The sequence below is a fragment of the Euphorbia lathyris genome, chromosome 4 (genome assembly GCF_963576675.1).
Source record: "Euphorbia lathyris chromosome 4, ddEupLath1.1, whole genome shotgun sequence".
Classification (NCBI taxonomy): domain Eukaryota; kingdom Viridiplantae; phylum Streptophyta; class Magnoliopsida; order Malpighiales; family Euphorbiaceae; genus Euphorbia; species Euphorbia lathyris.
Genome location: NC_088913.1, coordinates 36749149 through 36893327, shown reverse-complemented (window position 1 = coordinate 36893327; position 144179 = coordinate 36749149). Strand labels below are relative to the sequence as shown.

The window sequence follows — 144179 nt, the reverse complement described above, 5'->3', positions numbered from 1 at the left end:
TCTTCTGCTTCTTTCCTCCTTGCTCTCTATTTTCTGCCACGCTTTGTTCTAACTGGGGATGGGGGTTCAGTGGGAATCCTTGAATCTGCTTCTGGCCATATGTCCATGCCATTAGTTGGCTCAATTATAAAGCTATACACTTGTAAATACGAATTAAAACACATTGTCAAATAAGGCTGTTGTAAACATACACACGTATAACAATCTAAGGTTGTACATATACCTTCAAATATGTCTCAACTGAGTAGCACTCTGCTAAAAAGTTCTCTGCATCATCATTTTGAGCAATTATGGCAGCACATCCATGGCAACAAGGTATACCTGTTAACTGCCACCTTCTGCAGCTGCATTCACGATCATCCAAGTTCACAACATATTGCTCACCTAATCCATTTATCTGTACTCTAGGACCACCAGAGAAGGTTGCCTTAAAATGTCTAGCCCAATCCTTGTTTGCCTCTAGTTTTTTCAGAATCTTAAGACAAAATCTTCTGTTACTCCTCCTCATCAACTCAGCCTTACTCTTTATTCTTTTCATAATCTTTACTTTAATCATCTCGAACATCGTAATGATGCCCTTGTCTCTTGCATCAAGAATATACTTATTGAAGCATTCACACAAATTGTTCAATAACATATCACATTGCGCCCTGTTAATACACAATTACACAATTACATAGTGACACAACGTCAAGTATTACACAAAACAGTAACAATTTATACGTGTGCATCCAGATACCTTGATGAGAAGCAAGCCCTTGCCCAATGCTCACTGGGCCTCTGTCTTAACCATTCTCTTGCTTCGGGTGAAATTCCTGCTATCTTATTCGCCACTCCACATGTTTGGCCAAATATGGTGCCTTTGCAGCATTCTACAGGAGATCTTTTAGCTCTTTCCCCTTGAATCTCGTTCTGAAATTGGTGTACATATGACGTACACATAACCTATGCTCTGCTTCTAGGAATAGCATCTCCACTGCTCCAATCAACCCCTGACCAATGCATACCAATGTAAGTATGGACCATCATCAAATGAATGAAACCAAAAACAATGTGCCAAATGTTAATTACCTTTTGTCTGTCCGACATGAATGTCCCCTGGCTACTGTTATTGATTTCCAAATCCTCAGCTAGTAATTCTAGAAACCACATCCATGTCTCCTTACTCTCTGTCTCCACCATTGCATATGCTATGGGGAATATACAATCATTGGGATCTATGCCCACAGCAGATAACAACTGGCCTCCATACAAGCCCTTCAACCAACATCCATCTAGTGATATGAGCTTTCTACACCCTGCCTTGAATGCTGATTTGAGTGCACCCAGACATACATACATTCCAACAAATTTGGTGTCCTTCCATCTGCCCTTAACATTACTGCCGGGATTTGATCTTAGTATCTCAGCTCTATATCTGTTTAGTGTTAAACAAAAACAATAGCAATAGTTAGTGCATATTAAACATTTGATAATATCTTGCTCTATATGATTTGAGTACACAATACCTGTAAATGTTGTCGTATTGGCTCCTTTCATCACCATGGATTATCTTCAAGGCATAACATTTTGCTCTATACGCTGTCATCCTGCCAACTGTGAGTGACATCACTCTTGATATGTCATCCATCATAGCCTGATACTTCCAATCAGCATCACTCCTAAAACTCTCCAAGTATTTCTTCCCTATCCACTTGTAGGTCATATGGAAGTTTTTATGGACTTTGCTGCATTGGTGATTGAAAGTCCCACTCTTTAGCTGCATTGTGTGATTGGATTTATCCTTCCTGTCTACTCTAGAGGCATATGCTCTCCATGGACACTTCTCTTTCCTACCCACCATTCCCTTACAAACAGCCTCAATCTTGATTGGTGTGTTCAAGGGGAACCAAAGCTGAAACCTATTCTTAATTCCGTGCTGCCTGCAGGCTTCCTTGAACTCTTCGCCATTGTTAAAAAGCATCCCAATCACAAAAGTGGGGTCTGCCATATCTCTCTCTGAATTAAACTCTGGGTACCTAGGCCTCCTCCCTTCATCTTCAGATTCTTGCTCAGAGTATAATGCATCAGAGTTTGCATATTCTGATGAATTATCATGCACCTCGAAGTTGGTGCTTGGATCAACACCACTGCTCCTAACATCCGATGTAGTCCTCGGCCTTCTAGTACGAGCATTCTCAGCACAACTGCTCCTAGCCTCATCTCTAGTCCTTGGTCTTCTAGTACGGGCATTCTCAACACCCTCGACCAAATCTGCATCATCATCTTCGAGTACATAGTCTGGATCAACAAACTCTGGCTCTGCATCGGGGATTGGTGCTTGTGAAGTACTTGCTTCATGTGCCTCTTCTCTATTGCCAACAATCTCTTCATGGACATCTTCTGCTTCACCATCAGCTCTATACCCAGCATTAACTTCATCATCAAAAGTAACATTATGATGAACATCAACTTCATAATCAGCAGCATTCATGTTATCCAGTCCTGCTTGATCCTCTGCCACCATGCTATCAAACCAATCATAATCACCTCCTCCAATATTTTGAACCCTAACATTCTCACCCCCAATACCCTCATCTCCTCCAACATTCTCACCCCCATTATCCTCCTCTTCTACCATATCCTTACCCCCAATATCATCCACCTCATTCCCAAAATCATCCTCTTGACCCCTAATACCCTCATCTCCTCCAACATTCTCACCCCCAAAATCCTCCTCTTGACTCCCAATACCCTCATCTTCTACCACATTCTCACCCTCAATACCATCATCTCCTCCAACATTATCAACCCCATTATCCTCCTCTTCTACCACGTTCTCACCCCCATTATCCTCCTCTTCTACCATATCATTATCCCCTATATCATCCACTGCATTCCCAAAATCCTCCTCTTGACTCCCAATGCCCTCATCTTCTACCACGTTCTCAAGTGCAGCAAAACCACCTCCCACATTAGTACTTGCACTAGCTTCTCCATTATAATCAAGACACAATAAACCACTTGACACTTTCCTTTTTTCCTTTACCCTCCTTCCTAACAGCAGTAGTTTCATTTCTTTCGTCTATCTCTTCTAACACAACTCCCCTTGCCACATAATTGTCTTCAATGACTATGTCCTCTGTAGTCAATGGCTTCACAAAGATCTGTATCTCACCACATTCTACACCAGCCAGTGCCATACGATAAACGTCATCATCTGATCCTAGATGCTTCAGACTCGTAGAAATCTCTTCATCATATCGCATCCAGTAATATTGGAAATGGCCAATACATCCCAAACTGACCACTTTAGATACTATCCCGAAAAGAGACAGTGTATCCCAATGTGCATCAGGCCATATGTATACCTCTCCCCCAACATAACCATCTCTATTCAAATGGCCATCGTAAAATAAGATGATATAGAAATATCCATCTTCAGGATCTGCAAATCAGTAAACGAATACTCACATACATGATTTAAATAATACAACATAGACAATGGCATACACCTTTATATATATTAACTACACTAAAGTGTACATTATAATACATTATATACACTTAAATGCTTTCCTAGAATAAACAATGACATCCCTTACAACTTTTACCAAACAAACAAAAGACATAAATAAACCCAATCATACAATGTGTGAATGTCCATTATTAAACAATAAACAAATCCAACTTTTAACCTAAATATCCTACCACATATATATTAATTACAAAAAAGACTAAATTAAAATACTCACATGGTCTGTCTACGGCAGACACTGTTCTTCCTTTATGTCTACTTGTCCCCGTAGAAGCCGTGGTTTTCTTACATCGAGTCATAATACTCAAATGGAACTGCGCATATAAAGAAGACAACTTTGGTGTTATCATCTGTCACAATCTTCTTTCAATGCCAAGTTCTAACTTTTTTACTCAATTTGTAAGTTTCATGATGTCTCATTACGCTTGATATTCTACTAAAAAACAGAACCAAAAGTAAGACACAAAAATCAAAATCTCAGAAATGAAGGTGAAACAATCGTCAAACCCAAGAGAAAAAAAGTTGGAAAGTCCTTTATAAAAGCAGCTATGTAAGACCGAACTAACGATTACTTACAACAAACAAGATAAACCTTAAAGACAAAAATCCTTTAAGAAAGCTTATGCGTTAACCCAATAAAACATTGTTTGCAAACCGATAAACCTTACAAGTTCGGAAAATCCTTTTCAAATAAAGCTGACGTAAACCCAAGACACCATTAACGATGAGTTCACTTACATGCACGATATCTGGATTCGAGTGTCCCACGGGTAACGACGAATCACCGAAGGCTTTCCAGTTTCTGCGTTTTTCCTGCCTCTTTGTTCTAGGGTTTTCAAATCGCAGTGGAAAAGAGAGGAGAAGAGGAATTTATGCCGAAGACGATGAGTTGATAGGTAGAGAGAGTGTGTGGTAAGGAAGTCTGTTCGTTTTTTGGGAGAAGTGAATAATGTTACCAAGATTAATTTGGAGGGAAATAAGAAAGGGGTATTAGGGTCTTTTCGCATTTTAGGGGACACGTTTTTTATTAGCAGGAAATGAACTTAGATGACGTGGCAGCGTTGACCGTCGTTGACCGGTCATAATAACCGGGTGTACACTTTAGTGTGAGGTCACCTGAAGTTTGTACACTTTAGTGTGCAAAATTAAAGGTTGTACACCACATATGTAATTTACCCTTGAAAACTTCTTTTCTAAGTTCAGCATAAAGACATTATCAATACGAGGGGCAGTTAAAATTAACTCATTTGTTTTACCCTCGAATATTTTACATCCAGAGTCATCAAATATAACTTTTCTCCCATTGTCACATAGCTGAGCTACGTTGAGTAAGTTATATTTGAGTCTGCTGACTAGGGAGACTGACTCAATAGTAGGATTACCACCAATGGTTCCTGACCCTACTATCTTACCCTTCTTGTTGTCTCCAAAACTTACACTTCCTCCTCGTTTACGCACAAATGTGATGAACTGAGTTTCATAACCAGTCATATGCCTCGAGCATGCGCTGTCAATGTACCACATCTTTGACTTCTCAGCACACCTCAGGCTCACCTGCAATATAGCTAGTTGCTTTTAGGTACCCAATTCTTTTTGGGTCCTTGCTTGTTAGGTTCAACATGTAAAGCATCATATTTCATTTTATGACGACATACTTGGACAGTGTGTCCATTCTTTCCACAGAAGTCACAGCTGACCTTCTGTTTAGTATGTCTTACTGACTGGTCAGCACCCCAGTGCTGAGCATGCCAGCACACCTTTGTGGTGTGTCCTTTCTTCCCACAGAAGTCACATTGGACATTCCGCTGAGGATTCCATCTCTGCTGACTAGTACTTCGGTACTCAGTTTTCAGAGGAATGTTTCTTTTATTCGGAACCTTAAGTTGGTTCTGAATTGATGTGACATCCTTTCTCAGTTTCTTAGAATCTGATTGGACCTCAGAGACACACTTTTGCATAATTTCTACATTACTATGCAAAGTTGAGTTGTCCTGGAGAAGATATCGAAGGTCACTCAGTTTGACCTCCTCAACCTCGTCACATCGCCTGCTGAGTGCTCTAACCTTTTTATTACACTTTTTGACAAGTGTATAGAGGTCACTCAGGGCATTAACCATTTCATCTCTGAGCAAAGGTAGTGATATTACCTCAGTTGAGTGTTCCTCATCGTTGGATGCAATGGAGGGGTCAGCATGCTCAGAAACACATGGCTCAGCAAGTTCGTCAGCCATGAAACAAATCTTTGCTGACTCAGTGGCATCAGCTTCTGATGATGAAGACTCATCACTGTCGCTCCAAGTTGCCACCATTGCCTTCTTGCTGTTCTTTCTTTCTTTCCTCAGCGTGGGACAGCTTGGCTTGATATGGCCAGTTTAATGACATTCAAAGCATGTAATGGGCTTTGAGTTGTCCTTCTTGTACTTGATATCGCTGGACTCAGCTTTGTACTTATCAAACTTCTTGTAAGGCTTCTTAGAATATTTGTCATTCTTTTTGAACAGCCTCTTCATCTTTCTGGTGAACATAGCCATTTCTTCATCGTCTGTTGAGATCCCATCAGTGGAGTCAGCTTTCATGACAAGAGACTTTTGCTTCTTGTCTTCAGACTTTTCCTTCACCTCGAAATTCTTCATTGAAATCTCATGGGTCAGCAGTGAGCCAATGAGTTCATCATACTTGTAAGTGGTTAAGTCTTGAGCTTCCTTTACAGCAGTTTTCTTTGCTTGCCAGCTTTTAGGAAGACTCCTAAGAATCTTCTTGACTTGCTCTTCCTCAGTGAAGATCTTTCCAAGTCTCTTGAGCTCGTTGATGATATTTGTGAACCTTGCGTTCATGTCAGAGATTCCTTCATCATCATTCATTTCAAACAGCTCGTACAACCTCATGTGCTGGTTGACCTTGGATTCCTTCACCTTATTGGTTCCTTCATAGGTGACCTCAAGCTTCTTCCAAATCTCCTGCGCTGACTCACAACCTGAAATCTTGTTGTATTCTGCAGCATCTAAAGCACAGTGAAGCATGTTTATAGCTGAAGCATGATTTTGTAGCTTCTTGAGATCATCCTCTGTCCATTTAGTTTCAGCTTTGACAACCGTTTGGCCATCAACAGTTTCAACAGGAACAAATGGGCCTTGAACTATAGATAGCCATGCACTCATATTTGTTGCCTGAATGAAATTTTTCATTCTATTCTTCCAAAAGGTATAGTTAGACCCGAAGAATAGAGGAGGCCGAGTTATGGACAGACCCTCAGGCAAAATCTGAGTTGTCAGATTTCCTGGGAGAAAACGAGTGCTGTTCTCAGCCATAGTGGGGATCAGCTAAAGGTAGTTAAACCTTGCACAGTGAGCTTTTAGGCTCTGATACCACTTGTTGGTCCCTTATAACGTGACAAGTTAGTTCCAAGGGGGGGGGGGATAGGAACTATTTAAAATTTTGTCCGTTGAGGCTGACTTCTTTACTTATGGAAAGGATTACACAGCGTCACTAAGTAGATTCAAGACACAAGCTTAGTCAACTTGTGACTAAGTCTGCTTCTTTACTTGAGTCAGGAAATAGCACTTAGAGTCTATTCCTGAACTCAGCTTCTTAGTAAACTTAACTCAGCATGAGCTCTTTACTTAGTCAGTTTTTCACAGCAAGCAATATATATTAAAGGAGTTTAAGGGTTAGAAAGATATTACTCAGCAGACTTATCCTGGTTCGACCTCTCCGCCTACGTCCAGTCCCCGGAACTCATTCCGAGCTTTTTGAATTCTCTACTGAGCTCTTTAAAGGTAGAGCACGAAACCTTTTACAAATAGAAGCTGAGTATAACAAGAGTACCTTCCTCTATACCTCTACTCACTCCTATATCTATGCTGAGTACTATAACCAAGTACTCAGCCTCTCCTTTCTATTCTTGTAGAAATGATAAAGTGTTTGTCCTAAACAACGATTGCTAAGACACTTTAGATGATTGGAAATCACTCTAGACTTTTACACAATAATATGGAAATTGGTGTAAGGTATTTCCTTTGCTTTTCTCACAGAATCTTCGAGTATAGATTTGGTCAGCGTTTCGACTACTTGAAGTTCTGTGTTGATTGAAGCAAATGGATGGCCTTTATATAGTGACACTTGAGGCACCTGGTCATTTCAAATTTTGAAATAACCATTGGAGGGAAACGGCTTCCTGTCGTTGTCACTCTAAGCATGCTCAGCGTCGTTGGCCAATAGAAATCTTGCATCTTCTATCTTCGTCAGTCTTCGGCAGAATGTTTCGCCATTTAAGGAAAAGTCCACGAGACAGCTTTCTGCGCCTTCTGAAATTTTCCCAAAGTAGAAATACTTTGTCTAGAAGTTGAACATTGCCTGCCGCTGTCCAGACTGCTTTGTCGTGCAACTCAGCAACTTCTCCTTGAAGCTTTTGCCACGAAGGCTTCTCAATCCTTCTCTTGCTGAGTCGTCATTTTAGTTGATACGGCTTCGTTTTGAACTCTTAAGCCGAATGGTGTTGATGTGTTGACTTGGGCTTGACTTCCACTTTATGGGCCTTTGGGCTTTTTTAATCTCAATGTCTTATACACAATTAAACTCAACATTGAACAAACACATTAGTGTAAATAAATCAAAGCATTTTAAATTTAATGTGTTAGAATATTTTTTATCATTACTTAAATAATTTTGTCAAATCAAAATCATGTGGAAAGGTGTTTCAACAATGAGCTCACCATTATCATGCCTTGTAGCTTTCATTTATTAGCATTACTCCGATGTATACTTTGTATGTAGGGAGAGGGGTAAATAGAAGTATAGGCTTTTTATGTGAAAGAGATAGGAAATGTATAACTCATGATTCATAATACAATGCATTCAGTCGATTATAACGATTCCAATAATTCTCTTCAAATATATTCATGCCTTTATTTATTTACAAATAACAGAAATGCTTAGCCAATTATACATTATTTTTGTAATTGCTCAAGATATAACTACTGTTACCAGGACCCGCCTTTTTCGATTTTCAGATCCCAGCGATTTTTCAACTCTCCTTTTATTATCCCGGAATTTTCAAATGAGCGCCCTCTCGGGTTTTCACCCATTGGGATGTCCCTTATTGTTGCATAGATCGCCCTTTGCGGGTTTTCAATCTATCGGGAATTTTTTTTCTTTTTTTTTTTTACGAAAAGTATTTCTTAAGCCTATCCAGATTGGTAGGTTCGGAGAACTCCATGCCGTCCATAGTAGTTAGCTTCACCGCCCCTTTACTAAGGATCTTCTTCACGAAAAAGGGTCCTTCCCAGTTTGGCCTAAACTTGACCCTAGGGTCAGTGTGCGTCATCCGGATCTGTTTCAGCACCATGTCTCCCTCTCTGATAGGACTAACCTTAACCTTTTTGTTGAAGGCTCGGGCCATCCTCCTTTGATACAACTGCACATGGTAAAGGGCATCCATCCTCTTCTCATCGACCAATGCCAACTGTTCATACCGCTTCTTCACCCATTCTGCTTCGAGAATCTTTGCTTCTACCGTGATTCTCAACAATCGCTTCTCAATCTCGATTGGCAGAACTGCTTCTGCTCCATATACTAAGGAGAACGGCGTTGCCCCAGTAAATGTTCTAACAGTCGTGCGATAGGCCCACAAAGCAAGTGGAAGCTGCTCGTGCCAATTCCGGTGCGACTCCACGGTCTTTACCAGAATCCTCTTGAGATTTTTATTTGCCGCTTCTACTGCCCCATTAGCTTGTGGGCGGTAGGGAGAAGATCTATGATGCTCAATACCTTACTCTTGGAAGAGACTTCTCACCTCACCTTGGAATTGGACTCCGTTGTCCGTGATGATGTGGTGAGGCACTTCGAATCTGGTGATTAGGTGTTTTCCAATGAACTTCCTCATCTGCTTAGATCCCAACTTGCTAAATGATTCTGCCTCTACCCACTTGGTGAAGTAATCAATGGCAACCGCGATGAATTTGTGCCCATTTGATGCATTAGGCCTTACCTCTCCAATGATATTAATGCCCCAAGCTGCGAACGGCCAAACAGGTGCCAACACGTGCAGTTCCATAGCTGACAAGTGATTATAATCTCCGTGGATTTGACAATCATGGCATTTCTTCGCATATTCGTTACAATCTCTTTCCATGGTGAGCCAGTAGAAGCCTTGCCTTACGATTTTCTTTGCCAACACTGCTCCTCCTATATGGGCTCCGCAAATTCCCGAGTGTACCGACTCCATTGCCTCACGGGCTTCACCCTCGTCCAAGCATCTCAGTTGTAATCCATCGGTGTGCCTTTTGTAAAGCAAATCATTGTGGATGACGAACTGCTGAGCTAACCTCCTGATTACGGCCTGATCCCTAAGTTCTGATTCTGCTGGATAAGTCCCACTTTTCATGAAATTCACGATGTCGAAGTACCAAGGCTTCTCATCAACTCCTAACAACATTACATCTTCATAGCACGGCTTATGGGACCTCCTTAACACCAGAGGTTTCGAGGCGAGGTTCCGAGGATTATCCCAAACTGACACCAACGTGGCCAAAGCATCCGCTGCTTGGTTCTGCGCTCGAGGGATATGATAAAAACGACACTCACTGAACCTCTGTGCTAACCCCCCTAGCTGATCTAGGTACGGACGCAATCTCTCATCTCTTACTTCCCAATTTCCTTGGGCTTGCTCGATAATTAACTTTGAGTCGCCCCAGACTTCGACATACGACGCTCCCAGTGCCGCTAGTGACTCTAATCCATAGATGCATGCTTCGTACTCAGCCATATTATTGGTGAGAGGGAACGACAACTTCTTTGCCATAGGGATCCTCTCCCCTTCGGTTGAGATAAGTAACACTCCTACCCCTGCTCCACTTGAATTAACCGCGCCGTCGAAGAACACTTTCCACGGTATAACTTCTATAGCGCTTAAATGCTCATCGGGGAAATCATAGTTTATCTCCTCTTCCTCCACGCTTAGGGGTTGATTGGCCAGAAATTCTGCTACAACCCTTCCTTTGATAACCTTCTTCGTTACATATTCAATGTCGAATTCGGACAACAGCAACAACCATCGGGCCAGCTTCCCGGTTAAGGACGGAGTTTGATACAGATATTTCACGGGATCCATTCGGGAAATGATGATCACCTTGTAGGACTGAAAGTAGTGCCGCATTTTCTTTGTTAGCCATACCACTGCCACGCATGTCTTTTCGATCATATTATACTTGAGCTTGTATTCCAGGAATTTCTTGCTTAAATAATACACTGCGTGTTCCACCCCGGTGTCCCCTTCTTGGGCCAAAATCGCTCCAATGGATCGCTCCTCGATCGCCACATATAGGAGAAGTGGTTTTCCGAGTTTGGGTGGTCTCAAAACCAGAGGATTAGTCAAATAAGTTCGAATGCTCTCCAATGCTTGCTGGCATTTGTCGTTCTAAACCGTGGGTTGATCTTTCCGCAGCAGTTTAAAAATTGGCTCGCAGATCGCGGTGAGTCGTGCTATGAACCGACTGATATACTCAACCTGCCCCAGAAATCCTCTCACTTCTTTCTCATTCTTTGGTGCCGGCATTTCCTGTATGGCCTTTACCTTGTTACTGATCATGTAGCCTAAGATTTTCCCCGATGAAACACCAAAGAAGCACTTCTTTGGGTTCAACCTTAGCTTGAATTCTGCAATTCAGGCCAAAAACTTTTCAAGTGCGGCGAAATGCCCCTCTCTCGTCTCCGATTTGACCATCATGTCGTCCACATAGACTTCCACCTCTTTGTGTATCATGTCGTGGAACAGTTTCGTAGCCATCCATTGATAAGTTGCCCCAGCATTTTTCAATCCGAATGGCATTACTCGGTAGCAGTATGTCCCCCATTCAGTGGTAAACGAAGTTTTCGCTTTGTGTTTTTCGGCCATCTGAACTTGCATGTAGCCCATAAAGCCATCCACATTTGTGTGTAAGACGCTTGATGTTGCACTGTCGATCAATACGTCAATGTGAGGTAATGCGAATTCATCTTTGGGGCAAGCCTTGTTGAGATCTCTGTAATCGACGCACATTCGCACCTTACCGTCCTTTTTTGCGATTGGCACTACATTTGCCACCCATGGCTGATATTCTATTACTTCGATGAACCCTGCTTCTAACTGTTTCTTCACTTCCTCTCTGATCTTATCTGCCCATTCCGGCCTCATGCGTCGGAGTTTCTGTTTCACGGGTTTAGCATCGGGGTATATTGGAATACGGTGAGTTACGATTGATTGATCGATTCCTAGCATATCTTCGTACGTCCAAGCAAACACTATTTCGTATTTTTTAATTATTCTCTCAAATTCTTTCCTCTCTTCAATAGTTAATTCTTGAGCAATTTGTATAAGTTTAGGATTTTCATCCGTGCCAAGATTGAAAGTTGACATTTCTATTGTATTGATTTCAAATGTAGGCATGTTATATGAATGAGAATGCATGGAATGATCAGAATCAACATCAAGCAAGTAAGCAAAATCAGAATTCATTTCATTGATAGCATTGGCGAGTACATCATCAGATTCAAACAAAGCAGTAATACAATTGTCATCAACAGGGTTCTTGGGTTTCTCATAGGCCTTGGAGGTATCGGACTCGTCCACCACTCCCACAGTGGCTTCCATTATGATGACATACTCCTCGGCATTCAGATCTAACATCATGATCTCCTCGACGAAGCAGTTTGCCTCTCCTTTGCCCCAGCTGGTGACATCGTTGAAAATCTCAAAGCCGGGCAGAACCCTTCCTTCGGTGCTAGTCCACGACTCGGGAGTTCCAGAATAAACCTTCCCGTGGCCCTCATTCACAAAATACTTCTTTAGGCCCACTTTTCCCTCACTACTTGTGTTGGACGGACGTCCCAGCTCATATCCCAAACCCCTCCGGGTTTTCTGACTCTTGAAGTCCGGAGATTCTAGCAACCCTTGATGGTGTGCTCCCAAGCCCATACCGGGGATGAAACCCCCTTTCATCATCTTTATCACATCGGCGGTCATACTGGACTCGTAGATCCCGGAAACCTAAAATCCAGAGAAAAGCTGAGGCTCAATTCCCAATGCAGCCACTGAACTCAGTTTCTCGGCTCAGATAGTCACTATCTCTTCCCCGTAGGGGAACTTGATCATTTGATGGAGCGTGGAGGGCACACCTCCCTACTTGTGGAACCATGGACGTCCCAACAATACAGCAAAAGTCACCAATATATCCAACACAGTGAATTTAGTCTCCTCCTCATGCGGCCCCACTTTCAGCTTAGCCTTGAAAACTCCCTCGATGTGGCGACGACTATCAACGTAAGCTCGAATTATAGTCTCCTAGGCCATCAAATCTCCCTTCTCTATCCCCAACTTGGATAACAGCTTCAACGGACACACGTTAATGGCCGATCCATCATCAACCATCACACAGCTTGTTCTCTTCCCATTTATCTCAGCTCAGATGTACAAAGGCTTGTTGTGAGCCTTCCCCTCTTCCGAGAGATCTTCATCAGTGAAGGTGATTTCAGTTCTCTTCCGGGCCATGATTGCCCCTACTAATGCCGCCGGCTCAGTATCGGTAGAAATGACCAAATTCTGCAACTCTTTCATCAAATTCTCACGGTGGTACTTAGAATGGCACAAGACTTCCCACATTGTAGACTTAGCTTGTGTTTTCTTCAAATGCTCGAGGACTTGATCATCCGGCTTGGGAGCCGATCCTTCTCCCACCTCAGTTTCCACCATCGACGCCTTTCCCTCGGCCACTCGACCTGATCTTGTCATAACGACAATTTCCGGCTCGTCATCAGATTCATCCCAAATATTGATAGGAATTCTCTGATCGGCATCCTCCTCCTCCGAGGAACTTTCCTAAATGTCTACGACCATCAGATCCATTACGTGAGGGACGTTCGGATTCAAATAGAAAGGATCTGCCGATCCATACATAGCCCAGCCAACCAATTCGTTATAATTTCTAAGAAATACTCTATTCATCCTTCTTGCCGCTATCGGAGTAGCGCCTCTTTGTATGCACATGAGCTGCACCTTTTCACTCATCGTTTCTTGACACTTCTTGTAGTGGTACCTCCACCTCCTAGCGTAATCCATGAATGCTTCCTCGGGAAATTGCTTGATCCTTTCTAAATCCTCTAATGACCTTGTCCACGGAATGTACATCTCATACCTTTGCACAAAGGCCTCCATGAGGGATCCCCAGTCCCCTTTTGTCTTTGCCGAGAGCATTCGGTGCCACATCAAAGCTTCTCCTATGAGCGTCTTTGGAAAATGCTGGACCAACTCACTTCGGTAGAGTCCCGCATCAAACATGTAGGCACGGAAACGATTTATGTGATCGATGGGGTTCTCATCTCCCTTGTACTTAGACATGGTTACTACCGCCTCAGGTGTCTCCTCTTCGGGTAACGCAGGCACTTCCTCTAGACATTCCCATGCGGCGTACTTCTTGATGAATCTCTTAGTCATTTCATCCCAATTCACCTTAACGTTCATCGAAAGAGACATGTACCATACCAGTGACTCTCCTACTAATGAGTTGCAAAACAAGCTCGTAATCTCCTCCTCTTTGAAGCCTAGAGGACCCATAACCGATAGATAGAAATGCAGGTGCTCCATGGGGTCCTTCCCTTCATTATACTTACTAATAGCAGGTAGCGGGTGCCTGATAGGCCCAATTTGCATCGCGCTATGTTTCGCCACCCGTGCTTTGGCTCTTCTATACTCCATTAAAAACAAGCTTGACATCAGTGACCAATCATTCTTAGTCGAGTCAGGTAGCGATTGAAACCACTCCAAAGGTTCGCCCACCAGTGAAAGATAGAACCATGGAGCGACTTCTTCTACTTTGTATGGCTCCCCAAACATAGCACATACGTATCCATACAAATGAGCTTTGGGGTCCTCTACCCCACTAAACAATTTCAACACAGGCATGATCCTCCGAGACGATACTTCCTCGGTTTCCTCAGTTTTATTTCTATCGTCCATCACTTCTTCCGTTGGCTCTTCCTCCAAAACAGACACATACAAACCATTTCCCACATTCCTCTTCTCATTGGAGTCCAACAACTCCTCCTCGTCCTCCCCGAAGGATTCCGCAACCATACTCTCTTTCAGCCCAAATCCGATCATGCTCACCCTATGATTAGGCAATGGATTGCGCCTAGTGGAAGGGTTTGCTGACGATGGATCAGCTATCTTCTTCTCCTCAATCAAATCCTGAATTTCATGCTTCAACCTCTCACAGTTCTCAATAGTGTGCCCATGATTGCTGTGGAACTCGCAATACCCCCTAGTTTGCATCTGAGGAGTGGGCGGTGCTTTTTTATAAGGAGTGAGGGCTTTCAACAATCCCTTTTTCTACAATCGTTCGAAAACTTTTGCGTAAATTTGATCAAACTTGGCGAACTGCCTCTTCTCGATAGCATTAAGTTCAAGCATTTTCACTGCGGTAGGTTCTGCACTTGCGCTTGGCCCTCCGACACTATACCCAGACTTCGTCCACTTAGTATAAGCTTTCTTCGGCTCCCCGTCTCCCTCAACTGTCAATGCGCAACTATACATCTGATTGAAATCGAAAAAAGGCATATACCGTAGCTCATTCTTAATATATGGTAAAGTGTTGCCAATTACCATTCGGATCTGGTCCTGCTCAAGCGGCTTCTGCTTCATGACTGCCGCTTTGGCTCTCCACCTCCTTACAAAATCAGACAGAGACTCTCCAGCTTGCTTCTTAGTGCTCTCTAGTTCTTTCAACGTAACCTCAAGCATAGTGTTGAAACTATACTGAGCGATAAATGACTTTGCCAACTCCTTCCAATCTCTCTTTGTTACCAACGGCAACGTATGAAACCACACGAGGGCAGCACCCTCCAGATAAGTATTGAACAGTCTAAGAACTTGTTCCTCGGTCAAGATCGTGTGTTTCATCACAGCAACATATTGATTCATGTGGGCAGTGGGATCCCCAGTTCCATCAAACTTCTTCATGTCCGGGAGCCGAAATTTCAAAGGCAGAGCAGTTGCTGATAAACAGTTCTTCAAGTTATAAAAGTCCTGACTCCCGGAGCTTCCCCCACGTAGATCCTGCACCTCCTGAGTGATGTGCTGTTTCCACTCCTCTTCCTTAGCTTTCTCCTTCTCAAGCTGTTTTTGGATGTAATCCTGATAGTCATCCTCATTCCCAAAGCGGGGACTAGTGTTCACATCATTCTCAGCGCGCTTATTACCGCTCTTATTATCCTTCAATGCCAGCTCGGCTAGCTGGGCCAGAATCGCAGCTAACTGATCGTTAATGTTGTTCATAGAATTCTCTAATTCGGCCACCTTTTCGTTGGTCGCAGACATACTGACCGAAGACTGAGTAGACTCGGACGAAGATGATTCAGAAGCCACAACTGCTGACTGTGATGGTTCGGAACTGACAATCTGCAACTGGTCGAACTGTCTGACTAGCCGACTACTCTCACGGAACCACAACCGCTTAATGATGAAGTCTGCGTGAACGGTATCCATTAGTATGTATGCATGATTTTATATGCATGATTCGTGGTGTGTGCGTTTATTTATTTACGGGTATATAAGATAAGAAGAACAAACGTTAGTCTAAATACACGTATCACAACATCTCTCTTCCACCCTTATTCCTCCACACACTCGATGGTCCAAGTCTCTTTCCTAGGATTTTGGTTTGGGGCTCACATTGCGGTCCAAGGGACGCGTGATGCCGTCGATTATTGCGGAAAAATAAATCATCCATCAAATAATACAATTCATTTTGACGTATCAACATTCAGTGACTAAGATATCGACCAAATTGGATTGTCCTTTCGGAATAACTCGTCTTTCGTTATTTCGCGAGACGCATCAGTTCAGGTTTTGACACCCTTTGAGCGCATCTCGTGGCGTGAGTTACTCTTTCGGTTCAATCGTTCGTTATTGACAATGACTCGTTCTCCCTTTATTCGCGTGGGTTCGTGTCTCGATTTTTGGATTACGACGGGATCTTTTGGATCTATCAAGAGACGTAACCACGTGTTTATTTAGTGATGATATCACTTTTGGATTTTATTTTAGGGAACGGACTCATCGCGTAACGTGTTTGTTTTTAGCGTCAAGAATCCGCTTGCTCGTTTTGGCTACGTGAAAAGACGGTGAGTCTTATTTTGAGCGCACGGTAATCCTTCGGCTAGCAATAAATTTCCAATTCACGGGATATATCATCCTAGCGTGGTTATAGAAAATCAACGTTTCGTTTAATCGCATCCTTATTCGAAGCAGGGATATTACCGTTCTTTTCATTCAGGCACGAGTTAAGCAAACATGCAGATCGGGCCATATTTCTTGTAGTTTGGGTAACGGTCGAAATGATCGAGCCATTAGTCAAACCCACAGTCTCGTCCATATGGTGCAATCGTGCGGTTTAGCTTAATTCGGCTTCGTGATTTTTAAACGGCGTATATACCAGTTCGAGGCACGTATTTAACGACATTGGTTCATTTTCTTTAACTACTCTCGGGATTGACATATATCGTAGATACGGAACGATTTTGGTCGTTTTTATTTTTATTTTCTTAGTCACTTTTGCAGATACGTCCATTTCTCCTTAGAACAACGCAAGGTATAACGTAAGAGCTCATTTTTTTTCCGGAAGGGACAGGCCAAGTTTATGAAACTCTTTACGCTACGACAGGGTCGTTCAAAACAGAAATGTTCTTCGTTTTCGTTTTGTCATAATCTCGCTTTATCCTAACGTATTTAAAGAATGTGAATAACAAATATCGTTAATATAGTCTTTTGAATCGAGATATAACTATCCTTACTACCAAACCGACTTGTACTAATACGTGCTTAGGTCACAACGTATTTCCTGAACATGTGCCTTCTTCGGGACACTGAAAGGGACCAGGCGGGTCGCACAAGTTCATTCATACGAGATGACTAAGTCGTCTTTAGTTCGAATCGTTTCGATGCTTTGGGGTAGTTTATATATCGGTTTAAGAGTATATATTAACGCATCGTTTCATTTCCTTTATATACTTTAGGATTAGACACGTATCATGGCAATTTGAAAACATGAATTGATTTATTTATCACATCAAAAATAGTAACGGGTAATCTTATGGCAACTTCTAAGGCTACTATATGCTGACATGGCTGATCGCGGGACCTCACAGGACCGCACAAATTCGCCCCTAACGAATGGATGGGGACCTTTTGGCGCCTTACTGTAAGGGGGAACTTACACTAGCCTCTTTCGAGCGACGAGTGGACTCTCGCTAGAGGTTTTGCGGAAATTACCCAAAAGGTTTGCAATAATGCTTATGAATGCATACGAAAAGAAATAATATGATCCGTCCCAATTAAGGGCTTAATACACGCCTTCCGGAATCAAATTTCTCGCTTCCCTAGCAGAGTCGCCACTTGTAGGTGCCACGGCCTCGCCCGGGCGGATCGGGGGGTGGACACCGTTGACGACAGATGCTGTGATTGGCACCGAAAGCAACCAATCGCGGAATCAAGCTGCTCGGCAGGACCAGAGCCTGGAGTATGGAAGAGTCGCCACCCATGAATGGGAAATGAACACCGATCCCTTGCGGGAGACCGGTGAGGGTTCGGGAAACTTAGGTACGAGCCGAGAAGGCTAGCTCCTTTCCGAAGAAAGGCTACTAGGCACCCCGACATCGCCCGGTTATGAACCACCGGCCTCCTACTTAGCGTGTTAGGCGATAACGGACTAATCGCATATTTCTTTAAGTTTAAAATTCATTTGAAACCTTTTCTTTCTCGCTTTGAAAACCGTTTTGAGCATGTTATTGAAAGCCATTTTAGTAAAGAATCACCCATTTTGCATAAATTTAAAGTATATAGGAGAGAGAGGGAGAAGAAAGAATTGATTTATTCATAGTGTGATTTTATGCTTTAAACTATACACTAACTCGAAGCTAATCTCATTCCCCAAAAACGAGTTTATTTACATGGTTCGTACCTTAATCGTCGTTGGAACGATTTAGGTACATTTCGAAACCCCGTCAGTTTACATGATATCGACTCGAATCGCCGTTGGAACGACTCGAGCGTTTGAAAACGTGAGATGAGAAGCTTTAAAAAACGTGATTAAGCATACAAGTCCATTAATTTTTGTACAAAACCGCTTAGTTGGGAAAACGATTCAAAAATCTATTAATTACAATTAAAAAACGATTTTAATTACAAGGTTCGCTTAATCCGTCGTTGGAACGAATTAAGGTTTTAAAACATGATATTTGAGAAATCGTTAGAAAACGATAAAGAATTAAGGAGAAACCTTTTAATTACATGAGGAACCTCTAGAAACCATTAGTTTAAATAATCAAGTTAAAATCTCTTTTGTGGTTTATTTTTCCCTTTTTCACTCAATTTACTCCTTACTTAAACACAATTACAATAATAAACAAATTAAATCCAAACCCCACCCTAAATACATTTGAAATATATATATATACATAAAAATGAGTAATAATACCCATTAAAACTAAAGAGAGAAAATAATACATATTAATAGGTGAAAATAATGATGAAAATACTATTAGATGTGATATACTTTTATTCAAATTAAAATTATGTAAAACAATGGACAAAGTTCATAGAAAAACAACCTTTAATCCAAAATAGTTTTTACCTAATAAACTCTAAGCCAAGGTTTAATACCTCCCAACATCATCTACTAATTGATTATCCCAAAAACCCCAAAAAACTATACATATATACATATACTTTACCAAAGCTAATTTAGTATAAATGGTATCAAAATAGCGAATGAATAGATGTATAATTAGTATTTAATAGTTATATACCCCAAAAATAATTTTGATAAACATATTACATAGTTACATATATACATATATAAGAATCAATTCCAAAAAGGCAAGAAAAATGTTCAAAAATGGCCTTTTTAAAGTTCCAGCAGGTTTACCGACGGAAAATCCGTCGGTAAACAGCCTTTAAAGACAGAAAATGGCAGAATTACAGAAACAGCACCTAATTTTCCAGATTTATTCAAACACTTTAAATTTAAGCTATTCTATCGTTTTGAGTCTCCGAACTACCAAAATTGGATCACAGTCAATAACGGAGACTCCTAAAACGATGTTTTATTTCAAAACGTTATTTGGAAATATTTTTTAAAATTTATAATTACAACGTTTTGATCCCGAACTACCCTCAAATTGGGTCACGGTTCGTGTTGGGATGTCAAAACGAGGGTTTTTTATTTAAAACAAAAATATTTGTTTAATACGAGACGGGAATTTAATAAACGCGGAAAAGTAAATAAACGTGATAAATAAATAATTAAATAAATAAATAAAGCTATGTCCTAAAAATAAATAAATGAATAGAATAAATAAAATAAATAAAATGAATAAATAAAACGAGTCTAGTCCTCGGATAATACCTCAAGATCGGTATTGATAGCTGAAGTCGGTTGATCCCACGAATTATGATTTTTCGGTGTTTTTGATGTTTTGGTAAAATATTTAACTTTTAGAAAATTTGGATTCTTTTAGGAAAAAAAATATTTTTTCCCAAAAAATTGACTTTCTCTCTCTAAAAATGTCTAGAGTGAGAAAGCTCCAAAAAATCCCTCCCCCCCTAAAATGCATAGGGATCCGTGCCTTTTATAGGCACGGATCCCAAAAAAAATTAGGCGTCGCCCGACGAGAGTTGGGCGAACGCCCAACCAACGTTGGACGCGCGCCCAATAGACGTTGGGCGTTGCGCTACTAGGCGCGCGCCCAACTGCCGTCGGACGCGCGCCGGTTGCCGCTGGGCGCTCGCCCAACGCCACTGAGCACTCGCGAGCCGTCTACATGACGACACGCAATCCTTCCGGATCCTTTCGTGATTTTTATTGTTTAAGTTATTGGAATCAACCGCTTCAACCGTCTTGTTATGGGTTTTCATCACAGGTCCTCCGACTCGGTGTCTACACCTATCTTTTGTCACCGATCTGACACAAGGTGTCCGATCGGGAACAGGGTCTCCGATTGGGGACCTGTTACACGCAACAGATTTCCTTCTCTGACAGAAAACCTGAAAAAGACATAAAATGAATATAAACATATTGCAAATTAAGGGAAAGGGTTTTTAAAACCCTTCAGAAGTTACTTTTCGAGTGTTTTTCCAGTTTGTTGTACGTGGTAGGCCGACGAATATAGAACAGGAACTTGAATCAATAATATGAACCCAAAAATTAGTGACTCCGAAAGATCAGAATCAAGGGCTCCAAATAAGTTTAGAACCGTGAAAGGTTTGGACCCGAAATAACAATTCTTGGAAGTTTAGTGACTTCAAGAACCAAAATATAGTGAAATGGATTGTGGGAAACCCGATTTTTCCTATATAAACTAAAAATAGTGTTTGATTTTGGTGTTCATACCTTCAAAATGCGATTGAATTGGCAAAACACTTGTGTTTTCACTCTTTTTCACTCACTTTCACTTAGTTTCTACTTGATTTTCAATATGTTTCACTAATTTTCACCTTCTTTTCACTCAAAAGACTCTTTCTTTTTAATAAAAATGTCTTCTCAAATCTTTTCCTCTTTCTGTCTCGTTTTTTGGCAGTTTATGCCAAATAAATACATATTTGGGCAAAAAATACCCAAATTTAAATTAAAAGCTGCATGAAAACCGTCCATAGTCATCGATCAGAGACGGTGGTTCCCGATCGGGGACGCTGTACCCGATCGGATACTGATGTGGCAGGGACAAAATTTTTATATCCAGAAATACATCGAACTTGACAGTTTTTTATAAAGAAATAAGCTTAAAACAAGAAGATGGGGTCCGAGTCTTAGCTCATGTTTCCGTATAACGTGACGTGAAGCCCACCTATACAAAACCGCAAGCAAGTAATATAGACTCATCATTAGGGTCGGGAAAGGTCCGTACTCACAGGAACTCATATAATGTTCATAAATGTAACTAAAATCAACAAGATAGCCATTAAGAATAAGAATGCATATATATATTGATTAGTATGAATATAAGAGTTTGAGGTTAAAAAAAAGAATAGGATCGGTTTTGTTAGTAGGAATAGTCTCAATTGTAGATTGTTCTTGAGAACGAAGGAGAATGACCCTTCTAAAAAGGGAAGATGATTTCATAAAAAAAACATCATGAGATTGTGCATGTCACACACCTTGCACCATTCCCTCCCTCCCCCCCGACCACCACCACCAAAGAACTACCAAAATAATTGTCGATTGTTGACCTCTTACCATAGTTCAAAGAGTAGCCAAAGAAATATAACTTAAGAATTGAACAAGACCCAATATTTGGAGCGGTGAGCATGGATCCCACTCTGTGGGGAAATTATTTAAAGCACTCGGTTCTTTATGTCAAATGGATGATCTATCATACATATTCTGTCATGTATAACATGAACTCATACATATTATAAGAAGTCTCACTATTTTATTTATTAAGTGGGGTCACAATACACATGTCCAAATGTAAATTGGAAGTCCTCCAAGTGACATAGAAAACCAGGTGCTTAATATAAGAACTCCACTCCGTGACCTCTAGATCTTTAGTTCAAAAAAACTCGAGATATTTTTCAAAATCATGGACAAACAACTTTCGAGAGATAGTACTTAAAATAAATCCACTCCTCAATCCGAGGACTTGAAAAATGTAGTTGATGCCACATTACGGGGGAGAAGAAAGAATCTCAAATAATAACGAGCAAGACCTCGAAATCCATAATCTCAAGGATGATATGATTGAGGAGCCCGATACAAATGGAACTTCGCAATAGATCCAAATAATTATAAACTATGTTATGATTATTAATTACTTTTAATGGACTCTTTATTTTAAGGGATAAGGTGTAAAAGTACCCCTAAACGTTTACAAACAATAGCAATTTTACCATTAACGTCTAAAATGATGCAATTTTACCTCTAATGCAGTCAAAAGCAATTTTACCCCTAACGTTGGCAAGGTGGGTTAATTTCAGACATTATTATAAAACATGGTTGTTTTGTTTCTTTTTCTGCACCATTTTATGTAAGATGGTTCTAAAAAAAGATTTCATATTTTTTGTGATTTATTAAGAGAATTGAAGATTAATATTTTTAAATTCGGTGAAATATTTGAATTTTTTTGTCCAACAAAATGCAGTGTATTTTTAATTTTTTTTAAAAATCACGTCTAATTATATGTTTGTATCTTGTTACTAATGAATGATAAAATGATGCAATATGAAGTGTAGATGACAAGACTTAAGACCGAGAAGACAATTTGATGAATAATTTCTCCAATTGACTCACGTTGTGAATCTTAGAAGTAAAATTGCTCTTGTCTGCCAACGTTAAGAGTAAAATTGCACAATTTTAGATGTTAAGGATAAAATTGTTTTTAGGTATAAACGTTAGGGGTATTTTTACACCTTATTTCTTATTTTATTAACACTTTTGAACTTATTTTATTATATCTCTTTTCTTAATAAAAAATCAATTTCTTAATTTGAATACTCAAAAAGATTAATTTTTGAAAATTATAAATGATGTTCAAGATTGTTTATCTTAAGACTTATTGTGTTACGGAAAGGGAATTAATGTTGGAGCTATCACGGAGGGAGTTGGAGAGAAAAAACTACGGTATGGTGCCGACGGCCAAGGAGTCGATCGAGAGAATAGTGAATTCCGGGAAAGTGGTGACGGAGAAGGAGAAGGAGAATGGCGGGATATGTTTGGAGGAGATTAGTGAGGATGGTGTTGGAATGCCGTGTGATCATGTTTTTCATAAAGGTTGCATTTTGAAATGGTTGAACAGAAGCCATTACTGCCCTTTCTGTCGATTTGAGTTGCCTGTTGAGCCTTAGGACCCGTTTGTTTTACTTAGTATTTGCTGTTGCTGTTTGCTGTTTACTGTTATGGTTTGCTGTTTGTTGTTACGATTTACTGTTGCTGTTACGATTTGCTGTTTGCTGTTGGAAAAAGCTACTTTTCCAAAAAGCAGAGATTCTCTGCTTTTGTAAAAAGTTGCTTTTCGGGTGTGAAAGGCAAACAGGAGATCACTAACCAAACACTTAATACTGCTTTTCAGATGTAAAAGGCAAATAAGAGGTCACTAACCAAACACCTAAAACTCTCCATTTTGAAGTGAAAATGCAAAAAGGAGCATGAAAAGGAGCAACCAAACCCCCCCTTAGTTTATTCTTTTTTATTTTGGATTTGAAATTCACAAATTTTTTTATTCAATTTATCAGTCTAATTAGAAGAAATTGCAAGAATAATACGATTCTTCAGTTATAATTCTATTTTAGGATTAATGAAGGTACAAAAAAGGAATTATAAGAATAATTATACCATTAAATAATGTAGCTATCTTTTCAAAATAATAAAATTAGATTATTATAGTTTTCTTTTATTTGAATTCTGTTATGAGTAATACACCCGACTAATGAAAATCGTTTTGCCTACCACTGCATCGAAGATGATTGGTATAATGAAAAAAATATATGTATGTGGCATGAATTAATTGGTAGGGACTATCACTCCGAGAATACTTTAAAATTTTCCTGAAAGAAATGACATTTTCTTGATTAAAAAAACCTAGGTTTCAATATATTGGAAAACATTAGTCCATATAAGATGAATTAACATGAAGTGTTGGTTTAAACAACAATACAAATTTATAGAAACAACTTAACTAACACGATAAATAAGTCGTTATTATCATTGTTGTTGCATGTGGAATTTATAGATAACATGTCAAGATTATGACACTACGACTCATTTTAAGTATAATAGTATAACTCAATACCATTCGAATAATTTTGATCCAAATCCAATACTTTACATTTCACGAGTTTAAAACACGTCTATATATATAGAAATGCATGTTACTAATAAGTCTTAGTCGGTCTTCATTTATAATGTGAGATTCAATTCATTTTTACCTTATCTCCATCTCTCAATATCACATCTTTGTTCAAACTTTTTACTCTGGCCCCACACATTCCGAACCGAGTTGCATTGATGCTCCTACTTCTATTAGGTTCTACTTCAATTCAATATAACAGTTATATTGCTATTTTAAAAATCCCCATAATCGTAATAGTGGTAAAGCCATAACAAAATACTCAGAAGGTTATAAAATACGTTAAAAAGTATAACCTTTTGGGATTAGGCTATTGCATATTCCGTTTTTAATATCAAATCTATTATAATTACTAATTAGAAATTAATTTAGGAAGCATTGATACTCAGGGTCGGTCCTAGGCTATGAAATGAGGGGCGCCCGCCCAGGGCCGATAATAGCAAGGAGCCCAAAAAATATTTTTATATTGTACATATAAAAAGGAGATGAACATATAACATTAGAATTGATTAGTATAGTTTGTACGAGGAATTGCCTGTTGGTGCAATTTTCAAAAAATATATGCTTAGTGTTAAAGGAAGAAAATTCCTGGCTATAGCACAGGAGACTTGGTCATGTAAGCATGGCAATATAACATTCCTACCGCTATCACAGAGCTGAGCTACGCTCAGTAGGTTATATTCAAGTCCTCTGACTAGGAAGACTGACTCAATAGTAGGATTACCACCAACGGTTCCTGACCCTACTATCTTACTCTTTTTGTTGTCTCCAAAACTTACGCTTCCTCCTCGTTTAAGTTCAAGTGTGATGAACTGAGTTTCATCACCCGTCATATGCCTCGAGCATGCGCTGTCAATATACCACAACTTTGACTTCTCTGCACATCTCAGGCCGACCTGCATTATAACTAGTTATCTTTAGGTACCCAAGTCCTTTTGGGTCCTCGCTTGTTAGGCACAGCAGGTGATACATCATCTTTCATTTTATGACGGCACACATTGGTGGTGTGGCCAGTCTTACCACAGAAGTCCCAATGGACCTTTCTTTATGGACGCCTTATTGGCGGGTCAGCACCATTGTGCTGAGCATGCCAACACACCTTGGTAGTGTGGCCTTTCTTCCCACAAAAGTCACATTGGAATTTTCATTGGGGAGTCCATCTCTACTGACTAGTACCTGAGTACTCAGCATAATGATGGACATTTTTCTTATTCGGAACCTTTAGCTGGTTCTGAATAGATGTGATGTCCTTCCTCAGCTTCTTAGAGTCTGATTTGACCTCAGTGACATACTTATGCATGATTTGTAAGTTCTCATCTTGCCTAGTATTTTCCTGGAGAAGATGGCGGAGATCACTGAGTTTGATCTCTTCAATCTCATCACATCGCCTGCTGAGTGCTCGCACTTTCTTGTTACACTTTTTGATAAGTGTGTAAAGATCACTCAGGGCGTTAATCATTTAATTTCTGAGCAAAGGTAGAGTTGTTACCTCAGTTGGTTGTTCCTCAGGTCAGATGCACATGATGAGTCAGCTTGCTCAGAAAGACAGGGGTCACTAACATCATCTGCCATGAAACAGATGTTTGCTGACTCAATTGCTTCAGCTTCTGATGAAGATGTTTCATCACTATCGCTCCAAGTGTCCACCATTGCTTTTCTTCCACTTTTCTTATCCTTTTTCAAAGTAGGACAGCTTGACTTGATATGGCCAGTTTGATACATTCAAAGCATGTGATAGGCTTTGAGCTTTCTTTCCTGTATTTTGCTGTCGCTTGACTCAGCTTTGTTGTTATCATATTTCTTGAATGGCTTTCTGCTGTACTTGTCATTCTTGAGGAACAGCTTCTTCATCTTCCTAGTGAACATGGCCATTTCTTCATCATCAGATGAGTCACCATCAGTGGAGTCAACTTTCATGACAAGATACTTTTGCTTCTTGTCCTCAGCTTTTTCTTTCACCTCAAAGTTCTTCATTGATATCTCATGGGTCAGCAAGGATCTGATGAGTTCATCATACTTGTAGGTGGTTAGATCTTGGGCTTCCTCAACGGCCATCTTCTTTGCTTGCCAGCTTTGTGGAAGGCTCCTCAGTATATTCTTCACTTGCTCTTCCTCAGTGAAGATCTTGTCGAGTCTCTTGAGTTCGTTAATAATGTTGGTGGACCTTGAGTTCATGTCAGATATTCCTTCACCATCATTCATCTCGAACAGCTCGTACAACCTCATATGTTGGTTCACCTTGGATTCTTTGACCTTACTAGTTCCTTCATAGGTGACCTCCAGCTTCTTCCATATCTCCTGTGCTGACTCACAACCTGAGATTTTATTGTACTCTGCAGCATCTAATGCACAGTGAAGCATATTTATGGCAGCGGCATAATTTTGCAGTTTCTTGAGGTCATCCTCTGACCACTTAGCCTCAGCTTTGACAGACGTTTGTCCGTCAACAGTTTCAACAGGAAGAAACGGGCCTTGGACTATTGAGAGCCATGCACTCATGTTTGTTGCCTGAATGAAGTTTTTCATTCTATTCTTCCAAAAGGTATAGTTAGACCCGAAGAATAGAGGAGGCCAAGTAATAGATAGTCCCTCAAGAAGAATCTGAGTTGTCTGATTTCCTGGGAGGAAACGAGTGCTGTTCTCAGGCATTGTGGGGATCAGCTCAAGATAGTTATATCTTGTTCAGCGAGCTATTTCAGCTCTGATACCACTTGTTGGTCCCGTGTAACGCGACAATATTAGTTCCAGGGGGGGTTAGGAACTATTTAAAATTTTCACGTAAGGTTGACTGTTAATTTCGAACTTAGACTTTCTCGAAGTCTTTTAGCACGATGAGACTGAGTAAATTCTAGATACAGGCTTAGTCAACAGGTGACTAAGACTGAATCTATCATTGAGTGAGGAGATATCACTTGAGTCTATTCCTGAACTCAGTTTCTCAGTTCACACAACTCAGCTTATGTTCTTTTTAGTTATTTAACTAGACAGTGTTATAGCAAGCAATAATTTAAGGAGATAAGGGTTAGAAAGATGTTACTCAGCAGACGTATCCTGGTTCGGCCTCTCCGCCTACGTCCAGTCCTCGGAATTCCTTCTGAGCTTTTTGGAATCCTCTACTGAGCTCTTTAAAGGTAGAGCACAAACCTTTTACAATAGCAAGCTGAGTATACAAGAGTACCTTCCTCTATTCCTCTACTCACTCTTATTTCTACCGCTGAGTACTATAACCGAGTACTCAGCTTCTCCTTTCTATTCTTCTAGAAATGATAAGTGTTTGTTTGTCCTAAACAACAATTGCTAAGACACTTTAGATGATTTAGATCACTCTAGACTTTTACACAGAATTGGAATTGGTGTAAGATTTGCTTTGCTTTTCTCACAGAACTTCGAGTAACGATTTGGTCAGCGTTTCGACTTAATTGAAGATCTGCATCGAATGAAGCGTTTGAGTGGCCTATTTATAGTGACACTTGATGCACTGGTTATTTCGAATTTCGAAATAACCGATGGAGGGAAACGACTTCCTGTCGCTTTCACTCAGTACGTGCTCAGCGTCTTCGGCCAATCAAAACCTTGTATCTTCTGTCTTCGGCAGTGCTCAGCAGCTTTTCGTCAGACAGAACAAAATGTTTCCACATTTATGGTAAAGTCTACTAGACAGCCTTCTGCGTCTTCTGAACTTTACCCGAAGTAGAAATACTTTGTCTCCAAGTTTATTCAGGCCAGCTGCTGACCTGAAAATCTTGTCGCTCAACTCAGCAGCTTCGTCTTGAAGCTTTTGGTTGAAGGTTTCTCGATCCTTCTCAATGCTGGGCTTGCGTTATACTCAGTGAGACCTGCGTTTTGATCTTCTTGGGCCGTGAGGCTTTGACACGTTGACTTGGGCTTGACTTTCTCTTGTGGGCCTTTGGGGCATACAACTTGATGTCTTATAGATTTAAATAACTCAACATTGAACAAACACATTAGTACAAATAAATCAAAGCATTTAAATTTAATGTGTTGGAATATTTTTATCATGGAGATTTAATTCTTATTAAGTAATTTTGTCAAATCAAAATCATGTGGAAAGGTGTTTCAACACAAACCACTAAGAAGCCATATGGTATAATTGAGGATGTTTTAGTTAAAGTCGATAAGTTTATTTTTCCTACCGATTTTGTTATATTAGACTTTGCATATGACGTTAATTGTCCGCTAATTTTTGGTAGACCGTTTATGAATACGGGACGTGCATTAGTCGATGTATCAGAAGGGAAATTAGTTTTGAGAATAGGTGAAGATAAGATTGAGTTTAATATGAACAAAGCAATGAAGTATCCTATGGAAGAATTCGTTTGTATGAAACTTGATTTGGTCGAAGAATGCGTCAATGATATTGTTCAAAGAGAAGAAATAATAGAACCCATTGTGGGAGAAGAATTAGAAGATAAGGACCTAAAACCTTTGATTCGAGAAGATGGACCAGTTCCGCCTTCAATTATAGAACCCCCTAAGTTAGAACTTAAAGAGTTACCAAACCATTTAAGGTACGCTTTCCTAGGCGAAGGTGATACTCTTCCTATAATAATCCCTAACAAGTTAACTAAAGAACAAAAAGAAAAATTGAAAGCGATTGTTAGAAATAGGATAGGAAGTATGGGATGACAAATTTCAGACTTAAAAGGAATTAATCCTAGTATTGTAATGCACAAAATTCACTTAGAAGAAGATAAGCCACCTAAAGCGGATAGGCAAAGACGCTTAAATCCGAACATGAAGGAAGTAGTAAAAAATGAGATTACTAAACTTTTAGACAATAGAATCATTTATCATATCTCGGATAGTGAAAGGGTTAGTCCAATCCATTGTGTACCTAAAAAGGGAGGCATAACTGTAGTAAGGAATGACGAAGGTGAATTAATACCTACGCGAACCACCACCGGTTGGAGGGTTTGTATAGATTATAGGAACCTAAACAAGGCCACTAGGAAAGATCATTTTCCTCTACCTTTCATTGATCAAATGATCGAAAGGATAGCCGATCATGCATTTTATTGTTTTCTCGATGGTTATTCGGGATTCTTTCAAATATACATTTACCCGGATGACCAGGATAAAACAACCTTCACATGCCCTGATGGAACCTTTGCATATAGGAGAATGCCCTTTGGTCTATATAATGCACCCGCAACGTTTCAACGTTGTATGACTGCAATATTTAACGATTTCATTGAAGATATCATGGAAGTTTTTATGGATGATTTTTCAGTTTATGGAGATTCTTTTGATGCATGTTTACAAAACTTAGATAAAGTATTGTCTAGATGTGAAGAAACGAATTTAGTTTTAAATTCGGAAAAATGTCATTTCATGGTAGACGAAGGAATTGTTTTAGGTCATAAAATATCTGAAAAAGGATTAAAAGTGGATAGAGCAAAAACTTCAGTCATAGAGAAATTACCCCCACCAACTACTGTTAAGGGAGTAAGGTCATTTTTAGGACATGTAGGTTTTTACAGAAGGTTTATAAAAAACTTTTCTGTAATTTCCAAGCCACTTACTAATTTACTTATGAATGATTCAACCTTTGATTTTAATGAAGATTGTATAAAAGCCTTCGAAACATTGAAAACCGCCTTAGTCAGTGCACCCATAATTGCTAAACCCGATTGGGATTTACCTTTCGAAATTATGTGCGATGCAAGTGACTTAGCCGTTGGATGTGTATTAGGTCAAAGGAATGATAAGAAACTTCATGTCATTTATTATGCAAGTCACACATTGTCCGGTGCACAATTAAATTACACCACAATCGAAAAAGAAATGCTAGCGGTAGTTTTTGCATGTGATAAGTTTAAGTCGTATCTGTTAGGATCTAAAGTTATTATATATACCGATCATGCAACTTTAAGGTATCTACTCGCTAAGAAAGATGCAAAACTGCGTCTTATTAGATGGGTTTTGTTATTACAAGAATTTGACATAGAAATTAAAGATAAAAAGGGAGTAAAAAACCTTATCGCTGATCATCTATCAAGACTTGAAGATGAAAACGGTCCTATCGGTGAAACTATCGGTATACGAGATGATTTCCCTGATGAATTTCTCAAACAAATAAAAAGTGTCACATCACCGTGGTATGCGGATATGGCTAATTATCTCGCAGCTCGCATTGTTCCAGAAGGATTAAACTTCCAACAAAAGAAGAAATTCTTTTCCGATGTTAAAATGTATTTTTGGGAAGATCATTTCTTGTTCAAAACATGTGGTGATGGTATAATTAGGAGATGCATCAGTGAAAATGAATATGAGTCTATAATGTCAGAATGCCATTCAAGCTCTTATGGAGGGCATAACGGTGTAAGTAAAACAGTAGCTAGGATATTAGAATGCGGATTCTTTTGGCCTACATTGTTTAAGACGTTCGTTCGTTTGTTATTCGGTGTGACAAATGTCAAAGAACCGGGAAGTTAGGAAGGAAAGATGAGATGCCTCTTACGAACATGTTGGAAGTTGAAGTCTTCGACGTGTGGGGAATCGATTTCATTGGTCCTTTTCCCCCTTCTTTTTGTAAAACTTATATATTAGTAGTCGTAGACTATGTTTCAAAGTGGGTTGAAGCAATTGCAACCCCAACAAATGATTCTAAGGTCATTATTAAGTTTTTTGATGCAATATTTTATAGATTTGGAGTCCCTAGAGTTATGATTAGTGATGGAGGTACCCATTTCATAAACCGAAGTTTTGAATCGCTTATGAAAAAGTACAGAGTACACCACCGCGTAACTACGCCATACCATCCTCAAGCGAATGGTCAAGCGGAGATATCGAATAGGGAACTCAAATGGATATTAGAGAAAATAGTTTCGTCTTCAAGAAGAGACTGGGCACACAAACTTAACAATGCGTTATGGGCATATCGTACTACATTTAAAACACTTATAGGAATGACACCGTACCGACTCGTGTATGGAAAAGCTTGTCATTTACCAGTAGAATTAGAACATAAAGCGTACTGGGCTATTAGAACACTTAATTATGATTTGCAAAAAGAAGGAAAGAAGCGTTTGTTCAACTTAAACGAGTTGGATGAATTACGCCATTTATCCTACGAAAATGCAAGGATATATAAGGAAAAAGTGAAAAAATGGCATGACGCCAAAATTAAAGTTAAAAACTTTAATATTGGGGATAAAGTATTACTGTTTAATTCTCGACTAAGGTTATTTCCAGGTAAGTTTAGGTCTAGATGGTCAGGACCGTTCGTAGTCGTTAAAACTTTCGATTGTGGATCCTTAGAACTAGAAAAACCCGATGGAGGTCGATTCAAAGTTAACGATAATCGATGCAAAATCTATTATGAAAACGCTCCAATTCAAGAAATTGAATTCGTGGACGTATTCTATGAAGATTAATTCATTAATTTTCATACTTATCATTGTTTATCTTTTATTTTGTTTCATGTTTAGCTTTTATTTTTGCTTGTTTTTAATTTAATTTCAAATTATTTATTTTTTACAATTTTTATTTTTATGTGATTTTTAGTTTTTAGATTTGTGTATAACAAGTTTACAATCTATAAAAATTTATCAAAGTCATGTTTTAAATTGTTTTCAGGAAATTCTTATTTGTTTAAATGAAGTTTTTAGGAATCTCAGTAGGGATTTCAAAGTCTAGGTTTATTCAGGGTTAGCTAGGAAAGTTTCTGATCCTACTGAGATTAATTAAATCTCTACCGAGATTCATGAAGGATGTTCGACAAGCATTTCCCAGTTGGGAAACAGCGTGTCGCGACCGAGATTCTGAAATCTCGGTCGCGACACGGGCTATTCTTAGATCTGTCACCTTTTGTTTCTTAATTCCTTGAGCCTTTGCTGAAAAAAATTCGAAAATGATGTCAGTTTTTCATTCAAAATGTATGAATTTACACCTTTTCATTCCCAACAGACATATTAATTCATCCCGTTCCATTATATATATTTAGGAAAGATCAGAATCATTTTTACATCTTCATCTCTATCAGAATTCTAATTTCTTCTAAATTTTCTAACCTTTACCAAAAAGTTACAGAACCTTTTTTCTTTCTTACAAAACATGACTACCAAGCATAAATCTTCCAAGAAAAATGTTGCTACACGCAACAAGCGTACTGATATGTCAGAATGCTACGGTGCACAATTCCCTATTTTCAACCATGATGAAGGAAGACGCTATTATCGATTCCAATATGCAATTTTTGTCGGAATACTGTATATGGATGAGTTCTTAAATGATGAACTCAGAATAAGCGATGATATGAATCGCTACTTACAGAATTTAGGATGGTCTAAGTTCGCATATATGTGGTTTCCAATCATTGGAGACTGGATTCTAGAATTTCTCTGTACAGTTCGATTTGTGAACAAGCGTCATGTTCGTCTTAGTTTTCATAGAGATGGCAAAATATTCACTTTTGGATACCCAAAATTACATGCCTGGTTTGGTTTCCCGCCCAGGGATACTACAAGTTATCATCCTGGCCGAGATATGACAACTCGGGATATTTGGAGAATGTTAACTGGCTTTTGGCGATTTAATTCGAAACTCGCCTACAACAAGTCCATCAACTCCAATTCCCTGTTGTATTTACACAAGTTCATGTGCCATAGTTTATTTGGACGTACTGGTAGCAGTGTTGTCCACGACACAAACTTGTATGTATTGCGAGATATTTTCCAAGGCAACACCGTCAATTCTTCGAAGATATTGATGGAAGGGTTAGTTGCCGCATCACGATCCAAGGACAAGAAGGTTGGGTTCGGGAACATAATCTGTGGAATCATCCTTGGAGCAAAAGGAGTAGTTTCTATTCCATGGACTGATGCAAAACCGTTTCCCATTATGGATTATGAGTTCTTGGAAAATGAGGGTCTTGTGAAGCGTATCTTTAGAGTCGGTCCAAGATTTCTTTCTTCAGAAGCAAGACAAATCTTCGTGCAAGCGAAGATTGATCGATACAGGGCCATGCGAATCCCACATCAACGGGATGAAAATTTAATTTAATTTGTTTTGTTTGTTTTGTTTGTTTTGTTTTGTATATATTTATGTACATAGGTTTGTTTTCAATTTCAAATGTATATATGTTCTTTCTTATTTTTGTACATATGTGTTTCATGCAATAAAACTTAAATTTCAATTCATGATTTCATCTTTTGTTATGAATAATGTCTCATTGAATTTATAAAATTCGGAAATGAATCTGTACACATGAATATTAAATGCTAATAAGTGCTAATATTGATTACAACATTACCGGATTAATGTACATTCAGTTTACATTCAATTAACTTAAAGAATTAATGCTCATTTATGATACATTAAATTCTATTTAAATCATTTAATGCTTCATTAATCAGAATTTAATAAGGTTAAACCTTTGGTTTCTCCTTCATTTAATGTTTTATTTTGTGTTTTTAAGTTTCAGGTATTAATATATTCTTTCCTAAGACATATTTGCATAGAAATTGAGTTATTACGGAGTTTATATCTAGGCTAATTCCTGGGTAGTTTGTTGTTGTTCGTTTTTCTTTTCCTTTTCTACAAAAAAAAAAAATTTACGGAGTTTATATGCGCGTTTTTTAGCCACCAGGGCACAAAACTCGGTAGAGATTGCAAAATATCTACGCGAGCAGCGAAAACGGACAATTTTTGGAGATTTAAATCTCCAGAAATTGTCGTGTCGCGACCTGTAGGCAGGGGTCATTCCGATTTTTGCACAAAAATTAGCCTTTTCCTATTCCTATACTAACTCCTAACACCTATATTCAACCCTATATAAGCCTATTCCTTACACAAACATCACATCACCTCCAATTTTACCCAATTAAACACTCTAAACTCTTCCCAATACTCTTACTTTTGTTCTTCCCAATTTATTCATCCTTATTCATCATCTTCCTCCCTCACTCAAACCATTATTTTCATTACCACAAACCTTTCATCTTTTGATATTTTCTCTCTATTTTCATACAATTTTTTTCAAGCTCAAAATCATGCCTAGAACAAAGGTATCCGCAAACAAACCCAAGGTCACCGAAGCTAATCGTCTCCGCGTGAAATATGGAGCCTTTTTTGACATTGAGTCCGAAACGGAAGGCAAACGCTACGTTCACTTCTCTGGGACCAAAATGGAGTTCATTGACATGCCATTTATCCATTTTGATATGGTAAATGAATTATCCTTCTCTGACCGGGTTAATGAATTTCTTAATATACTTGGTTGGAATACTTTTGCAAGCATGAGATTTCCACACAATGATGAATTCATTATTGAGTTTTTGGTTACTTTGAAACATGAGAAGAGGAAGAGGTTTATCACTTTTAGGAATAATGGTATTACCTATAAAATTGATTATGAAGCTATGGGCATGATGTTTGGTTTTCCAATTATTGGTTTCGTTGAAAGGCCTAAAGAAATTGATTCAAACACCATTTGGCATACACTATCCGACCAAGACACTTTTTACCCTAAAAACACCTCTAGCAAGTTGATTCGGGACAATTGTGTATTTTATTTTCACAAGTTTCTTTCTTTCTCCTTGTTTGGAAGGGTTGAGAGTTCTAAAATCCAAGTTAGGGATTTATTTATGCTTGATTGTTTGTTCAAAGCTCTTCAAGTTGATAGTATAGGCATGTTATTCGACAATTTAGCCCGTGCCTCCGCATCCCACACTAAGCAAGTACCTTTGGGTAATTTTATTACCGGGATTGTGATGGGAGCACATGGTGAATTGATGGATTTTCAAAACCTCTCTTACCATGGCAATTTACCTCATTTGGATATTCCGGCTCTTCTTCGAGCCAATTTATTACTTAAGGAAGGTCCCCCCGTATTTGTCTCTTATGAGGCACGTATTAAGCACCTTAGTAGTCATACGGGTGGAGGAGGTTCTAGTTCACATGGATTAGGTACTGAAGAGGGTGGTGACGATGAAGAAAAAGGCGAGGAGGAGGAGCATGTTGCACCACAAGCACAATCACAATCACAAGCACAAGCACAGGGGCATGTAGGTGAAGAGCATAATGTTGATGAAAAAATTAATATGCAACAAATTTGGAACCAAATGAATGCACGCAACCGGCAAATGAATTTGCGGTTAGATGATATAGTTGAAAGCAACCAAGCAATGAGTTCATGAATTACCGAGGTGGATACCAATACCAACACCTTGAGGAGAGAGCACAAATCCACACGGCGTCGGATGTTATCATTTTTCCGTCGTCAAAACGTTGTGACCACATCATCTCCACCGGATTCGCCTACTCATGAATAGGTTTTATCTTATCTTTTTTATAACTCATTTATCATGTTATGTTGTTTTTCAATTTAAGTTTGGTACAATATTTATATTTCATATTATGTTTGGTACAATTTTCTATTTTATGTTGGATGATTTATTTTGATAATTTTTCTTTCTTAATTCGTATGATTTAATTCGTATAATTTTTTGTGTTTTATCAATTTTTTCACCAATGAGGATATGGTCCAAATTAAGTGTAGGATGAGATATTACATATATCGTTTTATTTTTAGTACGAATGAATGCAACGAATAAGAATAAATGACATCCATTTTTAACATTTTAATAAGTTTTTAAATACAACACTTGTTTTATGCCAATGCAACATATATTGCAACACAATTTTTCAAAAATGACATATTTTTAATGCAAACAATAATTTAATAAACCATATATTTTCATAATGTTTAAAAATAACATTTAACTTATGATTATTTTTTTTAGGTTATCTTTATCGTTAGAAATAAATATAGGGTATTACTATATACCGCACTCAAATTCCTTATCACCGCACCCGTTGAACCATTTTGCCCTTGGCATAAATTTTTTGTCAAAATTGGGAAAAAAAAATTTTGAGAGAAAATTCAAAATTTCGCATAAACGGATGCGGCATCTGTTCCCGCCAATTCCCACCATGGCAGGAACGGATGCAGCATACCGGGAATGATATGCCGCATCCGTTTAGGCTAAATTTTGAAATATGCAAAATCGTAAAATTTTTAGTGACGAAAAATACTAAATCATTCAATTTTTTATGACGAAAAATTAAAAATTCTCCTATTTTTTGTGACGAAAAATGCAAAATCATCATGAAAATATGTATTATTTTGATGAGTTCTTTAATAAAAAGATGTAAATCTTAATGTTTCCGACTCGTAATCGTCCATTTTCGGGGTTCGGATTGTCACATATCAATTATTTTCATAATTTCAATTATTGTTGTTCGGGTTTATGATTTTCGAGAGAGAATTTTCAGTTTTTGATCAAAATTATGAGAAGGGCAAAAAAGTCCAAAAGTGGCGGTGAAAAGGAATTTGATGGCGGTATTTAGCAGCTACGGGCAATATTTTTGAAATTTTTCACAAATCTCCGATACGATTTTAAGTAAAAAACGTCTCGAGTGAATGTATTTAAGTAAAACATTCTTTATTTTTATCTATATTTTATATCATGCAAAATTCACGATACAATAAATCTTATTTCAATTAGGTTTATAGGCATTAAATTGAACTAACAAATTTTAGCTCGGTTTGATTTTCGTCTTACATTAACACCAATTGAAGTTTTTAAGGAAACTTTAGCCATAATACACATGTTGAATTTTAAGTCAATATAGGATGAATGTGTTATTTTTCTTTTTCCCAATTTATAATTTAATTCAATAACTCGTGTTAATAAAATCAAGTAGTCGTATTCTTAACTTTTGGCCACGATTGAAACCAACCTTATCACAATCGAGATATGAAAGGGAAGAAAATTAAGTAAACAGTACTTTTGGCCAAGATTGCGACCACCCTTATCACAATCGAGGTATGGAAGGAACGTTAAAATTAAAGCAAAAATTAAACGTGTTTAAAGTTTAAAGTAACGATTGCGTCCATCCATGGCATAGTCGGTACCTCTTAAGCGAACACAAATAAAATGCATATAAAGTTACGATCGAGACCACCCATATCTCGGGCGTAACTAAGCAAATAAATTAACCTAAGTACTTATTCATTTAATATATATATAATTTCATATAATAATTTAGGTTTGGGAAAGGATACTTTGTGCTTTGAAATGCCTTGAGACGAAAGACTCAATAACATGCGTGCTTATATCGTCCCGAATACTTCAATTTAAAAATTGAAAATACAAGACGAATGATAGATCGCCTTTATACTAGTTAGTTTGATATTTTGCGTATAAATTTGCCATGCAAGGTTAATCTTTTCGGCTTAACTAATTTAAAAAGGAATACAAAGATATATGTTTTATTTTCATAAAGAGATTAGTTAAAGGATAAAATCAGTAAAATTTTGCTCGGGACTAGCAAAAGATTAAGTGTGGAGATTTGTTAAACCCAAAATATACCTAAAATATCATTAATATTTATATCAGTTTTGCTATGAAAGCATGCTGTTTATATCTATTTAGAGTACTTTTACGTCCGAATATGTTTCTTTCATGCAAAGTACCTAAATATTTGGTAAAATCCAAATAGGAACAAAAACAGGTCAAAAACGAAGGAAAAACCCTAAGTTACGAGCCAAAACACGAGAAAATTCAGCGCACCGATACTAAGGACGGGAACGAAGCCAGACTCGGGAAAAAGATCTCGTGTCGCGACCGAGATTCCCTAATCTTGGTCGCGACACGCTAAATCCAACCACTTCTCCTTGCGTTCCGAAGACCAAAATTTACTCCCCTAATCTCGGCAGGGATTCCATGATCTCGGTAGCATCAGAGATTTTGGCAGCACAACTTTCACATGTTTTAATTCAAAGAATCGCGTCTGTTCGGGTGGATAGAAACGTCTCTTCGCAACAGACACGACCCTTAAACACGACTCTTCAACATTTATAAATAAAGAGTTGATTTTGGAGTTAGAGAGAATTAGATTAATTAAGATTAGTGCAGAATTTATGCAGAAATTCTGAGTCAAAACGATTCAGAGTTAGATTTTTTCTTGTAAAAGCAATCTGATGTACACAAATTGTTCTTAGATTTCTTACAAACAAAGTAGCAATTAGATTTAGATTAAGATATGTTCGAAGACTAGTTTATATTTCGGTAGAAGAAACATCATCATTATTCCGAAGATTCAGCGAGAAGATCAAGCAGCGGATGCGACCCCGGAGCCTGACAAACTCTAACGAGGTTTGAGGAAAGGATTGAAGATCCGGAACTTGAATGTCGTTTCGAATGCTTTCATGTTTAATCACTAGTAGAAAAATGTCGAGTTCTGACGAAAACGTCTAACGGAAAGAAATCCCGTCAGAAAATATTGACGGAATTCCGTCAGAAATTAAAACCGTCAACACTGGTGACGGTATTTCTGACGGGCAAGAATTTCCGTCATTAAAATTTTAGCGGGAAAAGTCCCACCACTTTTGTCGACGGAAATCTGTGACGGAAATATATTCCGCCACATGTCTGACGGAATATCTGACAGAAAATGATTTCTGTCAGCAGCTTTGACGGAATTAGTGACGTAAGAAAGTAAATTCTTATATGAACCCTAAATTTTTACTTTTGTTTTAATTATAGATAAATTTATACAAAGAAATATATTTACATGAATATATATCGTTTTCTTAAAGTGTTTAATAATTGTTCATTTATTAAAAAATACATTAAGTATAAAATTTATAAATATAATTTTTTTTCTATAACTTGAATTCATTAAAAATACCTAATAAGATTTTTATTTTTATTATATCAATTATAACTAAATATTTGGATATGAATGTTTTATTTTTAAAACTATTTCTTATTTTTTTAAATTCTTAATTTTTGTATCAAAATTATTTTAAATATTAAAAAAAGGAAAAGAGATCTTATGTTTCTAAAATTTAATATATTTTCATATGTGTTATGTTAGTAATTTTTATTTATTATAAAAAAATCTTATTAACTTTTTGCTCACTAGATATAAAATTTTATTACAACAGTCTATTTGTCTACTAAATAAATAAAATAAAATATATAGTTAAAAAAAATTACAAAGCTTTTTTTTGTTACTAATTAAGAATAATTTTAGTTTTTTTATAAATGTTTCGATATTTGATCATTTATTGGTTTTAAACCACGATTTGGTACTCGATCGATCCATATTTGACCAACGATCTATTATTTGGTCACATTTGACTCCTAACATATCTTAGTGAATGGAATTTCACCCAATTTTTTTTATTGAGATAGAACATGTATCTTATTGACACGTGACAATATTTTGACAGTTAGACTTGATAAATTTTATTTTAGAGATTTGTTTTTATATATTTTTTTTAACCTAATTAATTATTTTGACACTTACGCTTAATAGAAATGTTGTTTTTTTAAGACATGCGACGTGTGAAGCTCATGCGTCAGAATATCACAACATATTAAAGGATAGCGATTGTGTAAAGTCACCATCCAAATTGGATGACATTTCACTAATTAGAATAATTCATAGGTCAAATGAGACAAAATAATTGGCCAGGATCCAAATGACAATTTTTTTAAATAGGTCAGGACCTAAATAACAATTTTAAGCCATCATTTATACAAGGGTTAAGTTAAGGTGCAAAAATATCCCTAACGTCTAAAATGGTGCAATTTTACCCTTAATGTTGATAAATTGGTTCAATTTGAGAAATAATTGATCAAACTGTCTTCTCGGTCATGAATTTTGTCATTTACACTTCACATGTGCGTCATTTTATCAGTAACAGATCGCAAGCATATGTTGGGATGTGAAAAAAAAATTAAAAAATATACTGGCTTTTTTTGTCTAGTTCGTACAAAAAGCTAGTATATTTTTTTGTACGTGGGAAATCCAACTAACACGGATTTATTTGCTATTATTATCATTGTTGTTGTACGTGGAATATATAGATAACATAATAAGATTATGACACTCAATTTAATTCTAATAGTGCAACTAAATATCATGGAGATTTTATCGGTTTTGGCCTAAGTATGGACCCTACAGCTTTAAGGCACATCTATATATGTAATATTATCCATTTTGGCCCAACCTTGCTTATATTGTATGCTTCTACTCCATCCATTCTCGATTACATTGACACTCTTACTTCTATTAGTTTCTACTTCAATTCAACATAATAACTCTATGGTAGAGTTACTTCTTTACAAATTCTCATAATCGTAATTAGTGATAAAGCCATAATGAAATACTGAAGTGTTAAAATATATAGTATAACTTTTTGGGATTAGGCACAAGGACCAATAATTTTGTTGCAGATTCCGTTTTTAATATCAAATCTATTACAAATACTAAATAGAAATTAACCTAGGAAGAATTGACACTTTTAGGAAATTAACATAGATTGTTGGATACTTTGGGGTCATTTGAGGACACGAATCCGGCACTCTAAAATAAGTGTTATGAGGTCACTTGGGGATACGCATCCGGCACTCCAAAATAAATGTTTTTTTTTAATGGGGACATTCTAGTAATGATTTATAATGAATGTTATTTATGGTTTATAATCTAATGATACAACAAACTACATCGAAATAATAGCACAAATACAATAGACTCAATTTCTCTAAAAAAAAAGAAAAAAAAAAAGATAATAATTCTACTCAGGGCAAAGGGCCTATCAATTTGCCCTATCAAGATCACCAACCTTATGACTAGGAATAGTAAAATGCCTTAATCTCCCTTGTTGTTTATTCATATAGCCTTCACATAAAAAAAGCCATAGAAAACTTATCCTCAACTTGTCTATTAACATCATGAACAAAAACTTCAGTCTCAGCACCATCTTCCCTATTCCTAGCCATCATACCAGCAGTATATATAGCACTCATTCTTCCAGGTGCTTGTTCATAATACCCAGTTGGAGCATCCACCATTATCAAATCCCATTTCATTTCATACACTTTTTCAGGCAATCCTTTCAATGCAAGTTCACACATTGAATATTTTGGATCCCCAATTGCTCTACATTCAATTCCTCTCCCCATTTCCATCAGATTATCTGCCTGATTCACCTTGCTATCATGGATTAGTGGAAAACAAACCGAGTTACGACTTTCACTATTCTTTCATGTCTAATATTTAAGGAGGCGTTTTTCAATAAGGAGACCTTCCCTTCAAAGTCGGGTGACATGTTCCTAATACGAACAACGAACGTGAGGGAACCACTAAAAGGGTATCTAACTTACCGACATTGGGAAAATCTCCTCGCACGCGTACTTTGAAAAGGACTGCCCGCTCACAAACGGTAAAATTTAAAAAAGTTGATTTAATTAAATAAAATTAAAATGTCATTTCCATAATATATTAAAACCTAAATGTCATTTCCATAATATCTTAAAACCTAAAATTAAAAATGTTAAATTAAATTAACCTAAACAGTTATTTTAAAACAAATTAGCCTAAACATATTATTCCTCACCTACCAAAAAATAAAATTGTCAACCCTAACCCCAACCCCAGGTTTCCTTTCTTAACAATGCTTACTATGGAAAGAACAACTTAGAACAAAATTGTGACCTTAATACCCCTTAAGTAATTGGTTTGTTCATAATTCTCCATCTATATAATGGAAGGTAATGTGGAAGAACTTAACAAAATAAAATTAAAAAAACTTGATATCAGTACAGAAGAGGAGGTGAGAATATGGCAAGAAGGAAGCTGAGCAAAGGCAAGCAGAAGATCGAAATGAAGAGGATCCAAAATGAGGATGATAGGTTGATCACCTTCTCCAAAAGAAGATCCGGCATATATAAGAAATCAAGTGAACTGGTGACTCTTTGTGGTGCTGAGATAGGGTTCTTGGTGTTTTCACCAGCAGGTAAACCTTTCTCTTTTGGCTATCCTTCCGTGGAGACCATAGCCAATCGGTTTCTGGGACTCCAGATTAATGAAAACAGTCACCCTCACCCTCTGATCGAGGCTTATCGGAAGATGAAGGTTCAAGAGCTTACTCAGATGCACAATGATATGATCAGCAATCTGGAGGCTGAGAAGGCCAAGGGGGCTTGGTTGAAGGCTGCCATGATGAGAGATAAAGGGAAAGGGAAAGAGATCAATTGGCGGGATGCTCCTCACAATGAGCTTAACCGTGAAGAACTTCAGAAACTGTATGCACTGTTTGAAGAGGTGCATACAATTTTATGCAGGAAACTCACTGTGGAAAGCATCAATGGAGGAGATTCTTCTAGCCATCCATTTGGTCAGCCTCAGGCCCAGCAGCCTCAGCCTCAGCCTCAGCAGCCTCAGGCTCCAATGGTTGAACCTGTGTTTGCTGATGAGCCAGCTGCAAATGATATGCACAATACTCTGAACGGTGGTTATGATTTTGGGTTCAATTATGAATCACAGCAAGAAACTTCTCTGAGGAAGTTTTATCCCAGACTTGGGTAAAGTTTTAGTGAAAAATAGAACTCAAAACTCTTCCCACACATGAGAATAAGAGTTCTAAGTATTTTTTGTCTTTTGTTTTATGTTTTTGGTGCTTATTGGAAGATTTGCACTCGGTTTAGTTTTGTATTTGTCTTTAGTTATGTTGCAGTTTTGTTGAGTAAAAAAGCATCTAAAAAAGACAAGTGCTTTGCATTAAAAATGCCTGAATTTCAACTCCTAGAAAACCATTAATTTTGTGCAACTTTCATTTTCTCAGGTTTTTTGGTTGACAGTAAATTTCCATTCATAGGCACTAAAAAAGGGGACATATTGAATTCACCTCTCACATATGCAAAAACTCCATGAATAATAATTAGGAATAAGGTACCAAAATAGGTCTAAGGTTTTCGAAGAAGTACCAATTTAGACTTAAAGTTCAAAATAGCACCAATATAGACTTAACGTTTACAACATAATATCAATTTAGGCTCAACGTTTACAATATAGCCTCAATTTAGGTCTCACGTACAAAATAGCACCAGTATAGGCTTAACGTTTACAAAATAATATGAATTTAAGTTTAACGTTTACAAAATATATACAATTTAAGCTAAACGTCATAATTAAACTAACCATATTATATTCTTTTCTTATTAACTTTATATGCTATCTTTTTATTTAGTTCTATTTTCTTATTTATTATAATACAATTAATTAGTATTCTTGCCCATTAACTAGTGTTCGAAATATTGTGGATATTCAATTACTTTTAGTTTGCATATATTACATGAGCCATGGAATTTAGGAGTTATGGAATGATTGATGAAAAATAAATATAAGGTTTTAATGGGCAAGAATACTAATTAATTGTATTATAATAAATAAGAATATATAACTAAATAAAAAGATAACATATAAAGTTAATAGAAAAAGAATATAATATGATTAATTTAATTATGACGTTTAACTTAAATTGTATATATTTTGTAAACGTTAAGCTTAAATTCGTATTATTTTGTAAACGTTAAGCTATATTGGTGCTATTTTGTACGTGTGGCCTAAATTGATGCTATATTGTAAACGCTAAGTCTGAATTGATATTATGTTGTAAACGTTAAGCCTATATTAGTGCTATTTTGAACGTTGAGCCTAAATTGGTACTTCTCCAAAAACCTTAGGCCTATTTTGGTACCTTATCCCTAATAATTATAATAACTTATTTTCCACCTTGTATAATTCATTTTTTTAACTATAAATAATTATCACTTTTCTACCGTACATTCTTGATATCGTCAAAAATACTCACGCTGATATATAGTAAGAATTATTTGAGAATATTAACCGTTTATGGTATCCAAACATTCTAGGGTTTAAAAACCAAAACAATAACAACCAAACTTAATTCCTCCTACTCTCTTTCATCTTCTTGACCGATTTCAATGGGAGAAATAACCTATTTGGTAGGGATGTTCAACGGTCGGTTCGGTTTATAAACCGAACCGAAATAACCGAAAACCAAATAATCAATAAAATAGAAATTGAAGCTAACCGAATAATAATAACAAAACGAACGGAACGGAACGAATAATTTGGCTCGGTTTATCGGTTTCACCACATTTTTTATTAAATTAAAATTAATTATAGATTAAAAATTATTTAATTTAATTTCAATAAAAGCTTAAATTTTTTATATAAATCATGTCATTTAATTACACTGATTTTTTCTTCAAAAAAAAAATACAATTGATTTCAGAATTCATATATGGTGACTAGAATAATGTCCGATTTGAATTGAATATTGAAAACATAATTATTAAAAAAAATTGAAAACATGAACTAATATGGTCTACTATTTCAACACTAATGAATTTTATACTCTTAATTTATAAATTTTATACTTTTATGAATTACCATTAGAAATAAATAGTACAGAGAATATGAGAATAATATGTTATAAATCATGTTATTTTTGTTTAAAAACGTAGAAATTGAAAAGTTTTTTCTTAATCACAATAAAATTGACTGATTGAAAAATTGAAAATTATTAGTCATTCGGTTATAATTCTAAATCTATTTAGTTTATCTCTATCGGTTCAGTTAATTCGGTAATTTTATTATAAAAAACCGAACCGACCGAAATTATTAAAATATTATATATATTATAACCGAAACCGAATAAATAGACCGAATAACTGAACCGAAAAATTGACTCTCATTGGTTCGATCGATTATTTCTGTCTGGTTCGGTTTTTGAACACCCCTGCTGCTGTTTGGTCATCACACATATGGCTCATAATCTTTTTTTTTTTTTTTATCAAACTCACTCTTACCAATTTTCTTTTATGAAACTCAATTAACTAATATCTTGAAAGAAGCTCATCTATTTAATTATGAGCGGCCGCAGAACCCGATTATCATTTCACGCTTTTTTAGGGAGCTTTCCACAAATAGAATTCCGTTTTTATAACTCACCATCACGCACCGTTTTTAAGAACGACGCTTAGCGTATTATTTACTTGTTAGTCTTTTATCATGTTTTTAGGCTAATAATCATATGTTAGAGTCGCCACACGGGTTTAATGTCAGGGAACATATTAATTTAGATGACATACGAGCTCACAATATATCATCTCTTCAGAGTTAGGTTCGTGACTTAAAAGATTTAAGAGTCTGATTAATGAATGCGTAGACTTGTCTTTTATTAAAATACCATATATAATCTAAGTCAAATTCCATTTAAATTACTGTTTTAGGAACGAAAGCTTATCGAAAAAGATAAAAATAGATTACATCACAATTGAATGGAACAAATAGCCCTAATACATCATTTCTAGTCCTAAATAAACTATTAAACCTGCAAAACCGATGAACTTTTAGCCGCGGGACATTGAGATCCGTCTTTCAGATTAAACTATGACGCCAGACTTGATCAAATAGGAGTTACAGGGCCTAATCAATCTAACACAAAATAACATGCAGTTATATCCACAACCTAGTTTAATGTTTTATCCGGTTTAATATCTTTGAAAGACTAAAATATCCCTATTACCCCGAGTTTGGTTTTATTCCATTTAAAGAATACACTAAATCATACAAATATACAATAATAATAAATTTATCGAAATAAATAGATTCCTAAACTACCCGGATCAAGACAGAATTATGTTTGCCTGTCTTTTGTCACTGATCTGACATAGGGTGTCCGATCGGGAACATGGTCTCCGATTGGGGACCAGTTACAGGCAGCAGATTCCCTTCTTTGGTAGAAAACCTGGAAAAGACATAAAATGAATATAAACAGATTGCAAATAAAGGGAAAGGGTTTAAAACCCTTCAGAAGTTACCTTTTGAGTGCTTTTCCAGTTTGTTGTACGTGGTATGCCGACGAACATGGAATAGGAACTTGAATCAACAATCTGGACCCGAAAATCAGTGACTCCGAAAGATCAGAAACAATGGGATCCAAATAAGTTAAGAACCGAATTACAATGATAATGAAAGGTTTGGACCAGAAATAACGATTCTTGGAAGTTTAGTGACTTCAAGAAACAAAATATAGTGAAATGGATTGTGGGAAACCCGATTTCGACTATATAAACTAAAAATAGTGTTTGATTTGGGAGTTCATACTCTCAAAATGCGATTGAATTGGCAAAACACTTATGTTTTCACTCTTTTTCACTCTCTTTCACTTAGTTTCTATTTGATTTTCACTATGTTTCATTAACTTTCACCTTCTTTTCACTCAAAAGACTTTCTTTTTAATAAAAAAATGTCTTCTCGAATCTTCTCCTCTTTCTGTCCCATTTTTTGACAGTTTATGCCAAATAAATACAGTTTTGGGCAAAAAACTGCCCAACTTTAAATTAAAATCTGCATGTAAACCGTCCATAGTTGTCGATCAGAGACGGTGGTTCCCGATCAGGGACTGACGTGGCAGGGTCAAAATTTTTATATCCAGAAATACATCGAACTTGACAGTTTTTTATAAAGAAATAAGCTTAAAACAAGAAGATGGAGTCCGAGTCTTAGCTCGTGTTTCCGTACAACGTGACGTGAAGCCTACTCATACACAACCACAAGCAAGTAATATAGACACATCACGAGAACTCATATAATGTTTATAAATGTAACTAAAATCAACAAGATAGCCATTAAAAATAGTACTACATATATTGATTAGTATGAATATAAGAGTTTGAGGTAAAAAAAAGAATAGGATCAATTTTGTTAGTAGGAATAGTCTCAATTGTAGATAGGGGCAAAACGTGATGAGAAGTCAACAGAGGAAAATGACCCTTCTAAAAGGAGAAGATGAACCGACACATATGATAAGAAGTCTCACTATTTTATTTTTTAAGGTCATAATACGACAAATTATTAGAAGCACGAGGTTTTCCATGTCAAATGGAGAATCTTCCATACATATTTTGACACGTGTAACATGGACTCATATATTTTATAAGAGGCTCCATTGTTTTAATTATTATGCGGGATCACAATACACGTGTCCAAATGTGAATTGGGGTCCTCCGAGTGACATGGAAGATCTGATGCTTAATATAAGATCACTCTCATAATACGCATGTCCAAATATAAATTGGAGGTCCTCCAAGTGATATGGAAGATTAGGTGCTTAATATAAGAACTTCACTCCGTGACCTCTAGATCTTTAGTTCAAAAAAAAAAAACTCGAGATATTTTTCAAAATCATGGACAAACAACTTTCAGGAGATAGTACTCAAATATTTGAGGACTTGAAAAATGTAATTGATGCCACATTATGAAGTGTAAATGACAAGATTTAAGACCGAGAAGATAATTTGATGAATAATTTCTCCAATTGACTCAACTTGTCAATCTTAAAAGTAAAATTGCTCTTGGCCTCCAACGTTAAGAAAAAAATTGCATCATTTTAGACGTTAAAGGTAATATTGTTTTTAGGTATAAGCGTTAGGGGTAAATTTTTACACATTATTCCTTATTTTATTAACACTTTCGAACTTATTTTTATTGTATCTCTTTTTTAATAAAAAAAATCAATTTCTTAATTTGAATACTCAAAAAAATTAATTTCCGAAAATTATAAAAATTTATAACTAAAAATAAAAAAGTATAAAAATGTTATCAATTTTAAAAAAATTAGTGTTGAACTTAGAAAAAATTAAATATGTCTATACTTTTCACGTTGGATATTTTTAAATTTTTAACTGATATATAAAAAGGCCTAATGCTCCTTCAGTTCCCTTAACTTGTTCAAATTGGTCATTTTACCCCTCCAACTCATTGAATATCCTATTTATCCCCTTAACTCCATAGAAATGGTATTTCCCACCCCCTTAACTTGTCCAAATTAGTCATTTTACCCCTCCTCAACTCATCGAATATCCTATTTACCATATTAACTCCATAAAAGTGGTATTTCTCACCCCTTATGATCATATTTACCCCCTTAACTCCATAAATTTAAAGTGGTATTTCTTACCTCTTTATATTATAAAATTAATAGCACTTATTCAAATGAGTTTGAAAATATATATTTTTAATATCAACTTTTTGTTTTGCTTTAATTTGATAATTATATCGATCCTTCATGTTATTATTATAATAATATTGTATTACAATAATTAGATAATCAAAATTTAACTAGCAAAAAAAAAGTTGAAAAGAGAAAGAATGAATAAAAGATATAAATAACAAGAACAATTTTTTTTTTTGATAAAAAAACAAGAACATTAATATAAACAAGTTAAAGACATTATATGTAGGGAAAATGTACCAAAATATAGGTTTAACGTTTAAAAAATGTATCAATTTAGGTCTCGATGACGGATTGTAAGGGGTGAGAAATACCACTTTTATGGAGTTAATGGGGTAAATAGGACATTCTATGAGTGGGGAGGGGGTAAATGGACAAGTTGAGGGGGTGGGAAATACCATTTTTATGAAGTTAAGGGGGTAAATAGGATATTCTATGAGTTGTGGGGATAAATGGATAAGTTGAGGGAGTGAGAAATACCACTTTTATGGAGTTAAGGGGGTAAATAGGACATTTGATAAGTTGAATGGGTAAAATGATCAATTTGGACAAGTTAAAAGGGTTGAAGGAGTATTAGGTATATATAAAAATGATAGGCTTTTAAGGTGTTGGTGGCTGGAAAAAATTTGCCCTACCCTGATAAGCTAAACTTTGAAAAATTAGCTCCAAGTATGAATTCCTACCACAACTTGTGCTTCAAATTGAGAAAGTAAGAAAAAAAAATAATAATAATAATAAATGAGATGAGCCAAAACTTTCATTTTGACTCTTAAAAGGGCAATCGTAATTCAGCACCCCTACGTAGGGTGGAGAGGTTAAAAGCATCTGTTTCTACTGGGTATAAAATTAAGTGTTAGTATTTTATACATTCGAAAGATCATTGGTTTAATTGATAAAATCTGAATTAATGAGGGGTAAAATATGAGTTTTTGCTTAATTATAAATCTCCTCATTATGCATATCGAATTGGAAATCCTTTTTCTACAAGGAGACGATGATGATAGTTAATCTTTAATTACTTGAACACTAATCCGAATTCCTTTCTTCTTTCCGTATTAGGAACAACTGTACAATTATATATAACAATCAATCTTTCCATTAAACATAACGATCAATCATCTCAACTTCATAATTGCTCAAGTAAACATGGATAGGGTTAGGGAGGATATGTCTCTTAAAACGATACAAATTCCGGCAGAGTGGGCGCCGGAGTATCCCGGGAACCCATCTTCCCTGCAATTTTTCTTCAACATCTCCTACCAAATCCAGAAAACGGTCGAGTGTTTAACAGAGAGCGGTGGATTTATTAACTGGCCAAGATTGACAAACGATGAAGTTGTCCAAGTTCCTTTTAAATCAAACTTTGATATATTGAAGAACAACACTGAAATCTTCTGCTTCCATCTTTCCCACAAATTGGGGGTTTTAGGGATTGAATTTCGTCATCACAAAACATTGATTTGGCAGATAATTCAAAATGTCCTGGGGATTATAAAATCAAACCCTGATATTGTTCAGAAGCTGAAGGTGTTGCCGTTGATGTTCAAGATTGTTTATAGTAAGACTTATTGTGTTACGGAGAGGGAATTAATGTTGGAGCTATCGCGGAGGGAGTTGGAGAGACAAAACTACGGTATGGTGCCGGCGGCCAAGGAATCGATTGAGAGGATCGTGAATTCCGGGAAAGTGGTGACGGAGAAGGAGAATTGCGGTATATGTTTGGAGGAGATTAGTGAGAATGGTGTTGCAATGCCTTGTGATCATGTTTTTCATAAGGGTTGCATTTTGGAATGGTTGAGCAAAAGTCATTACTGTCCTATCTGTAGATTTGAGTTGCCTGTTCTTGAGACTTAGTTTCCTTTTTATTTTGGTTTTTGGAATTCACAATATTTTTTATTCAATTTATCAGTCTAATTACAAGAAATTGCAAGAATAATACGATTTTTTGTTGTTGCATGTGGAATTTATAGATAACATGTCAAGATTTCGACACTACAACTTATTTTAAGTGTAATAGCGTAACTCAGTACCACTCAGATCTATGCTAGTCCGACCATTTGGCTTGAGGAGCCCCCTTTGTTAGCTCTCTCTTGCTCGCCGATAAATGTAACCGTTGATTGCTATTAATGAAAGTTTGCCTTTTCTTAAAAAAAAAAAAAAAAAATTACCACTCAGATAATTTTGATCCAAATCCAACGTTGCGCTTTATGAGTTTAAAACACGTATATATATATATATATAATTATTAGAAACACATGTTATTAAAACGTTTCAACCAGTCATTCCGAATGGGAATGACATACATAATATCTCTTAAGAGTGTATCTTGTTCAAACTTTTTATTCTGATCCCACTCATTCCGAATCGAGTTGCATTAATGCTCCTACTTCTATTAAGTTCTACTTTAATTCAATATAACAGTTATCTAGCTATTTTACAAATTCTCATAATCATACATAATAGTGGTAAAGCCATAAAATACTCAAAAGTATATAAAATATGTTAAAAAACGTACAACCTTTTGGGATTAGGCTGTTGCATATTCTGTTTTTAATATCAAATCTGTTATAATTACTAATTAGAAATTAATTTAGGAATAATTGATACTTCTAGGAAGTTAATGCACTGAGTGTTGGATATCCGAAAACACTTGGGTCATGCATCCGACACTCCAAAACAAATTTCCCTTTTTTTAATGGGGACATTTCGAGGACACTTTTAAGCTAAGATTATCATAGATTCTAAATTAATCAATAAGTAGAAGACAAAGTAAAACTCTAAAAAAATCAAAATCTAATGACAAGTATATATTAGTCGTTACTTGTTTATATAGTTTAAAAAAAAAAGTGAAGAACAAACAAAAAAGGAAAAACATTTAAAAACGTGAAAAACGAAAAAATTGAAAAAATGAAAACAGATTATACGAAAAAATGTGAAAAGATGCTAAAAGCGAAAAAGAAAGTAAAAAAAAAAACTGAAAATTTTAAAAATGAAAAAAATATGAAAAACGAAAAAAAAAACATGAATATGGAAAAATGAGGAAAAAATATGAAAATGTTATTAAACACAAAAAAGGGGAAAACGTGAAAAAACAGAAAAAATGGAAAAACAATAAAAAAAAGAGAAAAAATATGAAAATGGAAAAAACGCAAAAAACGTAAAACAAAAAAAAATCATGAAAACGAAAAAAAATGAAAATCAAGAAAATTGAAAAAATGTGAAAAGCATAAGAATGGTAAAAAAAAATGAAAGCAACGACAAAATAACAAATTATTTGTTATTTTTTAAGGTTTTTTTTTCCATTTTTTCGTTATTTTATTATGCTACATTTTATTTTTCATTGCGAAGTCTGCCATGTCTACTATTTCTCGGAACAAACCAAGTGACGACTTTCACTATTCCTTCAGGATTGTCCGTTCAATAAGGATCCATTCCTTTCAAAGTCGTGTGACATATTCCTAATACGAACAAGGAACATGAGGGTGACCACTAAAAGGGTATCTAACTTACCGACATTGGGAAAATCTCCTTGCACGTGTACTTTAAAAAGGAACGCCTGCTCACAAACGGTAAAATTGAAAAAAGTGGATTTAATTAAATAAAATTAAAATGTCATTCCCATAATATATTAAAACCTAAAATAAAAATGTTAAGTTAAATTAACCTAAACATATTATTCCTCACCTACCAAAAAATAAAAATGTCAACCCTAACCCTAACCCCAGGTTTCCTTTCTTAGCAATGCTTACTATGGAAAGAACAACTTAAAACAAAACTGTGACCTTAATACCCCTTAAGTAATTGGTTTGTTCATAATTCTCCATCTATATAATGAAAGGTAATGTGGAAGAACTTAATAAAATAAAATAAAAAAACCCTTGATATCAGTACAGAAGAGGAGGTGAGAATATGGCAAGAAGGAAGCTGAGCAAAGGCAAGCAGAAGATCGAAATGAAGAGGATCCAAAACGAGGATGATAGGCTGATCACCTTCTCCAAAAGAAGATCCGGCATATATAAGAAATCAAGTGAACTGGTGACTCTTTGTGGTGCTGAGATAGGGTTCTTGGTGTTTTCACCAGCAGGTAAACCTTTCTCTTTTGGCTATCCTTCCCTGGAGACCATAGCCAATCGGTTTCTGGGAATCCAGATTAATGAAAACAGTCACCCTCACCCTCTGATTGAGGCTCATCGGAAGATGAAGGTTCATGAGCTTACTCAGATGCACAATGATATGATCAGCATTCTGGAGGCTGAAAAGGCTAAGGGAGCTTGGTTGAAGGCTGCCATGATGAGAGATAAAGGGAAAGGGAAAGAGATCAATTGGTGGGATGCTCCTCTCAATGAGCTTAATCGTGAAGAACTTGAGAAACTGTATGCACTGTTTGAAGAGGTGCATACAATTTTATGCAGGAAACTCACTGTGGAAAGCATCAATGGAGGAGCTTCTTCCAGTCAGCCTCAGGCTCAGGCTCAGGCTCCAATGGCTGAACCTGTGTTTGCTGATGAGCCTGCTGCAAATGATCTGCAGAATACTCTGAATGGTGGTTATGATTTTGGGTTCAATCAAGAAACTTCTCTGAGGAAGTTTTATCCCAGACTTGGGTAAAGTTTTAGTGAAAAGATAGAACTCAAAACCCATCCAACACAGGAGAATAAGAGTTCTAAGTTTTTTTGTCTTTTGTTTTATGTTTTTGGTGCTTATTGGAAGATTTGCACTCGGTTTAGTTTTGTTGAGTATTGTATTTGTCTTTAATTATGCTGCAGTTTTGTTGATTATGAAAAGCATCTAAAAAAGACAAAGTGTTTTACATTAAAAATGCCTCAATACACTAATCCGAATTATATATAACAAATTAATCAATCTTGTACAATTATATATAACAATCAATCAATCTTTCCATTAAACATAACGATCAATCATCTCAACTTTAAAATTGCTCAAGTAAACATGGTTAGGGAGGATATGTCTCTTAAAACGATACAAATTCCAGCAGAGTGGGTGCCGGAGTATCCCGGAAACCCATCTTCCCTGCAATTTTTCTTCAACATCTCCTACCAAATCCAGAAAGCGGTCGAGTGTATAACAGAGAGCGGTGGATTTATTAACTGGCCAACATTGACAAACGATGAAGTTCTCCAAGTTCCTTTTAAATCAAACTTTGATATATTGAAGAACAACACTGAAATCTTCTGCTTCCATCTTTCTCACAAATTGGGGATTTTAGGGATTGAATTTGGTCATCACAAAATATTGATTTGACAGATAATTCAAAATGTGCTGGGGATTATAAAATCAAACCCGGATATTGATCAGAAGAAGCCGAAGGTGTTGCCGTTGATGTTCAAGATTGTTTATAGTAAGACTTATTGTGTTACGGAGAGGGAATTAATGTTGGAGCTATCGAGGAGGGAGTTGGAGAGACAAAACTAAGGAGTCGATTGAGAGGATCGTGAATTCCGGGAAAGTGGTGACGGAGAAGGAGAATTGCAGTATATGTTTTTCATAAGGGTTGCATTTTGGAATGGTTGAACAGAAGTCATTACTGTCCTTTTTATTTTGGTTTTTTCCAAATTCACAATATTTTTGATTCAATTTATCAGTCTAATGTTTCATTTGTGACACAGTTTCTTTTATTAGAAAAAATTGCAAGAATAATACAATTCTTTGTTTATAATCTCTATTTTAGGTATTGATGAAGGTACAAAAGGAATAATTATACCATAATATGGCTATTTTTTCAAAATAATGAAATTAGATTAGTATAATTTTGTTTTAATTTGAATTTTGTTATGATGAGCAACACTTAGCCAGTTTGATAATCAAAGACGTTTTCTTGATTAAAAAACCCAGGTTTCAATATATTGGAAAACATTAACCCATACAAAACTCAATTAACATGGAAAAATTGAAGTGCTTGTTTAACGTTATCAATTTCTCACGTAATAATACAATTTACAAAATCAATCCAACTAACACCAATTTTATTTGTCATTGTGGAATATACCGATAACATAATAATATTATGACACTCGATTTAACTTTAACAGTGCAACTAAATATCATGGAGATATTATCCGTTTTGGTCTAACTTACCATTGGGAAAATCTCCTCGCTCACGTACTTTGAAAAAAAAACGCCCGCTCACAAACGATAAATTTTAAAAAAGTGGATTTAATTAAATAAAATTAAAATGTCATTTCCATAATATATAAACCTAATGTCATTCCCATAGTATATTAAAACCTAAAATTAAAAATGTTAAATAAAATTAACCTAAACAGTTTTTTTACAACAAATTAACCTAAACATATTATTCCTCACCTACCAATAAAATAAAATTGTCAACCCCAACCCCAACCCCAAGTTTCCTTTCTTAGCAATACTTACTATGGAAACAACAACTTAGAACAAAACTGTGACCTTAATACCCCTTAAGTAATTGGTATGTTCATAATTCTCCATCTATATAATGGAAAGTAATGTGGAAGAACTTAACAAAATAAAATAAGAAAAAACCTTGATATCAGTACAGAAGAGGAGGTGAGAATATGGCAAGAAGGAAGCTGAGCAAAGGCAAGCAAAAAATCGAAATGAAGAGGATCGAAAATGAGGATGATAGGTTGATCTCCTTCTCCAAAAGGAGATCCGAATATACAAAATACTCCCATGAATAATAATTATAATCAATGTTTTGAAAACCGGACCGGACGTTGAACCGGTGAGACAACTGGTTCAAGGTTCAATAGGTTCAACCGGTTCAACCGGATAAAAAATATATATATATATAAAATAAAATGATGTTTCATTGAACATAAAATTAAAAATTTCATACATATAATAAACAATTCTTAAGTTAACATATTAATTAAAAATTAAAAACTCATACACATAATATAAAAATTTACACATCGGTAACCAATCCTTAATTTAACACATTAATTAAAAATTCACACATCTAAAATCAAACCCATAGTTTAACACAATATTAAAATTAAAATTAAATTAATTAACACCAATTATTAAAGAGGTTGTTCTCTACCTAATTTTTAAATTTTTTCCTTAATTCAATATGTTTTTCAAAAAATGGCAAAAAACCAGGGTCAATCCGGTTCACTGGTTCAATACCGGTTCGCGGTTCAACCCCAGTTTGATGCGGTTTAATATACTTGAACCTGTATAGCTAAAACCGGACCGGACACTTGATTGGTTCGCGGTTCGACCGGTTCGACCGGCCGGTCCGGTCCGGTTTTCAAAACACTGATTATAATAATAAGGGTAATTAATTTATTAGTCCCTATATTTTGACAAAACACACTGTTAAGTCCCTGTATTTTCAAAAACACATGGTAAGGTCCCTAACCTTTTTCTCAGTGAACTGTTTAGTCCTTCTGTCTGTTTGTTAGATTTTTTAACGTTTATGACTTTGGAAATGACTAAATTATCCTTTACTATTTACCCTCAAACTTTAGAAGAGGAAATCCAATTTAGAAAAAGAAGTCGTTTGTATGGAGAACAAGAAAAAGAACAGACCCAATGCTTACGAATTTGAACGATTAAGAAGAAAATCAAGAAGAAGAACACTCAAAGTTGATTTCAGATGCATTAGAGTTTAAAGGAAAGGAAAATAAAGGAAAAGAATAACACAAATCCAAATTGACTAACAAAATTTTCATGAGAGTCTAACGGCAGGGACGAAATAGTTCACTGAGAAAAACATTAGGGACTAAACAGTTCATCGAGGAAAAGGTTAGGGACTTTATCATGTGTTTTTGAAAATACAGGGACTAAACAGTGTGTTTTGTCAAAATATAAGGACTAATAAATTAATTACCCTAATAATAATAACAACTTGTATAATTCATTTTTTTAACTAGAAATAATTATCATTTTTCTACCGTATATTCTTGATATCGCCACGTGATATAGTCATGTTAATATAAGTGAGACTTATTTCTGAATATTAACGGTATCCAAACATTCTAGGATTTTAAATAATTATCACTTTTCTACCGTACACATCATGTGATTTCGTCACAAAATACTCACGTTAATATAGTAAAAATTATTTTAGAATATTAACCGTTTTATGGTATCCAAACATTATAGGGTTTAAAAACCAAAACAATAACAACCAAACTTAATTTCTCCTACTCTCTTTCATCTTCTTGACCGATTTCAATGGGAGAAATAACCTATTTTATAGGAGTGTTCAACGGTTGGTTCGGTTTAGAAACCGAACTGAAATAACCGTAAACTAAATAATCAATAAAATGGAAATTGAATCTAACCGAATAATAATAACAAAACGAACGGAACGGAACAAATAATTTGGCTCGGTTTATCGGTTTCACCACATTTTTTTATTAAATTGAAATTAATTATAGATAAAAAAAAATTAATTAATTTAATTTCAATAAAAGCTTAAATTTTTTTATATAAATCATGTCATTTAATTACGCTGATTTTTTTCTTCAAAAGAAAAATACAATTGATTTCAGAATTCGAAATGACTAGAATAATGTCAGATTTAAATTGAATATTGCAAACATAATTATATACAAAAAAAATTAAAAACATGAATTAATATGGGCTACTATTTCAATACTAATGAATTTTATACTCTTAATTTATAAATTTTATATTTTTGTGAATTACCATTAGAAATTGATAGTACAGTTGCAGAGAATATGAGAATAATATGTTATAAATCATGTTATTTCTGTTTAAAAACGTACAGTTTCTTAATCACAATAAAATTGACTAATTGAAAAATTGAAAACTTAGAAAACTATTAGTCATCCGGCTATAAGTCTAAATCTATTTAGAGTTTATCTAGATCGGTTCAGTTAATTCGGTAATTTTATTATAAAAAACCAAACCGATCGAAATTATCAAAATATTATATATATTATAACTGAAACCGAATAAATAGACCAAATAACCGAACCGAAAAATTGACTTTCATCGATTCGATCGATTATTGCAGCCTGGTTTGGCTTTTGAACACCTCAATTGTTTGGTCATCACACATATAGCTTATCTCATAGTCTTTTTTTTTTATCAAACTACCCTTACCAATTTTCTTTTATGAAACTCAATTAACTAATATCTTGAAAGAAACTCATCTATTTAATTATGTGTGAGGGGCCGCAGAACCCGATTACCTTTCACGTTTTTTTAGGGAGAGTTTGGTAAATAGAATTCTGTTTTTACACTGTCACGTATCGTTTTTAAGAATGAGGCTTAGCATATCCCTTCCGGTGAATTCGTTATTTACTTATTAGGGGCCATTTGTTTTTGGGATTTCAAGAAATGGTAAAGGAATGAGGAGGTTTCATTCCCCCTAACTCCTCTAATCTCATTCCCCCAACCCTCCTAAGGTTTTCCATTCTCTTTCTCATATTCCTCACTAATTTAAACATCTACTCTATTTATAAAATTTCATTTTAGTATTTATTTTGTTTTTAATTTTTTATTTTGGTCCATATATTTATTCATTTTTACTTTTTTAATCCTTGGATTAATTTTACTTTTAATCCTTATACTTATATATTATTTATTTATTCTCAAAAATTATTTTTGACTAATTTTTACTTTTTGATTCTTATATTTATTTATTTATATGTTTTATCCCATGACTAATTTCACTTTTGATCCTTATACTTATTTATTTTTATTTTTTATCCTGAAAAATAATTTTGACAAATATTTTTCTTGTACCATATTATTCGGTTTGGTATTTATTTTTAATTATTTTAAAATAATTATTTTCTTTTTAAAATAGAATATTTATGCATTTTCTTTGATTTATTTTATTTCAGTTTCTACAGTTACATCGTCTTTTGATTTTAATGGTTGAATAAATTGATTTTCATTCTTATATTTACATGTGATTAATTTATTAATATAGACACATATATATATATATATAGAAATTATTGTTAAAAACATAAATCTAGTTTATTGCCTCATTTGAACCAAACAGCCACAAAGGGAATCATGGGTATATCATTCCCTTTGTGGAACTGAAACAAACAGATGAGGGAATTCATGGTCATTTCATTCCTTTCTCCCTGTTTCCCTTTCTTGATTCCGTTCCGTTACCTTTTGTGATAACCAAACGCCCCCTTAGTCTTTTATCATGTTTTTAGGCTAATAATCATATGTTAGAGTCGCCACCCCGGATTTAATGTCAGGGGGGACATATTAATTTAGATGACATACGAGCTCACCACATGTAGGGGTGAGCAAAATAACCAGTAACCGATTACCAACCCGATAATCGAACCAGAATTTTAGTTTGATTCGGTTATTTTAACATTCTGGTTCGGTTCGGTTTTATTTTTTACTTAGTTTGGTAATCCGTTATCGGTTCGGTACTGAAAAAATATATCGGTATAACCGATAACCGAACCGACCTTATTATATAAATATAAAAAATATAATTTTATTTTTACATATATAAATAACTTATAAAATATAAAATCCAACCCCTAAAAAATATTTTTATCTTTATATATATAAATTTTGGTTCATTAGTCTTTAATTTCTTCAATTGTACTTTTATACGAGAGCATTATTTGAAAACCAATTAAACAAAAATATACAAAAATTAAATATTATGAGTTTTCGGTTATTTGGTTGGTCACCGAACCGACCCGAAAATTTTCGATTACCAATCTTATTCGGTTCAGTTCGGTTATGCAAATATCACGAACTTCGGTTCGGTTAACCGAAAGTTCAGTTCGGTTAGTAACCGAACCAAACCGATGCTCACCCCTAACAACATGTCACCTCTTCAGAGTTAGGTTCATGATTTAAAAGATTTAAGGATCTGATTAATGAATACGTAGACTTGTCTTTTATTAAAATACCATATATAATCTAAGTCAAATTCCATTTAAATTACCGTTTTAGAAACGAAAGCCATAAATAAATACGAAAAAGATAAAAAAAAAAAACAGATTACATCACAATTGAATGGCACAAATAGCCTAATACATCATTTCTAGTCCTAAATAAACTATTAAACCTGCAAAATCGATAAACTTTTAGTCACGGGACATTGAGATCCGTCTTTCAGATTAAACTATGACGTCGGACTTGATCAAATAGAACTTATACAGGGCCTAATCAATCTAACACAACAACATGCAGTTATATCCATAACTTAGTTTAATGTTCTATCCGGTTTAATATCTTTTAAAGACTAAAATATCCCTATTACCCCGAGTTTGGTTTTATTCCATTTGAAGAATACACTAAAACATACAAATATACAATAATAACAAATTTATTGAAATAAACAGATTCCTAAACTACTCGGATCAAGACAGAATTATATCTGCCTATCTTTGTCACCGATCTAACACAAGGTGTCCGATCGGGAATAGGGTCTCCAATTGGGGACCTGTTACATGCAGCAAATTCCCTTCTTTGGTAGAAAACCCGAAAAAGACATAAAATGAATATAAACAGATTGCAAATTAAGGGAAAAGGCTTTTAAAACCATTCAGAAGTTAACTTTTGAATGTTTTCCCAGTTTGTTGTGCGTGGTAGGCCGACGAACATGGAAGAGGAACTTGAATTAATAATCTGAACCCGAAAATCAGCGATTCCGAAAGATCAGAAACAAGGGCTCCAAATAAGTTTAGAACCAAATTGCAATGATAATGAAAGGTTTGGACCCGAAATAACAATTCTTAGAAGTTTAGTGACTTCAAGAACCAAAATATAGTGAAATGGATTGTGGAAAACCCGATTTTGCCTATATAAACTAAAAATAGTGTTTGATTTGGGTTTCCATACTCTCAAAATGCGATTGAATTGGCAAAACACTTATATTTTCACTCAATTTCACTTAGTTTCCATTTGATTTTCACTATGTTTCACTAACTTTCACCTTCTTTTCACTTAAAAGACTTTCTTTTTAATAAAAATGTCTTCTCGAATGTTCTCCTCTTTCTGTCCTGTTTTTTGACAGTTTATGCCAAATAAATGCAGTTTTGGAAAAAAAAAACTGCCCAAATTTAAATTAAAAACTGCCTGAAAACCATCCATAGTCGTCGATCAGAGACAGTGGTTCCCGATCGAGGACGTTGTACCCGATCGGATAATGATGTGGCAGGGAGGAAATTTTTATATCCAGAAATACAACGAACTTGACAGTTTTTTATAAAGAAATAAGCTTAAAACAAGAAGGTGGGATTTAAGTCTTAGCTCTTGTTTCCGTACAACGTGATATAAAATCCACCTATACAAAACCGCAAGCAAGTAATATAAACTCATCATTAGGGTTGGAAAAGGTCCATACTCACATGAAATCATATAATGTTCATAAATGTAACTAAAATAACAAGATAGCCATTAAGAATGGGAATACATATATATTGATTAGTATGAATATAAGAGTTTGAGGATAAAAAGGAATAGGATCAGTTTTGTTAGTAGGAATAGTCTCAATTGAAGATTGTTCTTGAGGTAGGGGCAAAACGTGATGAGAAGTAAACGGAGAAGAATGACCCTTCTAAAAAGGGAAGATGATTTCATAAAAAAAACATATAATGAGAACAACAAGCTTCTGCTTGTGCATGTCATACACTTTGCACCATTCCCTCACCACCAAAGAACTACTAAAATAATTGTCGATTGTTGACCTCTTAGTTCAAAGAGTAGCTAAAGAAATCTAACTTAGAGAATTGAACAAGACCTAACATTTGGAGCGGTGAGTATGGATCCCACTCCATGGAGAAAATATTAGAAGCACTCGGTTCTTCATGTCAAATGAAGAACCTCTCATACATATTTTGTCATGTGTAACATGAACCCACAAATATTATAAGAAGTCTCACTATTTTATTTATTAAGTGTGGTCACAATACACGTGTCCAAATGTAAATTGGGGGTCCTCCAAGTAATATGAAAGACCATGTGCTTAATATAAGAACTCCACTCCGTGACCTCTAGATCTTTAGTTCAAAAAACCCGAGATATTTTTCAAAGTCATTGACAAACAACTTTCAGAATATAGTACTCAAAATAAATCCACTCCTCAATCTGAGGACTTGAAAAATGTAGTTGATGCCATATTAGGGGGAGAAGAAAGAATCTCAAATAATAACGAGCAAGACCTCAAAATCCATAATCTCAAAGACGATATGATTGAGGAGCCCGATACAAATGGAACTTCGCAATAGATCCAAATAATTATAAACTATGTTACTATTATTAATTACTTTTAATGGACTCTTTATTTTAAGGGATAATGTGCAAAAATACCTCAAACGTTTACAGGCAATAGCAATTTTTTTCCTTAACGTCTAAAATGATGCAATTTTACCCCTGACGTTGGCCGTCAAGAGCAATTTTACCTCTAACATTGACAAGTTGGGTTAATTTCAGACATTATTATAAAACACAGTTGTTTTGTTTCTTATTCTGCACCAATTTACGTAGATGATTCTAAAAAGGATTTCATGTTTTTTTTTGTGATTTATTAAGAGAATTGGAGATTAATATTTTTAAATTCGGTGAAATATTTGAATTTTTTTTTGTCCAATAAAATACAGTGTATTTTTTATTTTTTTTAAATTAATGTCTAATCATATGTTTGTGTCATGTTACTAATTAATGATAAAATAACGCAATATGAAGTGTAGATGACAAGACTTAAGACCGAGAAGACAATTTGATAATAATTTCTCCAATTGACTCAACTTGTCAATTTCAAAAGTAAAATTGCTCTTGGTTGCCAATGTTAAGAATAAAATTGCATCATTTTAGACGTTAAATGTAATATTGTTTTTAGGTATAAACGTTAGGGGTAAATTTTTACACATTATTCCTTATTTTATTAACACTTTCGAACTTATTTTTATTGTATCTCTTTTCTTAATAAAAAAATCAATTTCTTAATTTGAATACTCAAAAAAATTAATTTCTGAAAATTATAAAAATTTATAACTAAAAATAAAACAAAGTGTAAAAATGTTATCAATTTTAAAAAATTCAGCACCCCCACGTGAAATTGTACGGAGATACAAGGGCGGAGAGATCTAAAAGCATATATTTCCACTTGGGTATAAAATTAAGAGTGTTAGTATTTTATACTCGTTTTTGCTAACATAATAATCAAGGTACATGTTTATCAATTTTTAAATCTCCATGATTGTTTTTATAAATTGACCAAACTATAAATTTTAGTTTTATACTTATATCAATAATTAAATCAAGGGCATGCATTGGAAAAAGCATGGGTTTAATTGATAAAATATGAATTAATGAGGGGTAAAATATGAGTTTTTGCTTAATTTTAAATCTCCTCGTTATGGTATATCAAATTGGAAATCCTTTTTCTACAAGGAAACGATGATGATAGTTAATCTTTAACTACTTAAACACTAATCCTTTTTTGCTAACCTATACATGTTTTGATTGTGTTCATAAATTGAAGAAACCATAAATTTTATTTGGGTAATTAATTTATTAATCTCTATATTTTGACAAAACATACTGTTTAGTCCTAAATTTTTAAAAACACACAGTAAGGTCTCTAACATTTTTCTCGATAAACTGTTTAGTCTCTAACGTTTTTCTCAGTAAACTGTTTAGTCCCTGCCGTTAGACTATCATTAAGATTCTGTTAGTCAATTTGGATTTGAGTCAAAATCTATATTTAAAATAAAAATGTAATGTCTTAACTACCCTTTACCATAAAATCAAATATATAAGATCATTATCTTCATTGTATCTCATCTTTGTGTTCTTCTTTTCCTTTCCTTTAAACTCACCATTGAGAATAAGAGGATTTCCACCTTCAATTTGAACATGAAGAGTAAGCGAGAGAAATTTGAGTCGATTTCTACCTTCAATTCAATCAAGAAGAGTGAGCATGAGTGATTCGATTATGGGTTAGGGATTCAATCATTTCTCTATTTGATTTTATTTTTTGTGAACGCGAGTTGTGAGAGAAAGACATAGAGACGTGAATTGCTTTTGACTGATAAATAGTAAAGGGTAATTTAGTAATTTCCGAATTCATAAACGGTAAAAAATCTAACAAACAGACGGAAAGACTAAACAGTTTACTGAGAAAAAGGTTAGGGACCTTACTATATGTTTTTTAAAATGCAGGACTAAACAGTATGTTTTGTCAAAATATAGGGACTAATAAATTAATTACCCATTTTATTTTTATATTTATCTGAATAATTAAATCAAGGACATGCAGGCATGCATTTGAAAGATCATAGGTTTATTTGATAAAATATGAATTAATGAGGGCTAAAACATGAGTTTTTGCTTAATTTTAAATCTCCTCATTATGGTATATCGAATTGGAAATCCTTTTTCTACAAGGAGACGATCATGAGAACACTAATCCGAATTCCTTTCTCCTTTCCGAATTAGGAACAACTGTACAATTATATATAACAATCAATCTTTCCATTAAACATAACGATCAATCATCTCAACTTTATAATTGCTCAAGTAAACATGGCTAGGGTTAGGGAGGATATGTCTCTTAAAACCATACAAATTCCGGCAGAGTGGGCGCCGGAGTATACCGGAAACCCACCTTCTCTGCAATTTTTCTTCAACATCTCCTACCAAATCCAGAAAACGGTCGAGTGTTTAACAGAGACTGGTGGATTTATTAACTGGCAAACATTGACAAACGATGAAGTTGTCCAAGTTCCTTTTAAATCAAACTTTGATATATTGAAGAACAACAGTGAAATCTTCTGCTTCCATCTTTCCCACAAATTGGGGATTTTAGGGATTGAATTTCGTCATCACAAAACATTGATTTGGCAGATAATTCAAAATGTCCTGGGGATTATAAAATCAAACCCTGATATTGTTCAGAAGCTGAAGGTGTTGCCGTTGATGTTCAAGATTGTTTATCGTAAGACTTATTGTGTTACGGAGAGGGAATTAATGTTGGAGCTATCGCGGAGGGAGTTGGAGAGACAGAACTACGGTATGGTGCCGGCGGCCAAGGAGTCGATCGAGAGAATAGTGAATTCCGGGAAAGTGGTGACGGAGAAGGAGAATTGCTGTATATGTTTGGAGGAGATTAGTGAGAATGGTGTTGCAATGCCTTGTGATCATGTTTTTCATAAAGGTTGCATTTTGGAATGGCTGAACAGAAGCCATTACTGTCCTATCTGTAGATTTGAGTTGCCTGTTCTTGAGACTTAGTTTCCTTTTTATTTTGGTTTTTTCCAAATTCACAATATTTTTTATTCAATTCATCAGTCTAATTACAAGAAATTGCAAGAATAATAAGATTTTTGTTGTTGCATTTGGAATTTATAGATAACATGTGAAGATTTCCACACTACAACTTATTTTAAGCCTAATAGCGTAACTCAATACCACTCAGATAATTTTGATCCAAATCCAACATTGCGCTTTATGAGTTTAAAACATATATATATATATATGAGATCAGGTGTCACACATTTCTTATGGTATGATAAGCCTTATTGTGTGACAATGACCAATTTTATAATTAACCAAAATAATGTGGCAAATTTGTAAATAAAAGGAAACAGAAAATTATTTTATTTTTTCTTTAAAATGCATTTTGCCAACTTTTCCAACCTTATTTTTCAAAAAAATTTATACCGTTGGACTTGTCTTAATTAGACGGTCATTTTAAAATCTCAGAAGCTCGGGTAAAAAATTTTCCGGTGAATGGAATCCGGCGATCTGTTTTTCTGTGAGAAAAAAAAATGTCCAGAAAATTCTCAAAAAATTCTAGAAAATGTAAAACATTATTGTGAGAAACTTTAATTCTTGCTCAAAATGATATTCCTTACGATTTAGTCCCAAATCAACGGAATCCGGCGGTTAGATAGGCGTTTTCCGATAAAAAAACCTGAAAGTATCCAGAAAATTCTAAAACAATTTCAGAAAATGTAAAACATTATTTGGAGAAACTTTAATTCTTGAGTCGAAGTAGGATTTCTTACGGTTTAGTCCCAATAAAACTTTTTCCTTAATTTTATCAATTTTACATCCTTCAACAATTTATTGGGTCAAAACCGTAAGAAATATCGCTTCGACCCAAGAATTAAAGTTTCTTAGAATAATTTTTTACATTTTTTGGAATGTTTTGAGAATTTTCTGGGCACTTGTTTTCTCGCCAGAAAACGCCCACCTGGATTCCGTTCACCGGAATTTGTTTTACTTGAGCTTTAGGGATCTTAAAATGACCGTCTAATTTAGACGAGTCTAATAATATAAAATTTTTCGAAAAATAAGGTTAGAAATGTCGGGAAAATATATTTTAAAAAAAAGAAATAAAACATTTTTCTGTTGGAACAATATAAGTATTATATTGGAACAAATGGTACACTGATTTGGAACAATGTAAGTAGGGAAAAAAACGTACCCAGAAAATTATCAAAAAATTCCAAAATATGTAAAACATCATTTTAAGAAACTTTAATTCTTGGCTCAAAGCGAGATTCCTTATAGTTTTGACCCAATAAATTGTTGAAGCATGTAAAATGGATAAAATTAAGGAACAAGTTTTATTGGGGTTAAACCGTAAGAAATCCCGCTTCGACTCAAGAATTCAAATTTCTTAGAATAATGTTTTACATTTTCTGGATTTTTTTGAGAATTTTCTGGGCAATTTTTTCTCGCCAGAAAACGTCCAGCCGGATTCCGTTCACCGGAATTTTTTTTACTTGAACTTCAGGGATCTTAAAATGACTGTCTAATTTAGATGAATCTAATAGTATAAAATTTTTCGAAAAACGAGGTTAGAAATGTCGGAAAAATGTATTTTAAAGAAAAGAAATAAAACAATTTTCTGTTGGAACAATATAAGTATTATGTTGGAACAAATGGTACACTGATTTGGAACAATAAGTGTTGAAACACCTTTCCACATGATTTTTATTTGATAAAATTATTTAAGTAATAGATAAAAAAAATATTCTAACACATTAAATTTAATTGATTTGATTTATTTATACTAATGTGTTTGTTCAATGTTGAGTTTATTTATCTATAAGACATTAAGATATAAAGTCTAAAAGCCCATGAGTGGAAGTCAAGCCCAAGTCAACATAATCAAGACCTCACGGCCTAAGAAGATGAAACGAAGTCGTATTAAGCAAAACGACGACTCAGCATGAAGAAGGATCGAGAAGCCTTCTAGCAAAAGCTTCAAGAGGAAGCTGCTGAGTTAAGCGACAAGCAGTCAGGACAGCGGCAGACAAGAACCAACTTCTAGACAAAGTATTTCTACTTTGGGTAAAGTTCAGAAGGCGCAGGAAGCTGTCTGGAAGACTTTGCCAAAAATGTCGAAACATTCTGTTTGCCAGACGAAAAGCTACCGAGCACTACCGTGGACAGAAGATGTAAGAATCTCATTGGCCAACGACACTGAGCACGTACTGAGTGACAACGACAGGAAGCCGTTTCCCTCCAACGGTTATTTCGAAATTCGAAATTGCCGGTGCCTCAAGTGTCACTATAAATAGGCCTCTCATTTGCTTCAATCGATGCAGATCTTCAATTAGCCGAAACGCTGTCCAAATTCATACACGAAGTTCTGTGAGAAAAGCAAAGCAAAAACCTTACACCAATTTCCATATTATTGTGTAAAAGTCTAGAGTGATTTTCAATCATCTAAAGTGTCTTAGCAATTGTTGTTTAGGACAAACACTTTATCATTTCTAGAAGAATAGAAATGAGAGGCTGAGTACTCGGTTATAGTACTCAGCGGTAGATATAGGAGTGAGTAGAGGTATAGAGGAAGGTACTCTTGTATACTCAGCTTCTATTGTAAAAGGTTTGGTGCTCTACCTTTAAAGAGCTTAGTAGAGAATTTAAAAAGTTCGGAACGAGTTCCGGGGACTGGACGTAGGCGGAGAGGCCGAACTAGGATAAGTCTGCTGAGTAACTTATTTCTAACCTTAAACTCCTTTACATATATTGCTTGCTATAAAAACTGACTAAGTAACAAACTCACGATGAGTTGAGTGCACTAAGAAGCTGAGTTCAGGAATAGACTCTAAGTGCTATCTCCTGACTCAAGTAAAGAAGCAGACTTAGTCACAAGTTGACTAAGCTTGTGTCTTAGATTTACTTAGCGCCGTTGTGTAAACCTTTTCTTTAGAAAAGAAGTCAGCCTAAACGGACAAAATTTTAAATAGTTCCTATGCCCCCCCCCCCCCCCTTGGAACTAAACTTGTCACGTTGTAAGGGACCAACAAGTGGTATCAGAGCTTAATAGCTCACTGTGAAAGATATAACTATCTTGAGCTGATCCCCACTATGGCTGAGAACAGCACTCGTTTCCTCCCAGGAAATCAGACAACTCAGATTTTACCTGAGGGACTGTCCATTACTCGGTCTCCTCTGTTCTTCGGGTCTAACTATACCTTTTGGAAGAACAGAATGAAAAATTTCATTCAGGAAACAAATATGAGTGCATGGCTTTCTATAGTCCAAGGCCCATTTGATCCTGTTGAAACTATTAACGGCCAAACGGTTGTTAAAGCTGAGACTAAATGGACAGAAGATGATCTCAAGAAGCTACAAAATCATGCTTCGGCTATAAACATGTTTCACTGTGCGTTAGATGCTGCAGAGTACAACAAAATTTCAGGTTGTAAATCAGCGCAGGAGATCTAGAAGAAGCTGGAGGTCACCTACGAAGGAACCAACAAAGTGAAGGAGTCCAAGGTAAACCAGCACATGAGGTTGTAAGAGCTCTTTGAAATGAATGATGATGAAGGAATCTCTGAGATGAACGCAAGGTTCACAAACATCATCAACGAGCTCAAGAGACTTGGCAAGATCTTTACTGAGGAAGAGCAAGTCAAGAAGATACTGAGGAGTCTTCCTAAAAGCTGGCAAGCCAAGAAAACTATTGTTGAGGAAGCTTAAGACTTAACCACCTATAAGTATGATGAACTCATTGGCTCGTTGCTGACCCATGAGATCTCAATGAAGAATTTCGAGGTGAAGGAAAAGTCTGAAGACAAGAAGCAAAAGTCTCTCGTCATGAAAGCTGACTCCACTGATGGGAGCTCAACAAACGATGAAGAAATGGCAATGTTCACTAGAAAGATGAAAAGGCTGTTCAGAAAGAATGATAAATATTCCAAGAAGCCTTACAAGAAGTTTGATAAGTACAAAGCTGAGTCAAGCGACAGCAAGTACAAGAAGGACAGCTCAAAGCCCATTACATGCTTTGAATGTCATCAAACTGGCCATATCAAATCAAGTTGTCCTACCTTAAGGAAGGAAAGGAAGAACGGCAAGAAGGCAATGGTGGCAACCTGGAGTGATAGTGATGAGTCATCATCATCAGGAGACGATGCCACTGAGTCAGCAAAGATCTGCTTCATGGCAGATGAGCTTGCTGAGCCTTGTGTTTCTGAGCATGCTGACCCCTCCATTGCATCTGACGATGAGGAACACTCAACTGAGGTAATATCACTACCTTGCTCAGAAATGAAATGGTTAATGCCTTGAGTGACCTCTACACACTTGTCAAAAAGTGTAACAAAAAGGTTAGAGCACTCAACAGGCGATGTGACGAGATTGAGGAGGTCAAGCTGAGTGACCTTCGATATCTTCTCCAGGACAACTCAACTTTGCATAGTAATGTAGAAATTATGAAAAAGTTTGTCTCTGAGGTTCAATCAGATTCTAAGAAACTGAAAAAGGATGTCACATTTATTCAGAACCAACTTAAGGTTCCGAATAAAAGAAATATTCCTCTGAACATTCAGTACCGAAGTACTAGTCAGCAGAGATGGAATCCTCAGCGGAATGTCCAGTGTGACTTCTGTGGGAAGAAAGGACACACCATAATGGTGTGCTAGCACGTTCAGCACTGGGGTGCTGACCAGTCAGTGAGATATCCTAAACGGAATGTCAACTGTGACTTCTGTGGGAAAAATGGACACACTGTCCAAGTGTGTCGTCATAAAATGAAATATGATGCTTTACCTGTTGAACCTAACAAACAAGGACCCAAAAAGAATTGGGTACCTAAAAGCAACTAGCTATATTGCAGGTAAGCCTGAGGTGTGCTGAGAAGTCAAAGATGTGGTACATTGAAAGCGCATGCTCGAGGCATATGACTGGTGATGAAACTCAGTTCATCACATTTGTGCGTAAACGAGGTGGAAGTGTAAGTTTTGGAGACAACAAAAAGGGTAAGATAGTAGGGTCAGGAACCGTTGGTGGTAATCCTACTATTGAGTCAGTCTCCCTAGTCAGCGGACTCAAATATAACTTACTCAGCATAGCTCAGCTATGTGACAATGGGAGAAAAGTTATATTTGATGACACTGGATGTAAAATTTACGAGGGTAAAACAAATGAGTTGATTTTAACTGCCCCTCGTATTGATAATGTCTTTATGCTGAACTTAGAAAAGAAGTTTTCAAAAACCGTATGCTTAGTGTCAAATGAAGAAAATTCCTGGCTATGGCACAGGAGACTTGGTCATGTAAGCATGGACCTCCTGGCCAAATTAGCAAGAAAGCAATTAGTTGAGGGACTGCCAGAACTTAAGTTTGAAAAAGATCAACTATGTCACGCTTGCCAAGTTGGAAAACAAACCAAACAATCTTTTCATAGTAAAAACATTGTCTCAACTAAGCGTCCATTAGAGTTGCTACACTTGGATCTCTTCGATCCAGTCCAGCCGCTGAGCTTGGGTGGTAGAAGATTTTCCTTGGTCATTGTAGATGACTTTTCTCGGTACACTTGGATCATCTTGCTGAGTAGCAATGATGAAACCTTTGAGAAGTTTTCAACTTTAGTAAGAAAACTTGAAAATGATAAAGACCTTAAGTTAGCTCACATCCGAAGTGATAATGGTGGAGAATTCAAGAACCAACAGTTTGTTGAATTCTGTGAAGCCAACGGCATTGACCATAATTTTTCTACTCCTAGAACGCCTCAACAAAATGGGGTTGTTGAAAGGAAGAACAGAACCTTGGTTGAAATAGCCAGGACAATGCTGAGTGAGCATTAGACCTGTCCACGGGCCCGGGTACCCGCCCGGCCCGCCCAGGCCCGTGTCCCTTGGACCGGGCTTGGATAATAAAAAGTGTTCATCGGCCCAGCCCGGCCCAGGCCCGTCAAAGCCCGCCTATTTTTTGGGCGGGCTTGGGATTAATAAAAATAACACGGGCCGGCCCAGCCCGGCCCGCTTATTAATATTAATTAATAAATATATATTTATATATTAAATATTTATTTTTAAGTATAATATTTATTTTTTTATAATTAACAATTATATATATATTTAGGTGGGCTTATATGGGTTGGGCTCGGGATTTGATTTTTAAGCCCGAGCCCAGCCCGGCCCGAGCCCGCCTAAATTAATTGTGGGCTGGGCTGGGCTTGGGCTGAGCATTTTTACTTAAAAACCCGACTGGCCCGGCCCGAGCCCGGCCCATGGACAGGTCTAGTGAGCATAGGCTTCCAAAGTACTTTTGGGGAGAAGCTGTCAACACAGCGTGCTACATACTTAATAGGGCTCTAGTTAGACCCATATTAAAGAAGACTCCCTACGAACTTTGGAAAGGACGAAAGCCCAACATTGGATACTTTCGTGCCTTTGGTTGTAAATGTTTTATCTTAAATACCAAAGACAGCCTAGCTAAGTTTGACTCAAAAGCTGATGAAGCTATCTTTTTAGGCTACTCAACAAACAGCAAAGCATACAGAGTTTTCAATAAACGAACTCAGGTCTTAGAAGAGTCACTACACGTTGAGTTCGATGAAACTAACCCTGCAGGAAGAAACATGCAGCTGACTGAGGATGATCCCCACTCAGCTCCCGCTGACCAAGAAACAGCCGCTAAGTCATTGCCTCAAGGGCTGACCAAAGGTAAAAGCGAAACTCAAATTGTTTTCACTGACCAATCTACACCTACAGAGATTGTTGAAACACAACCAGCACAAGACATCAATCTACCAAAAGAGGTCAGAATACCAAGAGGACACTCAGAGAGTGCCATTCTTGATGCCGCTGAGAACACCCTGATGACAAGGAATCAACTCAGGAGATACCTCAGCAACGTAGCATTCGTCTCAATTCAGGAACCAAAGAACTTCGTTGATGCTGAGTATGATGAGTTATGGATGAATGCAATGCAAGAAGAACTTGATCAGTTCAGAAGAAATGAAGTATGGGACTTAGTGCCAAAATCAAAAAGCCAGAAGACCATTGGAACAAGATGGGTCTTTCGCAACAAGATGGATGAACAAGGGAACGTGGTCAGAAACAAAGCAAGACTTGTAGCTCAGGGCTACAGTCAGCAAGAAGGTATTGACTACGGTGAGACCTTCGCCCTAGTGGCAAGGCTAGAGGCTATAAGAATTTTATGTGCTTATGCAAGTTATATGAACTTTAAATTGTTTCAAATGGATGTTAAGAGTGCATTCCTTAATGGAGTTATAAACAAGGAAGTCTATGTAAATCAGCCTCCAGGGTTTGAGGATCCCAAGTTCCCAAACCACGTTTATAAACTCAAAACGGCTCTGTATGGTCTCAAGCAAGCACCGCGTGCTTGGTATGAGAGGCTGACCAGTTTCCTGCTGACTAGAAATTATGTCAGAGGTAAATCTGATACAACCTTATTCATTAAGAGAAAGGGTAAAGATACCCTATTGGCTCAGATATATGTTGATGACATTATTTTTGGTGCCACTAATGAGCCAATGTGCAAGGAATTTAGTAAGCAGATGCAGACTGAGTTTGAAATGTCGATGATGGGAGAACTCACCTTCTTCCTTAGACTTCAAATCAAGCAAGGGAAAAATGGCATTTTCATCAGTCAAACTAAGTATGCTAAGGAGATATTGAAGAAGTATGAACTTGAAAATTGCAAGCCAATATCTACCCCTATGGGCACTGACACTGTCCTCTGCGCTCACAAAAGTGGTAAGTCAGTAGACAGCAGATTGTACCGAGGTATGATTGGTTCTCTAGTTTACTTAACTGCTAGTAAGTCGGACATTCAGTTCTCAGTATGTTATTGTGCTAGATATCAATCTAACCCTAAGGAATCTCATTACATAGCTGTAAAAAGAATCCTTAGATATTTGCAAGGCTCAGTGAATGCAGGTTTGTGGTATCCCAATACTCATGATTTTACACTCCTTGGATACACTGACGCTGACTACGGACGAGACAAGCTTGAACGAAAAACCACCTCGGGAGGATGCCACTTCCTTGGAAGCTGTCTTATGTCCTGGTTCAGCAAGAAGCAGGCGTCAGTAGCCCTGTCAACCACTGAAGCTGAGTACATTGCTGCTGGAAGCTGTGTTGCTCAAGTCCTATGGATTAAGCAACAGCTTGAAGATTATGGCGTTCAGAGTAAAACAATTGAAGTCAAATGTGACAACAAGAGTGCCATTGACTTATCAAAGAACCCAATCCAGCACAGTAGGATGAAGCATGTCAGTATAAGACATTGATGCGCCCTCACCTAAGGTTAGATGAGAACTCACTAAGGGATAAGTGTACCCTGCCGTTATCAAGTAATAAATTTCTGGTTTAAGTCCAGGTTATCGTTCACAGGATTTATTTCTGCAAGTACCGAGCTACTCAATCTCGGATGTTATCTAGGCTTAAGGGGGTTTTGAGTTTGTTTTGCTTAAGTTAATCTACTCCTAGGTTGAATTATACTAATCCTAGCTAAGTTATCTGATTCTAACTAAGTTATTCTATGCCTAATTAAGTTAAACTACCCCTAATTGATCTTTCACTAATGCAATTATCCGAAGGAACATGGTATGAACGATAATAATGAAGATAGATTATTAAGTCTATTGAATAAAAACCTAATCTGAGTCACTTGTATTCAAGGCGATTAACCCTACTTACCCTCCTGAAGTTCCTAGCGCGTGATTCCGTAAGGCCGAAACTAGGTCTAAGGCTCAGTAAATTGGCGCTTAATCAACTAAGAGGTCGTCAATCTCCTAGGCTCTGACTAGGTCAGATTCATCTCACAATATGTGCCTACTAGATTTTGGGGCTTTTGAATGAGTTAAACAAATTGAATAAAGCGTAAGACAGAGATTAGACAAATAATCATAGAACAAAACAAGAGCTAAATTATTATTAAAGGCGAAGATAAATGTCACAAGATACAATAAGTCAAGTTCGGCAACTGTATCAAAGAGTACAAACAAGGAAAGATAAAAGGAGATACAAAAATCCCTTTCAGGGAACCTGTTTACTCTGCAGCCGGCGACTTAATCTTAAGGACGGACCTTGATAATTCCTCAAGAAAAAGCTTTGAAGGAGCTTCAATGGAAGTCGAAGAAGATGGAGGAGATGGAGAGGAATTACAAGGGGAAAGCTAAGATAATTTACAAAATTGAAAGATATCTAATTTACATTGGAAAAACCCTATTTATAGACGCGGCTCGGCCCTCTTTTTGACCTATTTTCGTGTCCTTATTGGTGTAGGAAGACGTGGGGTCCATCGTGGCTTCGTGGGGGCGGAATTGGTCTTTTTGACCAATTCCCGCAGGTCTGCTCGCCGAGCAGGGCAAGCTACTCGCGACGAGCAGGCGCCTGGCGGCCTGCTCGGCAAGTAGGCCTCCAGGGGCCTGCTCGACGAGCAGAAATGGCCCACGGAGGCCCGCTCGTCGAGCGTTTTCGCCCGGCATGCCCTCGAAGCTTGCCGAATGTCGTCGATGCCCTTTTTCGCCCGATTTTACACCTGCGCACGTACAGAAACTCTAGATAACATTAGTCCAAAAGCTAAATTGATCCGGCAATCGCTTATTTTGAGCAAACGCTTCGTTTGGTGCGACTTTTGACGGACCAATTAGCTTCAAAAGATAACAGAATTATACTATGCATGCTATTTCGGCCGTAATTGCCTAGATTGGTCATAAAACGAGCCTAAACAACGAAAAATAAAGTAAACGTTTCCAATTCCTAACTAACTCACACAAAAGCATTTAAATGCGAGAAATGCTCGCTTATTGACTAAATAATGCTAAAACCCGTCTTAAAACCGTACCCAAAGATAGGGGTTTTTGACCCCTATCAAACCTCCTCGCACTTAAAACTTTACTTGTCCCCAAGTAAACTAAAAAACTAAACCCGCCATCACAAGCAAGCTAGAAAACCTCCCGGTTTGACTAGGTGCTTGACACAATTTCGAGCATCTGTAATTACATGCATTCGGAAATACAAAGTAGAGACACGATATCCAAAAGCCGCATTTCAATTATCATCGGTCATAGTTTTAAGCAAAAGGACACATGTTCAATTAAACGAGCTTGAGGGGATCGCTAAGTAAAACACCTCATCATAGGTAGTTCACTCATTTCGCACAATTTTGGTGGCTAAAGTGTTTACTCTCGGCTTATGTTCTTGCTTAGGATTACGCTGATTTTGCACGTTCATCCGCGTTCCTCTACTATGCTACATGATTCCGATGATATCAAAAACAGCCTCTAATCGGGGTTGTAATGTGGTTAGAGGGTTAAAGGTACAACAAGGGTTAATAGTTCTAGCGCTATAAAAACAAAGTTTAAATGGCTTTAGCAAATATGAAGTGACTGAGCTTTTTATTCATCCCTTATTATTTTCTTTTTGGGATGTTTTCTTGAGACGTCTTTGATATTTAAGAACTGGGGAATGAAGTTCTTCCCTTTGTTCGTCTCTTTTCTTTTCTTTTTCTTTTTCTGTTTTTCTCTTTTTCTTTTTGGGATAGTGATGCTCATTCACTTCTTAGCCTTTTGGCTTGCTACTGTAATGCCATAAACAAAGATAAAGCGATAGAAGAAAACAAAGGCTCTTATTTGAGCTTTGCAAAAGAATTTGGGTTAAGTAGCAAACCAAGTTGTGGTTTGCAAAAACAGGTTAGAACGAAAGAAAAATCTATAAACTACAAAAATATAGGCTCAAAGGGGCTTCCTAGAGTGGATGAAAAAGAAAAAATAAGGTAGAGAAAATGGTTAATTCTAATGAGGCTGATTCATCGTTTATCATCTCAAACCATTGCATGTAGGTTCAACACGGTATTAGGTGCAAAATCTGTAATCTTCCACAAGTCAAAGCATTCACACAAAAATGTCAAGAAAAAGAGCTTTTTGATGTTCGCTCTTAGGCTCAAATTCAACTCACAATTCTTTGGGTTTCAATTTTGTGTTTACTAGTTTTCCCCAAACTCAAGTTTAATGTCACATGCCTTCAATTCTTAAGTTATCTACCTAAGTAATGATTTTAGCATTTCTTCAAAAGTAGGGTTGTTAGACGAGGTGTCGCGGCCTAATCTACCGGGCGGACCGGGGGGTGGACAACCTCATGGCGACGTAAGCGGTGATTGGCGCCGAAAGCAACCAATCGTGGAATCAAGCTACTCGGCAGGACCGGAGCTCGGAGATATGGAAGAGTCGCCACCCACGAATGGGAAAATGAACACCGATCCCTTGCGGGAGACCGGTGTGGGTTCGGGAAACTTAGGTACGAGCCGAGAAGGCTAGCTCCTTTCCGGAGAAAGGCTACTAGGCACCCCGACATCGCCCGGTTATGAACCACCGGCCTCCTACTCAGCATGTTAGGCGATAACGGACTAATCGTATACTTCTTTAAGTTTAAAATTCATTTGAAACCCTTTTCTTTCTTTTTTTAGAAACCGTTTTGAGCATATATTATTGGAAAGCCACACTAGTAAAGAATCACCCATTTATGTTATACATACACAGAGAAGGGGGAGAAAGAAGTGATTTATTTACAACTTCATTTACATGTCACGCTGTGTGTTTATTCTACACTAACTTATTCCCCCAAAACGAGTTTATTTACATGGTTCGCACCTTAATCGTCGTTGGAACGATTTAGGTGCGTTTTAAAACCCCGTTTGATGAAGTCTACCTGAATCGCCGTTGGAACGACTCGAGTGTTTGAAAACATTGAGATAAAAAAAAAACCTTTGATAAGAAAACGCGGTTAAACATACAAGTCAATTTTATTTTGTACAAATCATTTAAGAAAACGATTCAAAACTCTATTATTTACAATGAAAACGATTTTAATTACAAGGCTCGCTTAATCCGTCGTTTGGAACAGACTAAGGTTTTAAAGCGTGATGTTTTAAGAAACGATTTGAAATGTCAAGAAAACACTATTTATTTACATTAAGAATCTCTAAAAAAACCTTTAGTTTAAACAATTAAATTGAAAACTCTTTTTGTGATTTATTTTCCCCATTTTTCTTTAATGGATTATCTACTTATTATAATTACAATAATAAACATATTTGAACCAAAATTCACTCCCAAATAAAGCCCATTTGACACATGGACCCCTAAATGGCCCAAAGAATAGAGAAAATAATATAGGCATATATATATACATTCATTTAAAAATAATGATATACATATAACTTTAGAAAATCAAGTAAAGGATGCTACTCAATAGCTAAATATATAAATAATAATGAAAATGAAAGATACTAAATATATTTTTACTTTATTAAAAAAACATGTAAAATAATAAACGAAATTTATTGTTAATAAGAAAATAAACTCTATATCCCAAAATGACTATTGTAATATATAAAAAATGACTTTCCCAAATATACATTAAACATTAAAATGACTCCTAATTATCCTCTAAATGTCTACTAATTAATTACCTCAAAAACCCAAATAAATAATATTTTAAAATAAGACCCAATATAACTTAAATGAAATGAGAAGAAAAATCTATATATATATGTATATACTTTATTAAGTCTAATTAATTGAAAATAATATATAGACACATTAAATAAATATATGTACAAAGTATTTAAAAATAACTTAAAAGTATATATTACATAACTATACATATATATATATAAAGGACCAAAAGCTTAAAAGTTAAGAAAAAGGGACTGAAATGGCATCTTTTACGTTTTGGCAGATTTACGGACGGAAAATCCGTCGGTAAACAGCATTTAGTGACAGAAATGACAAATTACAGCAGCACTCCAATATTCTCCAGATTTATTCGAAAGCTTTAAATTAAATCTAATTCAATCGTTTTGGATTTCCGAACTACCAAAAATGGATCATAGTCGAAAACGGAAGTTCCTAAACGACGTTTTTTATTTCAAATCATTATTTGGAAATTTCTTTTAAATTAAAAACTTGTAATTACAACGTTTTCGATACCCGAACTACCTTTTTATCGGATCACGGTTCGTATTGGGATATCAAAACGAGGTTTTTTATTTTAAAACAAAACTGAATTTTATTCAACACGAAATGGAAATTAAATAAATATGTTAATTAAATAAAATGTGACAACATAAATAAATAACTAAATAAATAAAAACTATAACATAAAAATAAATAGGAGAAGAAGATAAATAAAATAAAATAAAAGAGAGTCTAGTCCTCGGATAATACCTTAAATTCGGTATCTGACAGTCGAAGCCGATTGATTCCACGAACCACGATCTTCCGTTTTTAATGAAAATTTAGTAAAAATTGAACTTTAGGAAATTTGGAATTTTTGAGAAAAAAAATATTTTTCTCAAAAAAATTCACTCTCTCTAAAAATGTTTAGAGTGAGAAAGCTCTCTCCAAAAATCCTCCTCTCCATTTTTGCATGGGGATCCGTGCCTTTTATAGGCAAACGGGTCCCCGGACCAATGGGCGACGTCCAAAGGAAATTGGGCGTCGCCCATTGGGGTTGGGCAGCCGCCCAACCTTGTGTTGGGCGGCCGCCCAACATTTGTTGGGCGATCGCCCAACAATCGTTGGGCGATCGCCCAACGCAAGGTTGGGCGCCCGCCCGACGACCCTCGGGGCGTGCCTCGCACCGTCCGGCGTGCGCACCCCGCGGCCGCCGAGCGCGTGTTCCGCACCGTCGGACGCTCACACGTCGCGGCCGCCGAACGCGCGCTTCGCGCTACCGGGCGCATGTGCTCAGCGGCCCACGAGAGCGCGCACTGTGCCACCGGACCCGGGCATTGCTCGGACGTCGAGAGCGTGCCACTCGCGGTGCGTCCGACGGACGCCGAGCGCACGTCCCGTGCCGCCGATTTTCCTTCGCTTATTATTCTTTATATATTTTTTCAAAACTTCCGAAATCAATCGCTTCAACCGTCTTGTTTTCAGGTTTTCGTCACAGGTCCTCCGACTCGGTGTCTACAGTTGCCCCTACTTTTCTATTTTGACAGTGATGTGTGTGTTTCGAAAACGTTTTTTGCTAACGCAACACATGCAATGTAAAACATATAAAAGTAAAAGACACGTAAAGAGTAGGAGGGATCATACCTGACCTTCACGCTGCGCGTTCCGATGTCGTCCTCTGATTCCTTCCATCGTCACCTTTGGAATGGCCGTCGATGAATGTTCTTTTCTCGGAATCTAGCGTAGGTTGGTTATGGCTCAAAAGCAATTTCGGTGTACGACCGTTAATGGGATGGCTCAAAAGCAACTCAGGTCTGCGACCGCGAGTAAGATGGCTCAAAAGTGACCCTGGTCCACGACCGCGGGTAAAATGGCTCAAAAGCAACTCAGGTCTGCGACCTTGAGTAAGATGGCTCAAAAGCAACTCTCGTCTACGACCGAGAGTAAGATGGCTCAAAAGCGACCCTGGTCCACGACCGCGGGTAAAATGGCTCAAAAGCAACTCAGGTCTGCGACCTTGAGTAAGATGGCTCAAAAGCAACTCTGGTCTACGACCGAGAGTAAGATGGCTCAAAAGCAACTCTGGTCTACGACCGAGAGTAAGATGGCTCAAAAGCGACCCTGGTCCACGACCGCGGGTAAAATGGCTCAAAAGCAACTCCGGTCTTCGACCGTGAGTCAGATTGCTCAAAAGCAACTCTGGTCTACGACCGAGAGTAAGATGGCTCAAAAGCAACTCTGGTCTACGACCGAGAGTAAGATGGCTCAAAAGCGACCCTGGTCCACGACCGCGGGTAAGATGGCTCAAAAGCGACCCTGGTCCACGACCGCGGGTAAAATGGCTCAAAAGCAGCTCAGGTCTGCGACCTTGAGTCAGATGGCTCAAAAGCAACTCCGGTCTGCGACCGTGAGTCAGATGGCTCAAAAGCAACTCCGGTCTGCGACCGTGAGTAAGATGGCTCAAAAGCGGGGATTGTCTCTGGATTCTTCTAGAACACTGTTGTCTGTATTTTCTTACTGGAGCTAGCATCTCGGAGGTTTAATGGGGACGTATTTTAGTCTGGAATGATATAGACTAACGATTATTTTTCTGTTGAATGTTGTCTGTATTTCGACTGGTGTCACTGTTCAGTAAAAATTGACTATTGTCTGGAGTTCATATCTTGGCAATGTTGGTCGTTGTCTGGGAGAAATGCAGACTGAAACGGACTGCAAATCGGAGGTCTGTGCACCTAGTAATTAATCATTTACTTTTTACCTTTATGTCAAATCGTACTTTTTTCACTATTTACGGGAATGCCATTCCCTTTTCTTATATAAGGTGGTGGGGTTTCATTTCAACCCCACCCCTTCTCTCTCTTCTTTCTCTTACTAGACTTCAATTTGGATTATTCTCGGGATGGATTTAGATGAATGGGATGACACTAGAGGCATGGACGAGGTTTACGTAAACCTGGATAGAGTGGATACTTTCCACGACCCTACGACGCATTTGAGCAGGACACGCTGCAACGAGGTAAGTAATTTCTCACTTTTATTTGATTCGAACTCTAGGCTTTAGCATTCCTATCCGAACATGATTTGCATGCTAACCCTTAGACTGCCTTAGAGGACTTTAGCTAGAAAACGTGAATTCCTTTATTCACAAGTAACACCTGTTTATTTTTTTAAGAATGCGCGCTATATGCATGTGAATAGTGACACTACAAATTTGTGCATGCTAACGGTACAAACAACGTGAATCGTGAAGACGTGAATAGTAAAAACGTGAATAGTGCACGTGAATAGTGAAAACGCGAATAGTGCACGTGAATAGTGAAAACGTGAATAGCGCACGTGAATAGTAAAAACTTAACTAATGCACGTGAATAGTAAAAACTTAGCTAATGCACGTGAATAGTAAAAACTTAACTAATGCATGTGAATAGTAAAAACTTAGCTAATGCATGTGAATAGTAAAAACGTGAATAGTAAAAACTTAACTAATGCACGTAAATAGTAAAACCTAATCTATGCTCCTCGTCCCCGCAGACGAGGGTGGATTAAAGAATTGACTAAACCCTACGTGAATGACCCTATAGGAGAGATTTTTACAGAAAATTGGTCCTAACTGACCGGATATGAAAGAATACCTAGTCTTAACGTGTTCTTATCAATTGCATGCTTTAGGAGCTGTATTTAAATTTTCTTGTCTTGTTCTTTTTAGTTCATTGAGATTTCGGGGACCACCGCCGAGATTCACTCGTGGTACGATAGGCTAGGTGCCGCGGCGAGAGCCCGCGTGCGGGAGTTGGGCTTCGAGCCTTTTATTGCAGCGTTGCCCCGCACCAACGGTGTATGCGATCGTTTCGGCCTACGGGCCTTATGTGAGTGGTGGGTTGACTCGACCCACACCTTCCACCTTTCTTTTGGGGAGATGACCATCTCGCCCAGAGATTTCTCACTACTGACAGGCTTGCGAGGGAGCAACACTCCCGTCCCTTTCCATTTCGATATGATGCGACCACGGGTCGACCTTGCTAGGCTCGCTGCCTTGATTGGACCGGGAGTTCGTCTTTGCGCCAAATCTACTCCAGCGAAGTTTATTTCCACCGCGAGCCTCTTGAGTCGGCGAGATTTCTGCGAGACAGACGATACCGACTTGGTGGTTCGCAGCTTCTTAGTGTATACTCTGAGTGAGATGATTTTCCGCACGAAGGGTGGAAAGGTACATGCGGGTCTCATTCAGGCACTCAGCGATTTGGATGCAGCGGCTTCCTACGATTGGGCAGGGGCAGGCTTAGCCTTTCTCTACAAGTTTTTGGATCTGACTTGCTGGAAGCGCAAGGATTTTGGTGGTTACACCTTTGCTCTGCTGGTACGTGACGCCTTCTTGACTTGCCCGTCTTATCTTCTTCGCGTTTTTCACACTCCTAGTCCTTGTTTTTTACCGCATGTGTGGGCATATGAGAGGCACATCCTTCCCAGCCGGTCTCGATCTCGACCGAGAGTACCGAGGCCGCTTTTCATGACTCGATGGAGGGATTTTGACTTGAGCGCCGAAAGGAGTCGGACGGTGCCATGGCTCCTAGATTGGATCGACTCGCTGACCCTCACACAGGTAGATTTTGCCTAATCATGCTCGGTTTTTGTTTGAGTCTTTCTGACTTTCTCTTTGTGCATTTTTTAGATTAAGTTCAGGTGGGACGACCTCGACTTCGGCCCCGATTATACATATGTATCGATGATCCAGGAGCAGCAGTGTGTGCTCACCGGCCCCTGCGTGTGGGCATGGTATTTAGGGGATCGAGGCATCACTGGAGTTAGGGACGCTCACTGGACATCGGGTGAGATCCCCGTCTCTATGTTCGTGGTGCGGACCATGCCCTTATCGACCGTTCGTCGGGACTTAACCCGTCGGTTTGTTGGTAGAGCTGTGTGGATTCACGCCGGGGGCCGTGAGCCTTACTTATCTACTCTGCTGAGCGCGAGGGATGCCCCGGCGGCAGCGATGGAGGTGGATCCGATGGCAGATGTATTTTCGAGGGAGGCTGTCGCGGCAGTCTTCGGTCAGGAGGAGGTCCCGGTAAGTGGTTCCACCCCCTTCTTATTTTACCTTTCATTCATGAGATGTTTAGGGGTTTTTATTGTGTTTTTTTTTTGCAGGAGGGGTCCTGGAGGAGTGCCCATTTATCTGATTTCTTTGACGGTACTCGAGCTCAGACGCCTGTGTGCGAGCAGCCCTACTACATCGGCGATTCCTCCAGCGCTGCCCGACCGGAGAGGTCTTCCCTAGGCGTGCCCCTACCAGACTACGGGAGAGATTATGCCACGATTTGCTATGACGAGTCCGGGGCAGCTTATGCGGGATTCCAGGCGGCTCCTCATATCTTCTCCTCGAGGGTCCTATTTGATCCCTCAGACGCTTCTCTGACCACGAGGGAGAATTGTACGGATTACGTGGGGCTGTCTGGTTACCTACGAGATCGCCTCAGCTTGCGCTGCACCGATCACCTGGTATGTATCATTACTTTACTTTAGTGTAGTGGAATGTATGCATGTATGTATGATTTATGTTTTTGGCCTATGCTGCTTTTTATCTGTTCTTTTTTTTTGTAGAGTGATCTGCATGCTCACGAGCGGAGGCAGAGCGAGTTGGTGCGGGAGGCCGACGTCCGGGTTGGTCAGGTGTATCAGGAGAGAAATGATCACTGGTCAGGGATGATGCGACGGGAGACTGAGGGTCGCCTTGCCGTCGAGGAGAGGGCGCGTGATGAGTCGATCAGGCGCCTTGCTGCAGAGGAGAGAGCACGAGCTGCTGATGAGAGAGCACGCGCCTCTGATGAGAGAGCGCGAGTTTCTGATGAGAGAGCGCGTGCTGCCGAGGAGGCACTATCTGCGGAGCGGGCATCACACCTGAGAGATTTTGAGGACTATTGGGACTTCCCTCTGTATTAGGCTCGTTATGTATTGCTTTGTAGCTTTCATTATTGCTTTGTAGCTTTCATTATTACTTTGTAGCTTTTATTAGAGTTTCCCCGATGCATAGCTAATGTATAGGGAGTGGGGTGGATAGTAGGTAGGCTTTTTGTGAAAAGTAGGATAGGAAATGTATAACTCGTGATTCATATTACCATGCATTCAGTAGATTATGATGATTCCAATCATTCTCGTCAAATATATTCATGCCTTTATTTATTTACAAACAACAGAAATACTTAGTCTCTTATACATTGTTTTTGTAATTGCTCAAGTCATAACTATTGTTATCAGGACCCGCCTTTCGGTTTTCGGATCCCGGCGATTTTTCTCCTCTCCTTTTACTATCCCGGAATTTTTAAATGAGTGCCCTTTCGGGTTTTCATCCATTGGGATTTCCCTTATTGTTGCATAGGTCGCCCTTTGCGGGTTTTCAACCTATCGGGAATTTTTCTTTATTTTTCTTTATTTTTTTTTTTTTTTACGAAAAGTATTTCTTAAGCCTATCCAGGTTGGTAGGTTCGGAGAATTCCATGCCGTCCATTGTGGTTAACTTCACTGCTCCTTTGCTTAGTATCTTCTTCACGACGAATGGTCCTTCCCAGTTAGGCCTGAACTTCCCCCTCGGGTCGGTGTGCGTCACACGGATCTGTTTCAGCACCAAATCTCCTTCTTTGATAGGACTGGTCTTGACCTTTTTATGGAAAGCCCGAGCCATTCTTCTTTGATATAACTGTACATGGTAAAGTGCTTCCATCCTTTTTTCGTCAACTAGAGCCAACTGCTCACATCGCTTCTTCGCCCATTCCGCCTCGGGAATTTCTGCCTCCACTGCGATTCTCAACGATCGCTTTTCGATCTCAATCGGCAAGACTGCTTCTGTTCCATACACCAAAGAGAATGGCGTTACCCCAGTTGAGGTTCTAATTGTCGTGCGATAAGCCCATAATGCGAGTGGGAGCTGCTCATGCCAATTCCGATGTGATTCCACCGTTTTTACGAGAATCCTCTTAAGGTTCTTATTAGCTGCTTCTACTGCTCCATTAGCCTGTGGACGGTATGGAGAAGACCTGTGATGTTCAATGCCATATTCTCGGAAAAGATTTCTTACTTCCCCCTGAAACTGGACCCCATCATCCGTAATCATGTGATGAGGCACTCCGAACCTGGTGATCAAGTGTTTTTCAATGAACTTTCTCATCTGCTTGGATCCCAGTTTGCTAAACGGCTCTGCTTCTACCCACTTGGTGAAATAATCGATGGCGACAGCAATAAACTTATGTCCGTTTGAAGCGTTAGGCCTTACTTCGCCGATGATGTCAATGCCCCAAGCAGGGAATGGCCAAATAGGTGCTAGCACATGTAGTTCCATGGCCGGAAGATGACTGCAATCGCCGTGGATTTGACAATCATGGCATTTCTTTGCATACTCGTTACAATCTCTTTCCATGGTGAGCCAGTAGAAGCCTTGTCTTATGATTTTCTTTGCTAACACCGCTCCTCCCATATGGGCCCCGCAAATTCCTGAATGCACCGATTCCATCGCCCCGCGGGCTTCTCCCGCATCTAAGCACCTTAGCTGTAACCCATCGATGTGCCTTTTGTAAAGTAAGTCGTCGTGGATGACGAACTGCCGAGCTAACCTTCTAATCACTGCTTGATCCCTCGGTTCTGACTCTGCCGGATATGTTCCATTTTTCATGAAGTTCACGATATCGAAATACCACGGTTTTTCATCTGCCCCTAACAGCATTACATCCTCGTAGCATGGTTTGTGAGATCTCCTTAATACCAACGGTTTCGAGGCAAGGTTCCGGGGATTGTCCCAAACTGACACCAAAGTGGCCAAGGCATCCGCCGCCTGGTTCTGTGCTCGAGGAATATGATAGAAACGGCATTCTTTGAATCTTTGTACCAACCCTTCTAGCTGATCGAGGTACGGACGTAGTCTTTCTTCTCTTACCTCCCAGTTTCCTTGTGCCTGTTCGATGATCAACTTTGAGTCACCCCAAATTTCGACATATGACGCTCCTAGTGCCGCTAATGACTCTAAACCATAAATGCACGATTCATATTCGGCCATATTATTGGTGAGAGGGAAGGACAACTTCTTGGCCATCGGGATCCTTTCTCCTTCCGGTGAGGTAAGTAGTACTCCTACTCCGGCTCCATTCGAATTAACTGCTCCATCGAAGAACATTTTCCACGGTATAACTTCGATTGCGTTCAAGTGCTCATCGGGGAAATCATAGCTTACTTCTTCCTCTTCTGCATTCAGGGGTTGGTTAGCCAGAAACTCTGCCACGGCCCTTCCTTTGATAACCTTCTTCGTCACATATTCAATGTCAAACTCGGACAGAAGCAACAACCATCGGGCTAACTTCCCCGTCAAGGATGGAGTTCGGTACAAATACTTCACGGGGTCCATCCGAGAAATAATGATCACTTTATACGATTGAGAATAATGCCGTAGTTTCTTTGTCAACCATACTACTGCCACGCATTTCTTTTCCATAATGTTGTACTTGAGCTCGTACTCCAGGAACTTCTTACTCAAATAATACACCGCGTGCTCCACACCGGTGTCTCCCTCTTGAGCCAACATTGCCCCAATAGATCGCTCCTCGATCGCTACATAGAGGAGAAGCGGCTTCCCTAGTTTAGGCGGTCTCAGCACTGGCGGATTAGACAAATAGTTCCGGACGCTCTCCAAAGCTTGTTGACACTTATCATTCCAGATGGTGGGTTGGTCTTTCCTTAACAACTTAAAGATTGGCTCGCAGATTGCGGTGAGTCTCGCTATGAACCGACTGATATATTGAACCTGCCCCAGAAACCCTCTCACTTCTTTCTCATTTTTCGGCGTCGGCATCTCCTGTATAGCCTTCAATTTATCAGGATCCACCTCGATTCTCTTATTTCCGATTACATAGCCTAAGATTTTCCCCGACGAAACGCCAAAAAAGCACTTCTTCGGGTTTAACCTTAGCTTGAATTCTACAATTCGGGCCAAAAACTTCTCGAGCGCGGCAAAATGCCCTTCTCTTGTCTCTGATTTGACCATCATATCGTCCACGTAAACTTCTACCTCCTTGTGTATCATATCATGGAACAGTGTTGTGGCCATTCTCTGATAAGTTGCCCCGGCATTTTTCAACCCAAACGGCATTACTCTGTAACAGTATGTCCCTCACTCAGTTGTGAACGAGGTTTTTGCTTTGTGCTTCTCGGCCATCTGAACTTGCATGTAGCCCATGAAACCGTCCACATTCGTGTGTAAGACGCTTGATGCTGCACTGTCGATCAACACGTCAATATGAGGCAACGCGAATTCATCCTTGGGGCATGCCTTATTAAGGTCTCGATAATCGACGCACATTCTTACTTTGCCGTCCTTCTTCGCGATGGGCACCACATTTGCGACCCAAGGGGGATAGTCGATTTCTTTGATGAACCCTGCTTCTAACTGCTTCTTCACTTCTTCTTTGATCTTATCTGCCCATTCCGGTCTCATGCGTCAGAGCTTCTGCTTTACGGGCCTCGCCTCGGGATAAGTTGGAATGCGGTGAGTTACGATAGATTGATCAATTCCAGGCATGTCTTCGTATGTCCAAGCGAATACAATTTCGTATTTTTTAATTATTCTCTCAAATTCTTTTCTCTCTTCAATAGTTAATGCTTGAGCAATTTGTATAAGTTTAGGATTTTCATCCGTACCAAGATTGAAAGTTGACATTTCTATCGTATTGATTTCAAATGTAGGCATGTTATATGAATGAGAATGCATGGAATGATCATGATCAACATCAAGCAAGTAAGCAAAATCAGAATTCATTTCATTGATAGCATGGGTGATTACATCATCTGATTCAAACAAAGCAGTAATACAATTTTCGTCATCAGGGTCTTCGGACTTCTCATGAATTTTGGAGGTACTAGGCTCATCTCCCGCTCCTGCAGTTGCTTCAATGGTGATGACTTGCTCCTCGGCATTCAAATCCAGCGTCATAATCTCCTCGACAAAGCAGCTCGCCTTTCCTTTGCCCCAGTCGGCAACATCATTGAAGATTTCGAACCCCGGCAGAATCTTTCCTTCGGCGCTAACAGCCACTTCCGACTCATCATCAGACTCATCCCAGATGTTGATCGGAACCCTCTGATTGATACCTTCCTCGTCGGAGGAACTTCCCCAAACGTCCACGACCATCAGATCCATTATGTGAGGGAAATTCAGATTTATGTAGGAAGGGTCCGACGATCCATACCGAGCCCAGCCTATCAGTTCTTCATAGTCCTTGAGGAACACTCTATTCATTCTTCTAGCCACGAGTGGAATAGCACCCTTCCGGATGCACATGAGTTGCTCCTGATCACTCAAGGTGACCCGACACGAGGCATACTTGAACCTCCATCTTCTAGCATAATCCACAAATGGTTCCTCGGGGAATTTCCTAATCCTTTATAAATCTTCCAACGACCCTGTCCACAGAATGTACCTCTCATACCTCTGCACAAAGGCCTCCATGAGGGATCCCCAGTCCTCTTTTGTCTTTGCCGCGAGCATTCGGTGCCACATCAAAGCTTCTCCTGTGAGTGTCTTTGGAAAATGCTGGACTAACTCACTTCGGTAGAGTCCCGCGTCAAACATGTAGGCACGGAAATGGTTTATGTGATCAATGGGGTTCTCATCTCCCTTATACTTAGACATGGCTATTACTGCTTCAGGTGTCTCCTCTTCGGATAATGCAGGCATTTCCTCTGGACATTCCCATGCGGCGTATTTCTTGATGAATCTCTTAGTCATTTTTGCCCAATCTGCTTTAACGTGCATTGGAAGAGACATGTACCACACTAGTGACTCTCCTGCCAGTGAGTTGCAAAACAAGCTCGTGATCTCCCCCTCTTTGAAACCTAGAGGACCCATAGCCGACAGATAAAAATGCAAGTGCTCCATGGGGTCCTTCCCTTCATTATACTTGCTGACAGTCGGAAACGGACGTTTGATAGGCCCAATTTGCATTGCGCTATATTCCCCTGCCCGTATTTTGTCTCTTCGATACTTCATCAAAAACAAGCTTGACACCAGTGACCAATCATGCTTAGTCGCGTCAGGTAGCGATTGAAACCACTTCAAAGGTTCGCCCACCAGTGAAAGATGGAACCATGGAGCGACCTCTTCCACTTTGTATGGCTCTCCAAACATAGCACACACGTATCCATACAAATGAGCTTCGGGGTCTTCTACCCCACTAAACAATTTCAACACAGGCATGATCCTCCGAGATGAGACTTCCTCGGTCTCCTCAGTTTCAGTTCTATCATCCATCACTTCTTCTGTTGGCTCCTCTTCCAAAGCCGACACATACAAACCATTTCCCACATTATTCTTCTCATCGGAGTCCCACAACTCCTCTACGTTCTCCTTGAAGGATTCCATCACTACACATTCTGTCAAACCAACTCCGATCATGCTCACCCTATGATTAGGCAATGGATTACGCCTAGTGGAAGGGTTTGCTGACGAAGGATCAGCTATCTTTTTCTCCTCGATTAAATCCTGGATTTCGTGTTTCAGCCTCTCACAATTCTCAATTGTATGCCCATAACTGCTATGGAATTCACAATACCCTCTAGCCTGTATCTGCGGAGTAGGTTGAGCTTTGTTATACGGGGTAAGGGCTTTCAACAATCCCTTTTTTTGCAGACGCTCGAAAACTTTCGCGTAAGTCTGATCGAACTTGGCGAACTACCTCTTTTCAATAGCATTAAGATCAAGCACTTTCACTGCTGCGGATTCTGTACTCGTACTAGGCCCTCCGGCACTATATCCTGACTTCGTCCACTTGGTATAAGCTTTCTTCGGCTCTCCATCCCCTTCAACCGTCAAGGCACAACTATACATCTGATTGAAATCCGTAAATGGCATATACCGCAACTCATTTTTGATATACGGCAACGTGTTGCCGACCACCATTCGAATCTGATCCTGCTCGAGCAGCTTTTGTTTCATCACTACGGCCTTAGCCCTCCATCTTTTCACAAAATCGGAAAAGGATTCCCCCAGCATGTTGCTTAGTTCTCTCTAACTCTTTCAAAGTGACCTCCAGCATGGTGTTAAAGCTATACTGAGCGATGAATGACTTCGCTAATTCCTTCCAATCCCTCTTTGTTACCACCGGAAATGCATGAAACCATGTGAGGGCAGCCCCCTCTAGGTAGGTGTTAAACAGCCCTAGGACTTGATCCTCAGTCAGGATCGTGTGCTTCATCACATCAACATACTGATTCATGTGAGCGGTGGGATCTCCAGTTCCATCGAACTTTTTCATGTCGGGGAGCCGGAATTTCAAAGGCAAAGCTGTTGCCGATAAACAATTCTTCAAGTTATAAAAGTCCTGACTCCCGGAACTTCCTCCACGCAAGTCCTGCACTTCCTGTGTGATGTGTTGCTTCCACTCCTCTTCCTTAGCTTTCTCTTTCTCTAACTGTTTTCGGATATAATCCTGATAATCCTCCTCATTCCCAAAGCGAGGACCATCGTTCACCTCATTCTCAGCACGCTTACTACCACTCTTGTTGTCCTTCAGTGCTAACTCAGCTAGCTGGGCCAAGATCGCGGCCAGCTGATCATTGATATTGTTCACAGAATTCTCCAATTCAGCCACTTTCTCGTCGGTCGCAGACATACTGACGGAAGACTGAGTATACCCAGACGAAGATGATTCAGAAGCCACAACTACTGATTCTGAACTGTCTACTCGTAGCTGATCAAACTGTCTGACAAGCCGATTACTCTCGCGAAACCACAACCACTTAATGATGACGTCTGCGCGAACGGTATCCATTAGTATGTATGCATGATTTTATATGCATGATTCGTGGTGTGTGCGTTTATTTATTTACGATTATAAGATAAGAAGAACAAACGTTAGTTCTATTTACACGTATCACAACATCTCTCTTCCACCCTTATTCCTCCACACACTCGTTGGTCCAGGTCTCTTTCCTAGGATTTTGGTTTTTGGCTCACATTGCGGTCCAGGGGACGCGTGATGCCGTCGATTATTGCGGGAAATTAAATCATCCATCAGACAATACAGTTCATTTTGACGTATCCGCGTTCGGTGACTAAGAAATCGACCAAGTTGGATTGTCCTTTCGGAATAACTCGTCTTTTGTCCTTTCGCGAGACGCATTAATTCGGGTTTTGACTCCCTTTGAGCGCATCTCAGTTTTTAGACGTGGTACGAGTTATTCTTCTAGTCCAATCGTTCGTTATTGTCAATGATTCGTTCCCTTTTGTTCGCGTGGGTTCGTGTCTCGATTTTGGATTACAACGGGATCTTTTGGATCTATCGAGAGACGTAACCACGTGTTTATTTAGTGATGGAATCACTTTTGGATTTTATTTTAGGGAACGGACTCATCGCGTAACGCGTTTGTTCTTAGCGTCGAGGATCCGTTTGCTCATTTTAGCTACATGAAAAGACGGTGAGTCTTATTTTGAGCGCACGGTAACCTTTCGGCTAGCAACAGTTCGTTGTTCTTCTCAATCCTACGGGATATATCATCTTAGTGTGGTTATAGAAAACCAACCTTTCGTTAAATCGCGTGTTTGTTCGAAGCGAGGATACCACCATTTTCTTTCCTTTAGGCGCGAATTTAAGCAAACACGTATATCGGGCCATATTTCTTGCAGTTTTGGTAACGGTCGAAATGATCGAGTCGTTAGTCAAAACCCGCAGTCTCGTCCATATGGCGCAATTATATGGTTTGGCTTAATTTGGCTTCGAGATTTTAAACGGGGTATACACTCGTCCGAGGCACGTATTCAACGATATTGGTTTATTTTCTTTAACTACCCTCGGGATTGATATATATCGTAGTCTCGGAATGATTTTGGTCGATTAGTTCATTTTTCTTTTCTTTTATTTTCTTAGTCACCTTTGCGGACACATCCATTTCTCTTAAGAACGACACGAGGCATAACGTAAAAGCTCGTCTTTTATTCGGAAGGGACGGGCTACTTGTGCGAAACTTTTCAAGTTACGACAGGGTTGTTCAAGACAGAAATGTTCTTCGTTTTCGTTTCGTCGTGATCTCGTTTTATCCCAATTTATCTAAAGAATGTGAATAACGGCTACTGTTAATATAGTCTTTTGTATCGAAATGTAACTATCATTAACACTGAACCGATTCATACTAATACGTGATTACGTCATAATGCATTTCCTGAACACGTGCCTTCATCGGGACATCGAAAGGGACAAGGCGGGTCGCACATGTTCATTCATACGAGATAACTAAGTCGTCTTTAGTTCAAATCGTTTCGATGTTTTAGGGTAATTAGTATGTCGATTCATGAGTATATATTAACGCATCGTCTCATTTTCTTTACATACTTTAGGATTAGACACGTATCATGGCGGTTTGAAAACACGAACTGATTCATTTATCACATCAAAAATAGTAACAGGTAATCCTATGGAAACTTCTAAGGCTACTATATGCTGACACGGCTGACCGCGGGACCTCACAGGACCGCACAAATTCGCCCCTAACGAATGGATGGGGACCCTTTGGCGCCTTACTGTAAGGGGGAACTTACACTAGCCTCTTTCGAGCGACGAATGGACTCTCGCTAGAGGTTTCGCGGAAATTACCCAAAGGGTTTGCAATAATGCACATGAATGCATACGAAAAGAAGTAAAACGATCCGTCCCCGTTAAGGGCTTAATACACGCCTTCCGGAATCAAATTTCTCGCTTCCCCAGCAGAGTCGCCACTTGTTAGACGAGGTGCCGCGGCCTAATCTCCCGGGCGGACCGGGGGGTGGACAACCTCATGGCGACGTAAGCGGTGATTGGCGCTGAAAGCAACCAATCGTGGAATCAAGCTGCTCGGCAGGACCGGAGCTCGGAGATATGGAAGAGTCGCCACCCACGAATGGGAAAATGAACACCGATCCCTTGCGGGAGACCGGTGTGGGTTCGGAAAACTTAGGTACGAGCCGAGAAGGCTAGCTCCTTTCCGGAGAAAGGCTACTAGGCACCCCAACATCGCCCGGTTATGAACCACCGGCCTCCTACTCAGCATGTTAGGCGATAACGGACTAATCGTATACTTCTTTAAGTTTAAAATTCATTTGAAACCCTTTTCTTTCTTTTTTTAGAAACCGTTTTGAGCATATATTATTGGAAAGCCACACTAGTAAAGAATCACCCATTTATGTTATACATACACAGAGAAGGGGGAGAAAGAAGTGATTTATTTACAACTTCATTTACATGTCACGCTGTGTGTTTATTCTACACTAACTTATTCCCCCAAAACGAGTTTATTTACATGGTTCGCACCTTAATCGTCGTTGGAACGATTTAGGTGCGTTTTAAAACCCCGTTTGATGAAGTCTACCCGAATCGCCGTTGGAACGACTCGAGTGTTTGAAAACATTGAGATAAAAAAAAACCTTTGATAAGAAAACGCGGTTAAACATACAAGTCAATTTTATTTTGTACAAATCATTTAAGAAAACGATTCAAAACTCTATTATTTACAATGAAAACGATTTTAATTACAAGGCTCGCTTAATCCGTCGTTTGGAACAGACTAAGGTTTTAAAGTGTGATGTTTTAAGAAACGATTTGAAATGTCAAGAAAACACTATTTATTTACATTAAGAATCTCTAAAAAAACCTTTAGTTTAAACAATTAAATTGAAAACTCTTTTTGTGATTTATTTTTCCCCTTTTTCTTTAATGGATTCTCTACTTATTATAATTACAATAATAAACATATTTGAACCAAAATTCACTCCCAAATAAAGCCCATTTGACACATGGACCCTTAAATGGCCCAAAGAATAGAGAAAATAATATAGGCATATATATATACATTCATTTAAAAATAATGATATACATTTAACTTTAGAAAACCAAGTAAAGGATGCTACTCAATAGCTAAATATATAAATAATAATGAAAATGAAAGATACTAAATATATTTTTACTTTATTAAAAAAACATGTAAAATAATAAACGAAATTTATTGTTAATAAGAAAATAAACTCTATATCCCAAAATGACTATTGTAATATATAAAAAACGACTTTCCCAAATATACATTAAACATTAAAATGACTCCTAATTATCCTCTAAATGTCTACTAATTAATTACCTCAAAAACCCAAATAAATAATATTTTAAAATAAGACCCAATATAACTTAAATGAAATGAGAAGAAAAATCTATATATATATGTATATACTTTATTAAGTCTAATTAATTGAAAATAATATATAGACACATTAAATAAATATATGTACAAAGTATTTAAAAATAACTTAAAAGTATATATTACATAACTATACATATATATATAAATGACCAAAAGCTTAGAAGTTAAGAAAAAGGGACTGAAATGGCATCTTTTACGTTTTGGCAGATTTACCGACGGAAAATCCGTCGGTAAACAGCATTTAGTGACAGAAATGACAAATTACAGCAGCACTACAATATTCTCCAGATTTATTCGAAAGCTTTAAATTAAATCTAATTCAATCGTTTTGGATTTCCGAACTACCAAAAATGGATCATAGTCGAAAACGGAAGTTCCTAAACGACGTTTTTTATTTCAAATCATTATTTGGAAATTTCTTTTAAATTAAAAACTTGTAATTACAACGTTTTCGATACCCGAACTACCTTTTTATCGGATCACGGTTCGTATTGGGATATCAAAACGAGGTTTTTATTTTAAAACAAAACCGAATTTTATTCAACACGAAATGGAAATTAAATAAATATGTTAATTAAATAAAATGTGACAACATAAATAAATAACTAAATAAATAAAAACTATAACATAAAAATAAATAGGAGAAGAAGATAAATAAAATAAAATAAAAGAGAGTCTAGTCCTCGGATAATACCTTAAATTCGGTATCTGACAGTCGAAGCCGATTGATTCCACGAACCACGATCTTCCGTTTTTAATGAAAATTTAGTAAAAATTGAACTTTAGGAAATTTGGAATTTTTGAGAAAAAAAATATATTTCTCAAAAAAATTCACTCTCTCTCTCTAAAAATGTTTAGAGTGAGAAAGCTCTCTCCAAAAATCCTCCTCTCCATTTTTGCATGGGGATCCGTGCCTTTTATAAGCAAACGGGTCCTCGGACCAATGGGCGACGCCCAAAGGAAATTGGGCGTCGCCTATTGGGGTTGGGCGTCGCCCATTGGGGTTGGGCGGCCGCCCAACGCAAGGTTGGGCGCCCGCGCCCAACCTTCGTCGGGCGTTCGCCCAACGGTCATTGGGCGTTCGCCCGACGTGGTTGGGCGCCCGCCCGACGACCCTCGGGGCGTGCTTCGCGCCGTCGGGCGTGCGCATCCCTCGACCGTCGAGCGCGTGTTCCGCGTCGTCGGACGCTCACACGTCACGGCCGCCGAACGCGCGCTTCGCGCTACCGGGCGCGTGCGCTCAGCGGCCCACGAGAGCGCGCACCGTGCCACCGGACCCGGGCATTGCTCGGACGTCGAGAGCGTGCCACTCGCGGTGCGTCCGACGGATGCCGAGCGCACGTCCCGTGCCGCCGATTTTCCTTCGCTTAATATTCTTTATATATTTTTTCAAAACTTCCGGAATCAATCGCTTCAACCGTCTTGTTTTCAGGTTTTCGTCACAGGTCCTCCGACTCGGTGTCTACAAGGGTCTAAATGCAAACCTTAGCTCATGCTTTTACAGATACAAGAGTTGTGTCTTACGCCTAAACTAGTTGTTATGCAATTTTAGATTCGGTTCTCAGCCCTCAAAGACAAATAATGAAGTTTAGATTCGAAGGAGGTTCATGGTTTTAGGTCCTAAACATGCAAAAACATAAACAAAACCCAAAAACGCTAAACTAAACTAGACACGACGCAACAAAAATTAAAAATTTATACAATTTTTGTAAGTTTGTCTACCCCTCCTCCTCACACTAAAAATATGCAATAAGTTCCAACATTGCATCACAAATCATAAAGAGCAAGTGTAAAGAGTTAGGGTGGAGAAGACAACTTACTGATCGGCCGCCCATTCTGTGCTTGTCTGTAGGCGCAGAACTTGTACGTCCGAATCGTTCTTGCCAAGATAAAGCTTTAGGCGGTGCCCATTTACCTTTTGGGTGGCTCCATCCCTCCCTTTGATTTCAACCATTCTGGAGGGGTGTGCGTTGATGACCGAGAATGGCCCGTGCCATCTACTTTTGAGTTTGCCTGGGAAGAATCTCAGTCGGGAGTTGTATAGTAGTACTTGGTCACCTATTTCAAAGGTTTTCTTTTGTATTTTCCTATCATGCACCCTCTTGGTTCGTTCTTTGTATAGCTTGGCATTTTCGTAAGAGTTGTACCGGAGCTCATCCAGTTTGTGCAGTTGAGTTAGTCGTAGTTCACCTGAAAGTTTTGGGTCAAAATTCAAATATTTCAGCGCCCAATAAGCCTTATGCTCTAGTTCAACCGGTAAGTGACAAGATTTTCCGAAAACTAAACGATAGGGGGACATTCCTATTGGAGTCTTGAAAGCTGTCCGATATGCCCAAAGAGCATCATCCAGCTTAAGGCTCCAGTCTTTTCTAGCATTCCCTACTGTTTTTTCAAGAATACGTTTCAACTCCCTATTTGACACCTCTACCTGGCCACTCGTCTGAGGGTGGTAGGGTGTTGCAACCTTATGAGCTACGCCATACTTTTAGAGCAACATGCCAAACTGCCTATTGCAAAAATGGGATCCCCCATCACTGATGATGGTCCGGGGGGTCCCGAATCTGGTAAAAATATTCTTTCTCAGAAATCTCATCACTACTCGAGCATCATTTGTGGGTAGAGCTTCTGCTTCTACCCATTTGGAAACATAATCAACCGCCACAAGAATGTATTGGTTGTTTTGTGACATGGGAAAGGGTCCCATGAAATCTATGCCCCAAACATCAAACAGCTCACACACGAGTATACCTTGTTGAAGCATCTCATTTCTCCTAGAGATATTTCCTACTCTCTGACATGCATCACAGTATTTAATATAGCTATTAACATCTTTATGCATTTGTGGCCACCAAAACCCACTTTGGAGGATTTTTGCCACTGTCCTATCTGGCCCGAAGTGGCCACCTGGTTCCCTAGAATGACACATATTAATCACTGAATCTACCTCCTCTTCAGGTATACATCTCTTAATTATGCCATCAGTGCAGAATCGAAACAAATATGGTTCTTCCCAAAAATATTGTTTGTTTTCAAACATAAACTTACGTCTTTTGCTTGCATCTAAATCAGGGGAAAGAAAGTTACCGACTTTGTAGTTCGCGATGTCTGCAAACCAGGGGAGAGATCGTACCGAATACAATGTTTCGTCCGGAAATACCTCTTTGATTGCCTCGTGCCCTAAGGTTTGTTGATCTGACTCTAACCTGGATAGGTGGTCTGCTATTACGTTTTCCACCCCTTTTTTGTCTCTGATCTCGATGTCAAATTCTTGGAGTAGTAAGATCCAACGGATCAGCCTAGGTTTTGCATCCTGCTTGCTCATCAGATATCTCAAGGCTGCATGGTCCGTAAAAACAATTACCTTATTAGATAGCACCAAATATGATCTAAATTTGTCAAAAGCAAAGACTACGGCTAGCAATTCCTTTTCAGTTATTGAATAATTTTGTTGTGCATCATTCAAGGTTTTGCTAGCATAGAAGATTGGGCGAAAAAGTTTATCCACCCTCTGCCCAAGACAGGCTCCTACGGCCAGATCACTGGCATCGCACATTAACTCAAAGGGAAGGGACCAATCCGGGCTTACCATAATAGGTGCTTCGATTAATTTCTTTTTCAGTAATTTGAATGCAGACATACATTCTTCATTGAAATTAAAATCATCATCATTTAGTAACAATTGAGTGAGGGGTTTAGTGATCTTCGAAAAGTCTTTTATGAACCGTCTATAAAACCCTGCATGTCCTAAGAAGCTCCTAACCAATTTTACATTGGTAGGAGGTGGCAGTTTTTCAATTACCTCAATTTTTGCCGGATCGACCTCGATCCCTTTTCCCGACACCTTGTGTCCTAATACTATACAATTTTGGACCATGAACTGGCACTTTTCCCAATTAAGTGCCAAGTTCTTGTCTTCACAACGTTCTAAGACTCGGTCCAAGTTTTCAAGACATTGGTCGAAAGTAGGTCCTACGACATTAAAATCATCCATGAAAATTTCTAGGAACTCCTCGACCATGTCAGAAAACATAGCCATCATACAACGTTGGAATGTGGCAGGGGCATTACACAATCCGAAAGGCATCCGCCTATATGCGAAAGTCCCATAGGGGCAAGTGAATGTGGTTTTCTCTTGATCCAAAGGGTCCACAGGAATTTGCATATAGCCGGATAGCCCATCTAAAGTACAGAAAAATTCGTGCCCTGCCAACCGTTCCAACATTTGATCAATAAATGGTAAGGGAAAGTGGTCTTTACGGGTGGCCTCGTTTAATTTCCTATAGTCTATGCATACACGCCAACTCGTAACCTTTCTAGTTAGGATTAATTCCCCTTTTTCATTTTCCATTACCGTTGTTCCCCCTTTTTTGGGCACGCATTGAACCAGGCTTACCCATTGGCTATCAGAAATCGGAAAGATGATACCTGCGTCAAGGAGTTTTATAACCTCGACTTTTACTACCTCTTTCATGTTAGGGTTGAGCCGTCGTTGAGGTTGGGCGGATGGCTTGATCTCTTCCTCAAGGAAAATTCTATGCGTGCAGATTTTGGGGTCGATGCCTTTGATGTCGTGGATCGACCATCCAAAGGCCCCTTTATGTTGCATCAGAACCTCCACCAATTTTTCTTCCTGTTCAACTGTTAGCAAAGAAGAAATAATAACGGGTAAATCTGTGGGAGGTTGAAGAAAAACATATTTCAGATTGTTGGGCAAGGGCTTAAGCTCCAATTTTGGAGGTTCCTCTAACGAGGTTTTGGGTTTAGGTTTGATCTCACGATCAAGGTCCTCTTTTCTACCCTTAACCCAATAACATTTTTCAGGTGGGAGATCTTCAAATGGTTCATTCGAGTTTTCACATTCCTCACCACCTAGACCGAGTTCTAAAGAGGCATTTCTTATGTTAAGGTCAACTTCCTCAATACACTCATCTATTAGCGCATCTACAAAGTTACAACTTTTGGAGCGTTCTTGAGGGAATTTCATAGACTCATAAACGTTAAATGTTACCTCCTCGCCCTGCACCCTTAGGACCAATTTACCTCCATTGACGTCTATTAGTGTCCTACCGGTTGCAAGAAACGGTCTCCCAAGAAGAATGGGGACGGAGTCATCTTCTTCCATGTCGAGGACCACAAAATCGACCGGAAAGATCAGTTTGTCCACCTTCACCAATACATCTTCAACTATGCCTCTAGGCCGTGCGATCGACCTGTCCGCCAGCTGCAATGTCATGTTTGTCGGTTTAGGCTCTCCGAGTCCCAATTTCCTGAAAATTGATAAAGGCATAAGATTAATACTTGCTCCTAAATCGCATAATGCCCTATCTATGTGCATGTTGCCTATCCTACACGGGATGGTAAAGCTCCCTTGATCTTTAAGTTTGGGGGGTAATTTATGGGTGATTATGGCCGAGCATTGTTCTGTTAAGGCCACTATCTCATTTTCCCCAAACTTTTTCTTTTTCGACAACATGTCTTTAAGAAATTTTGCATAGTTTGGCATCTCCTCTAGTGCTTCCATTAATGGAATGTTTATTTCTAATCTACTAAGGATTTCCGAGAACCGAGCAAATTTCTTATCTAGGTTGGCCTTTTTCTGCTTCTGAGGGAATGGCAGTTTTGGTGTATAAGGCCTAACTACTTTTTCTACAGCTACTTCAGGAGATGGAGTTTCAGATGCGGGACTGGGGTTGCTTACCACTTCCAGTTCCATACTTACCTGAGGTGACGGATACGTTTGCGATGGAGGTGCCACGAGTGTGTCCACTTCCTTGCCACTCCTTAGGGCGATGGCGTGAATTGCCTCTTCTTGTAAGAGGAACGCCTCTTGGCATTCCCTTTCTTCTTGTCTGATTGTGGCAAGCTGGTTACTCAGGGTCCTGCATGCCTCCTCGTTGGCTGCCAGTCGGACGGATATCTCTCTTAAGAGGGTCATTATTCCTTCCGAGTACTCTGTTCGCCTGCCATAAAAATCAGAGTTAGAATGGGGACATGGAAGGGTATCCACGGGTGCCATGTAGGGCGCCGGTGGATATCGTGTATGCTCCTGATCGTAGTAGTTGTAAGTTGAGGGTTCAGAATTATACCTTTGATGATTACCCAAATAACTTAGATTCTCACCTCTAGGTACGTAATAGTTGATGTGGCATACCCTACCGGGGTGATTCTGGCCGCATCTCTCGCAAAATGGTGTCCTTGGTTGGTTATTATGGTTGTATGAGGCCACAAGGAAATCCACTTTTGTGTTGAGATCGTTCATGGACGGATCTAACGCTCTGTTGTCCATAGTTGCTGGAAGAACGATTTTTATAAGTACAAGTAATGTTACAGAATTTAAGTAATCGACCAGTATATGTATAAACAAGTATAAATGATATTAACAAAGAATATATTCACAAAGAATGCCTAAACTAACAAATCGACCTTTGGTTCGATATTGCAAAAGAAATCAATCCCTGGCAACGGCGCCAAAAACTTGATGCGCCCTCACCTAAGGTTAGATGAGAACTCACTAAGGGATAAGTGTACTCCATCGTTATCAAGTAATAAATTTCTGGTTTAAGTCCAGGTTATCGTCCACAGGATTTATTTCTGCAAGTACCGAGCTACTCAATCTCGGATGTTATCTAGGCTTAGGGGGGTTTTGAGTTTGTTTTGCTTAAGTTAATCTACTCCTAGGTTGAATTATACTAATCCTAGCTAAGTTATCTGATTCTAACTAAGTTATTCTATGCCTAATTAAGTTAAACTACCCCTAATTGATCTTTCACTAATGCAATTATCCGACGGAACATGGTATGAACGATAATAATGAAGATAGATTATTAAGTCTATTGAATAAAAACCTAATCTGAGTCACTTGTATTCAAGGCGATTAACCCTACTTACCCTCCTGAAGTTCCTAGCGCGTGATTCCCTAAGGCCGAAACTAGGTCTAAGGCTCAGTAAATTGGCGCTTAATCAACTAAGAGGTCGTCAATCTCCTAGGCTCTGACTAGGTCAGATTCAGCTCGCAATATGTGCCTACTAGATTTTGGGGCTTTTGAATGAGTAAGCCAATTGAATAAAGCGTAAGACAGAGATTAGACAAATAATCATAGAACAAAACAAGAGCTAAATTATTATTAAAGGCGAAGATAAATGTCACAAGATACAATAAGTCAAGTTCGGCAACTGTATCAAAGAGTACAAACAAGGAAAGATAAAAGGAGATACAAAAATCCCTTTCAGGAAACTTGTTTACTCTGCAGCCGGCGACTTAATCTTAAGGACGGACCTTGATAATTCCTCGAGAAAAAGCTTTGAAGGAGCTTCAATGGAAGTCGAAGAAGATGGAGGAGATGGAGAGGAATTACAAGGGGAAAGCTAAGATAATTTATAAAATTGAAAGATATCTAATTTACATTGGAAAAACCTTATTTATAGACGCGGCTCGGCCCTCTTTTTGACCTATTTTTGTGTCCTTATTGGTGTAGGAAGACGTGGGGTCCATCGTGGCTTCGTGGGGGCGGAATTGGTCTTTTTGACCAATTCCCGCAGGTCTGCTCGCCGAGCAGGGCGAGCTGCTCGATGAGCAGGGATACTCGCGACGAGCAGCCCCCTGCTCGCCGAGCAGGCACCTGGTGGCCTTCTCGGTGAGCAGGCCTCCAGGGGCCTGCTCGACGAGCAGAAATGCCCCACGGAGGCCCGCTCATCGAGCGTTTTTGCCTGGCATGCCCTCGAAGCTTGCCGAATGTTGTCGATGCCCTTTTTCGCCCGATTTTACACCTGCGCACATATAGAAACTCCAGATAACATTAGTCCAAAAGCTAAATTGATCCGTCAATCGCTTATTTTGAGCAAACGCTTGGTTTGGTGCGACTTTTGACGGACCAATTAGCTTCAAAAGATAACGGAATTATACTATGCATGCTATTTCGGCCGTAATTGCCTAGATTGGTCATAAAACGAGCCTAAACAACGAAAAATAAAGTAAACGTTTCCAATTCCTAACTAACTCACACAAAAGCATTTAAATGCGAGAAATGCTCGCTTATTAACTAAATAATGCTAAAACCCGTCCTAAAACCGTACCCAAAGATAGGGGTTTTTGACCCCTATCAGACATCACTTCATCAGAGATCATGTACTCAAGAAAGAGATCAAGCTGACCTATGTCCCAACGGATGAGCAGCTTGCTGATATCTTCACAAAGCAACTAGCTCGTGAGCAATTCAACATACTTAGAGAAGCCATTGGTATGTTTAATCCTCTTTAGTAAATTCCAAGTATAATATGTGATATATACATCTGAGTTGATTACCATGCTGAGTGAATCATGCCAAATTAGTAACTATCACATGCTGGGTAAATATACATGTTGAGTGTTTATCTTAAACTGAGTGATTAAACACACGAATTATCCCTTGCGCAACACTGACTACTCAAAACCTTAAACGTTTGGAATTCTTAACACTGAGTAAACATCTGTTGCAAAACTTAATGCAAAACACGCGAATTAAATAGCCATCTAGGATGACGTAAGCGCAATAATTAGAAAATACACGCGCCGAATGTGTCATAAATGCCAGAATATTTGTCGATTGAGTATCTCGAGGTCAAACGGCCACCTCAACGCGTAGGATCAATTCGACACCTCTATAAATAGTGGATGATTTCCCACTTTTATCTCTTTATGCTTAGAAATTTCTGGTATTCTCATATTCTCCCTAAAATCTCCCAAACTTCTCAAACTTCTCTAAGAATCATGATGAAAGATTCTCAGAATGTCTCTGGTGCCGTTAATCGCTCCAATGAAAATCCTTCATCTCCTGCCCAACGTAAGGTCACTGCGCCGAGCAAGCAAACCAAAGCTGACCAAGCTGCCTCCTCAAAAGGAAAACAACAGAAGGATAAGGCAAAGAAGCCTGTGGAACGCACCTACACTCCAGTTTACGAGAGTGTGAGGGGGTATAAGGTAGACCATTCCAGATGGTTCTCACAGGGTTTTGTGGAAGCTGAGCAACCCTTTTGTGACTGGATAAAGAACAACGGCTGGACCGAGCTGTTCTCTATTCGCGAAGAAACCTACCCAGAGTTAGTTAAAGAGTTCTACGCTAACCTAAAAGTCGCGGATGATGACCGGGACTACATGGTTACCAAGGTTAAAGGGAAGGACATCTTCATCAACCCTATTTACCTGGCCTCGCTACTCAAGCTGAAAAACGAAGGAGCAATTCTTCGTAAATCTGGTGACCAAGACAAAACCAACTACTCCACTGAGTTTTGTAAACCTCCTGGTCATGTAGGAGAAATTTCGAGTACCTCCATGGGTCGGAATCAGAAGATGGCCCACTACATACTGACCAATTTTCTCTACCCCAAAATCAACTGCACCAACTCAGCAACAAACTTCGAGCAGTGCTTTATCTGGCACATGCTGACCTATACGCTGATAAACATGCCTGTCTTCATAATCGGTGGATTCCAAAGAAGTACCGGAACCCTTAGGCTGGGCTCCATCATCACCAAAATCCTTAAGGATCACAGGGTGAGCTTAGTTGAGGAAATCCACGCAATAGGGACAGAGATCACTGATGCGGCACTGTTTGGTCTATTCTACGATCAACCAATAGTGCCCAAGAAAGGGAAAGGGGCCGCTGTCCAAGAAGATGAGGGGACGGTGACTCGAAAGGGAAGGACAGAAAGAAAGAGGAAAGATGTGCAAAGCACCTCTAAAGAAGCTGTCTCTGCACCAGAGAAGCTTCAATTTGTATCCAGAGGAACTAAGCCTCAACCCCAACCAGGTCAGGATGGACCTAGGTCAGCTGAGAAAAGACCAAGGCAAGCTGAGCCTGAGGTAGAAGAAAGAGAGGATATTGATGAGCAACCGTTAAGAAAGAAGAAGAAGATCTCTTCTGAATTAAGTCCTATCGATGCCCTTCCAACTGACGTTGTCATTCCTCCTAACTCACATTATGTACAGAGACAAGACATTGACACTGAACAACAGTCAGAAGAAGAGGAAGAACAAGACCAATTGGGTGGTCAGTTCGAAGAAGACGAAGAACTGGGTGGTCAGTTCGATGATGAGGTAACAGTGGAGGATGAGCATGATGAGCCATCAAACGTTGACCAACATGGCACAATCTACACTGAGGAGATTGAAGAAGAAGACGTTGAGCCAATGGCAAATCATCCCGTTGTTCAAAGGGAAACTTCACCTACTGACTCTATTGAGTCCATTCCTGCTGACCCTACTCCTCCAAAGCTAAAAAGACTAAGAAGACTTAAGAAGAAGAAGGCATATCGAGCCCCCATCATTGACCTCATGGGTGACTCACCGCTGAGGGATGAGATCACTGACCTAACAGAAGTACACCTTAAGTTCTTCTCTAATCCTCCTGAGTCTCAACCAGAGCAACAAGAAAATCAAGCCTCTGTTTCTCAGCCGAAGGAACATGCCGACTTAACTGCTTCCCCCAGCCAAAATCATATCGAGCAAGTGCTCGAAGATCCTGCTCCTCAACATGTTGAGCAAGCTAAGGAATTACCTGCTCAGGTGAACACTGAACTTCCTCAACTTCCAACACCTAGTCAGCTTCAGCCTGACCCTGAGCAAGTAACACATTCTACCGATCCTCCTCTTCCACAAATCCAAGTGCAGAATCTAATCCAGCCAGCTTCTACTGGAAATCTTAATTCAAGACCAGCCGCTGATAATGCTGTCACTTCTAATGTTGAGCAGAACCAAACACCATCTCTATTCGGTTCTACTCCTCTTCCGGCATCTGGGCCAACAAATGATGGATCCTTCAGTTATCTTACTGCCTCTGAGTCTGGTCGAAGAATCATTGACTCAGCTCAAGCCCTTTTCCAGGACCTCCATCAAACAAGTACCAATGCCGCTGGGTCAGTTACTGTTGAGCCAACTCAGCTTTCATCTGTCACTCAGCTTCTTATAGAGATTAAAGGTCTGAAGGATCTTCTGAGTGTCATGACTTCATTACAGTCTCAACAGCCTAGGCAGGAATCTATAACGAAGCTGGCCGAACTCCAGCTGACCATGGTTGATCACATGAACTCTCTACAGGGTCAACTTCATCAATTATCAGCTGCGAACACAACATATGCAACTTCTACCGAAGTTCATCAACTATTCAACCAGCTTCATACTGAGCAAGAGAAAACCAATCACCAACTCTCTTCCTCCTCCCAATGCTCCATTGAGCAAATTAGTGAGGCTGTGCGTCTGCTAAACTTAAGCAAGGAAGAGATGGAAACTGACCAGCTCAAAACAAACGAAATCCTGAAGTACTCTCGAGTCACTTTCAACCACGTGCGACACACCAATGCTCAGCGTCAGTATTTTGATTCGTCTTTGCTGAAGATGTTTCATCAAGCATTTGCAATGCTCACTGACAGTATACACTGGGTTGGAAAGTCTCAAGCATACGTTCTGAGTATGTTGAGTGCTGCAGATGTCAGGATTCCATGAGCTATTTTGGATGATGGTGTTCCCATTTTTTACGGCATAAATACCACCACACAAAAGCTAAAGGCATTCTCTAAACGCCTAACTCTAGCTGCCATTGAAGACACTTTCATTCCTCCTCCTGCTGATGGTGGCAAAACGGGGGAGAAAGTACAAGCTCAAAGAACCCAACATTCAGAAGAAGCTTCAGGTAGTCAGCAAAAACAAAAGGGAAAGGGCAAAGCTAAAGAGCATGAAGCCCAACTCAACTACAAGAAGAAATAGCTTGACTAGGATTGACTAGATTTCATTTTGTTAAAACTTGTAGTCTTTCCCTTATGTATTTTTGCTGTGCTGACCACCTGAATACAAAACTATGCTTGCACCTATCCTTTTAAAATTAACCAATCTTATGTGATGCTTACTTATGTTTTGTATTGAATAGTTAAACGCATCTTCACTAAATCAACTGTATTATTTGTCTACGTTGCTTTATGAATGTATGCTGTGTTGATCAAGATGTTGACCTCTTTTACATGTCTTCTTAAACATATTGAACAAAGAAAATACTCAGCGCTCTCTGATATCTAAACCTTCCGCATAAATTGAGTTAAAAAGAATATGACTTATAAGCTGACCTATTTCTGAAAATTGACCTTAGACTTACTTGATTAAACCTTGAAATGTTTAAAGTAAAACTAAGTCAGTGGCTCAACCCCTACGGGGGAGTATACTGAGTAATATAAGGTCAACTATCATGGGGGAGCTCAACACTGAGCTCTTCAACTGAATATTTTTGCCAACATCAAAATGGGGGAGTTTGTTGAAACACCTTTCCACATGATTTTGATTTGACAAAATTATTTAAGTAATTGATAAAAAAATATTCTAACACATTAAATTTAATTGCTTTGATTTATTTATACTAATGTGTTTGTTCAATGTTGAGTTTATTTATCTATAAGACATTAAGATATAAAGTCTAAAAGCCCATGAGTGGAAGTCAAACCCAAGTCAACATAATCAAGACCTCACGGCCCAAGAAGATGAAACGAAGTCGTATTAAGCAAAACGACGACTCAGTATGAAGAAGGATCGAGAAGCCTTCTAGCAAAAGCTTCAAGAGGAAGCTGCTGAGTTAAGCGACAAGCAGTCAGGACAGCGGCAGACAAGAACCAACTTGTAGACAAAGTATTTCTACTTTGGGTAAAGTTCAGAAGGCGCAGGAAGCTGTCTGGAAGACTTTGCCAAAAATGTCGAAACATTCTGTTTGCCAGACGAAAAGCTGTCGAGCACTGCCGTGGACAGAAGATGCAAGAATCTCATTGGCCAACGACACTGAGCACGTACTGAGTGACAACGACAGGAAGCCGTTTCCCTCCAATGGTTATTTCGAAATTCGAAATTGCCGGTGCCTCAAGTGTCACTATAAATAGGCCTCTCATTTGCTTCAATCGATGCAGATCTTCAATTAGCCGAAACGCTGTCCAAATTCATACACGAAGTTCTGTGAGAAAAGCAAAGCAAAAACCTTACACCAATTTCCATATTATTGTGTAAAAGTCTAGAGTGATTTTCAATCATCTAAAGTGTCTTAGCAATTGTTGTTTAGGACAAACACTTTATCATTTCTAGAAGAATAGAAAGGAGAGGCTGAGTACTCGGTTATAGTACTCAGCCGTAGATATAGGAGTGAGTAGAGGTATAGAGGAAGGTACTCTTGTATACTCAGCTTCTATTGTAAAAGGTTTGGTGCTCTACCTTTAAAGAGCTCAGTAGAGAATTCAAAAAGCTCGGAACGAGTTCCGGGGACTGGACGTAGACGGAGAGACCGAACCAAGATAAGTCTGCTGAGTAACTTATTTCTAACCTTAAACTCCTTTACATATATTGCTTGCTATAAAAACTGACTAAGTAACAAACTCACGCTGAGTTGAGTGCACTGAGAAGTTGAGTTCAGGAATAGACTCTTAGTGCTATCTCCTGACTCAAGTAAAGAAGCAGACTTAGTCACAAGTTGACTAAGCTTGTGTCTTAGATTTACTTAGCGTCGCTGTGTAAACCTTTTCTTTAGAAAAGAAGTCAGCCTAAATGGACAAAATTTTAAATAGTTCCTATCCCCCCCCCCTTGGAACTAAACTTGTCACGTTATAAGGGACCAACAATAAGTATGATAAAAAAAACGTGTCCATAAAATTATCAAAAACATTCAAAACATTTAAAACATTATTTTAAGAAACTTTAATTCTTGCCTCAAAGCGAGATTCCTTACAATTTTGACCCAACAAATTGTTGAATCATGTAAAATGGATAAAATTAAGGAAAACGTTTTATTGGGATTAAACCGTAAGATATCTCGCTTCAACCCAAGAATTAAAGTTTCTTAGAATAATGTTTTACATTTTCTGGATTGTTTTGAGAATTTTCTAGAAACTTTTTTGCTCGCCGGAAAACGTCCACCCAGATTCCGTTCACCGGAAATTTTTTTACTTGAGCTTCAGGGATCTTAAAATGACCGTCTAATTTAGACGAGTCTAATAGTATAAAAAATTTCAAAAAACGATGTTAGAGATGTCGGGAAAATGTATTTTAAAGAAAAGAAATAAAACAATTTTCTCTATCCTCTCTTTCATTTTATTTACAAATTTGCCACCTTTCCTTTTTAATTATCATCAAAACTACGTAGTTTTGTTATGTCACACAATAAGCTCATTGTCACACTCTAACCCCTTGTCACACTAGTTCTCACCCCTATATCTATTATTCTATAGAATTAAAAGAGAAGTGGGATATGAACAGTAAAATGCAATCAATTTAGAAATTTTGGATACCAATTATATCCTTATAATTTTGACAAATTGACCATCTATCTACTTCAAAAACGACGTAGCTTCTTTGGAAGGGAGAAATGTATAGAATTAGGGTAAATTACATCTATGGCCATTGAACTTTACCCATTTTAACATTATGGTCATTGAACTTCAATTCTTAACGGTATGGTCACTGAACTTTAGACTTTTTAACATCGGTGACCACTCAATTTTAACTAACTCCTCAAAATGAAAATATTCAAGAATTAAAGTTGTTCAGAACGACATTTACTATGAAACCGTAATTTTTTGAGCTTTCTCTCTCTAAAAATTTACTTTCTCTCTTCTAACCAAACAACACCTAAATGACCCCAAAACAAAAATTTTCAAGAATTAAAGTTTCTTAAAATGTCTTTAACTCTTCAAATTTTTTATTTTGAGACCGTCAACGATTGTTTTGAGGTGTTGAGTGACCACCGGTGTTAAAAAAATATAAAGTTCAGTGGTCATACTGTTAAGAATTGAAGTTCAGTGGCCATGAGTGTAATTTACCCAATAGAAATGAATGGAGACTGATGCGGTGGATGGGACGCTCAAATATTAATGAGAGACACGTATTAATTAATTATTAATATTTTTTAAAATAATTATTTATTTATTAGGAGTAAGTAATTTTGTAGTATGCACATAAATTAAATTACCATTTGATATTGCATAACGACAAATACCACATGAGTTGGCCATACTGAGAGAGGGTCAATCACGTGAGTCTTTTTTTTTCTCTTCTATTTTTGGCAATTTTATTTTTCCAATTTAGCCATTTTTTTCTTTAACAAACGTAGATAAATAATTGACCACATCCAGAAAATGTATAAAATTATTTCTTATAATAAATTTAAACTTTTTAAAGTATTCAAATAAATACAGACCTTATAAATTTTGCATCATTCAAGGTTGAGGATGAATAAGCATAACGATCCAACAAGAGATTTAAGCACAAATGATATTGATTTGTCTTTGTCAAATTTGTTTTGATTGAATCAATTGGATTAAAATACGTATACAATGAGTTAAAATGAGATGAAAATGATTGATCGCTTTCCAATTTAACCTGGCTAACTATGGTGAAAGATTAATTTATCTCTATTTGTTATTCAAATTTGAATTTTACATACTCTCTCACCATATTACGAATTGAATATTCTTTTTATTGAGTTATGTTTGTAGCTTAAAAAGGTTTTCAAAACATCATCTCATATTGTACATAAGACTTTTTTTTTTTTTTGGTAGGAATATTGTGCATAAGACTTTTAAAAATGTTTTTTTTTAGAAAGACTTTTAAAAATGTTTTCAAATGGAACTATATGTTAGGTTTTGTCACGTCCGTGTCTAAATTTCTAAAATTTATATTTTTATATTAGTATATATTATAATTATTGGGTGTGTGAAGTTAATTTGGTGCTATGGGAAAAGTTTGGAGTTAATTCGATGGTTTTATGTATAAAATAAAACTTTATGGTACTTTTTAAAAGATTATAGAAAGATGGAGGATCAAACGTGATATTTGCCAAACTTTTCACAAATATTCCAGAGGATATCATCATCATCATCTATATCTATATCTTTTCTTTTTCTTTTTCAATTCCTTTTTAAAATTCATCAGTTTTCTCTGAACCGTTTCTCCACCGTTTCTTTGATTTACGGAGATTCGACCGTCCAAATCACTCGAAATTGGAACCATATTATCCTTATGTATAAATCTAAGTCCTAACCAAAGATTTTTTGAGTTTCGGCAGTGTTTGGCGGGAAACGTCTTAGACAGAATTTATAGGAGAATTGAACGGGTCTGTTTTCTTCAATTAGTGACCAATGTAAGTAACTATCAACTATATTTTGAGTTTTATGTATATAGATATATATATAATCAAAGAATTTTCAGAAATTGATATTTTAGGGTTATGCAGGACTTTTGTAAAATTGAGATTTTTCACGATTTTGCTTTTTATTGTGAAATTATGGTTCAAATGAAGCTATTGACTATGCTTCTATGTGAATTTCAGATTTTACTTGATTATATTGATTTAAGGCTCAATTTGGTTGATTTACATATATACATATATGTTTTTGGTTTCAATGTATATATATTGAATAAAATAAATTTGATGATTTCTTACGAATTGTTTTTGGATTGAGAAATCTGTTTGCGGTTATTGTTGTTATTATTTTGGATTGAAGTCCACATATGATTTTTATGAGTTGTGATATTTCGAAAGATTAAATGGTTTTGTCCATCTAGAATTGCCTGGGGTAGGAGTTGTAAATTGTAAGACCATACCTAATGGCGGTATGACCAGAGTGCACGGCTGGTAGTCCTAACTGTTAGGCAAGGAACGAGATATAAATGAGATATCTCGATATTGTTATGATTGATGTTATGATCTACATGGGTGGAATTCGAGGATGGTTACACATACACAAATTTTATTTTATGAACTTAAGTTTTGAGAATATTTTATAAGGTTTTGATGACTATCTTATAAACTTAAGTTTTGAGTATATTTTATAAGGTTTTGATGACTATCTTATAAACTTAAGTTTTGAGTATATTTTATAAGGTTTTGATTAAATCCCTTTGTAAATGTATATATGTAGCTATGTTAAATAAAGTTGGTTTTATAGCTGATAGTTTCTTACTGAGATTTTTGTCTCACGTTTTTAAATGTTTTAATGTGTTTAGGTGATAAAGTACAGGATATAGAGAAGGTTACCAACCGATTAGGCGAGGTTTGGAAGTTGGCTGCTTATTGTTAGAATTATGGTTAGAACTTTGGTAATTCAATTGTAATATAATATAATATTATGATATTGAGATAAATTGGAGAATTCTAAGTGTTGATTATGATCTTTCTATTTCACGTCCGATGCCGATTGAGGTCGTCTAGGGTCGGGTGTGACAGGTTTGATGATAACTTTCGCAACTATTATATTTATATTTTTTTATTCTTCTTATTAATTTTATTCTAAATGTAAATTATCTCTTTCAAATATCCGAAGCAACGCGAGGGAGTCGTCCTAGTATATATTATTAGAAACACATGTTATTAAAAAGTTTCAGCCAGTCTTTATATCTCACTCATATCTCCTAAGACTGTATCTTGTTCAAACTTTTTATTCTGATCCCACTCATTCCGAATCGAGTTGCATTAATGCTCCTACTTCTATTAAGTTCTACTTTAATTCAATATAACAGTTATCTAGCTATTTTACAAATTCTCATAATCATACATAATAGTGGTAAAGCCATAACAAAATACTCAAAAGTATATAAAATATGTTAAAAAAAACGTACAAAGTTTTGGGATTAGGCGGTTGCATATTCTGTTTTTAATATCAAATCTGTTATAATTACTAATTAGAAATTAATTTAGGAATCATTGATACTTCTAGGAAGTTAGTGCACTCAGTGTTGGATATCCGAGAACACTCGGGTCATGCATCCGACACTCCAAAACAAATTTCCCTTTTTATAATGGGGACATTTCGAAGACACTTTTGAGCTGAGATTATCACAGATTCTAAATTAATCAATAAGTAGAAAACAAAGTAAAACTCTAAAAAAATCAAAATCTAAAGACAAGTATATATTAGTTGTTTATATAGTTTAAAAAAAGTGAAGAAAAAAAAATGGAAAAACATTTAAAAACGTGAAAAACGAAAAAATTGAAAAAATGAAAACAGATTATACGAAAAAATGTGAAAAGACGCTAAAAGCGAAAAAGAAAGTAAAAAAAAACTGAAAATTTTAAAAATGAAAAAATATGAAAAACGAAAAAAAAACATGAATATGAAAAAATGGTAAAAATATGAAAATGTTAAACACAAAAAAGGGGAAAACGTGAAAAAATGGAAAAACAATAAAAAAAAAAGAGAAAAAAAAATGTGAAAATGGAAAAAACGCAAAAAACGTAAAACAAAAAAATCATGAAAACGAATAAAAAATGAAAATCAAGAAAATTGAAAAAATATGAAAAGCATAAGAATGGTAAAAAAAATGAAAGCAACAACAAAATAACAAAGTATTTGTTATTTTTTAAGGTTTTTTTCCATTTTTTCGTTATTTTATTTTGCTACATTTTATTTTTCATTGCGAAGTCTGCCATGTCTACTATTTCTCGGATTAGTGGAAAACAAACCAAGTGACGACTTTCACTATTCCTTCAGGGTTGCCCGTTCAATAAGGATCCATTCCCTTCAAAGTCGTGTGGCATATTTCTAATACGAACAAGGAACATGAGGGTGACCACTAAAAGGGTATCTACCGACATTGAAAAAATCTCCTTGCACGTGTACTTTAAGAAGGAACGCCTGCTCATAAACGGTAAAATTGAAAAAAGTGGATTTGAATAAATAAAATTAAAATGTCATTCCCATAATATATTAAAACCTAAAATAAAAATGTTAAGTTAAATTAACCTAAACAGTTTTTTTAAAAACAAATAAACCTAAACATATTATTCCTCACCTACCAAAAAATAAAATTGTCAACCCTAACCCCAACCTCAGGTTTCCTTTCTTAGCAATGCTTACTATGGAAAGAACAATTTAGAACAAAATTGTGACCTTAATACCCCTTAAATAATTGGTTTGCTCATAATTCTCCATCTATATAATGGAAGGTAATGGAAGAACTTAACAAAATAAAATAATAAAATAATAAAGAAACACAAAAACATGAAAACTGTAAAAAAAAAAAGTGAAAACGTAAAAAAAACATATTTTCTTTTACTATTTTTCATGTTTTTTCCCTTTTCACACTTATTTTCTTTTACTATTTTTTATGTTTGCTATTCTTTGTTTTTCACTTTTTTTTTCCTTTTTCACATTTTTTATTTATTTTTCATGTTTTACTTATTTTGTTTTATTTTATTTTATTTTGCTATTTCTCGTTTTATAAATTTTTATGTTTTTCCATTTTCCATGTTTTAAATAAAAAATCATTCTACATCCTTAGATATATATGTTATATACCTATTTATTTTTTGAATTATTCATTTGATATATTTAGAAGAATAAATTAAATTCCTACCAAAAAAAAGAAAAATAAATTAAATGGTCTATTAATGAGGTTAAACAAATTATTTTAGTTTTTTTTTTCAACTTCTTATAAACCCTTACAAAAAAAAAATAAAAAAAAAAGTATATAAAAACCTATATCTGAAACAGGGACAACTTAGACCTGCCCACAGGCCCGAGTACCCGCCCGGCCCGCCTAGGTCCGTGTCCTTTGGGCCGGGCTTGGACAATAAAATTTACTCTTAGGCCCAGCCCGGCTCAGGCCCGCTAAAGCCCGCCTATTTTTTGAGCGGATTTGGGCCATATGAAAATATCACGGGCCGGCCCGCCTTATTAATATTAATTAAAAATATTATATATTTATAATTAAATATTTATTTTAAGCATAAATTTAATTTTTTATAATTAAAAATTAATAATATTTTTTTAGTTATATGGGTTGGGCTTGGGATTTGATTTTTAAGCCCGAGCCCGTCTAAATTAATACTGGGCTGGGCTGGGCTTGGGACGAGCACTTTTACACAAAAGTCCGGCCCGGCCCGGCCCGGCCCGAACCGGCCAAGCCCAACCCATGGACAGGTCTAAGGACAACACATTAATCTCTTACTTTACATTCATTTCCATTTCCTTTCTTTTACTAACCTGTCTCAACCATTCATCTCAATCATCTCTCTTTTAACAAATATAAGTATTGTAACTTTAAGAGATGCATAAAATTACCAACTTCATTAACTGTCTCATCAAGTTGAACCATGCAATGCGATGCAATCAAGTTCTGTGCAATACGTGGCAGATCCAGGACCCAAACCTTGCTTTTAAATGCTTAAACGTTAACATGAGAATGATAAACTTCTTTGGATATGTATCAAAACTAGTAGTTGCAAAATATGTTTTACAACTTCTTCTTCTTTTCACCTGCAAACATAAATAATATTCATGCATTATATATATGACCTGTTAAACCTTGATGGAAACAACAGAAGCTGTTGATTACTTTATTATAAGGTGAATTTATGCAATGTTTGATGAACTCAATTTTTTACAAGGATCTGTTCCATTCAAAGTCGCGTGACATGTTCCTAATACGAACGACGAATACGAGGGAACCACTAAAAGGTATCTAACTTACCAACAGTGGGAAAATCTCCTCGCACGCGTACTTTGAAAAGGACCGCCCGCTCATAAACGGTAAAATTTAAACTGTTTTTTTGAAACAAATTAACCTAAACATATTATTCCTCACCTACCAAAAAATAAAATTGTCAACCCTAACCCCAGTCCCTGGTTTCCTTTCTTAGCATGCTTACTATGGAAAGAACAACTTAGAACAAAATTGTGACCTTAATACCCCTTAAGTAATTGGTTTGTTCATAATTCTCCATCTATATAATGGAAGGTAATGTGGAAGAACTTAACAAAATAAAATAAAAAAAACCTTGATATCAGTACAGTACAGAAGAGGAGGTGAGAATATGGCAAGAAGGAAGCTGAGCAAAGGCAAGCAGAAGATCGAAATGAAGAGGATCCAAAATGAGGATGATAGGTTGATCACCTTCTCCAAAAGAAGATCCGGCATATATAAGAAATCAAGTGAACTGGTGACTCTTTGTGGTGCTGAGATAGGGTTCTTGGTGTTTTCACCAGCAGGTAAACCTTTCTCTTTTGGCTATCCTTCCGTGGAGACCATAGCCAATCGGTTTCTGGGACTCAAGATTAATGAAAACAGTCACCCTCACCCTCTGATCGAGGCTTATCGGAAGATGAAGGTTCAAGAGCTTACTCAGATGCACAATGACATGATCAGCAATCTGGAGGCTGAGAAGGCCAAGGGGGCTTGGTTGAAGGCTGCCATGATGAGAGATAAAGGGAAAGGGAAAGAGATCAATTGGTGGGATGCTCCTCTCAATGAGCTTAACCGTGAAGAACTTGAGAAACTGTATGCACTGTTTGAAGAGGTGCATACAATTTTATGCAGGAAACTCACTGTGGAAAGCATCAATGGAGGAGCTTCTTCCAGTCAGCCTCAGGCTCAGGCTCAGGCTCCAATGGCTGAACCTGTGTTTGCTGATGAGCCTGCTGCAAATGATATGCAGAATACTCTGAATGGTGGTTATGATTTTGGGTTCAATCAAGAAACTTCTCTGAGGAAGTTTTATCCCAGACTTGGGTAAGGTTTTAGTGAAAAGATAGAACTCAAAACCCTTCCAACACATGAGAATAAGAGTTCTAAGTTTTTTTTGTCTTTTGTTTTATGTTTTTGGTGCTTATTGAAAGATTTGCACTCGGTTTAGTTTTGTATTTGTCTTTAGTTATGTTGCAGTTTTGTTGAATATGAAAAAGCATCGAATAAAAGACAAGTGTTTTACATTAAAAAAATGCCTCAATACACTAATCCGAATTAGGAACAACAAATCAATCTTGTACAATTATATATAACAATCAATCTTTCCAGTAAACATGGTTAGGGAGAATATGTCTCTTAAAACGATACAAATTCCAGCAGAGTGGGCGCCGGAGTATCCCGGAAACCCATCTTCCCTGCAATTTTTCTTCAACATCTCCTACCAAATCCAGAAAACGGTCGAGTGTATAACAGAGACTGGTGGATTTATTAACTGGCCAACATTGACAAACGATGAAGTTGTCCAAGTTCCTTTTAAATCAAACTTTCATATATTGAAGAACAACACTGAAATCTTCTGCTTCCATCTTTCCCACAAATTGTGATCATGTTTTGAGGAGATTAGTGAGAATGGTGTTGGAATGCCTTGTGATCATGTTTTTCATAAAGGTTGCATTTTGGAATGGCTGAACAGAAGTCATTACTGTCCTTTTTATTTTGGTTTTTTTTCCAAATTCACAATATTTTTTATTCAATTTATCAGTCTAATGTTTCATTTGTAAATTCACAATATTTTTTATTCAATTTACCAGTCTAATGTTTCATTTGTGACACAGTTTCTTTAATTAGAAAAAATTGCAAGAATAATACAATTCTTTGGTTATAATCTCTATTTTAGGTATTAATGAAGGTACAAAAGGAAGAATTATACCATAATATGGCTATTTTTTCAAAATAATAAAATTAGATTAGTATAATTTTGTTTTCATTTGAATTCTGTTATGATGAGCAACACTTAGACAGTTCGATAATCAAACAACAAAATGAAAGATGTTTTCTTGATTAAAAAACCCCGTGAAAAATATTAACCCATACAAGATTGAATTAACATGAAAAAATAAAATGTTTGTTTAACGCTATCAATTTCTCACACAATAATACAATTTACGGAATCAATCCAACTAACACCGATTTATTTGCCTTTATTATCATTGTTGTTATACGTGGAATATACAGATAACATAATAAGATTATGACACTCAGTTTAACTCTAACAGTGCAACTAAATATCATAGAGATATATATTATCCGTTTTGGTCTAAATTTGGACTCCATAGCTTTGAGGTACTTCTATATATGTAATATTTTCCATTTTGGCCCAACCTCGCTCATACTTTCTGAGCTTAATATATTACCAGCTCCCTGAACTTGTCCAAAATAGTAGATTGGCTTCCTGCACTTTGCAAGTATCTCACCAGGTTCTTAAACTTGCTTATTTCGTATCACCAGCTTCCTAAATTTGTCAATAAAAATAGATTAGCTCCATGAACTTTGCAATTCTCACAAACTCCTTAAACTTGCCTATTCTATAACAACTAAATACAAAAACTTATTAAACCTAAATTCTAAAAATATATCTTCATCTATTCGAGGGGTGATTTTTCGCTTCTCCTACCTTTCAACCTATTATAAAAGTTAGCGTTTCATGTTTGAGAGATTGAATGGATGAGGATCGAGAGTTAGTATTATGGTTTTTGTATTAAGTTGTTACAGAATAACCAAGTTTGGGGAGTTGGTCAGGGAGCTAATCTACTTTTATGACAAGTTTAGGAAGCTGATAATACGAAATAAGCAAATTTATGGAGCCGGTGAAACACTTATAAAGTTCAATCTACTATTTTGGATAAGTTTAAGGAGTTGCTGATGTATTATACCTACTTTCTGCTTCGGCTCCCTCCATTCTCAACTACATTGACACTCTTACTTCTATTTCTACTTCAATTCAATATAATAACTCTATGATAGAGCTACTTCTTTACAAATTCCCATAATTGTAATTAGTGGTAAAGCCATAACGAAATACTCAAATGTTAAAATATATAGTATAACTTTTTGGGAGGCACAAGGACCAATCATTTTGTTGCAGATTCTGTTTTTAATATCAAATCTATTACAAATACTAATTAATAGAAATTAACCAATGAAGAATCGACACTTTTAGGAAGTTAACATAGATTGTCGAATACTTTGGGTCATTCGAGGACACGAATCTAGCACTCTAAAACAAGTGTCCTCTTATTTTTTAATGGGGTCATTTGGGGACATGCATCCGGCACTCCAAAATATGTGTCCGAGCCCGAAAACTAAGAAGTTGCAAGGTGATTTCTTTTCTAGAACTTTTGATGTTACTGATATTTCTTTCTTTCTTGCTTCAGCTAATCAACTTGGGATTTTGTTGCAATTTGAGGAGCAATTTGGTGATGTTTTTGAAACTACGGGAATGGTAAAATTTAAAAATGTGGATTTAATTAAATAAAATTAAAATGTCATTTACATTAAAACCTAAATGTCATTCCCATAATATATTAAAACCTAAAATTAAAAATGTTAACCTATACATTTTTTTAAAACAAATTAACCTAAACATTATTTTTTTTGGTAGAATATGAAGGCAAGAGCCCTTAACCTAAACATTATTATTCCTTACCTACTAAAAAATAAAATTGTCAACCTAACCCCAACCCCAGGTTTCCTTTCTTACCAATGCTTACTATGGAAAGAACAACTTAGAACAAAACTGTGACCTTAATACCCTTTAAGTAATTGGTTTGTTCATAATTCTCCATCTATATAATGGAAGATAATGTGGAAGAACTTAACAAAATAAAATGAATAAAAAAACCTTGATATCAGTATAGAAGAGGAGGTGAGAATATGGCAAGAAGGAAGCTGAGCAAAGGCAAGCAGAAGATCAAAATGAAGATGATCGAAAATGAGGATGATAGGTTGATCACCTTCTCCAAAAGAAGATCTGGGATATATAAGAAGTCAAGTGAACTGGTGACTATCCTTGATTGGGTTCTTGGTGTTTTCACCAGCAGGTAAGCCTTTCTCTTTTGGCTATCCTTGCTTGGAGACTATAGCCAATCGGTTTCTGGGACTTCAGATTAATGAAAACAGTCACCCTCACCCTCTGATCGAGGCTCATCCGAAGATGAAGGTTCAAGAGCTTACTCAGATGCACAATGATATGATCAGCAATCTGGAGGCTGAGAAGGCCAAGGGGGCTTGGTTGAAGGCTTCCATGATGAGAGATATAGGGAAAGGGAAAGAGATCAATTGGTGGGATGCTCCTCTCAATGAGCTTAACCGTGAAGAACTTCTGTATGCACTGTTTGAAGAGGTGCATACAATTTTATGCAGGAAACTCACTGTGGAAAGCATCAATGGAGGAGCTTCTTCCGGTCAGGCTCAGGCTCCAATGGCTGAACCTGTGTTTGCTGATGAGCCTGCTGCAAATGATATGCAGAATACTTTCAACGGTGGCTATGATTTTGGGTTCAATTATGAATCACAGCAAGAAACTTCTCTGAGGAAGTTTTATCCCAGACTTGGGTAAAGTTTTAGTGAAAAGATAGAACTCAAAACTTTTCCAACACATGAGAATAAGAGTTCTAAGTTTTTTGTTTTTTTGTTTTTTGTTTTTGGTGCTTATTGGGAGATTTGCACTCGGTTTAGTTTTGTTGAGTATTGTATTTGTCTTTAATTATGTTGCAGTTTTGTTGAGTAGAAGAAGCATTAAAAAAGACAAATGCTTTACATTAAAAATGCCTGAATTTCAGTCACAGATAACCATTCATTTTGTGCAACTTTCATTTTCTCAGACAGTAAATTTCCATTCATAGACAATCAAAAGGGAAATATTGAATTCACATATGCAAAAAAACTCCCATGAATAATAATAATAACTTATTTTCCACCTTGTATAATTCATTTCTTTAACTATAAATAATTATCACTTTTCTACCGTATATTCGTCACGTGATAGTCATGTTAATAAAAGTGAGAATTATTTCAGAATATTAACGGTATCAAAACATTCTAAGATTTTAAATAATTATCACTTTTCTACCTACACTCTTGATATCATCACAAAATACTCACGTTAATATAATAAGAATTATTTGAAAATATTAACCGTTTTATGGTATCAAAATATTATAGGGTTTAAAAACCAAAACAATAACAAACAAACTTAATTCCTCCTACTCTCTTTCTTCTTCTTGACCGATTTCAATGGGAGAAATAACCTATTTGGTAGTAGTGTTCAACAGTCGGTTCGGTTATTAGAAACCGAACTGAAATAACCGAAAACTAAATAATTATATTGAATTTAACCGAATAATAATAACAAACCGAACGTAACGGAACGAATAATTCGGCTCGGTTTATCAGTTTCACCACATTTTTTACTAAATTAAAATTAATTATAGATAAAAAAGTTAATTAATTTAATTTCAATAAAAGCTTAACAAATTTATATAAATCATGTCATTTAATTACGTTGCTTTTTTCTTCAAAACAAAAAAAAAATTTGATTTCAGAATTCATAGTGACTAGAATAATGTCAGATTTGAATTGAATATTGAAATTAAAAAAAAATGAAAACATGACTAATATGGACTACTATTTCAACACTAATGAATTTTATAAATTTTATATTTTTGTGAATTACAATTAGAAATTAATAGACAGTTGGAGAGAATATGAGAATAATATGTTATAAATCATGTTATTTCTGTTTAAAAACGTACAAATTGAAAAGTTTTTTCTTAATCACAATAAAATTGATTAATTGAAAACTTAGAAAACTATTAGTCCTCTGGTTATCATTCTAAATCTATTTAGAGTTTATTTCGATCGGTTCAATTAATTCAGTAATTTTATTATAAAAAACCGAACCTACCGAAATTATCGAAATATTATATATATTATAACCAAAACCGAATAAATAGACCAAATAACCGAACCAAAAAATTGATTTTCATCGATTCGATCGATTATCTCGGCCTGGTTTGGCTTTTGAACACCCCTACTGTTTGGCCATCACGCATATGGCTTATCTCATAGTCTTTTTTTTTTATGTTAGTAGGAATTGTCTCAATTGTAGATTGTTCTTGAGATAGTAGGGGCAAACGCGATGAGAAGTAAACGAAGGAGAATAACCCTTCTAAAAAGGGAAGATGATTTCATTAAAAAAAAAACACACATCATGAGAACAACAAGCTTCTCATTGTGCATGTCATACACCTTGCACCATTCCACGTCCCCACTGCCCCCACCAAAGAACTACCAAAATAATTGTCGATTGTTGACCTCTTACCCTAGTTCAAAGAGTAGCCAAAGAAATCTAACTTGAGAATTGAACAAGACCCAACATTTGGAGCGGTGAGCATGGATCCCATTCCGTGGGGAAATTATTAGAAGCACTTGGTTCTTCATGTCAAATGGAAAACCTCTTATACATATTTTGTCATGTGCAACATGAACCCACACATATTATAACATGTTCTACTATTTTATTTATTAAGTGGAGTCACAATACACATGTCCAAATGTAAATTGGGGGTCCTCCAAGTAACATAGAAGCCCAGATGCTTAATATAAACTCCATTCCGTGACCTCTAGATCTTTAGTTCAAAATCCTCGAAATATTTTTAAAATTAAGGGCAATCAACTTTCAGGGGATAGTACTCAAAATAAATCCACTCCTCAATCAGAGGACTTGAAAAATGTAGTTGATGTCACATTAGGGGGGAGAAGAAAGAATGTCAAATAATAACGAGCAAGATCTCGAAATCCATAATCTCAAGGATGATATGATTGAGGAGCCCGATACAATGGAACTTCGTAATAGATCCAAATAATTATAAACTATGTTACTATTATTAATTATTTTTAATGGACTCTTTATTTTAAGGGATAAGGTGTAAAAATACCCCAAACATTTACAAACAATAGCAATTTTACCATTAACGTCTAAAATGATGCAATTTTACCTCTAACGCAGTCAAGAGCAATTTTACCCCTAGCGTTGGCAAGTTGGGATAATTTCAGACATTATTATAAAACACGGTTGTTTTGTTTCTTTTTCTGCACCAATTTATGTAAGATGGTTCTAAAAAAAGATTTCATATTTTTTATGATTTATTAAGAGAATTGAACATTAATATTTTTAAATTCGGTGAAATATTTGAATTTTTTTCTCCAACAAAATGCAGTGTATTTTTAATTTTTTTTAAAAAATCATGTCTAATCATATGTTTGTGTCTTGTTACTAATGAAAGATAAAATAATGCAATATGAAGTGTAGATGACAAGACTTAAGACTGAGAATACAATTTGATGAATAATTTCTCCAATTGACTCAACTTGTCAATCTTAGAAGTAAAATTAATCTTTGCTGCCAACATTAAAAGTAAAATTGTACCATTTTAGACATTAAGGGTAAAATTATTTTTAGGTATAAACGTTAGGGGTATTTTTGCACCTTATTTAACACTTTCAAACTTATTTTATTGTATCTCTTTTCTTAATAAAAAAAACAATTTCTTAATTTGAATACTAAGAAAATTAATTTCTGAAAACTATAAAATTTTATAACTAAAAATAAAAAAGCATAAAAATGTTATCAATTTCAAAAAAACAAAAATTGGCTTGTTAAGGGCCAAAACTTTCGCTTTGACTCTTAACAGGGCAAATAGTAATTCAGCACCCCCACATGAAATTGTACGGAGATACGGGGGAGGAGAGGCCTAAAGACATGTGTTTCCACTTGAGTATAAAATTATGGGGGCGTTTGGTTTGGGGTCTTTAGAAATGGGAATGTGAATGGGGTTTCATTCCCTTTGTTCTGGTTTATTTACAAAAAAAAAAAAACACATTTCCTTTACCCACTTTAAGTCAAGCCATTACCCCACTTTAGGTTAAACCATTACCTCATGCCCTCTAGGGAATTGGATTCCCTTTACCTCATTCTCTTTCCTAAATATATCCAAACACATAGGGGAATTAATGGTTATTCATTTCCTTTCCTTTAGTTTTCATTTCTTGATTCCTTTTCCCTTACCCCTTGTGAACCAAATGCCCCCTAAGAGTGTTAGGGGATATTTGGTTCGAGATCTTTAGAAATGGGAATGAGAATGGGAATGGGAATGGAAATGGGAATGGGAGGGTTTCATTCCTTTTGTTTTTGTTTGTTTAAAAAAAAATTCATTCTCTTTACCCATTTTAGATTATGGGTTTACTCCACTTTAGGTTAAGCTCATTAGTACCCCAATCCCTCTAGAAAATTGGATTCCCTTTACCCTATTCCCTTTCCTAAACATATCCAAACACATAGGGAAATTAATGCGTATTCCTTTCCTTTCCTTTAGTTTCCCTTTCTTGATTCCTTTTCCCTTACCCTTTGTGAACCAAACGCCCCTTTAGTATTTTATACTCTTTTTGCTAACATAATATTTAAGGTATATGTTTATCAATTTTTAAATCTAGACGATTGTGTTTATAAATTGACCAAATCACAAATTTTATTTTTATAATTATCTAAATAATTAAATCAAGGGCATGCATGCATGCATTCAGGGGCAGAACCAAGGGGGTTAGGGTGGGCTCGAGCCCCGGCTAGTCGCCGGAGAATTGAGAAAAAAAAATTTAGTAATGTTGTCCGGTACTATTTTGGAGAGAATTATACTGACTCTATGTAGTATTATTTCAATGTTTAAAGGTAAATGAGATAGTTAAGGATGCTTACCATTAAAAAAAAGTAAACATGTTTAATTTTCTATTAGTTCAATGCTAGTTTCTAAAAATAATAATAACATTTTTACAGTTTTAACGCGTTGGATTTTAAAAATTTACCGTCAACTGCACGATTTTTTTCGATTTTTTTTTTTTTTTACGTTTTGAAATTTTTTTTACTGATATGTTTGAGCCCCGGGTCATCCGGGATCCTGGTTCCGCCACTGCATACATTCGAAAGATCATGGGTTTAATTGATAAAATATGAATTAACGAGGGCTAAAATATGAGTTTTTGCTTAATTATAAATCTCCTCATTATGCATATCGAATTGGAAATCCTTTTTCTACAAGGAGACGATCATGAGAACACTAATCCGAATTTGAGTTGTGGGGATAAATGGATAAGTTGAGGGAGTGAGAAATACCACTTTTATGGAGTTAATGGGGTAAATAGGACATTTGATAAGTTGAATGGGTAAAATGATCAATTTGGACAAGTTAAAAGGGTTGAAGGAGTATTAGGTATATATAAAAATGATAGGCTTTTAAGGTGTTGGTGGCTGGAAAAAATTTGCCCTACCCTGATAAGCTAAACTTTGAAAAATTAGCTCCAAGTATGAATTCCTACCACAACTTGTGCTTCAAATTGAGAAAGTAAGAAAAAAAAATAATAATAATAATAAATGAGATGAGCCAAAACTTTCATTTTGACTCTTAAAAGGGCAATCGTAATTCAGCACCCCTACGTAGGGTGGAGAGGTTAAAAGCATCTGTTTCTACTGGGTATAAAATTAAGTGTTAGTATTTTATACATTCGAAAGATCATTGGTTTAATTGATAAAATCTGAATTAATGAGGGGTAAAATATGAGTTTTTGCTTAATTATAAATCTCCTCATTATGCATATCGAATTGGAAATCCTTTTTCTACAAGGAGACGATGATGATAGTTAATCTTTAATTACTTGAACACTAATCCGAATTCCTTTCTTCTTTCCGTATTAGGAACAACTGTACAATTATATATAACAATCAATCTTTCCATTAAACATAACGATCAATCATCTCAACTTCATAATTGCTCAAGTAAACATGGATAGGGTTAGGGAGGATATGTCTCTTAAAACGATACAAATTCCGGCAGAGTGGGCGCCGGAGTATCCCGGGAACCCATCTTCCCTGCAATTTTTCTTCAACATCTCCTACCAAATCCAGAAAACGGTCGAGTGTTTAACAGAGAGCGGTGGATTTATTAACTGGCCAAGATTGACAAACGATGAAGTTGTCCAAGTTCCTTTTAAATCAAACTTTGATATATTGAAGAACAACACTGAAATCTTCTGCTTCCATCTTTCCCACAAATTGGGGGTTTTAGGGATTGAATTTCGTCATCACAAAACATTGATTTGGCAGATAATTCAAAATGTCCTGGGGATTATAAAATCAAACCCTGATATTGTTCAGAAGCTGAAGGTGTTGCCGTTGATGTTCAAGATTGTTTATAGTAAGACTTATTGTGTTACGGAGAGGGAATTAATGTTGGAGCTATCGCGGAGGGAGTTGGAGAGACAAAACTACGGTATGGTGCCGGCGGCCAAGGAATCGATTGAGAGGATCGTGAATTCCGGGAAAGTGGTGACGGAGAAGGAGAATTGCGGTATATGTTTGGAGGAGATTAGTGAGAATGGTGTTGCAATGCCTTGTGATCATGTTTTTCATAAGGGTTGCATTTTGGAATGGTTGAGCAAAAGTCATTACTGCCCTTTCGGTCGATTTTTTTTTTTTATTTGAAAGAATGAATGAATTAGATTAACTCAGAAGCAAGAACATCGGTAAGGAACGGTGGAGGACATGCCCAGTCACCGCGATCAGTTTTTGAACTAACAGATTTTGCAAGCAAATGTGCTGCGAGGTTCGCTGATCGTCGAACATAAGAGATTGAAACAGACTCCAAATCTCGTAAAATTAAATAACACTCTTGAACAACATCTGATAAATAAGAAAGATCAAAATTCTGATGTTGTATTGCTTGAACCACATTAAGACAATCTGATTGAACGTTTACTCTCGAGAGTCCGAGGCGTTTAATCCAGCTTAGAGCTTCACGGATGGCAAGAGCCTCTGCCATAGCCGGATTACGTACCATATCCATACCAGCATTCCGTGCAAAGCAGCAGAGCCAGTTATGGTCCCGTATCAGCATACCATAGGATGCGTAATTTGCTTCCTGTTGTAAACCAGCATCTACATTGCAGGTCAGGAATCCTTGCTGCGGCTTTCTCCACTTGTTCAGCGATGAATCATCTGTTGGTTGAGCTTCCATTCCATCTATTGCTGGTTTCATTCGACAGGTCTTCCACGTCTGCATATCAAAGAATGCAGCGGACAACACAGTACCAGGTAGGCTGAATTTGTTTTTCCAAACCACCTGGTTCCGATTCTTCCATAAATGCCATAAAACCATAGCAATCATCTCAATTGTTTGTATTCGCGAGTTCAGTGAATTATCAAACCAACTGAAGAAGTCATTCTCCCTTTCCATACGGCTATCAGAAAAAATATAATCCCCAAACCTGCTTTGCAAATAGACATGATAGGAAGATATGGCTCTCATCTTCACCCGACATCTTGCAAACCGGGCAAATATTGGCTAGAGTACTTCGTCTATTATTAAGGTTGGTCATTGATGGAAGACATCGAGAGAGAGCTCTCCACAGGAAGTTTTTGATTTTAGGGGCTACCTGCAATTTCCACAATAATCTCCAATTAATCAGATTTGGATTATTAACCCAATGAGGATCAGAATTTGCCGCTGTCAAGTAGCCACTTTTTACTGAGTACTTCCCGTTAGGTGAATGAATCCAAAACCACGAATCATTGCTCCCCTGTCTGCGTCGAGGAATTTCTCGAATCAATCCCAAATCACGGTCATTAAAGCATGTCTGCAGTTTGCTTTCATCCCAGCAACCATCTTCCTGCAGCAGGTCACTGACAAACTCCATATTGCAGTCTGCAGGTGCGCAACTGGTAGGAAATGGATCTCCTGGGTCTGGGAGCCAGGGGCTTTCCCAAATCCGTATTGATGAACCTGTACCCACTTTACAGCGAATGCCAGCACTAATTAGTTCCCGTCCTGCGATAATGCTACGCCAGATGAAAGAAGGATTATGGCCAATTCCTGCTTGGAGGAAATCTCCATTTGGGAAGTATTTTGCCTGTAATACCCTGGCTACCAGTGAAGTTGAATCTTGCAGTAATCTCCACCCTTGCTTTGCCAATAAGGCGAGATTGAATTGATGAAGATTACGAAATCCCATACCTCCATTAAACTTCGGATAGCTCATATTTTCCCAGCTTTTCCAGTGAATTCCTGTTGAGAGTGTCCCTGATGATTTCCACCAGAATCGGTTAAGTAGCTTATTTATATCATCACACAGTTCTTTAGGCATCAGATAAATGCTCATCATGTATGTAGGAATAGCTTGTAGAATCGACTTGATGAGGACCTCTTTACCTGCACGTGACAGGAATTTCTCCTTCCAATTGCTAATACGATTCCAAATTCTGTCTTTCAAAAAACCAAAGGTTCTCATTTTGCTCCGTCCCACATCAATTGGAGCCCCAAGGTAGTTATCTAAAGTCGCGACTTCAGTAACACGAAGCACATCACAAACCTTTTTGCGATTCGTCTGATTGGTATTTGAGCTGAAGAAGAGTGATGATTTCTGAAAGTTTACGCACTGTCCAGATGCCTTTTCATAAGCTGTCAGACATTCCTGAATGCATTGTACCTCTTCTGTATTAGCTCTGAAAAATAACAGACTATCATCTGCAAACAGTAAGTGGGATACCCTTGGAGCATTTCTGGCTACTTGAACTCCATGAATCCGCCCTTCCCTTTCTCTAGCTGACAGAACTACAGATAAGCCCTCCACACATATTAGGAACAAGAAAGGGGAAAGTGGGTCTCCTTGTCGCAATCCTCGTTGAGGAATGATAGGACCAAGTTCTCTGCCTTCATGAGAAATCGTATAGGATACTGTTGATACATTTAGCATGATCCACTGAACCCAGATACTCGAAAAACCCATCTTCAGAAGCATATTTTCGAGGAATTTCCATTCAATTCGATCGTAAGCCTTGCTCATATCTAATTTTAGTGCCGTTGAGCCATTGGTTCCTTATCTCATACCTTTCAGTTTATGAACTATTTCACAGGCTACTATAATGTTGTCAGTGATGAGCCTGCCAGAGATGAACGCACTTTGATTAGCCGAGATAATATCAGGAAGTACCTGTTTGATACGGTTTGCTAACATCTTAGATAATATTCTGAATAGAACGTTGCAAAGAGCGATTGGCCTTAGGTCAGAAGCAGATTGAACCTCCTGTTTTTTCGGAATGAGTATTATGAGTGTATCGTTCAAGTGAGGGGGTAACTGGTTCTGTTGCAGGAAACTGAGGCAAGCCTTACTGACATCTTGGCCAACAATATGCCAGAAACTTTGGTAAAACGCAGGGTTTAGACCATCGGGGCCTGGACTTTTGTCCGGGTGCATAGCGAAGCAGGCCGTTTTTACATCAATTGCCGTGAACGGTTGCGCAAGGATGTCCTGATGATTCTCAGTCAATTTCGACCGAACACAGCGCAGAATATCCGCATCTTCAGTCCCCTAGCTTGAAAAGATTTTTTCAAAATGATCAGTGAGCAAAGCTTCTAGACCATCACCCCATACACATCGCCGCCTCGTCTCATCCTTCAATTCATCAAATCCATTCCATCGTTTCCTATCAGAGGCATAAGCATGGAAATATTTGGAGTTTGAATCGCCATCACGGAGCCAAAACAATTTCGCCCTTTGTTTCCAAAACTCTTCTTGTTGGCGAAGAGCCTTAGAGTAGGCCTGAGATGCATTAGAAAATTGTTCAGCACCATACCTATCACGCCTGCCTCGATATTTATTCATTTGAAGATGTAGGCCATCCAATACCCTTTGGAAATTGGTGTCGAGTTGTGAGCTCCAAGCTTGGAGAGCTTCAGAACAGCCCACAATCTTTTCTGAGATTAGTGTTTGCGGATCGGAATGCCATACCTGAGATATAATCGATGCACATTGCTCTTCTTGCAACCAAGTATTTTCAAATCTGAACCTCCTAACTGCTGTTTTTCGAATCCAAGCTTTTATATCCAATAATAATGCTGAATGATCTGAAGCTACAGTTGTTAAGTTATGGAGTTTGGTTGCCGCGAATGTATTCTTCCATTTCTCATTAATCAATGCTCTATCCAATTTCTCCTCCAACCACCTATCCGTCCCTCTCCCGACCTCTCACGTAAATTGGTGTCCAATCATCTGTACCTCTTGTAATTCACAGTCTTCAACTGCTTTCTGAAAGCCATCCATTAACCAGTTCGGCTGTGGACGACCTCCCCACTTCTCCTGACAATTCAGAATATCATTAAAGTCGCCTATACAGCACCAGGCCATGTCTTCTTGTTCTTTGAGGGATCGCAGCAAGTCCCAAGAAGCACGCCTTCTACTCCTCTCCGGAAAACCGTAAAAGCCTGTTAATCGGAACGGAACAAGGTTTGTGATATTAATTTCAGCATTAATAAAATTGATCGATGACGAAATTATGTTCACTGGGATATGTTCCTTCCAGAGCAATACGAGGCCACCCCCGTGACCAACACCTTCAACTGCAAAATAATTTGTGAAACCCAATTTTTTGCTAACCTCCTGTATCCTTTCTTCCTTTACCATTGTCTCCATTAGAAACAAAATCATGGGCTTATGGACCCAGATAAGATCCAAAAGAACATGAACTGTGCGTGAGTTGCCCAACCCACGACAGTTCCAGCTAAGAATACTCATTGGGGGTGGCGAGCCTGATTCCCAAGGCCCGCCATAAACTCGTTTTTTGGTTGTTCTGTTTCATTAACATTCATTTCTTTCTCTTCTCTTCGTGGCCTCTTCGAATCATGTATCAGGCCTTTTGGTTCATTGGTTTGATTCCCTGGAGAAGATGAGCTTGGTGTTTCAGAAGCTCCATTCACCTGCATACCAAAGGAGCGAATAAGAGCATCTACCTTGCCTGATCCCTGTCCTTTTGCTGTGTTATCATCCAATTGGTGCACTCGATTTGGTCTATCCTCCCTATCTCTTGCTCCATCTTCGATTGACTCACGCAACCATTACCAGCCAAGCTACCATTGCGCCGGATCGCTGCTCGGAGGAAGCTACCATACCGTCTGTCGGATGAGACTGTCGGACTATCAAAGAGCTGCTGACAAAATTTATCGGAGTGTCCGATAATTCCACAGAAAAAACAGAAACTGGGGAGCCTTTCATATCGAAAGTTGACCCAGAACCAATCACCTCCACTTCGTTTCATCTTCTGACCCATCTTTAATGGCTGGTGAATATTTATAGCTACCTTAATACGCAAGTAACTACGTCGCAGTCCGGTAAAGTTTTTACTGTCCGCTTCAATGAACAATCCCAGGTAATTCCGAGTATTTTGCATATGGATTCCGTTTGAAACCCCACTGGCAGGTCAGCAATTTGTACCCAGATAATCAAGTTGTGAAGTTCTACCTGGACTGCCTGTTCTGTGACTTCTAATCTTTTTATGATCAACACATTCTGATTGAATGTCCAGGGGCCGTCATTCAAGACTCTGACTACATCCAGCTCATGATAGAATTGAAACAGATATCGCCCTTCCCTGTCTGTTTCAGTAATAGTAACGCCTTTAACTGGGCGCCAAATCGATGCCAATGTACACTTCATGCTCTCGAAGTGAATAGATTTAGCCGTCAAGAATTGTCCGATGATAAATAGAGATGGCAGGTTTTCGTCTATCGGAAGATCATCACTCGGAACTATGATTCTGATTTCCTTTTCATCGTCAAGTCGCAACTTCGCATATGCGTCCAGAATTCCTTTGCCCTTATCCATGGCGCAGAGTTTAGTATTTCGAATCAGTGAGGGGAGGGTAGTGGTGGACGGCGGCGGTGAGAACGGCAAGAACCGTCAATGGTAGTAGGTTCAACCCTAACGAGAATCCTTCTCAGAGGAGAAGACTAACACACTCCAATAGGAGAGACGATCCCTTTCTGTCGATTTGAGTTGCCTGTTGAGGCTTAGTTTTTTTATTTATTTTGGATTTCGAAATTCAAAATATTTTTTTATTCAATTTATCAGTCTAATGTTTCATTTGTGACACAGTTTCTTCAATTAGAAAAAATTGCAAGAATAATACAATTTTTTTGGTTATAATTGGCCATGTTTGGTAAAGAGCGTTTTGGGATAAAAAGAGCGGTTTTGACCAATTTTAGAGGTTTGACCACTGAAACCGCTGATTGGAGTGTTTGGTGGAGAGAGGTTTGGGAGAGAGTTTTGGGATGAAAACGCTAATTTAGAAAAAGCTGTTAAAATGAGTTTTTTCAATTAGCGTTTTAGAATATTAAAATTAATGGACTTCTTTAACCCTAATAGATAGACTCCCTCTTCTCCTGCGCTAAAATTAATGCCCTTATTCATCTTTTTGCACAAACCGCTATTATCAATCAGCTAATTTTTACCAAACAGCTAGTCAAATCAGCTAATGTAATCAACTAACAGCTAATTCCCAAACAGGACATTTTATGTATATTAATGAAGGTACAAAAGGAAGAATTATAAGAAGAATTATACCATAATGTGGCTATTTTTTCAAAATAATGAAATTAGATTAGTATAATTTTGTTTTTATTTGAATTCTATTATGATGAGCAACACTTAGACAGTTGGATAATCAAACAACAAGATGAAAGACGTTTTCTTGATTAAAAAACCCAGGTTTCAGTATATTGGAAAACATTAACCCATACAAGACTGAATTAACATGGAAAAAATGAAGTGTTTGTTTAACGCTATCAATTTTTCACACAATATTATAATTTACAGAATCAATCCAACTAACACTGATTTATTTGCCAGTATTATCATTGTTGTTATACGTGGAATATATAGATAACATAATAAAATTATGACACTCAGTTTAACTCTAACAGTGCAACTAAATATTATGGAGATATTATCCGTTTTGGCATAAGTTTGGACTCCGCAACTTTAAGGCACTTCTATTCTATATATGTAATATTATCCATTTTGGCTCAACCTTGCTCATACTTTCTACTTCGGCTCCATCCATTCTCGACTACATTGACACTCTTACTTCTATTAGTTTCCACTTCAATTCAATATAATAACTCTATGATAGAGCTACTTCTTTACAAATTCCCATAATCGTAATCAGTGATAAAGTCATAACGAAATACTCAAATGTTAAAATATATAGTGTAACTTTTTGGGATTAGGCACAAGGACCAATAATTTTATTGCAGATTCCGTTTTTAATATCAAATCTATTATACAAATACTAAATAGAAATTAATCTAGGAAGAATCGACACTTTTAGGAAGTTAATATAGATTGCCGGATACTTTAGGGTCATTCGAGGACATGAATCTGGCACTCTAAAACAAGTGTTCTCTTTTTTTTTTTAATGGGGTCACTTGAAGATACGTATCCGTCACTCCAAAATAAGTGTTCTCTTTTTTCTTAATGGGACACTCCAGAGACATTCCAGTAATGATTTATAACGAATGTTATTTATGGTTTATATAATCTAACCATACAACCAACTACATCCAAATAATAGAACAAATACAATATTAGACTCAATTTCTCTAAAAATAATAATTTTACTCAGGGCAGAAGGGCCTATCAAGATCACCAACCTTATGACTAGGAATAGTAAAATGCCTTAATCTCCCTTGTTGTTTATTCATATAGCCTTCACATAAAAAGGCCATAGAAAACTTATCCTCAACTTGTCTATTAACATCATGAACAAAAATTTCAGTCTCACCCCCATCTTCTCTATTCCTAGCCATCATACCAGCAGTATATATAGCACTCATTCTTCCAGGTGCTTGTTCATAATACCCAGTTGGAGCATCCACCATTATCAAATCCCATTTCATTTCATACACTTTTTCAGGCAATCCTTTCAATGCTAGTTCACACATTGAATATTTTGGATCCCCAATTGCTCTACATTCAATTCCTCTCCCCATTTCCATCAGATTATCTGCCTGATTCACCTTGCTATCATACCTAACATGATATGATTCTAACATTGGGAATCTCCTCTTGATTTGTGCTATCCATGCCTCATCTTCTTCTAGGAAGATTGTTCTTCCTCCATAGTTTAGTGTATTCCACATTAGACTATCGTGTCCGAGCCCGAAAACTAAGAAGTTGCAGGGTGATTTCTTTTCAAGAACTTTTGATGTTACTGATATTTCTTTCTTGGTTTGCTGTGGGGTGATTGTTGAGGTTGTGTAGTGTATCAGTGCTTCAGCTAATGAGCTTGGGATTTTGTTGCAATTTGAGGAGCAATTTGGTGATGTTTTTGAAATTATGGGAGTGGGAGATGGGGGTTCTGATTTGGAAGATATGTTTGATCTTAAAATAAAGAGTAGGAAGAAAGCTAGAAATACACATAAAATGAGCAACTTAAGGTGGGAATTTTGTTGTGTTTTAGGCCTCATTTTGGGAAAAGGGGGAATGGAATGATGGAGATTGGAGTTTTGGTATTGAGGGTATATTTAAGTGATAGTGCATTCATTGCTTAGAGATGAAGGGAAGATAGAAAAATTGGGTGATTGATGAAGACTAGAGAGCTTCTAAGTTTTATGAGGAAGCTATTAAGAAAACTAAGGTTGGTAGATCTACAAGTTTGGTGAAATTTTGTTCATTTAATGTTGATATTACCTTAATTTACTTGTTGTTTCATGTATGCCTTTAATGTCTCTCTTTTTTTGTCTTTTGTCTACTTTGCTAAGCTAGATTTATCTGATTTGGTTATGTTTGCTGAAAACGATGCATTAATCTTTAATTGTATAAGCTAGTTTCAGAGGATACGAGCATGAATTTTGGAAAAAGGTAACAAGCAAAATGAGAAAGGATTGAAGCATTGTTTGTCATCTGTAGCAATCAATTACATTTAGGTGGAAATTAGCATATATATATATATATATATATATATATATAAAGGGATTTGTTAAGTGAGACGGTTGCTAATCGGGTGCTAATCGGGTGGAAAAGAGCCAATGTTAGCCAAAATTGTATAAGTGAAGAAACAAGTGGTTTTCAAGTGTAAAATGTTGTATAAAAATTGAGGCAAAAGCAAATTGGCGAAATATTATGACAGTTGTGTTGTGATTAGCCATAATCAATCGTAAATATTTAACAAATCTTCTGATATAGACATTAATTTCCACCTAAATTGGATCAAATATGATTAATTGCTATATCAAGGACCAATGTCACAAAATAATAGATAAGGGGAAAACACATCATTTTATGGGTTGGAAGCAAAATAGTGCTTTAAGACAATGAGAAAATGAAACCAATGAAAACTTATAACTCATTTGTTTCAAGAAAAATAAACGTGAAAAAAAAAAAGTAAAGAACAAAAAAAATGGAAAAACATTTAAAAACGTGGAAAATGAAAAAAATTGAAAAAACGAAAACAGATTACACGAAAAAACGTGAAAACTAGAAAATTATGAATAACGTGAAAAGGCGCTAAAAGCTAAAAAAAAGTAAAAAAAACTGAAAAATTTAAAAATGAAAAAAAAACATGAATATGGAAAAATGAGGAAAAAATGGTAAAAATGTGAAAATGTTAAACACAAAAAAAACGTGAAAAATAGAAAAATGGAAAAACAATATAAAAAAAGGAGAAAAAATGTGAAAATGGAAAAAACGCAACAAAAACCGTAAAACAGAAAAAATCATGAAAACAAAAAAAAATGAAAGCAACAACAAAATAACAAAGTATTTGTTTTTTTTGGTAGGAAAGGAAAGGAAAAAACAAACAAACAAAAACCTAACCCGGGAACAGTCTAGGAAGGCTGACCTCAACTCTATCCTCTAGGAGAGAAGACAACAGAAAAGAAGGAGGAACAGAAAGGGTAGAAACACCTAACATCCCCCCATGCCCAGCAGCAGCCAAGCGATCCGCCACGCGGTTTTGCTCCCTATAAATATGGGAGAAAATAAGAGTCTCAAAGGCAGGACGAAACCTCAAAATAGCTTTGATGAGATTCTGGCTCTTAAAACAAAACCTCAAAATATTTGTTTATTTTTTAAGGGTTTTTTTCCATTTTTTCCGTTATTTTATTTTACTTTTTTTTTTTTGCTATATTTTGTTTTTCATTTTTCATGTTTTCACACTTTTTCCGCTTTTTTCAGGCAAATGAGATCATAAAATTTGAGTTATAAATGCTAATGAAGTAAAGTTTAGTGAAGATGTTAATTCTAACTCCTTTTTGTGGGTTGGGTTTGGACATTATTTTAGCCCGACCTAGTCCAAACCCGTAAAAGCTCAAACTTAAAATAGGTTTAACTTGGATTTATCTCAAAACCCAAATCTAACGCAGTTTGGTCCGAACTATAAAATAATTCTATATAATTTAATTACCTTTAATATTTTAATTTATATTTATAGTGTTAGTTTTAATTATTCCATTATTATTCTCACCTTCCTTACTATATGAAATTTAGACCTTTGTATTAACTAATTTAAATTACAGCAGATTGAATTTTTTTTAATGTACATTGAACTTTTGAAAAAAACATTACAGTGCATGTGTAAGCATGATTTTATTGCTTCTTGCAAACTCCTTATTAAATTATAGTTTACAAATACAGTAAAACCTCTATAAATTAATAATGTTAGGATCATAGATTTTTATTAATTTAAAGAGATATTAATTAATTGATAAATTAATAATTATTAATTTATAGAGTGATTTTAAATTTTTTAAAAATAAATTTTAAATTATTAGTTGTTTCAAACATTGTAAAATTCGTACAGGGGATGAATATGTTACAACGAATTTAGAGGAAGCAATCACGGAAGAAGACATTCATGAACTTGAGGGAATAATTGGGCAGCTTGGTTACCACAATCAAATGAATGTCAATCAAATATTGGATTATCCAGGTGAAAACAATGAATGCTCACAAGTCCAAAATTTAGAAGAAATTGTATCAAGCGTTATGCAAAATTCAATTGAGGATGAAGCTGAAGATGATTTGGTACCTTTAAAACCAGTCACAAGAAAGGAAGCAATTATAGCATCATCCACTCTTTACAATTTTTTGTTAAAATTTGACAAGGATACACCGAAACTTTTGAATGCACTGAGAATAGTTAGAGATGAAATTCAACTAGATTTAAATTTCAAGAAAAAACAAAATATTATAGATTCATATTTTATTAAATTATCCCAAGTATATATATATATATATATATATATATATATATATATATATATATATATATATATATATATATATATATTTGAGAAATTATTAATTTATAGAGGTAATAATACAATGTATTTATAAGGGGTTGTTCCAGAAAATTATTATTTTATTAATTTATTAAAATTGATCATTTTTTGAACTGGCCCAAGTCGGGACCAGAAGAAATTATTATTTTAAAGAGTTTATTAATTTATCGAGTATTAATTTATAGAGGTTTTACTGTATGTTATTACTTTTTTTCTTATTTATAATAATACTTTAATATGCTAATTTTTATTATTTATAATGACTAATTTAAAAAGTTATATTAAAAAAACTTTTAAGATAAATATATTAGGTGGATGGGTCGGGTCGGACCAGCTTGAGAATTAGTTTTTTTTAGTCTAGTCGAGCCCGACTTGAGTCTAATATAAATATAGTGTAGATTAGGTTAGGCTTGGATAAAATAATAAGATGTAAAATCCGGTTAGGTTCGGTCTGAGTCTGGTCTGACTCAGCCCAGCCCATGAACAGATCCGATCCTAATATGTTAATTTTAGTTCTAAGTGTATTTTAATTAGATTTAGTTAATCTAGTTAAACGAGTTAACATGTGCAATTCGTTTACTAAATGGATTATGCCATATCAATCCATTATTAAAGGGTGTTGTTAAACCCAGCCCCAATTTTCCACCCCTAGCCCCGTGGAAGGACGAAATTACCCTTTTATAGGTTTTGGGGTGGAAAAAGCTATTTTTTTTCTCTCTCGATGCACGGGCGTATGGACATCACGCCTCACCTCATGGTGGGGCGTATGAAGATCACGCCTTCCTGTGTGGTCGGGCGTGATAGCCCTACGCCTCACCGTGTGATCGGACGTGGAACTATCACGTCCGACCACACGGTGAGGCGTAGGGCTATCACGTTCGACCACACGGGAAGACGTGATCTTCACACGTCCGTGTATCGAGAGAGCAAAAAAATAGCTTATGTATCCCGTAAATAGGCCGTTAAACCCGTAAATAGTCCGTTAAGCCCGTAACTACATAAATGTACTTAACAAAAAAAATTTAAAAACATAAAAATTAAAATAAACATTAATAAACATAAACATTTATAAACGTAATAGAGTAAATTTAATATCTACAACAAAAAGTGTTTAAATGTATGAATGTGTACAACAAAAAATCAGCTCGCCCGACGCCACGCATCCATAAACTCATCCATCTCCCTCTTAATGCGTGGAACATCCTCGTCAGATCGGTGGGTAGCCGATAGTTGGGTGACACGCCACAACCAGCTAACCCACTGCAAAAAAAAAGTAATAAATAAATATTAAAAATTAAACACATATAAACTAATACTAAATAATAATATTAAATAATAATAAACTTACAAATTCGCTGTTGGCGCGAGCATGTTGTACCGGTCCAGCCTGTGGTGCATGAAGGAGATGGGGATGCGAATATTGCATATACCAATCCATATAAGCAGGATCACATGCAGTGGGATCGTATCCAACTGGTCGGCATCTCCTCCGATCAATGCCCCGAGCCGATGGAAATCTCCGCCAGGTGTCCTCAACTGTGACTAAGGAATGCGTGAGCCTGTACGATAACGACTTCCATGGCCGTACTGCTTTATCAGGTCTAATACGCTCAGCTGGAATAGGCTGAGTATATCCGACCTGTCACAGCGCTCGGTCGGGCATATACGGCTCGACGATGTCTCTACACCGTATCCAACCGGCGTAGGACACTCGAAGCCGATCATCATCAGCGACAGGACCATAAGGCAACCACGTCACCTGGAAAAAAGTAATACTCAATAAAAAAATAATATACTATAAATAATAATTAAATAAATTCTAAAATTTTATAAAAATACCTCTTCCGCCGTCATACGATCCAGCTGCCCCCGAAAAGTATCTAGTCGGGCGGTCGTCTTGCCTGGTACCCCGACCTCCCATCTCAGTGCACGGGCATGGTCAGCTGGGATCAGGTGAGCTCCTCTATGCGGCCGGAAAATCGGAAAATACTCATATATCCATGCCTGCAGTAGGGTCAAACATCCGCATATACCTGAGCAGTCTCCTCTGCTCGCTATCCCCAGCTGCCGGTACAACATGGCTAGTGTGGCAGACCCCCATGATAGTCCAGCTGCCCCGCTGACACCGCTGTAAACCTCATGAAGATGGGCCGGCCTAATCCTATATCCACTCTTGTCAACAAACAGAGTGGATCCAAGCATAAGCCACATCCACGTTGTGGCCCGAGTAGCGTCATCCCTACCCTCGGCGAGAAGCCCCTGTACAGCCCCAACAAATATACCTCCACCTCCCCATAAATGACTAGTCGGCAACAAAAGCTCAGCCTGACTCACCCCAAACATCATCATGCACATGGCATGAAGCGAGCCAGTAGGGGGAGACTCGGACACCATCGGACCGTCGATCGGGATCCGAAGAATCTGCCACACATCATGCAGCTGGATAGTCATCTCACCGAACGGCATGTGGAAGGAGTTCGTATCGGGCTGCCACCGCTCCACGAACGCAGTCAATAGCGGAGTGTCGAGGTTCCTGAACATGGCACGTGGAAGGTGAGACAAACCAGTCCTCTCGATCATCTCCCTCGGCTGTAAAATGGCACATATACAATTTATACAATTACAGAATGTTTTGTATGTTTATAGTTAAAAATACGAATTACAATAAATGTTGACACACTATATTATTCTTACCTCGGATGACGCACCAGAAAACCACTGACACAAATCTCGGCATGCTGATGATCTGTTGTAGCATGTCAGAAACGACCGAATCTCTCCTCCCAACATCCGTGAGGCAACATGTCCTAGAAAACTAGGAATCACGGAACCATCAATGGGACCACCAGCAACCGGTGCAGTAACTACCCAGCTCTCGTCCTCACTACCTTTGGGACGTTTGCTTGTCCCTGATAATTATAAAATTATACTAGATTATACTAAATTATACTAAAAAGATACTAAATTATACTAAATTATAATAAAATTATACTAAATTATACTAAATTATACTAAAATTATACTAAAAATACTACTCCCTCCGTTTTTGAAAGGATGTCACAAAATGCAATTTTTTATTTTTTTGAAAGGATGTCATGCTAGCAAATCAATAAGATATTTAGTCATTTTTTCCAATCTTACCCTTCATCATTTACGAACTCATATAATCAATTCAATTAATGATGTTATAGATTGCATCAAAAATCATTTAGTGTTTGAATTTTTTTTTTTTTGCTAGAAGCAATGAACCCCTTCACATTCCTTATGCCCCATGAAATGTATCTCCAACACATTCAATCACTTGACACCTGTTTATTTTTTTGACACTTGCACAAAGCATATTTCATTTCTTTTTAATTTAAAAAATATGGAGAAAGTGAAAAGAAAATTTTGTTTGCAATTCAAAAATTTAGATTGGAGGGAGTATTTTCAACAGCAAAATAATGGAGTATGTATGAGTATTAGAGAGTAAATGATTTTTAAGTAATGTAATTTAGGGGGTGGGATTTGAGAATTAATTATGGTGATTTATTTTTTCAAGATAAATTTTGGATTTATAAAATTGCAATTAATAGGGTTAGTATAGTAAAATTGTAAAGTACTACATCATTTTCTTCATTTTCTTAAGGGGTGTGCCATTTCATTACATGACATCTTTTCAAAAACGGAGGGAGTAGAAGAGAGAGAGTGAATGTAAGAGCAACTATAATGGTTGGATACTCCAACCATTGCCACATCATCTATTTACACTATTACAAAATACTCTCTATATTAAAACACTTCTCCTAACAAACTACTCCCTCCGTTTTTGAAAGGATGTCACAAAATGCAATTTTTTATTTTTTTGAAAGGATGTCATGTTAGCAAATCAATAAGATATTTAGTCATTTTTTCCAATCTTACCCTTCATCATTTACGAACTCATATAATCAATTTAATTAATGATGTTATAGATTGCATCAAAAATCATTTAGTGTTTGAATTTATTTTTTTTTTTTGCTAGAAGCAATGAACCCCTTCACATTCCTTATGCCCCATGAAATGTATCTCCAACACATTCAATCACTTGACACCTGTTTATTTTTTTGACACTTGCACAAAGCATATTTCATTTCTTTTTAATTTAAAAAATATGGAGAAAGTGAAAAGAAAATTTTGTTTGCAATTCAAAAATTTAGATTGGAGGGAGTATTTTCAACAGCAAAATAATGGAGTATGTATGAGTATTAGAGAGTAAATGATTTTTAAGTAATGTAATTTAGGGGGTGGGATTTGAGAATTAATTATGGTGATTTATTTTTTCAAGATAAATTTTGGATTTATAAAATTGCAATTAATAGGGTTAGTATAGTAAAATTGTAAAGTACTACATCATTTTCTTAAGGGGTGTGTCATTTCATTACATGACATCTTTTCAAAAACGGAGGGAGTAAATTATACTAAATTATACTAAAATTATACTAAAATTATACTAAAAAATACTAAATTATACTAAATTATACTAAAATTATACTAAAAAATACTAAATTATACTAAAAAATACTAAATTATACTAAAAATACTAAATTATACTAAAATTATACTAAAAAATACTAAATTATATTAAATTATACTAAAATTATACTAAATTATACTAAAATTATACTAAATTATACTAAAATTATACTAAAAAATACCTGTACTCGCAAAACGACCTCCTACGCGCTGGGTCGGCTGTCTCCCCGGGGTCGGCTGCTCATCGCTCTCCTCAACCTCGCGATCATGTGCAACAGCGGACTGTCGCACTGCCCGGGCTACCACATCTAGGTAGTCCTGAAAAGAATCGCCATCGGGCTCTCTGTCATCAAAATCAGTCGCCCCCTCTGAGCCATGAATATCGGCCTGATCCTCAATCGGCCCCCTCCTCAACTGCTCCGTCGCAGCCCCTCTCCGCCTACGACCAGAAATATCTATACCACGCAATCTCGTATGCCGTGGTGTATCATCCTCGTCGTCCATATCTAGACGACGAGCAGATGACGGGATGGATTTCCCACCCCTAGTAGGCCGCTCCGTCTACAAAAAAAATTACACTAAATTAATAAAATTGTAAATAATGTAAATTATACTAAATTTATAAAATTATGCTAAAATACTACTAAACTAATAAAATTATAATATAGTTATTCTCAATTTATACTAAATTATACTAAAATTACACTAAATTACTAAAATGTTTACTATAATTAAACTAAAATTACACTAAATTTACTAAAATTTTAAAAAATATTAATTTTTATTAAAAAAGGGGGCGTAAGGGAATCACGCCCGAACCATTGGTCGGGCGTATGCACATCACGCCCTATCAGTGGTTAGGGCGTATGAGCATCACGTCCTACCATTGGTTCGGGCATGTGGCTATCACGCCCGTACCACTGGTCGGGCGTGATACTCATACGCTCGAACCGCAGATCGGGCGTGATGTTCATACGCCCGACTGCGATTCCGGCCGAAATTTTTAAACATCACAACAGATCCAAAACGATCCATAAATCAATGAAATAAAGCGGTAAATCGTACCATTTTAGCTTTTCCTTTACGGTTTCTATCACCATCCATGATTCGGCTCACTAATTTGTCCGGATTTGAGCAAAAATCGTTTCGGCTTCTTGAGAGGTTTTGGGTTTTTTAAAATTTAGTGCAAAGGGTATTTCGGTCTATTCACGGGGCTAGAAGTGTAAAATTAGGGCTGGGTTTAGTAAATCACTTATTAAATTGGTTGTGTCATATCAACTCATTTATTAAATGGGTCCTATCAATTTGTTTATTAAATATATTGGATTAGGACAAACTTGTTTATTAAAGATCTAATGCTCCCCCAGTTCTCTTAACTTGTCCAAATTAGTTATTTTATCCCTTCAACTCATTGAATGTTCTATTTATCCCATTAACTCCATAAAAACTCCTCAACTTGTCCATTTACCCTCCCCCCCCCCCCTCCAACTCATAGAATGTCCTATTTACCATCTTAACTTCATAAAAGTGGTATTTCTCATCCCTTACAATCTGTTATCGATGCCTAAATTATACCATTTTTAAACGTTAAACCTATATTGATGTTATTTTATACGTGGAACCTAAATTGATACTTCCCCAAAAACCATAGGCCTATTTTAGTATCTTATCCCTACATATAATGTCTTTAACTTGTTTATATTAATGTTCTTATTATTTGTATCTTTTATTCATTTTTTCTCTTTTCAACTTTTTTGGCTAGTTAAATTTTGATCTAATTATTGTAATACAATATTATTGTAATAAACACATGAAGGATCAATATAATTATCAAATTAAAATAAAATAAAAAGTTAATATTAAAAAAAATATTTTTTCAAACTCATTTGAATAAGTCTTATTAATTTTGCACTATTGAGGGATAAGAAATACCACTTTCATGGAGGTAAGAGGGTAAATATCATAAAAGGTGAGAAATACCATTTTAATAGAGTTAATGAGGTAAATAGGACATTTGATGAGTTAGGGATGGGTAAAATGACCAATTTAGACAAGTTAAGAGGGTGGAAAATACCATTTTTATGCAGTTAAAATGGTAAATAGGACGCTCGATGAGTTGGAAGGGTAAAATGACAAATTTAAACAAGTTAAAGAAGCTGGATGAGCATTCGGCTTTTAGTAAATCACAGTTTATCCATTTTGATAATCCTAGTTTTGGGGGGGTTTTTTTTTTTAGAGAAAAGTTTTGGGAATATTAATCTTATGTTTTAAGACATGTTTAGGTATAAATATTTAAATTTCGTCTTTATTTTGCTTTTGATGATTTTTTTTAATAAATTGTATATAAGCTTATCCAATGCTAAAAAAAACAAAGTAAAACTTTGTAAAAAACAAAGTAACCATAAAAAGCATCATTCGTTATTATTTTTTCTTTTTAAATTTTAGTTGAAAATAAAATTTATATATATATATATATATATGGGTGAGATCCAGTGTGACAAGGGGTTAGGGTGTGACAATGAGCTTATTGTGTGACGCAACAAAACTACGTAGTTTTAATGATGATTAAAAAGGGTAAGGTGGCAAATTTGTAAATAAAATGAAAGATATGATAGAGAAAATTGTTTTATTTCTGTTCTTTAAAATACATTTTCCCGACATCTCTAACATCGTTTTTCGAAAATTTTTATACTATTAGACTCGTCTAAATTAGACGGTAATTTTAAGATCCTTGAAGCTCAAGTAAAAAAAATTCCGGTGATCGGAATTCGAGTGGACGTTTTCCGGTGAGAAAAAAAAGTGCCCAGAAAATTCTTAAAAAAATTCAGAAAATATAAAACATTATTCTAAGAAACTTTAATTCTTGGGTCGAAGTGGGATTTCTTACAATTTAGTCCCAATAAAACTTTTTCCTTAATTTTATCCATTTTACATGCTTCAACAATTTGTTGGGTCAAAACGGTAAGGAATCTCTCTTTGATCCAAGAATTAAAGTTTCTTAAAATGATGTTTTAAATATTTTGGAATTTTTTGATAATTTTCTGGACACGTTTTTTTGTTCGACTTACATTGTTCCAAATCAGTGTACCATTTGTTCAAACATAATACTTATATTGTTCCAACAGAAAAATGTTTTATTTCTTTTCTTTAAAATACATTTTTTCGACATTTCTAACCTCCTTTTTCGAAAAATTTTATACTATTAGACTCGTCTAAATTAGACGGTCTTTTTAAGATCCCTGAAGTTCAAGTAAAAAAAATTACGGTGAACGGAATCCGGGTGGGCGTTTTCTGGTGAGAAAAAAAGTGCCCAGAAAATTCTCAAAAAATTCTAGAAAATGTAAAACATTATTTTAAGAAATTTTAATTCTTGGGTCGAAGAGGAATTTTTTACGGTTTAATCCCAATAAAACTTGTTCTTTAATTTTATCCATTTTAAATGCTTCAACAATTTATTGGGTCAAGACTATAAGGAATCTCGCTTTGAGCCAAGAACTAAAGTTTCTTAAAATGATGTTTTACATATTTTGGAATTTTTTGATAATTTTTTGGGCACGTTTTTTGTCATACTTACATTGTTCCAAATCAATGTACCATTTGTTCCAAATCAGTGTACCATTTGTTCCAAGATAATACTTATATTGTTCCAACAGAAAAATGTTTTATTTCTTTTCTTTAAAATACATTTTTCCGATATTTCTAACCTCGTTTTTCAAAAAAATTTATACTATTAGACTCGTCTAAATTAGACGGTCATTTTAAGATCCCTGAAGTTCAAGTAAAAAAATTCCGGTGAACGGAATCCGGGTGGGCGTTTTCTGGTGAGAAAAAAGTGCCCATAAAATTCTCAAAAAAATCTAAAAAATGTAAAACATTATTATAAGAAACGTTAATTCTTGGGCCGAAGCGATATCTCTTACGGTTTTGACCCAATAAATTGTTGAATGATGTAAAATTGATAAAATTAAGGAAAACGTTTTATTGGAACTAAACCGTAAGAAATCCTACTTCGACTCAAGAATTAAAGTTTCTCCAAATAATGTTTTACATTTTCTGAAATTGTTTGAGAATTTTCTGGGCACTTTCGAGTTTTTTTATCGGAAAACGCTCATCTAACCGCCGGATTCCGTTGATTTGGGACTAAACCGTAAGGAATCTCATTTTGAGTCAAGAATTAAAGTTTCTCAAAATAATATTTTACATGTTCTGGAATTTTTTGAGAATTTTTTGGACATTTGTTTTCTCACAGAAAAACGGATCGCCAGATTCCATTCACCGGAAATTTTTTTACCCGAGCTTCTTGGATCTTAAAATGACCGTCTAATTAAGACGAGTCCAACGGTATAAAATTTTTTGAAAAACAAGGTTGGAAAAGTTGGGAAAATACATTTTAAAGAAAAAAATAAAACAATTTTCTCTTTCCTTTTATTTATAAATTTGCCACCTCCTTTTCGTTAATTACAAAATTGGTCTTTATCACACAATGAGGCTTATCACACCATAAGAGATGTGTCACACCTGATATCTCTCCTCTATATATATATATATAACATTATATATTTTAAGTTAATGATAGGAAAATATTTTCCAAAGACAAACAAATACTAGATTTTTGACGTTGTAGCTAAATACCAAGAATTATTTTATTTTCCAACAAATATTCTATTACCTAATATTTTCCAAAACACAATTTTTTCCTGCAAACAAACAAGACTTTAATAATTATTGAACATTATTTTCTGAAATGGAAGCAAAAAGATGTGTTTCGTTAGCTTTGAGAATTTGCATTATAATGCTTATCTTTTTTTAGATTTCCGAGCAGGTTGTAAAGGGAGGTAATTGGCTCCTAAGGAAATT

General features: G+C 37.1%; 2 protein-coding genes and 2 pseudogenes across 2 annotated transcripts; 2 read left to right on the top strand and 2 right to left on the bottom strand.

Moving 5' to 3' along the window:
* Window positions 1–41021: 41021 nt before the first annotated feature.
* LOC136227137 (glucuronoxylan 4-O-methyltransferase 1-like) lies at window positions 41022–117455 on the bottom strand (annotated as a pseudogene).
* Window positions 113960–114658, top strand: LOC136226122 (agamous-like MADS-box protein AGL61). The gene has a single exon (XM_066014451.1). The coding sequence runs from the start codon at window positions 113960–113962 to the stop codon at window positions 114656–114658; it is 699 nt and encodes a 232-aa protein (XP_065870523.1).
* Window positions 117456–117543: 88 nt separating the features above from the next.
* Window positions 117544–118228, top strand: LOC136227136 (agamous-like MADS-box protein AGL61; annotated as a pseudogene).
* Window positions 118229–130863: 12635 nt separating this feature from the next.
* On the bottom strand, window positions 130864–132021 carry LOC136226897 (glucuronoxylan 4-O-methyltransferase 1-like). Its single transcript, XM_066015575.1, has one exon. The coding sequence runs from the start codon at window positions 132012–132014 to the stop codon at window positions 131163–131165; it is 852 nt and encodes a 283-aa protein (XP_065871647.1). The 5' UTR covers window positions 132015–132021; the 3' UTR covers window positions 130864–131162.
* Between the last annotated feature and the right edge of the window lie 12158 nt (window positions 132022–144179).

Excerpts from the sequence above, each read along its gene's own strand:
- LOC136226897 (XM_066015575.1), bottom strand. The coding sequence starts at position 132,014 with ATGAGGCCTAAAACACAACAAAATTCCCACCTTAAGTTGCTCATTTTA.
- LOC136226122 (XM_066014451.1), top strand. The coding sequence starts at position 113,960 with ATGGCAAGAAGGAAGCTGAGCAAAGGCAAGCAGAAGATCGAAATGAAG.